This window comes from Hyalella azteca, unplaced genomic scaffold, assembly GCF_000764305.2.
Source record: "Hyalella azteca isolate HAZT.00-mixed unplaced genomic scaffold, Hazt_2.0.2 contig4153, whole genome shotgun sequence".
NCBI classification, from domain to species: domain Eukaryota; kingdom Metazoa; phylum Arthropoda; class Malacostraca; order Amphipoda; family Hyalellidae; genus Hyalella; species Hyalella azteca.
The window spans coordinates 65467-171427 of NW_025934378.1; the positions used below are offsets into that span (position 1 = coordinate 65467).

At 40.0% G+C, this 105961-nt stretch overlaps 4 protein-coding genes across 5 annotated transcripts in view; 2 read left to right on the top strand and 2 right to left on the bottom strand.

The window, feature by feature from the left end:
• The window catches only part of LOC108671391 (oxysterol-binding protein-related protein 9), a 30728-nt gene extending 17345 nt beyond the window's left edge, over positions 1–13383 (top strand). Inside the window, exons 10-20 of one of the 2 annotated variants that reach the window (XM_018158938.2) lie at positions 4147–4280; positions 4716–4781; positions 6382–6482; positions 7182–7294; positions 7762–7893; positions 8618–8738; positions 9982–10175; positions 10404–10500; positions 10710–10835; positions 11381–11502; positions 11672–13383. In XM_018158938.2, coding sequence (XP_018014427.2) covers positions 4147–4280; positions 4716–4781; positions 6382–6482; positions 7182–7294; positions 7762–7893; positions 8618–8738; positions 9982–10175; positions 10404–10500; positions 10710–10835; positions 11381–11502; positions 11672–11861 — 1396 coding nt within the window. In that variant the 3' untranslated portion in view covers positions 11862–13383. The remainder of the gene's footprint in view (positions 1–4146; positions 4281–4715; positions 4782–6381; positions 6483–7181; positions 7295–7761; positions 7894–8617; positions 8739–9981; positions 10176–10403; positions 10501–10709; positions 10836–11380; positions 11503–11671) is intronic. The other variant, XM_047879901.1, reaches the window with a different exon arrangement.
• Positions 13384–15188: 1805 nt separating this feature from the next.
• Positions 15189–22403, bottom strand: LOC108671392 (mitochondrial import inner membrane translocase subunit Tim23). Its single transcript, XM_018158940.1, has 6 exons — positions 22232–22403; positions 18379–18522; positions 18002–18104; positions 17590–17741; positions 16669–16792; positions 15189–15704 (listed from the first exon to the last, which is right to left on the bottom strand). The coding sequence occupies exons 1-6, from the start codon at positions 22314–22316 to the stop codon at positions 15698–15700; spliced, it is 615 nt and encodes a 204-aa protein (XP_018014429.1). The 5' UTR covers positions 22317–22403; the 3' UTR covers positions 15189–15697.
• A 6801-nt stretch (positions 22404–29204) lies between these two features.
• On the top strand, positions 29205–76529 carry LOC108671383. The gene is made up of 31 exons (XM_018158924.2): positions 29205–29388; positions 41658–41744; positions 42823–42963; positions 43547–43714; positions 44084–44122; positions 44326–44437; positions 45092–45222; positions 46087–46210; positions 47048–47079; positions 54062–54201; positions 54729–54783; positions 56201–56424; positions 58133–58259; positions 58462–58580; positions 60096–60240; positions 60368–61404; positions 61914–62269; positions 62529–62614; positions 63174–63329; positions 63795–63982; positions 64839–64973; positions 66247–66403; positions 68506–68637; positions 68796–69105; positions 69796–69851; positions 70300–70422; positions 71148–71708; positions 72096–72172; positions 72991–73071; positions 73741–73936; positions 74274–76529. The coding sequence occupies exons 2-31, from the start codon at positions 41670–41672 to the stop codon at positions 74487–74489; spliced, it is 5499 nt and encodes a 1832-aa protein (XP_018014413.1). The 5' UTR covers positions 29205–29388; positions 41658–41669; the 3' UTR covers positions 74490–76529.
• On the bottom strand, positions 76158–103179 carry LOC108671384. The gene is made up of 18 exons (XM_018158925.2): positions 102338–103179; positions 101240–101319; positions 100395–100543; positions 99536–99675; positions 99079–99211; positions 93714–93899; positions 92510–92740; positions 92148–92219; positions 90719–90874; positions 90041–90202; positions 88977–89076; positions 85371–88206; positions 84934–85194; positions 84377–84578; positions 84006–84255; positions 83077–83180; positions 82751–82874; positions 76158–82137 (listed from the first exon to the last, which is right to left on the bottom strand). The coding sequence occupies exons 1-18, from the start codon at positions 102412–102414 to the stop codon at positions 81932–81934; spliced, it is 5469 nt and encodes a 1822-aa protein (XP_018014414.1). The 5' UTR covers positions 102415–103179; the 3' UTR covers positions 76158–81931.
• Between the last annotated feature and the right edge of the window lie 2782 nt (positions 103180–105961).

Sequence of the window (105961 nt, forward strand, 5' to 3'; positions counted from 1 at the left end):
ACACATACTCTATGGAGGTCACCATATCTCCTGACCTCACCTGGCGACACATACTCTATGGAGGTCACCATATCTCCTGACCTCACCTGGTGACACATACTCTATGGAGGTCACCATATCTCCTAACCTCACCTGGCGACACATATCCATTAGTAATGCTGACATCGTAACTCCACCTGCCTATCAGCATGCAGGATTGGAACAAAGCCTGCCTAAGCCGATGTTTACTTTCAAAGCGCTCATGATTGTTCGTGTCACTACAATCCCCTCTAATTGATTGACCATTCGCATGTGACCGTATTTAGGATGTGATTTTATTGTTTTTCTTCTACGTTTAAACATTGCAGCACACCCAGTACCGTAATATATATATCTACTCTACACGTAGCTGTCGAGTACGTGCATCTTAGTACAAATTAGCAGAGCTGTCTTGCGATTCATTTTGTACAATTTTTGTACATGTATATTGTACACACGCAAACCTATATTAACTTGAGGTGGTTATTGATCGTATCGGAGAGCCTAAAAATCATGGAATGCGCTTATATAGTGCAGACTTATTCAATTGGATGCATTTCAAGGAGAGTAGTTCTTTGACCGCTCCTTACAAGCAGGATTCACCAAAACGTCAACTCGCTTTTAATGCGTTCATTTTTTCTCAACGTTCACTTGCTGAAAGCTACCTCACTACAATCTCATTCTTGATCACTTTCAAACCGTCACAGGATTAGCGAAGGCAAGTTTCGCCATGTTTTTTCTCAAGACGATCCCTGTGTTTATGATCGCTTTTGCTGCCCTCGTCACGACGCTGCATCCGCTATGTTCACGCTCATTGAACGCTCCGTTGAATGCTTTGGTTCTGATTGCATCATTGATACATTGACGGTGTTCTCTTTGTGCCTAGCTGAGCTCATGATATTGCAGAGTTGTTGCGTACTTATTTCTGTTTTATTATTGCTGCGTTACCGTTTTTTCTGCTGTTACTGCTGAGTTGCTGTTGTTGCGCTATTGTTACTGCTGTTGTAATTGCTCAACCGTTGTTGTCTCTCCGTTGTTACTGCTGTTGTTATTGCTCAACCGATTTTGCTTGCTGCTCCGTTGTTACTGCTGTTGTTATTGTTGGTACAGCTCAGTTGTTGCTGTCATTTTTCTTTTTATTGTTGTTTTATTGTTCAATTGTTGCTGTTATTGCCCCGCTGCTTTTTTGTTATAACTCAATTGTTATTGTTGTCTTCGTCTGTGAAGTCTCAATTGTTGCAAGAAGCTCAAAGGACGGCAGCAAGCCTTCCATGCACAGAGCCTTGCCTCTAGTCACAGTCAGGTATTACCGGCGATGAAACAGTAATAGTTTTTAATAGGGGTACGACCATTGGTTGACACAGCTGATTGTTGCAGTCACCACACACCTCACACACCTGCTACAACTCTAACATCCACTTCACATCTCACTTGCTTCCTTTTATATCCCCGCGCTTATTATGTCTTTCTTACCATCTTGTCGCTTCTTCACACTTCATCTCCACTCATCCCTCTCTTCTTTCTTCGTCTTTCCTTCTCTGCTTACATCGTGTTACTTCTTCAATCCTGTTTTTTCTTAATCCCTCTCTTTGCCTGTCCTCTCTCATTATCTCAGCTCTTCGCATTCTAGTGCGGCTCTGTAGGCTCCCATCACATAAAAGTATCGTAATTTACGCGATGCCATCATGTGTCGACTATTAGCTAATGTCTCGAGTATTGCGGCTCCTCGTCACGATATTTTTAAGCTGCGATATCGCAAGATGAATATTCAACGCCGAATAATGCGGGCCTCGTCTATTTACGCGTATATTTCCCTATGTGATGCCAAGCATTCTTGCATGTGACTCCAATTTACTGAAGTGTTGGGCGTCAGACGAGTTTTGCGTGAAGTGATCATGATTTATCTAGCCACATATATAAGGTCAACTTAATTTCTTATTTAAACACCAGCCGTTCAAAGCGGCCCAATTGAAGTTCTCTATAGCTGGACCAATTACCTGTAAGGTCTGAGTCACTCCAGTCGAAATTCCGGTAAGGTGCTGAAGAAGTGTAAATTATATTGCTTGTAAATTTTTGTCGCAGAAAAAATCATATGTCGTTGTTACCTTACAGAAAGACACACATAGTTGTGATATTTTGTTGGTTGCAAGGGCGCTTCAGATAACAGAGATATTGTTGACATTACTCTTGCACAATGACGGCATCTTGATGATGCTATATTGCTCCTCCTGTTGAAGTGACGCAGATCGTTTGCAGGCTGTTTAGTGCTGTGGTTCAGCTATATGCAGATACGTCGTGAGTGAGGGGACATACTTATGGTGGTGAAGTGTCCATTATTTGGCTTGATACTCGCCTATAGTGAACGAGAAGACTCAGAAAGATGCGCTGTGAAGAAGAAAACAAGTTGATGCGGGTAGTTAATGTGAAAACACGTTCCGATACGTAGTGTTTGAAAAGACGCGTTAAATTACAACACGTTCACGTGTCTGGAGCGTAAATAGAAGTTGCACATTGAGACAGTAATAGTGAATGTCCCAGACTGCATGGGGCGAGGTTGGCGCAGCATTCGAGTAAGTCATGTGGTCGTTCATTAGCAGCAAAGCTAAGCAGCAGTGCAGTCCTGTGAACGTTATTTCGGGGGGCGGTGCCCCTGTAGGAGGCTCCACGCTTGTCACGTACATCAGGAGGATATCTGTGTGGTGAGTCAAGTTTGTCTTCGTTCTGGTCCACGCTAGATTTATTTAGTTGCTGGTTAGCCTGGCGTTGCCCGGGATCAATATTCCCTGCAATTTTAGAATCCTTTCATTCTAAATAATATAGCTCATTTTTTCTTTAATAATTCGAAGAAAGGTCCATTCAAACCAATATTTCACATAGAAAATAGAAATCCCATTTGACTATCGTTTCATATTATGAAAAAAAAAAACATTTTGTGTCACTTAAATGAAGTGCATAATAAACAATTTAAAAATTGACTTTAATTTTTGATCTAAATCTTTCCTTCCAAGTTTTTCAATGCATTGCCACGCTCTATAAGATTAAATGTTCAGGGCCAGGAAATATTCCGTCACGATAAGTATCGTGGATACGCGCTTTAAATTTACAGCCGGACTTGCAGCCGGTCTCCAAATTCAGTGAGCAAGGAATATCTCCCAAAGTAATGAAGTTGACCGCCCCCTATATAAGGATTTATATGCGTATCTTGGATACATGTCGTAGCAGTGAATGAAAATGTATAACGATGCAGACATGAGACGTTGGAGAGGGCGAGTGGGGAGGGACTTGGCTTAAATTTGGGCGCCTTTTTCACTGAGGGGGGACGTGACCGGGTTTGTTTTCAATTAACAAATTCTAGTTTAGTTTTTCTATTCAGAATGACAGGTTTCAGCATAACGGTATCCTCAAATTTCATGAAATTATCCATCCTGGGCAAAGCGGGTTGCCCTGCCAGTTTAAATGTGAAGTATGCATGCGTAATTAAATCGCCAATATCTGCTTCTGATATAAATTCCTTCGACGTCAATTCTTTTGACCACCGACATTGTGGAGGTGTCGTCGTTTTTTGTAGTGTCTCCGAAGCATTATCGAAATTTTCGTAATTTTTAATTTTTTTATTTTTTTGTCTCCATGTTCGCACTTTTTACTGCTGCTGATTCGCATTCTGTTCTGTTCGATTTATATTCTTTTAGTCTAGCGTCTCTTTCGCTTTAATTTCTCATTTGGTCGCCTTTTGAATTCTTCAATCTTCATTGTTAATTGTTAAGTTCCACTCCTTTCCATGAATAAACTCGTTTCCATCTTCGACGATTCGTCAAACGAATTTCTCTATTGCAAATAAACGCGTGAATTTTTATCATTTTTACTCTTTCTTATCTGCTTTGCCGTTGAATCATCTTTCTCGTTTTGTCGTGTTTGGTATATTGGCTTAGGATTTACATTGTATTGCAGTGGGCCTAAGTTGTTCGACGCAGTTTGGTATATTGGCTTAGTATTTGAATTGTGTTGCAGTGGGCCTAAGTTGTTCGACGGAGTTTGGTATATTGGCTTAGGATTTACATTGTGTTGCAGTGGGCCTAAGTTGTTCGACGCAGTTTGGTATATTGGCTTAGTATTTGAATTGTGTTGCAGTGGGCCTAAGTTGTTCGACGGAGACTCGTGCAAAGATGACGGTCACACAGACGGCTCGGCTGAGGGACTCCTGGCAGACTCTGCTCGCCGCGTCGACTCCTATAACTCCACGGAGTCTTCCTCCTCTGCACGCGGTCTGTTCAACTATTTTATAAATTTTAAAGAAGTATTCAAGTAATTATATAAGTAGTTTGCTTGTATTACAAATTAACCACGAATTTAAGAGACCGAAAAACGCCATGTTCTAGATGTAAATCTGGTAAATTAACTTAGCGTTACCTTTATTTATTAATTCTTGAAGCATTTTGATTCTATCATTTAGTCAAGTAGCTAGAAACTTCATTTGAGGTTTTGTTTTTGGAATTAAGGACCCTAAACTTTTTAGATTGAAAATTTAAAAATCTTGAGTGGTTCAATATAGCCTCATGTATTCAGCTTTTGAGATATTTATAATTGAATTTAAGTATTTTTAACTTATTGAGTATTTCTAAAATATGTTAACGCTTGCGTTTGAGAAGCTGCTGCTCGAGCACTACACAACGTGACCTGCAACGTTGCTTGTGTTGCAGACATGAAGAACTCCAGCGTCGTCTCCACACCCCCGCTGGCTGCTGCACCTCCTGCCTCCAACGCTGGTATGTTGCTGCTGCTGCTGCTGCTGCTGCTGCTGCTGCTGCTGCTGCTGCTGCTGCTGCTTTATTCACAAGTCAAGTTAATGTTCTGGTTATACTAAATACAGGCTTTAATGCCACTATACTAAATCCAGGCCTTAAATGCCATCTGTATCATGTTAACTAATAAACTGAACGGAGTCATCCTTGTCATGGCATCTTACGCAGCGCACATCATTCCAGCTCATGCTTGTCGTCCATGTTCGTGTGCCGGAACAGCTTCCTGGTGACTTAAATTAGGTCTATAAACTGTTTATTATTACATTTTTGTCTTCTCCATGTCACATAATTTTAGTATCATACCGTATCCGTTTCAATATCAATTGAGATATGAGAAGTCGTATCGTGATGCTGCCGCGCTCCCGAGCCCTCGTACCATCTTGCAAGGCTGTTATCATTGCAATCTTAACATAGTCCTCGTGTCCCGTTAAGCTGAGAAGAACCTACAATTCGATTTTGTCGAGTGTACCGATTCACAAAAGTAGCTCGGTAGTTCCATGCTGGTTTGTACCACAACTAACTATAAATTTTTAATATAGCTAACTGCCGTACATACATATAAACTTGAGGTACTGTCTCAAAAGTAATGGCTGCTTTTGAATGAGAAGGAAAAACGTCACAGCAAAGCACAGGTCTGGCCGAAAATCGAAGTTGTCTGAGAGAGACCGTCGGTACATAAATCGAAATGTGAGGGACAATCGAAAGACCACGGCTGTTAAAATTACTGCAGACCTCAATGGACACCTACAGAACCAATTTTCCTTAAAGATTGTCCGCCGAGAGCTGCACAGATACGGATTCTATGGAAGAGCTGCAATTTAAAAATCTGGTTTCATATACAAATGCTTCAAAGCGTTTAGAGTGATGTAAAAACCTCCAGAATTGGCCCCTCGGGCATTGGAAAAATTTGATTTTCTCAGATGAATAATCTTTTATCTTATTTCTAACCTATGGCCGAGTTTACGTTTGGAGACAGACAAAAGAGTCATTTAATCCCGACTGCCTCCTGCCAACCGTAAAACATGGCGGTGGATCTGTGATGATCTGGGGTGCTATTTCTTGAAAATCCGGCGGACCAATGATTTATCTTCATGGAAGAATCAACAGCCGTAAATATTTAGGAATTTTAGTAGTGCAAGTTTATCCAACGGTTCAAGCGCTGTTTCCGGTGGGGAACGCCATCTTTCAAGATGATAATGCCCAGATCCATGCAACTGGTATTGCTAAAAAACGGCACTAGGGACATTCTAATGCAATTGAAAATCTCATCTGGCCACCACAATCACTAGACCTAAATATTATCGAGCATTTATGGTCGATTTTACACTTGCAAATTAGAAGTCGATTCCCACCGCCATCGTCTTTATATGAGCTGGAGGGAGTTTAAGTTTAACTGAAAAATGGGTAAAAATTCCTTTGGAAACAATTCACAATTTGAACTAATTAATACCTGGGAGAATTGAGGCTGTAATTACCGCAAAAGGTGGACCTACACGATACTAGAACATATTTGTGAATTTCTCAGTCGTTTCCCTTACTTTGTCTAACTCGTGTATATGTCCAGCAGGAGGTGTGGACTACGACGCCCTGTACGATGAAGATGATGAGGACGATCAGGTCTCCATGGAGAGCCACGGCTTCATTATCCAACATCTCATCTCGCAGGTCCTTATCGCTGCATCTTATCTAAACGCGGCATCTTATCTTAACGCTGCATCTCAACTTCATCTTCTCGCCTCGCTATATCTTATCGCCCCTAACAAGCCTTACCTTTAGTTGGCTAGTTAGGTTAGGTTAGCCTATGCTCCATAAACGGCCATGTGCGTCCTCCCGAGATGGCTTGGTTATACTCCTCTAGTGACCCGTTCTATCCTTAAATGGCCCAGTCATCTTTATATGGTCCAGTCTATCCTCCTTATATGACTGTCTGTCCTACATTTACAACCTTTTATTTCCTTCACTCGACCGAAGTTTTTTCCTCTAATATAATCAATAAAATATACAGCACTTCAATAAATGAACACAGACATGCGAGGAAGCAACATAAGACGACTCTTATCAAATTAATTTTGACATTTAACTGCTCAATTTCTCTTTATTCTGATACACTGATTTTGCTGTAAATATTGATATTCCACATTCAAGACTTTACAATCTTAAACAAGATTAATATGTTTCTCGACCATCTTTGTTTGACGCCACCTTCTTGCCCCTTGATTCTTTTCCTTGCCGCTTGATTCTTTTCCTTGCCGCTTGATTCTTTTCCTTGCCGCTTGATTCTTTTCCTTGCCGCTTGATTCTTTTCCTTGCCACTTGATTCTTTTTCTTGAAATATTGATTTTAACTTTGAGTTAATTTGTCCAGGTCAAGATCGGCATGGACCTGACCAAGGTTGTGCTGCCAACCTTCATCCTCGAGCGGCGCTCCCTGCTGGAGATGTACGCGGACTTCTTCGCCCACCCTGACCTCTTCTGCAGGTAACGCTGCCACCACCCTGACCTCTTCTGCAGGTAAACGCTGCCACCACCCTGACCTCTTCTGCAGGTAACGCTGCCACCACCCTGACCTCTTCTGCAGGTAACGCTGCCACCACCCTGACCTCTTCTGCAGGTAAACGCTGCCACCACCCTGACCTCTTCTGCAGGTAACGCTGCCACCACCCTGACCTCTTCTGCAGGTAACGCTGCCACCACCCTGACCTCTTCTGCAGGTAACGCTGCCACCACCCTGACCNATAATTAATGTTAGTGTCAGTAAGATAATTAATGTTAGTGTCAGTAAGATAATTAATGTTAGTGTCAGTAACATAATTAATGTTAGTGTCAGTAACATAATCAATGTTAATGTCAGTAACATAATCAATGTTAATGTCAGTAACATAATCAATGTTAATGTCAGTAACATAATCAATGTTAGTGTCACTAATATACGTATTTGTCGCCAGCATCCCACACGGCAAGGACGCCAGGCAGCGCATGGTGACGGTGCTGCGCTGGTATCTCTCCGCCTTCCACGCCGGCCGCCGCAGCGAGGTGGCTAAGAAGCCCTACAACCCCATCATAGGGGAGGTCTTCAGGTACATTACAACCCCATCATAGGGGAGGTCTTCAGGTACATTACAACCCCAATTTATCGGAGGATAAAGTGTTAAAATATGCAGCTCGTAATGAAGAAATAATTCTGAGGATAAAATATGTATCGTTATCCAAAAAGCATGCATGTTGTTATCTATGGACTCATCATGATTCACCGATCATCAGGTACCTAGAAGAAATCTGTGTTGCCCTAATACATAAATAGTCTAGCTACGTAAGCGTTACAGATTGGAATACCGCATGTACATCCTTCTTTAGTTACTTACTTCCACTGTCTGTGAAGCTTGTCGTGTCGTGTGTCAGATTTACATTTATAATTTCATCACTTGAGCGTTGTACTCTTGGCTCGAGATAGATACACATTACAGAATATTACCCTGCACAGCTATCCAAGAGTCTTAACCACGTTTCATCAGGCGTATTATTCCCCTATTTGTTCTGCACGGAAATTCTTGTTGTAAATGTTGAGATACACATTATGTTGTGCATCATCATAATAGCGTAGAGTGAATACATGTAAATTATGATGCATTCTCGTGGAAAGAGGCCGTATATTATCAAGATAAAAATATGGATGCAGTTGGTGGTAACTGATAGAATGTTGTTGGTGGTACATGGTATGTCGTTGGTGGTGGTACATGGTATCGTATGTTGTTAGTGGTACATGGTATGTTATTGGTGGTAAATGGTATGTCGTTGGTGCAGATGTCACTGGGACGTGCCAGGCGAGCAGAGCTGCGGCGGCAGGAGCGGACGCCCTGGGGACGAGCCTGGCAAGCCCCTCCGCTGGGTCAGAGACGACCAGCTCGCCTTCGTCGCCGAGCAGGTCTGTCTTATTTAGTCTGTCTTATTTAGTCTCTTATTTAGTCTGTCTTATTTAGTCTGTCTTATTTAGTCTGTCTTATTTAGTCTGTCTTATTTAGTCTGTCTTATTTAGTCTGTCTTATTTAGTCTGTCTTACTTAGTATGTCTTATTTAGTCTGTCTTATTTAGTCTGTCTTACTTAGTATGTCTTATTTAGTCTGTCTTATTTAGTCTGTATGACAGGTCTGTCTTATTTAGTCTGTATAACAGGTCTGTCTTATTTAGTCTGTATGACAGATCTGCCTTGTCCCCATACAGGCATTTATTTCTAAATTATTTTACGTGGTTTAGGTGTGTTTCACTACAATAAAGATTTTTTCATGACTTTATAATATTGACTTCAGAGTATTATTGTATTAACTACAGCGCTGATATAGTCACCACTTTTCTGTTGCTCTGCAGTTCTGCCCCGTTAATCTGTATTTATTATTTAAATCTATTAAATTACTTGCGACTTGTTATTATTGTTGTTGTATTTGGACGTGATTATTGTAGTTGTATTTACGAGTTTTTCTTGAGAGTTCCTTCATTGGTTTGTCACCGGACGCCTGCCGCAACCTTTAAACGTGTCAGAATGATCAGAGCCCTTACGGCCAAACGCCGGCAACTATCTTGTAAAAGTTCAAGGACTCTGCTACTAGTTAAATTGCACTTTATTGCACTGGGATGTCTTCCATTAAAACTTCGGTTACACAGATATAACGTACTAGTTTTATTTCAACAAAGGGCACTTGAAAGGGATACGTTTAAAAATAACAGAACCAGCTCAATAGACATTACACTACTTGATAAAGCATTTAGAGCACAGCCACAAGAACTAGCGTTGGAGCACAAGATCGCTAACTTAGCAACGGAGAGAGGTGAGTTCAAGTTAGAACCTGACTGTAGGGCTGGCGGGACACAACTGACTAACAGCCTTACAGCCGCTCAGACCTGACCTTGCACTACGTCGCTACCGCCCAAGTAAGGTCCGGCATCAATGTTACTAAGGCGGCTACGCTAGATGTGGTTTTCAGTATGCACACGAGATTAAAATGTTCGCGCGTAATTGTGAACGATGTCCACCGTTCACAGGTGGTTTTAAGAGTAATTTTATAATTATATCTGAAATCTGAATTTTATCAACATTTTCAACAAAGACTCATTCTCTGTGTTCCAAACAGTTTGAGGCAGATCCTCTTCTTAATGACAATGTTATGTGTTAGGTGTCGCACCACCCGCCCATCTCTGCCTTCTATGCGGAGAACATCGCCAAGCGCATCAGTTTCTGCGGACACATTTGGACCAAGTCCAAGTTCCTGGGGCTGAGCGTGTGTGTCTACAACATCGGCCAGGGCTGCGTCAGTGTCTTGGACCACGACGAGGAATACATAATCAACTTCCCCAGCGGCTACGGCAGGTGTGTTGGCAGGCATCATCAACTTCCCCAGCGGCTACGGCAGGTGTGTTGGCAGGCATCATCAACTTCCCCAGCGGCTACGGCAGGTGTGTTGCAGACATCATCAACTTACGAGTCTTGCTCGTGAGCGAAACCTCCACAGCTGGCACGCGCTGGTAGCAAATTTCATGTTACGATGACACTGAAGGTATCATTGGTGCCGTGAGTCATTGCAATGTTCTGTTGAAGGTCCATCCTGACGGTGCCGTGGGTGGAGCTTGGTGGCTCCTGCCAGATCACCTGCAGCAAGACGGGCTACAACGCAAACGTTGAGTTCCTCACCAAGGTAAGTTGACTCAAAAATAATTATACTTATTTAGCAAGTACCATTACATCTGATCCTCGATAGTGATGATCTCATTTTTTACTTAACGAATCAATTGAATTTTCTTTTAAAATAATTGTGCGATATTTTTTGTTGGCTACCGTTTTTTTCTGTTATAAATTCTGCACTGAGGCCTGGTCTGGATTTACAGAGCCTTTTTCTTTTTTTAGCCTTTCTATGGAGGCAAGAAGCATCGGGTGTCTGCGGAGGTTTTTAGTCCTGGTGAAAAGAAACCGTTTCTAACCGTGGACGGCGAGTGGAACGGATCCATGACTGCTAAATGGTCTGAGGACGGCGTGAGTATCGTCACTTGACAGTCCTCTTAATACCACGTTACATGTGAGCGGGGTTACGTTGACCAGGACTACCTGTGAGCGTTGTGCGCCCAAACCTTCCTGTTTGCCGCTCTTGATCAATTAGATTTGGAATATCTTCATACCTGGATATACAGTGAAATCCCCGTCAGTCTGTATGACCGCCCATTAGTTTATTTAGCCCGTGTCTTAGAAATGATGTGTCGAATATTTGCAGGAATATCTTCATACCTGAACACAGTAAAATCCCCGTCAGTCTGTAAGACCGCCGATTAGTTTATTTAAGCAGTGTTTTAGAAATGGTGTGTTGAATATTTGCAGGAATCGTCACACCTGAGTACAATGAAATGCCCGCCAGTCTGTATGGCCGCCGATTAGTTTATTTAGCCCGTGTTTTAGAAATGATGTGTTGAATATTTGCAGGAATATTTTCATACCTGAATACAGTAAAATCCCCGTCAGTCTGTATGGCCGCCGATTAGTTTATTTAAGCAGTGTTTTAGAAATGATGTGTTGAATATTTGCAGCGCACTGAGACCTTCATAGACACGCGCTCGATGGGCATTGTGCGCAAGCAGGTGCGGCCCATCGCCCAGCAGGATCCCAACGAGAGCAGAGCGCTCTGGAAGGAGTGTACCGCGGGACTCAAGTGAGACTCGCTCCGTTTATGTAGGAGCGTGTAGTATATATATATATAACTGTTCTCCTTTAAATGTTTGCTTTATGTCATTATTTTCAACGCCAGTTTTGCTCCACGTATATATATCAAACGAGTCATGTCACAAAAAAGACGAAATAAGTAACCATATGCCATGCAGGTATAACAACATTGAGGCGGCAACAGAGGCCAAGTCTGCGCTGGAGCAGAAGCAGCGTGAAGAAGCTAAGCAAAGAAAAGAAGCCGGCGAAGCCTGGCAAACCAAGCAGTTCTCTTTGCTCGGTGAGAACTGGGTTTACTACGCGCCTCTTGGCACCAGGATGAGCTGCGGAGGTTCTGCGGCCAGCTAGGATATGACCCTACCTCCAGCTAGGATATGACCCTACCTCCAGCTTTGATATGATTATTACCACTTCTTCTCCTTGTCCGCGTATTGCATAGGTTCAGATCTTGAGTTACGGGGTAGCATATGCTCTTCGTTTGCACATCTCATGATCGATATCTTGATCTGTAGGATTTAAAAATCGCTGTCGACATCATATAGTTCGTCAGTTCATACCAAGAACGCTTGTTGTAGAAATAATAAGTTAATAAGAAATAAGCGCTTATACTTCCTGCAATTTTTTGCAAAAGGAAGAAATTCATGGTGTCCCATCTTAAAGACATTGTTCTCGTGAAAGTTTGCTGTGCAACATAATTCCATCAATAAAGTGATTCATTGTTGGCTTTATTGTTGGCTGTTGTTAACAAAATGTTTGACTTCTCTGAATGACGTGATCAAACAGTGAGTGTTTCCAGTTACCTGGTTTCGAGTTACTTGCCATGATGAGATTTTTTAATCAATATTTCTTCTTAAGTTGGTCAGTGAGTAGCGCCGGTTAGAAGTGAAGGCGAGGGAGAGAAAACGGGTATTGAAGCGATATATCTCCAAATGCTGCGGCCATCGTTTCTACAAGTTACAATTTAAACGGAACGCAAAGTGGTTAAGCCAAAATCTAAACCAAGTGGCTACATCAGATGCTGTTTTATGTTCAAAATCCTGCTTCTGAAGTCATCACGTCGCATCTAGTCGCCACTTAAGGTTTCAGTTTTATGATCTCTTTGTAAGCGAAGTGATGCCGTCTTAAAGACTGCAGTGCTCATCTTAGCACGATATTTTCCATGAGCTTTATGTCGTTTAGTTTGTAATCCACTGTTATGATATTGAAATAATATAATGGTTTCAAAACTCGTAATAACTAGATTTACTTCTGCCGCTGACCATTATCAGTTACGGAACAGCGCCCTCGGTTGTATCCTCAGCAATATTAAGTTACCGTCCATTCTGGTAAGAATTTTATTTGTAGCAAAAAGGCCGAGAGAAAAAGTTGTTGTAAGCAACTATCAATTCGTAAACAAGTGATGAATAATATCTTATTTCGATAGTGCCTGAATTATAAAGGGATTTGTCCTCAAACTTTCCTCATTATTTTTCAAATCTCGTAATTCTGAAAAGTCCTACTTTAAATTAGGACGTGGAAAGTGATTGACAGTGTTCGTGGTTTGTGATTGTTTACAAAGTCCTCAGCGCGGATTGGCACGGTCTTACTGTTCTCCTAAAATATCTGATGACACTACCTAAAGATATTCAAATTCATCGTATAGGTAACGGATTTATAGTGGCACAAGAATCAATGCATACTTTTTTTTGCACGACTCCCATGGACGCCGCTACAGTTTATCTAATTTCTGTGAAAATCTCAGGGATTCAGTCTTCACCGGAGAATAATTGTGCTCGGGGCTGTATTTTGCTATAACAAATACATAGGTGAAGGATTTTACTCTACGACATTCCTTTAATTTATCGGATTTATTTATGTCCATAAAGTGAGCGATTCTCTCACTTATGTTCCAAGGATTTATTGTAAATATTATTCGTGATGAACTCGACGTTTGGCTGGTCAGGTTATTGCAACATGAAGTGGTTTTCCTTTGCGTAATTTGTTATACATTTTATTGTGTTTATACGAAGACTGGGCGCGAGGAACTATTCTAGCTGCTCATGACGCATCGTTCTCTCTCGGGGACACAAAGGCTGGAACTTGCGTTTAGAGGATTCAAGTCTGAAGATAGTACTTATTACATGAATTAATGCACAATTGTACGTAGGTGTTATATGCGCTTGTATCGATTCGATGCACACGTTTTATCTTGACTCCTGAACATCCTAATTGTTTTTATATTGTATATCAAGACGCTCGCATAACCAGCGCATGCAATAATAGTCCCGACCTAACTTCAACCACCAGCCGTCTACTTCTAATACTATTCCACTAATCTTCTACCATATCGTAAAATGTCAATAATTTAAATGCGATGTCTCCAATCTCCATGCTTGGAATGTCAGCAATACTGAGAATGTTTTATTCTCATTTAAAATCGGCAATTTACAATGTTTGTAAAAATTCAAACTTGGTAAACGATTTTAAGTTTTGTATTTTCTTGTCAAGCCACGACGTGGAATTGAATGAAAACATTTCCCTCGCTTGGCCGTGAGGAATGTGCCGAATGTTGAGTCTTTCCAGACGATTTCATGTTATAATCTTGAACTTTTGTTTCTTTAAGAAATGTGATAATATATAATTATATAATATGATATGGCCAAGAATTCTGCGATCAAAGTATAAATTTAAATATGAAAATAAATGATACATAATAAACCCATGGCAAGAAATGATCAGATCAAAATAACGCATATCTGGCTACTGACTAGTCTAGACTCTAGACCGTCACTGCTGTAAGGTCAACTAGGCAAGCAAACGCTTTATTCGTAGAATGTGCGTTCAACCTCTTGCTGCGCAGCACGTGTCTTCTGTATATATTAGTGCTTTGTTACGCCTCCATTCATCTCTACGTATCGTTAAGAATTATCTGGTATTTAAGATGTGCTGCTGTTCAAATTACCCATGCCTACTGAGATCGCCGGTTGCTTGCATCTCGCGGCGAACTGGACTAGCGATGTTATAGTTCAGTTCAGGCACCACATGCCTACTGCTACCACCGGTACCCGATGAGTAATACGCTCATCCTAAACTGACGTCAGACATCTGCACTAGTTTCAAAAGCGATTACATGGTACAAGCGATTTCTAACAAACAATTAAACATAAACATTCAAAGGTAACATACAGGCAAAGAGTTGAAGATCGCAATTCTTTCTCATTTAGTTGTGTTGTGATTGCTCTGCTTCGTCAACTCTAAGTAGGATTATCTTCTTGCCACTTCTGATTCCGCGTCAAAGACGAGGATTCATCAGATCGAAGTCTATGCAAAACTTGCTAATATTTTTTCGTTCTCCTGGTCTAGAGCTGTAATGTATGGATGTGCCATGTGCTCTGCTCAATGAACACCCGTTGCTTTTTATTCTTGTTCCCTCTTCGCTGCATTTCGTCGAGGAAACAAATTTTTTCTTGGCGTTTATCTTGTCAATTCATTACCATTCTTCCGAGTCCGTCCCTTTGTGTGGTGAGCTGCGCTCCTACCTTCTGCCCCTCGAAATTTCCCCGTCTGTTGCGTTACGTCTGCCGTATTGTCTCGCGGGATGGAACATTCCACAGGCTTATAATATGTTGACCATTATTCTATCACTATCTACTCGAGTAACTTGAAGTACTATTAGGATGAAGAAATAAACACCTACAGGGTTGACGGCACTTTATTTGAACCTTCCTAATTCGTAACAGTTCGCAAATCGTATGTACAGAATTGGTATTGAAACATGGAGTTCACATTAGTGACGACAAGGTGCTTTCTGAACAATATACGAATAAATATATACATTACAAGGGAAGATAATTGCCCTAATATGTCTGCGTAATGAGGACGAATAACCACAATTTTTTCGAAAATGGCACAAACCTGAGCAACCAAGGCATAATCATTGCGCAAACGAAAACCTTGCAATTGATCATAATTGATTTGTCGGCTTGTCTCCAAATTTTAAATAAACTATTAAGGAAATGAAACTACATTCCAATTTTCTTCTGAAAAGTTCCTAAAGAAGGAAAATCAGTTAGTGCTCACAGACCGTAGATTTTATTTTTGGAGACAGAAGAACATATCCCTTGTGAGAGAGGTGGAGATGTTGTATATCAATTTCCAACCACTCTGCAATCTTCTTTCCTGCACCAGGAACGTACACCAGCACTTCAGTACCTGGAGAGGGCACACATGTTCACCCTGCTTATACCTGGCAGCTTCAAGTACACAAGAGTTATTAGTGCAAATCATGAAAATTTGACAAAAAGAGATTCCAAAAGCAAGTTAGCTCGCAATAGCCCGGGCTTCATAATTCCTGAAATTTTGAAACCTAGTAATCCGAAATTTCGTTATTTCTGAAATTCTAGTCCCGTTAATAATACTGAAGCCTATGTATTCTATCATAATCAAATTAAGATTCCTTCAAACCCACATTTTACATAGAAGAGAGGACTACTATTTTACTCTCGTTTCAAAATATGGAAAAACTATTTTACGTCCTTTAAATAACAAAATCCAATCCATTCCTGCCTCCTACATTTTTCCTATTCTTTCAATAAGAATGAAATTTTTAGATTCTGGTAAGTACACACGATAATTATCCCGGGTACGCGCCCCAAATGCTCCTTTATAATTACGGTGCTATGCTTCAAACACACAAACCCAGAAACAAACTTAGACACATATAAATAAGATAGACACTTTATACTCGGTACCAAATGAGAAAATTGTCGTCACAATCAACTGGAAGCGATAGTTGAACATGTAGGCTGGATGGTATGATGCAATTGGGGGCTTCAAAAATAGAGAAGCTTTCAAGAATGTTATACAATTAATTTCATGGGTAACATTTACCGAATTCTTTTTATAGATTAACATATTTTGTCAGCATACCACGTTTAATTGAGAAAGAAACGTTCAAGATTCTAACAAATTTTAGCGTAAACCGTGCTGGTGAGTTCAAACGTCAAGTTATTATTTCGTTCTTAAGTTTATGTATAGCCTCCAGCATGAATATTGTTGATAAAACCGACACATTGGACTATGCAGTAATGCCTACCAACGAATTTGAAATTGTTTAAGCAAGCCTTGAACATTTAACTTAAAAAAACTATACATTTTTTAGCAGTGCCGCCTTTACCTGGAATTGTAGTCTCTCATCTTGTCACGAGAAGTGCATGCAACAAATAAGCCTGCAAGAGCCAAGCCAACAACGCCACCAATACCAGCCTTGCGTAGTCCCCCAGAGGACTGATATAGCGCACCTGCAGCCAAGACAATTTCATGAGCTCGAGCTATAAACGTCATTTATTATTACTTACTCAGCTTATCAAGTCTTTAATAATTAAGGTTTCATTGAAGACCAGAGAGTATTTCTCATTGACATTTTTCCGAAACGTCGTAAAAAATTATAATAAATTGTTCCTTGGAAACCTGATATTTAACTTTTAAGTTCCTATCAAGAGCCTGATTCGCCGAATAGAGAAAAATTACAAGAAAATTGTCAATAAGAAATACTCTCTGGTCTTCAATGAAACCTGCATTAAAGAACAACTTCTGTCAAACTACACCTATAATTAAGGTTTGCACGTTCCGAATTATTTCCTATTTTCTTGACAGGTGACAACCACATATTGAAGCTCATAAATGAGCTATTGCTGCACAAGGGGATAAAATAACTTGAGGCTTTTCATTACAAAGAAATAAATAAAAACGGTCTAATGAGTAATTAAGCACTGGCTGCATTTTCAGAGATGCCTGAAATTTAAAATGTGATTTCGAAAGACAACTATATTTATGTCTAAGAATGTTTATGGGAACCATAGTAACAGTTAATAAGTACACTGCTCTTGTCATTTTCTTTTCTTAAGATGTTCATGTAAGAACGAGCGAATGTGATTGTTATTTACAGGAATATGCCAGGTAAAATCAGAGCAGAATGCTTGCATTCATGAAGCCTTTGTGGTTACTTTCCTTTTGAACTCTCTAGTTCAACTTCCATGCGGAGTCCTGACCTGCCACTATAGTTTAATGCTAAAATAGTATACTATAGTTCATTTACCAGTAAGAGAACCAGCCAGTAAAGTGTTAGCGCTGTCCTCCTTATTGCCTCGACCCCAATAGAGCATGCAGCCAAGGGCGGAGTAAAGCACAGCAATCGTGCCCAGAGTGTTGGCAGAGCCTGATACGCGCTTCGTCACAAAGTTTATCACTCTGCAGAAAATTAAAGTCATCTTTAGAGAGTTAGAAAAAAATCAACTAGATATCTGCTTGTTCATGGTTTAGTTTAAAGTAAAATAAAGGAATAAAAAATCTGTAATTGCAAAACAATGGCTGGCGAAAAGCATTTTGAACAAATGCTCCTAACTTGTAAGAAACATAGGTGAAAGTTGGAAGCTGATATTTGAATGCAAATGTTTGAACTAAAAGAAGGAGCAAGATAACAGCATGAAACTAAAATAAATGATACTAACTGAGTTCGTCTGATCTTGCCAGTGTGTCCAGCCACTGCTGTCTCTTGCAGGCCTTTATATAGTCCTTGAACACCACCTATGCTGCCTCCCAGCATCACCAGGCCTGCAGGAAACACTCTGTCATATATTGCTGATTTTATACGTAATAGCATACATTTTCTTTATGTTATCTGAAGATGGGTTCAACAAATTTGCTGCAAATGCTTCCTCTGAGAGTATTTGAGACAAAAAAAAATAAATCTCAAGCTATTTGTACACATTTATTTCTATTTTAACAAGTATTTTCAGGAATATCAATTATTGATGGATAAACTAGAACACAAATAAATCAATGAAGAATCTTGTAATAAGATTAAAAAATCATGACGATTGCAAACCTCCAATTTGGGAGAAGGCAAGCTCAAAACGGCCTCTCCTAGGCTGTGCTCCTTCTAGAGGTATAAATTCAGGCTGGTTTTGAAGATAAGATGGGTCCACTGATAAATAAGGTGACAGCTGAGAGGATGCTGGAGTACTTGTCACTGAAAAATTAAATGCATCATTATACTGCACATTACAATCCAAAATATTTTAGAAAATTACACATAAAAAATCCCCAGAAACTCTAATCATCTAATGTAAACAGTGATATTTTTTATCATAAATGGATCTTATTTATTGCAGATGAGTGTGCAATACTACACCAGTTATCAAAAAGACTAACAAGTCTTAGTTAATTTTGTAGATATATACACACACATTCCAAATTAAAAAGTCTAGACTCAAGCTTTATTGGAAAATGTTTTGAGCATATTTTAAAATTAAAACAAAAATGTTCATGTAGGAACTCAGAGAGTATTATCATTTTATATGAACTCTGTTAGGAGATACATATTTTGAATACCTTTGTCACCAAAATCAGGTTTTTATGCTCAAAGTGTCACCAGATTTGTTCTGTATAGAATTTACTCAGTATCTGTAAGCTTACAGGACTGAGCTTGTAATTTCACACCATTTTAATTGGGTTAGGCCGTTAGGTGAATTCACTATAACAAGAAAAGATCGTAAAAAAAACATACATGAAACAGAAAAGAATATTCTAGTGACAACTATTATATTTTTTTGAGAAATGAATCTTAGTTTAGGTTAATTACTTTTCATTCTATGTTGCCCAGCACAAAATTCTACCTATGATATTCTATGCACAATTTTGTGATGGCTGATGATGCATTAATTTTCCATTAAATGAAATTATTTTCACCAAGTCAAGTAAATTTAATCAAAATACTTTGTAATTATTCAATTTTTTTTGTTAACTAGAGCCTTTGCTAACTGAGGTTCTATTGGAAATGCAATTTTAGGGGTGTCTTTTACATTACCCTGTTATGCAAAAATGGCTGCCATTTTGTTTTGGACTGAGGTACAAATACTCCATAAGTGAAGTTTTGAAGCCAACACCTGCCTGCAACTTTTACTCAAGCAAAATTTTTTAATCCTGCAAATATTTTTTTACTACAGACCTTAGCTGAAGTAATTTTCCAAAATATCACTTTTCATTTAATTTTTTCACAGATTTTTTAGAGCTAGTAAATGTATGATTTCTTAACTTTCTTTATGCTACATAGATAGGAAAAAAATGGATGTTTACACCACTAATTTTAGTTTTGCAATATTTTAATTACTTTAGCTGCTATAACATTTTTACTCCAAGCCAGAGGGCTGTCTTGATTTACTCCACCCACCCCCTATTACCCTGTTTGATGGTTTAAATTTATAAGGAACATAGTATTTTGAGATTTTGGATCAATCAACAAACTGTTCCAGAGCACACTAGCATCACCCCTCACAAAACAACAACTGCAAACCAAGTAAACAAAAGACAGTGTCAGCCAACAACAACAACAGTTCATCCAGTCCACTCTACTGTGTGGTGGATGGTAGACTGCATCCAGTCCACTGTGGTGTAGACTGCATCCAGTCCACTGTGGTGTAGACTGCATCCAGTCCACTGTGGTGTAGACAGCATCCAGTCCACTATACTGCAGACTGCATCCAGTCCACTATACTGTAGACTGCATCCAGTCCACTATACTGCAGACTGAACTGTAGACTGAATCCAGTTCACTTTACTGGGGACAGGACTGTAGACTGCATCCAGTCCTATTCCAATTTCCAAAAATTCTAGTCTACCCTAGACTGACAAGAAATTAGATTTTTTTTTAAATAAAAACTTATTTAAATCAGGGTTTTACATCATCAAGTGCATAAAACATATTAAAAAATCATGTTTCCACATTGATTTCAATGCCATTAACAGAGAAACTTCTAAGTATCTCTCTTATCATATACCTATACCGGTAATTGTTAAACAAATTATAATTAGACTATATAAGCCACACAAAATTGCTTTCAGAACTGATTGGTCCACACGGTCTGATCAAATGTATGGTTTACAAAAGTCTCTGAATATTGATTGCTAATGTAAACTGTAAAGAACTAGATGAGTTTTTATGCTGCTAATTTATCATAAAAGTTGTATCCCCATATTTTCATGCTTCATTACACATGAAATTCATCACCTGAAAAGGCTGAAATCAGAATTTTCAAGTAAAATGTAAAACTCAAATCATGTGAATTTCCCCATTACAAGTATGTAACAAAGTATCTGTAAAAAGTTTTCTGTGAGAGTGTGAGTTAGGCCAGCATAGTGGCAAAGGCAAACCAATGATTTTTTAGAATCAGTTCGTTTTTAATTTTCTCATTTACCCAAGATTTAAGCCATTAAAGCCAATATCTTATGTATGATGATGCTGGTATCCATGATACTTTTTTGGTCTACTTATAGGACTTGAAATTGAACTTGAAGGAGAGTCTAAAAAACTCTCTGCTTTGCCACTATGTAGGCCAGTAGCGGCGTAGCCCAAGAGGAAATTAATGTAGAATCAAATTACATAGCCACACACGTTCATTTGTTGAAATTAGAAAATAACAAGTAATAATTACACAATTTAATAAAATTTAATAAGAATTAAAGCATGTTTAAAGTCTTGAACTCTAGATGCAAATATTAACTAGCCTAGTCTAATGTCTATGCCACTATGCGCTATGCATAGTGTCAAATCACATTTTTTATATTCAGTTCATTTCAATGTCCTCATCTATTCTAGGCTACTCAAGATTTAAACCAATATCTTGCATAGCTATGAAAATGCAAATGCTGGTAGGTATCCATGATACTTCACTGGCAGTCTGGCAACCCGGTCTACTTAGGGTAAACGCGGTATATTCCGACATCGTAGGTAATTCCGTCACCTCTCCAGCTTTTCCTTTATATTAAGCTTTGTTTTAGTTCCATGCGTTCATTGATGGTTGAAATGGTGACGTCATACATTTGCGTGTCAAAATACTGCAAAAACACTAGGTCTTGGCCATCTAGTGAGAAAATATTGAGATCCAAAGAGAGACAATGCATGCCACGTGGTGAGATCATCAAATATGGCAACATTTTGTGACGTTTCATTGTTGCTGACGCGTAGTGAAGTGTTTTGAGTCATGTGAAGGCAACAGAACTTACGTAACGCATACGGTTTTTTTATAGTTTTTCATTTCTTGATGCGTCCTTAATGTGTCGGAATATACCGCGTTTACCCTATTAGGATTCAAAAATTAACTAGAGTAAGCCAAAGAGTTTAAAAATATGTGTAAAAATTACTATTTAAAGACAACACTTCAAAAAGGGCTAGGCTAGTGTCTCCCATCTTTGATGTTACGTAGGTACATCAGTAACATCACGGTACATATGTGTGCTGAATTTCTTATTTTTAAATGGTAGCTAGGCTAAAAACAAATTTTTGATTTTTTATTCTTTTTTACATTTTTCAAATTATTTATTCTGTCAATTGATTCAAGCATTTTCTCCAACTTTATGAGTGTGCAAATTTTCAGAACTATTGGAGTTAGAAGTGTGTTAAATATTTATTATAAGATTTGTAGCAGAGTAAGCAGACAAACAAAAAAGAAGTGAAGCTAAAGAGAAGTGCTCTAATAATAAAAAAAGTTTCTGCTTTGACACAATGTGTTTAGGTATGTCGACTATGTCCCACTGACCCACTCCCATACTATATACCGCGTTTGAAAACCTAGGTAGGGCTAATCATTAGGCTAATGTCTTTGCCTTCACAGGCTTCCCTGAATTTCATATTCAAGACTTAAAAATGTACATTACGCCAAAATTACTTTAAAAAAACTTACGAGGGACGTTCATAGATGAATCTCTATTTCCATAACTGCTGCCAAATAAACTAAATAGGCTGGAATTGCTATTGTCCATTGCCATGATTAATTTAAATGGGAGTGTTTAAATTGCACACTCCGCAACCACGACTCGAAGGTTGAAAAGACTTAGAGGGTCGAATGAATAAGGTTCGTTGTATGCAGTCGCAGAACCGATAAATTCACATTGAAATATGATATTGCAGATAGTCTGCTTGATGTATACAATCATATATAACTGTCAAATACTTCTTCTTCTTCTTCATGATACAGTTTATACTCCACAATTGAAGGAAATCTTCACTATCAAAAATGCACATACACATTGCAACATTTTATACATACATACACAGTGACGTATCTAGGATTATTTTAAGGGGCTTCTGCTCGCCTCTCCTTAAAGAGCTAGTGACACCTCTGCAGTCTGATAAAAACGGCTAAAAGGTTTCAAGTATGACGAATGTCTAGTGAAACGCCCTGAGCCAGCCTTGTACGTCTAACTTGGAGGCAGGTAGTGGTCCTAGTGGACTAGTGGTGTAGAATAGAAGTGTCGGCACTGAAGAAATAGGCCCATGATCTGTTGCCGATTCATGTACTTGTCGTGACTAGATTCACAAGAAACCAGCCTTTCGAAACAAATTTTTCCATAACTGAAGAATATTTGAAATAGCTGCTGGACTTACTGCCAGGTCTGTAAGGTGCTAGGCATATCAAGACTCAACATATGCTCCTGCAAAGCCTTGCCTAGTCTGTAATCTTGTAGGCGTTCATACTCGGAGCGTCAACGATGCCATCAGGAAGGCTGTTCCACATCTCGGCGACTCGAAGCGAGAAGAAATGTTGTCGCATTGATGTGTTATCCCTCAGTTTTTTTTAGTTTATAGCCGTGGCCCCTGGTGCGACTTGTGTGACTGGTGACTGCCTTGTGACTACCACAAGGTCGGCACACAGGGTATTCAATATTCTGAAGGCCCGTAAAAGGAAAGAATGTATATGCACGTAAGTTCTGCTGTAGTAGACCTGCAAATTCTGTTAGTGTCGCCTTGCTATGCGTGTGAGTGGTCGGCACACTCCTAACGGAAGTTGGACATCAACCATGCAATGCACCATTCTGTACAGCATGCATGCATTGTCTGCCGTTATGCCCAGATGGAGCTGGTCCAACTCGAACCTAGCCACCATCTTTGAGCCACTGGATATAGGGCTAAAGTCATCCTGCAGGCTATTTTAATTGTATTGTCTCGTGGATGGTCTTGCGTGCATAGTCCAGCACTGGTCGTACCAGGCCTTTGTAGCAGTGGGCGTCCCCTGAGATGTCGTAGGGTTAGTGAGATTGGTTAGCTTTGGCTGCAGTTTCTTCTATGTATTTCCCATATTACAAACTTTGTGATTCAAAGTCGAGGTCCTCGGCATTTTGGACTTCATTCAGCACCTGTCCATGGAGTGAGTAGTTAGTGGGCACTCTGCTCCTCTCCTCGGTGATTGACAGCTGTTGGCATTTGTCAGCGTTTATAATTTTCTAAGATATCGAACACATTTTTATTGTTTTTAACTATATATGTATGGGCCGGAATTTATGTATCTTTGCGCCTTGATACTTTTCGCTATGTTATTCTTTAACAACACTGAACTGCTTCCCTTTTCGCGATATTAATAATCTTTCCATTTAACTTCTAACGAGGTCGGGAGGGAATGACTCTGCTGAATAAATTCAGCAATTATTTTTCTTCGGGAATAACGCTTGACAGAAGAATTTATTTTACAATTTATATTGGCATCGAGTATTGAGTCTGAAACATACTCTATGGACTGTGCACGTCAGGGTTTGAGTTAGATCTCTTCCCTTCACTCAAAACACTTTCCTTTGCTACTGGCATTTTATACTCAGCACTTGCGCTAGCCGGCGAAGCAGCCTATGACCTGTTACCAAAGTTGAATGTGCAAAGTTTGGCCTGTAACCGATCCTTATAATATTTCATGACTTGTTAACAGGAGGTCTATAAGCTGGACTTTGACCAGATACTTTAAATATCCGGGGCTGTTGAGCGCTGACGCCAGCATAACCTAACAAATGGGAGACAAGAGTTTTCATCCGATTATTGTGGTGGCCCATAGTCCACGTTAGTAATCTCTGGTCAACTCGTTACCACGTTTGGAATCTCTGATCAACTCGATACCACGTTAGTAATTTCTGGAAATACTTCAGTTGACTATAATTTAAGAAATACTTTAATCAAATGAGGGTTGCGAATTGTGGCTGTGGCCCATAGTACACTTTAGTAATCTCTGGTCACAAAAAAAAAAGAGAAAAAATTATTCGAGTCTTTCATCCTGGGCAGGGTGGCCCATGTGGTTACAGTTCAGAGTACCAAGATTGGAGCAGATAAGTGTGGGTTAATCGGCAAGGAGGCCGGAATTGGGAATTGGAGCAAAGAGTTGCGCGTTCGAGACCGCAACAAGCTGTGAATATTCTGTGATGTTCAGAATATATGACATGTCTACTGCGTTACCATAATTCAGACAGCGTTACCATTCATTATAGACGAGAGAGTTTTATGAGGTGATCTACCTTTCAAGACAGAGATAACTTTTTACTTGAAAATTTAAGGAATGGCTAGATTTGTCAAACTTTCGGCAATTTCATAACCATATATTTAATTGTGGCCGTGAATCCAACAGTGCTCCACCATAAACCCCTTAACTCCCTTGATCTGCATCGACTTCCGGATCTCAAAGAATGTTGAGCAATATCATCAACTACATGTCGAAGAAAGAAGGTGCAGAGAATACCGCGAGTCATTCAGAATTAAAGCTATCTCTTCCTTCATATATTCACCTTCAGGGGCCTGCTGCATGGCCTTATATGTATATGACAAAAAAATCTGCACCCCGTACAGTGTGCTGGCGTCGAAGCAGCCAGTCAGCGACAAACTATGTTGAAGCCGTACGAAAATCATCAGAAACTGAGTCGTTTACAGAAGGTGAACCATCTGTGTCATCTGATTTTGCGAATCATAAGAGGGCTAGGGCGTAACAATGGAGCTGGAGCACCTTTAGGGAGCGTATTCGGCCTGCGAAAGCTTTCTTGAGCTTTAATGCTAAAGGTGCCTGTACACAGGGATAGTACTAGCCGCTAGTTCATCCGGCGCTTGAACTGTCCACGCTACTAGCCTCGTGTATAGGGGTTCAGACTTCAGCCGCTTCAGAGGCATGCGCCGGCAAGTGCCCGAGACGCGGCCGAGCAAGATAACGATGTGTTGATATCTGGGCTGGAGAAGTGGCTAGTAGCGCTGATGCAGCCATGGTGAGAGGATCTGTGCCGCTCCTGTGAAGTATCTTGGGTCAAGTGAATCATGGCTTGTTTGAACGATAATGTTTCTAAGAGGAATCCAACAAAATGGATTCCAGACGATATTCAATTATTCTTTGAAATATGAATTAAAGTGGAATGTTTGCCATGACGGTTACTACAACAAAATGAAGAGAGGAACGAGTATTTTGAAACTGGAAGAAGACCTTATTAGTTAGGGTTTAGTTGTTCCTGACGTTGCATTTTTAAAGGTTAGAATAAAAAGTATAAAAACGACGTACAGACTAGAGTTGTTGAAGGTGATCCCACTATCCATCTTCGCAGACCTCACTCGACGGCTTCTAACGACGCACTGGCGGGCGCGAACGAGAAGATAGCGGCACCTTCTACTCACCTCGTGTGTACAGGCTTACTAGCCGGATAGTAACCAAGCGACCGACACTAGCCAGATTTACTAGCCGTCTGCACTATCCCTGTGTACAAGCACCTTAAAAGTTGTAGCGCAGCGAACTCCCTGCTCAGATAATCACATCATTCAGAGCCACCTTTAATCACGTACAAATACCTGAATAACCTAAATAATGCAGAGATATAAGAATCGACGTTGCAGGACGCATACCTCGACTGAGGATCCAAACATTGTCTATCTTTTCTTGCGAGAATGCCTAGGTGTTCAGTTAAGAAAATCGGGTAAAAACTTGACTTGATACAAAATGGTGCTGGCTGATGCTAAACTGTTAAATGGAATTCACAATCTTTAACCTGTACTACATTTAAAAATCGACAAGTATAGGAAGCACTATTATCTTTATAATTTTCTATAACGAACAATTTAAAAAAACACACACAGAATGCTAGAATGCGCTTATTCTGCTTACATCAATTGTGTGGAAATGAAAATTAATTTTACTCAATATACTGAGCGCTTACGTATTCATTTTATAACACTTCTCTTTAACTTCACTTCTTGTTTGTCTGTCTGTCTGCTTCAAATCTTATAATAGAAATTTAACACACATCTACTTGTCCTATCGATCTGAAATTTTGCACACTTGCGAATAAGTGATCGGTTGCACGTGGCGAACAAGTGATCGACCGCATGTGGCGAATAAGTGATCGTTTTCTTGTAACGAAAAAATGACCTGTATGATTGACAAATTTGACATAGCCTGCATGTGACTGATAGTTTGCATCTGGTGAATGTCATATGTATGTCGTGTATGTGACGCTCCGCTAATTTTGTTTATAGAGACCCAATCTACATGCGGTGGACGACGTCTGAGAAGACGTCGACGGAATTCAGATTCGAAGTCACCATCAAATTGAGGGCACCATCACAAATATGAGGGCAAAAAGTGCTCTTTTCTTTACATGAATTTAAAACAAATTTTAAAAATCAGTATAGCATATCCAATGAGAGTTATACGTGTACGTTTGTATAAGGCGAATAGTTGATTGATTGACAAATAGTTGACTAATAATTGATCGATTGCGGCGAATAATTGATCGTTTGCATGAGGCGAATAGTCGATCGTATATACATGGCGAATAACTAATAATGTGCACGTGGCGAATAATTGATCACTCGTACGTGGCGAATAATCACTCGCACTTGGGTATGTGTATGGCGAATAATTGATCGTGTGCATGTGGCAAATAGGTGATTGCTCCCACGTGGCGAATAACTGATCGCTTGCCCGTGGCGAATAATTAATCGTATGTGGTGGCGAATAATTAATCGTGAGCATGTGGCGAATGAATGATCGGTTGCATGTGGCGAACAAGTGATCGGTCGCATGTGGCGAATAAGTGATAGTTTTCTTATGACGAAAAAATGACCTGTGTGATTGATATAGCCTGCATGTGACTGATCGTTTGCATCTGGTGAATGTCGTATGTATGTCGTGTATGTGAGGCTCCGCTAATTTGTTTATAGAGACCCAATCTACATGCGGTGGACGACGTCTGAGTTGCCCATCCTTTGGTGCGGAATTAAGATTCGGAGTTACCATCAAAATGAGGGCACCATCACATGAGGGCAAAAAGTGCTCTTTTCCTTACATGAATTTAGAACACATTTTAAAATCAGTAAAGTACATGCAATCATTTTGATCAATGTGGAAATTATTTAGCCCTCTTTTCGATCAATATTTAGGTAATGCATTTATATGAAAATTTATTCTATGTTTTATCTATCCGAAAATCAGTCTACGGCTTTCTACAAAAAATCTGAGCTGAGAATTAGACTTCCTTCAGTCGGACTCACAGAGCATTAATTATTGTTAGAAGAAATGCAGTAATGAAGGTTTGGGCAATGCATTTATACTCGTTCGATGTTTTATGAAAATTTGTGACAAATTTTGCATGTACGAAACACACAACGGTATATTTTTGTGTCAGAAACTGGCGATCATTTTCTAGATTATTAACAACAGGTTTACCTCAAATGTCAATTTTTTTCAATTGAATAGATGTGATTAAGTCGACGTAAAAACATTAGAAAACTTCAATTTTCATCATAAAATACGTCAATTAAGCTTATTTTGATTGATTCACATCTGCAAATGGACACGATCGCGTTCAATGCAGGTTTTTACAACACTTCTCTTTAACTTTACTTCTTGTCTGTTTGTTTGTTTGTCTGTCTGCTACAAATCTTGTAATTGAAATTTAATGCACTTCTACTTATCCTATCGATCTGAAATTTCGCACACTTGTGTAAAGTTGAAGACAATGCATGAATCAAATGTCAAAATAAATTAATAAACATTTTTTTTTGTTCAATATTAAAAAAATTGAAAAAATAATTTTGTCAGCTACAAATCTTATAACTGATATTTGACACACTTCTACTTATCCCATCGATCTGAAATTTTGCACACTTGCGTAAAGTTCGAGACAATGCATGAATCAAATGCTAAAATAAATAATTTTTAAAATAATTTTTTTATATTAAAAAAATTGAAAAAAAAAATTTTGTCAGCTACAAATCTTATAACTGATTTTTTTACACACTTTTACCTGTCCAATTGATATGAAATTTTGCACACATGTGTGAAGTCGGAGGCAATGCATGAATCAATTGACAGAATAAATAATTTTGAAATAAAATTTTATATATTAAAAAAACTTTAAAATTAATTTTTTTAATATTCAAAAATAAAATGAGAAATTCATTGTACATCGTAACATTGGAGACACTGGATTCTTTAGAGGTGTTCTCTTTAAAAAGTAATTTATAAACGTATATTATTTAATTTCGTTTCATTATTTCATCATCGTACGTCGCCAGCCTAAAAAAGGCGAAACTTTTTTGCGTTTAGAAGATGAATTTTCATTAACGTGGGAATGATACGTCATGAAACGTTATTATTGATCTGCTTGACGGCGTTAGTGGCCAATAACCTTGCTAGACATTCCTCAATATGAACGAAATTATTATTAATAATCCCATCTTGTTTTATTGAACACTTTTGAGCTGCGAGCTGAGAAGGCTGCTGTTGTGGCTGCGAGGTCAAGCGGCTACCAAGCAACAGAGAGACTACTATGTCAACATCACGACCGAGTACAACAGACATTCATTAGTATGTTCGTTATATTATCTATCTTGCTCGGTTTTGCAGTGTATTACACGGTAAAAAATTGCATATTTTATCGTGAACCTTTTCATGAAGTTGTGGGAACGATATTGTCCGAACTTTTTCTCCCTTTTGTATCGTTACTCTTCTTGAAAACGATTTCCAACGTTTTACAACTTGGAGAAGAAGTGTACCAGATTGTTTTCTTTTTCTGCTATCTTGCGTTTATTGTGTTCTTCGAGACTGATGTGAGTAAATCAAAGTATTCCTTTGACTTATCACTTCGTGATATGTGCATAACTAATTTTCATCTTGTATTGTGTGTCTCAAGCAACATTTATATGTAACGTGAATGATCATGTACAATTACAGTGTTATCCTCATAAGCGAGGTTATCAAGCATACGCGTATGCCCTGAATTTTTTTCACTCAACACTCAGACGGCAATGCGTAGTCAAAGAATATTGTACAGGAAATTGAAATTTTTCGGGAGAATATGACAATGTGCGGAGGATATTCATCAGCATAGTATATTTATATCTCTATTTGAGAATTGAAGATATAATTTACAATTTAGGAGAGAGTTGTCATATCAATTTTTTATATTTGTTATTAGGTAAAGGATTTATACTCTCTATTCGCACATTTTGTATATTTTTTTTGGAGATAATAGCTTGGCTACAACGCATAACAAATTGCAATGTATATTGAAAGATGTAAGTATTAAGATCACTTGGCTGCTTAAATCGCAAATTTACCAGGAATTTAATAGTAAAGAAAATAGCCAAAAAGTTCACCATTTCTTATAAGAGAAAACGTTTCGGAGTCCAGCTCCATCGTCAGTTCAAAACCTAGAACACAGGTACAAATATATAGTAGCCTAAAATTCACATTCAAACAATTCACCTAAACCTGAGGACATTAGAACTAACATCGAAAATAAAACAAAGAAAAACGATATAACATGGGGAGAAAGTACTATCTATTTACAATTTGTAGACGATAGGAACTGTATGCGACATTTAAACTGGGCTTCTATTTGAAAATATATAATGATTCTAAAATTCGTATGTCAGAAACACCGGTTGTGGAGGCTAAAACTCTAAAATCACTATTGGACACCGGGACGTTGCACTGCTCGGCATGAATACGTACTGCTGAATGTGGGGGATGCGCAATTATGTTCCCTGTTCTATAACTCCTGCCTCTATGCTCTGCAAGCCTAGTATAAAAATTGCGCGATGTATAGACATACGCAGATGCGCACTGCGCACAACTATATTGATAAACTAAGGATGTTCGCATAAGAACAGGAGGAGGATCTTTGTACTTGAAAAACGAGCTAATTTTAAAATTGTTCACTAGCAGTACATAAAGATTTACATTCGGGAGGTATTTAGAGAATAGATCCTTCAATTCCTTTGACATAGCTTCAGATGCGGGGCCAAAGTAAGGAAAATAACAATAAACACTTCCTATCGTCACGCTCGGGAACCACCTCAGCATATTGTTTAGACAAGAATTTCTTAATTTGAGTATACACAAATTTTGAAGGAAACCCATTCAGTGAGAACATACTGCGCAAATATTATAATTCAGTGTGCATACTATGGAAAGTAGAGCAAATTCGGAAACCGCGGTTTAATAATGTTTGAATCCCAGTTAATTTGAAACGAAAAGAACAGAGGCTAAAAAAAGCTGGCGCTTAAGCCGGTAAACGTTGATTTTCTGTATACAGATGTCTGGAAACAGCCACCGGATTTTATGACCTTGCAATCAAGCAAACATAAACTATTGTTGGATTCAAGCTCCATAGTAAATATGATGGGTTTGTGTTGGCGATAATCAAAGAAAAGGCCCACATGAGAGAGATGTTTGAAATTAAGAATTTATCATCTACATATCGGTTGTAGAAAATTGGCCTAAAATCACTATAGGACAATTGGCCAGCCATGTAGCCTCGTGTTAACACATGAAAAAATTAGCAAAGGTAGGGCCGAGACGACCCGTTGCTTAAGCCGTTTACCGGCTTAAAGCACCAGCTTTTGTTCCTTTAGTTACAAATTAAATGGGATTCAAACGTTATTAAACCGCGGTTTCCGAATTTGCTCTACTTTCCGTAATATGCACACTGAATTTGAATATTTGCGCACTATCTTTTTACTGAATGGGTTTCCTTCACAATTGGAGTATACTCAAATTAAGAAATTATTGTCTAAACAATATGCTGAGGTGGTTCCTGAGCGTGACGATAGGAATAGTGTTTATTGTTATTTTCTTTACGTTGGCCCCGCATCTGAGACGATGACAAAGGAATTGAAAGATCTATTCTCTAAATACCTCCCGAATGTAAATCTTCATTTACTGCTAGTGAACAATCTTAAAATTAGGTCGTTTTTCATGTACAAAGATCCTCTCCCTGTTCTTATGCGATCATCCTTAGTTCATCAAATAGTTGGGCGCAGTGAGCATCTGCGTATGGAAACATACATGCGCATCCCCCTCATTCAGCCGTACGTATTCATGCCGAGCAGTGCAACGTCCCGGTGACCAATAGTGATTTTAGAGTTTTAGCCTCCACAACCGGTGTTTCTGACATACGAATTTTAAAATCATTATATATTTTCAAGCAGAAGCCCAGTTTAAATGCCGCATACAGTTCCTATCCTCTACAAATTGTAAATAGATAGTACTTTCTCCCCATGTTATCTCATTTTTATTTGTTTTATTTTCGATTTTAGTTCTAATGTCCTAAAGTTTAGGTGGATTGTTTGAATGGGAATTTTAGGCTTCTAATTGTTTGTACCTGTGTTCTAGGTTTTGAACTGTGATGGAGCTGGACTCCGAAAAACGTTTTCTCATATAAGAAATGGTGAACTTTTTGGCTATTTTCTTTACTTTTAAATTCCTGATATTGAAAGATGATTTGAAGATGCGTAATTAAATATATTGAGATCGGTTTGGGATTATAATATATAATTTAATATGGCGGTTTCAGCGTTTATTAGGCCGTAAGCCTGTCGCGGATTCTCCACAGCATGTTGCGGGCTTGAATTCGCAAGCCACTGCTTCAAATTTTCTTTGCACCGCCGGGCCTCCCCGCCGATTCTGACCAGAGAAACTGGCGCACACAGCTGAGATCGAACCCACCCGCACTTCTCTGCTCCAAACTTGGTATTTTGAACTTTAACCACTGGGCCACCCTGCCCATCGAATTGAATGAGTTTAGCAAAGTTCAGTCCGGTTTACTCAGCTCAGACACAGTCCCGATTTTTGAAAGGACTACCGCTATACGCTACAAAAAATACGGTGCAACTCGTTCATGCGATCACGCTTCTAATCACTTCAAGTCAGCGACCTGTGGAACAAACTCCCTGCTGGCATCGTCGGCCGAATCGACACTTCTCTGAACCTGTGGGGCTGTGAGCGCTAACTCTCACTCACCTATCGAATCGACACTTTTATGTTTTCGGCCGCGGACTCACCTGTTCAATTCCTTGAAATTAAGAATATAACTAAATATTAGCAATGCGGTGCTGAATGAATTATTAAAGATTATAACGCTCTTTTATTTTTGATAAGAACGAAACTCCAAGAAATAACGTATAGTTATGATCGGTAACGTAAGATTAGGTTCGTTTGATCGAAAATTAAATTGCACAAAAATTTTTGATGATTTATCCAGCTCTGCATGAATAATAACTAGATTTGTTCTCAATTTCAAGCTGATCCGTTTAGAACTGAAGAAGTTATGGCTAGGACAGTTCGCAGGCGAGTTCGGAGAAGTGTCGATTCGGTGTTTTGGATGAGATTGATAACATTAGATTTAACATTAGATAACATTAGATTTGATAACATGATTGGCCTTATACAAAATTCCAAATAATCAAATTATGATACAGAAGTTTATAAATATCAGGTATTATCCGTCCCATGCAACGCGTTGTTAACATGCTGCTACATTTAATAATATAGAACAGAATTAAATTTTTTAAGTACCTAACTTAAATCTCTGAGTCCGTTTCATGACTCGTTCCTAACTTCCTAACACAAAGCTTCCGGATGACGAAGAACGTTCTCAACTTCTCAGTCTCACTTCTCTTTGTCGATTTTTGTCGTTGTGTTACTGTTGGGCAGTACGTACTATGCACGGGGAAGTCGATGCCGCATGGCTGGTATACTATTGTCACAGTATTGTGTATTGGAATTTTGGAAATTTAGCTATATTTTCCTTGACGACCGAAATTGTTTTACCACGCCAGTCATACTGTAAAAATCCGATATTGTATATTTCATTCTAACTAACTAAAATTTATCTGTTATTGGCTCCTGGGCGAGGGCGAGTCAATGCCAATATTGCCAATGACGAATGAGTCTCATCAGTCATATCATGTCATGTTATTTCACACTCATTTTGTATTTTTGTTTATGGTAACGTTGGCAAAGGTCCCTTGTCAAAATCTGGTAAATAGAGCCTACTACAGTTAGGTAGTACACTAAGTGACTAAGTACAGTACCTACATGCTAGCCTAGCCTATGATGCTAGAATAGCCTGAATAGGTAGCCCAAATTTAAAATTATTTGATTTTTTAAATTTTAAATAAGTTAGGCTTATACATATAACATTATACATTTATTATAATTTATACCTATGGCAGACTATAGATAATGATATTCTTACATAATATGATGTATATAGTCAGATGAGGTAAGCTGGTAAGACAGGACCAAAATCACTAACAAGCATGTAGCATCTATACCATCAATAAATAAAAAACCCTAAACTTATCACAAGGTGTAGTCTAGTATGGAATATATCTACTTGGCGAGCCGCGACTGAATTTTTCGAGCCGTGGTTTTATGGATTTGCCAGCCGTGATTCCATTTCTACGAGCCGTGATTCTATTTCACCGAGCCGTGAATTCCATATCTCGGCCATGAAAAGCCATTTACGAGGTGCGAATGCGAATTTATTTACAAAGTTTATGCACGTGTTACCCCAAATCTCTAATTTTACCCTTAAACAGTCAAACGGCAACAATAAAATTGGTCTCTACTGTAAGTTCAGCACGTGTTAATATACCTGTCTCTTATACACATCTAGATGTGTATAAGAGACAGTGGTAGGAGGTAGGAATGCCTAGTATATCTCAAAAGTTGCTTATTACTTGAGGTTACCTGCCTACATCCACAAACATGGCCAAAAATTTTTTATTTTAATCAGACAGAGCTTATTTCCCAAATAGGGTTAACTATTTTGTGACCCTTCTTTACATAGGTTTTCTTTAAAAATTAACCAAAAATTCATTATTTGCAGAACAGGGTTGAAACAAACACTGAAATGACTGGCAATGATTGCTCTAACATATTCTGTCATCAAATTAAATTCAGTGCAGTTAGAATGCATGCCATGGGCTGGTCCTTTCTTGCCCCATGAAGGCTGCGATCCTGTCTTACCCCATTTGACTATATAGGAATAGCTACCGTCATAGTGGCAAACCAGAGATTTTTTAGAATCAGTTCATTTTTAATTTCCTCATTTACTCAAGATTTGAACAAATTTCTTATGTATGATAATGCTGGTATCCATGATACTTTACTGGTCTACTTTAGACTACTTATAGGACTCAAAAACAAACTTGAAGGACTGAGGGAGAGTCTAAAAAACTCTGCTTTGCCACTATGGCTACCGTCAATGCCACTAAAATCGCCACCTCACTAAGTCGCCATGCTACAGGGAAAAGGAAATATTTATTAAAATGGACCCAATATGAACATTTAATTACCATAGGAAAATACTAGAACATTTATTAACATTGCTTAAAGATATTATAATACATTTTTGACGTATAATTTGTAATTAGTTTTGAGATTCCAAATCAACATGACAAAAATGCTGCAAGCGACACAAATTTTTTCCTTCTCCTGTCTGCACCGCATTTGGGCAATGGTCTATTGCAGAGAAAATGTTTTCCGTACCATCTCGGGGTCATTCTGAGCTGAAATGCAATAAAAAGAGGTTCATATTGCTTCTACTCCAAATTCTGAAGACACTTTAATATAGTCAAATTTATATGCGACTTAAGTGCATATAAATTTGGGATAAATGGCAAGGTTTGTGTAGGAAATTTGCTTCATGAGGCAGGCCTTGAAGGATAATTTTCGTTGCTAATTTATACTAACAATGTAATGGTAGTGTCAGAGTGTTGCCTAAAATAATTCAAGAATCGTTCCCCATTCATGTTCTTTCCAACAGAATTAGCAATTAGTTTTTAAAAACGTTGTAAAATGACTTCAAAAGTTGCGCACGACACTCTTGCATCGATCAGAGTTCCGCGAAGTGAATATAGCGCTGCATTGAAGTGTCTGAGCTCGTTGGAATAAGCATGACACGAGTCGACTTTCTTACTCATAATCTTAATAAGGTAAACTACCTCGTTCAATATCGTAAAATGAAGAGATTAAAACAAATAAAAACAATTTCACGCACTTAATTGAACTTTGAAGGATAAAACTCACATCGGATGATAAATATTTACGTACGTTATTTTGCGTGATCAAAACGAACGGTACATGCATTTGTTCGAGTATGTTAATTAATATTTTTTACCATTCAAGAAGACTTCATGAAAAGGAACAAAACTAAGATTGTGGAGGCAGAAGGACATGGATAGGGCTCTTGCAGCCGGCCCGCTGAGATTTGAATCTTCTCGCGTTAGCTGCTGCCCGTGCGTTCAATGTGCCACGCAAGACACTCGCAGATCGCCTCTCGATATGAGTCAAGGAATACTGTATCGGCAAACCAACAGCGTTGTCAGCAGAGCATAAGCTGTCGCTCTGTAATTACGTCGAGTATGTGACAAATAGAGGTTTTCCTTTGACCGTGGCACAAATTTCAATGTTTGCCTGGTGCATTGATCGTAGGTCCAAGAGACATTTTCGGAGAGAGAGGCCTCGCTACCAACGCTACATATGGGGGTTGAAGTTTAGTTACAGACACCCTGAGTCATTCAAACATCGGAAAGGCAAATGCTTAGATCACGGCCGAGCAATTTTTTCAACAAATGAAAATTGGATTGATTCTTTACGATTACTGCGAGATGCTCATGAACGTGATAACGTTAGTGAACGTTCCCATGACATGGTGGTGGACCTCAACAAGTCATCGCAGAATGTTGTCTTGCCTCGGCGAGTGAAGAATTCCCATTCTCAGCACGTGACATTACAATAACAGAAAAGAATCGATTGCTGCGTTTCACCGTACCTCGTTGCAATGGCTCCAATGATCATTTTTAAAGCCGCATTTTCAGAAGGCAACTACTGGTAGTTAAGCTACCAAAGTGTCTCTGACGAAGCTTTGGGCGGCAAACAAGCCACCGTCTCCATTGATTGTGAACTTGTCCTACGGTGGCTCACGTTAAGATTCTTTGCATTTGCCCCGCCATCAACAGATGAACCAAGAATTTTGCTGCTCGATAGTCACGCATTGCATTGCTCCTGTAGATATTGCCTATGTCAGTCAGAACAACTTGACATTTCAATAGTGTCAATGCCTATACCTATATATCCACAAAATATTGGTTATATCTATCACAGCTTGTAACTTACAAGGATATGCATGAGAACTGAAAGGGCGCGTTGTGCATGCAGTCATTGACGGACACAAAGTTTTGTTACGCATATAGTCTTATTCTTTAATTGATATTCCTTCTTCTGTCATGGCTGGTGTAAAATCAAATATGAATAAATACATGGAGAAAATATAACAATATTTTACCATGATCTATTTCAGTATCAATGGCTGGAGCTATATAGGTGTCTGTGACGGGTGATATAGTAATACATAGCGATTTCAGCGTTCATTAGGACGTTCTACCATCACCGATTTTTAGCATTGCAGAATTTTCACAGCTTGTTGCGGTTTCGAACACGCACCTCAGTGCTCTAATTTTGCCGTGCTTAACCGCCCAGCCTTCTCGCTGATTTGACCAGGACTGTAGCATGGTAGCTGGGATCAAACCCGCACCTTACTGCTCCAGCCACGCTATTCTGAACTGTAACCAATGGGCCACCTTAACCTTAAATCTTGAACAATGCTCACAGTACAATGCAGCTTTCTCGCTCAAGGCCGTGCGCACGTCCACGGTAAAAGCTGGTCTATGAGCCCCTTTCAAGACACAAAGAATGCATCGATGAGCAGCTAAATCTGCCAAGATTGCTAGAAGCCATTAACGAGTGCCAACCAATCCTAAGAGAGGTTGTTCGCGCGAGACCTATACAAACTACTCTTGAGAGAGACCGTTTGCGACAGACTCACTAAATGCTCTTGAAAGAGGCCATTTGCGTGAGACCCATTAACCACTCTTGAAAGAGGTAATTTGCGTGAGACATTAAACACTCTTACAAGAGACCGTTTCTGCGTGTACTACAAACCAATCCTACATAAGCCATCTATGCATGTCCTAAACTAACCTCACAGGTGGGAAGAAGACCCCAAAAAATTGACACAGTCGTGTATGATGCCACGAGCTCTGTAATTCGGAGCCTAGGTACATTGCTGAGAACATAGGACTTCTGTGTACCTTAGGCTCTCGTCGAAAGGGAACGATCTTGAGTTGGTTAAGTCGACGTAATACATTAAGGTCTTTCTCTTTATTTCTTGCAAGTCTGCGACTTAGTTTTGTGGGTGTAGTTACTAGTTACTGGCTTTTAATATTTCAGTGTCTGGCAGCGGACTCTACAAAAGCATTTCAGCGGTCGAGATCGCCTACTTGCGGGCAGTGCGCTCATTCTGTTGGCCGTAATATTGGCCCCCGTGTTATGGATGGGGTTGGGAATTACATTTTTTGGATTCAAAGAAATTGTTCACGCTGCGTACTAAGATATTCGCACTCAGTGTGCTACACTAGGTACATGGTAACAGACTAATTTTTCATACGCGATGTTCATCCATGAAATTTATTTTTTCGATAGAGTAGAAGCGAATGAATGGTATGAACAATGAACAGCCCTCCCAACCTCAATGCAGTGAAAAGGACAGCTTCTACGAGTTCTACCAGTCATGAAATTGAATCTTAGTGCAAATCGACTGAAATCTGGTAGCTAAAAGAAAGATATATTCCTTGGAGTTTCGTTTATTTTCGACCAAAGGCAATATTTTAATTTTTTTCTTTAATTTCTTACAGTTGGAGGGATGGTTCCGAGTGAATTTGAGGCTTTCTCTACTGTACCTCACGTAGGCAGGACTAGGCGCTAGTCACAAAAAGACTGCAATAACCTCGCCAGGCTATGGCGACTTTAGTGTACCCTTTGTTAATATCGCTGGCGACTTTAAAGTAGGTACTATATACCTCGCCACTCCAGACGAGTCCCGCGAACTTCCATTTTATTATATGATCAAGCAATAAAAAAAATGTAGTGACTTTTTTCTCAAAAGTCTGAACATAAGGCAACCCTGCACATGTGTTACATTTAATTTTTAGCTTATTGGTGTTTCAAAATTTAGTATATTCTAGCGGGTTTTTCGAAAGTGGCGACTTATGTGGCATTGACGGTAGGTATAATGATTGAAACAGTGACAGTCTAACAGTGAAACACTGAAACTAGGTTATAGGTAACATGGGCCCATGGCTAATGGCCTAATGCTAAATTGCTAAGCAAGCCTGATGTCAATCAATACCCTACCAGCCCTACCCAGTATAGCCACTAGCCAGTAATATAATGAGCCTTCAATAATAGTGAAGAGTTGCGATGCCGATGTTCAATTGCCATGATCACATCACAATTGATGCAGTAGTTTTATGCCAGTCTACCACTAGGCAGTCTAGGCTAACTATGCCAGTGAAATGGCAGTGATTGCCAATGCCAGTTGCCACATTTCCACATCAGGCCCAGCTAGCAGTCTGACTAGCACAGCATAGAGCACACTCAACACTGACCACAGGCCCATGCCCACAGCACTGATGACAATGTCACTTGACACTAGGACACTAGCCTTCAAAAGAAGGCTAGTGTCAGGAAGGCTAGCCTTCAAAAGAAGGCTAGTGTCATCTATTTTGTCAGGAAAACTAAGCCTCAACTCTCAAGTCCCTAAACAGCTAAACTTTCTACCACAGTGTCAACAAGCTTCTTAGTTACTATGTTACTATGTGGCAATCTAAGTTATCAAACCCTACGTAACACGGTAACTAGATAACTAAACAGGGTACAGGATACCTAGTACCTAGCTACCTACATAGGCTACATTCTATTTCTACTTTTTCTAGAAATCACAATTCTGACCAAAAGACCAATGTCCAATATTACACAAACACATATTTATTAGGAATTGGCAAGTTGAGTTCAAGTTGTTCAACTTAGTGCAGTAGCTGCTGAGTGGCTGGCTAGTGCCAACTGCCAACTTGCCAAGTGCCTGTGACTGAGTGAGTTGGAGTCTTGAGTGGTGACTTGTGTGAGGTTGTGTGTCATTGAAAATATTGATGACTTTGATTGCTTGAATTGATGGTAATCCACAAATCTCAAATTCATAGTGGCAAACCAGAAAATTTTTAAATCAGTTCATTTTCAACTCCCATTTTTACTCAAAATTTGAACCAATATCTTAAATCTTAATTTTATATATGAACAGCTGGTATCCATGAAACTTTGCTGGTCTACTTAGGACTCAAATTGAAATTGAGAAAGAGTCTAAAAAACTCTGCTCTGCCAGTGCCACTGTGTCCACAATCCACATGTGACATGAGTGACAACACTGACATGACCCCTGCAGTCCTGCACTCACTGCAGGCTGCAGTGCTCTTCAGGGTTAAGCAATAAGCAGTACTGCAGTTAATGCCGTAGAATGATTAGATGGGTCATGGGCATTGGGGCATGGAATGAAATGCATTGAAATGCATGAAACTTTTTATTTATAAAAAATAAATCTAAATTTTTTGAAAATTTGTTAGATTAGAAAGCTGTATAACTGCATGTGTACATTATTTTTTATTAAAGTTTATTGATTTTTAAAGCAAGATTGGAAAATTTTTACTCTCTACTGAAATTTTGTCTGCGCAAATGCCGCAAAGTTACACATTCTGAATAATTTTGGAATCTTGTGGCTTTATTGTGCTCTTGCTGTCAATGCCAATAATATTGTCTCAGCAGTGAAGAAGCTGGATTTTAATAGGGATACTCTATTTTAAACACAAAAGTGAACCACATCTTTCTGGCATGATCAGAACTACTTTATGGTCATTGTCATAATTGTGTACCAGGATGCAGAGTTTGGGGAATGCATCACCAATTTTTGTACTTCTAGACCAAAAATTTTGCTGATGGTATCTAAAATGGTATCTAAACGCTGATAGTATCTAAAAAGACTGCATTGCCGGCAATCTTCAAGATGCATTGCTGCGTCACCGGCAGTCGTCAGATGCATCACTGTGTTGCCGGCAATACTCAAGATGCGTTGTTGCTGGCAGTCTTCTAGATGCGTCACTGCATCACTGGCAATCTTCAAGATGCATCAATGTAGTGCTGGCAGTCTTCAAGATGCATCAATGTAGTGCTGGCAGTCTTCAAGTTCAGTCTTGAAGACTCCATTGCCATCAGTCTTCAAGATGCATCACTGTGTTGCCAACAGTCTTCAAGATGCATTGCAAAAATAATTTTCATCAAAATTCTTACAAAATCAACTTTGATGAGTGTATCTTTAACACCCAAGATATTTTAGTAGGTAGCCAATTGCATCGCAATCAAAATTGCCGAATTGTAGATTGTGCTTTGCAGCCTGATTCAACCAGCCAGAAACTGAAAATTTTAAGAATAATGCAGCCACTGGTGTACCTCCTGTTCTGTGGTTAGCATTGCAAAAGATTTGCAAGTATATAAAATGCACTAAATGTGTCAGCTAGATCTTTTGAAGGCATGTATTTTGCTGCTATCATTACTGAAGATGTTCAGATACACACCCACTTTCTGCACCCTGGATCTTGTGGTTATCAAACCCCAGTTATGGCATTCAGATTTAGCTACCAAAAGCCATACTCATAACTTGTGCATTTTTATTATATCTGAAAATCAACAACTACATTTTTGGAGCCATGAGTTAATCTATTTGCAGCTGTTATAGATAGAAAAAATGTGAACTGCAAGTCCATATTTCTAGTTGTGAATTTGCCATGCTGTGGCATAACAAGAGATGTGCATGTGTTATAGTCTCATCACACATTTGGCAGAGTTTCATGCATTTTCTTCAATCAGGGTGATTATCTGTCACTAACCTTCAAGGAATGCTGTTGATGTTTTGTTTGCTTATGCTACTTTAGTAAAGTAACAAGGGACTTTCCTTAGGATTATGTATTTATGATTTTAATATATATATTGGATGAAAATTTCATACCTGCTTGTTTCAAAAGCTATAGTACCTTTGTCATCCTTGATGTTTGCCTCATCTAGTGGTAATCTTATCATAACTTATTTTGTACTATCATTTGATGAATAACATTGACATCCTTTTACATTAAAATAATTTCAGGAAAGAACAATCATGAAAGATTCTCTGACCATCAACGGAGTGAGGCTGCTCTATGAAGGCAGCAAGAATGACTCCATAAAAGTTCAGGTACTGTCTATTGTCAATCACGTAATCTAATCTAATTTAAAATTCAATTTCTTTTGAATGTGATTTGAATTCTTACAAACTTCATTATAATTATCAGGTTAACTTCTATCTGCTCAATCACATATCAAAGTCACCAATCACCTCAAACTTATTAGTTTTCATGTTGAATTTTTGTAATCACAATAATTTTCTAAACAATTTGAAATATTATAATTGTGAAACAGCTATGTTTGGTAAAAGAATTTCATCTGCACTCTTCATGTTACTGGATTTCCATTCATGCCAAGTTTTGTACGTTTATTTTTTTATACAGGTATAAATATTTTGATCAATTTCAAGATAATCCCTGTAATCTTCTCACATAAATGGACATTTAGGTTGCTAATTGCACTTATAATATGGAGACTAAAAGACTGAATTGCATAAAAACTTTATTTTTTAACTCTTGTTAGATTTCCTAGGTACAATGGTTATTGAACTCAGCACAATTATAATGTTAAATTATGCAGTGTGGAAAAAATCAAGTATCTCGAATAAATTGACAAGGTTAACTTGGTTCATCAAAAAGTATGGAATTTTAGAATGGCATACATTCATTTATTGGTCTTGATGTGTGGCAACTTTTTCTTTTTAGAGTAGTCTCATTATTGCACAAATTTCTTCCAGTGGTGCTCATTTTTTGGAATGTACCAAGAGTGCTTGTTTGTAATGATGTTTAATTGGTCCATTGCATTCTGCTTGATGTTATGTCTTGACTCAGAAAAGTCAATTTCAGCAGCATTTTTAGCTTGAGGAATAACAAGAAAAAAACATTCCATTGGTTCCTTTGGCATCCCACTCAAAAAACATCACTCTGTGTTGATTTTGGATATTTTTTTTTAGCTGAGAATCAACAATGAAATTGTAAATCCATAAATGTGTATGTAAGTCAACTAAAGATTCAATGCTTTTATTATACACCAGTTAACTTCAACTTGAAAATTGAACATATAGAATGTTTTTGACAATTGTGCAACATAAAGTGTGAAATTATTGACACATTTCTGCTAGCCATAAATATATTGCACCATTTTGACAGGTTGTGTTCTCAATGCTGTACGACCACCACTATTATGCCCGTCTATCGGATGGCGAGGCACTGTCACCCATGGTGCGCTTCCCAAAGCATTCCAATCAGGACCCGCCTATTTATGTGGGTCATGTGCTGCAAGTGAGCAAGGTTGGTTCTTATGTGTCATCACACAAAATAAGTGACAAAATAAGTCAATTTATTCATCTGTACCAAATAAATAATAAGCAAGTTAAGTTGATATTGCACATAAGCTATAGAGCACTAGTATTTATTGAACGCAGAATCTCCATGATGGTTTATGTGGTGATATACATGCAATGAAGTGTATGTTTTTATGCATTGACTTACTCAATATCTTCTGTGTCACATTTTTGCATGAAAAATTCAGTTGTTCCAAAATTAGTTCGAGAACAAACCCTTTGTTTAGACTTTAGTGCAATGATAGAGTTAATTCCTTGTAAGAAGGACTAATATATTTGTGATAGGCAACTCGTTTCTTTCCTTTAGTGTTGTGAGTTCTCTTCACAGTCTTATTTTCTATAGTTTTGTTATGATTTACAGTAATTTATTAGTTTAATCAAAATTTTGTCAATTTTGTAATCGTGGTATTCTGTTGAATGGACCCTATCATACAGAAAAATTATTTTTATAGTTACGAAACAATTAAATATTTTCTATGTTTCCTGCCCAAAGGTCCCCTGCAATATTCCTCCATGTTATTTACCCACAGTCCAAACTGGTGAAGAGCGACCCAACTCTGAAGAACGTGCTGGATCTGCAAGTACCTTATCTCATGATCCAAGGCTTCAAGGTGGTCGAGCAGACTGACAGCTTGTACGGAGCTGTGGCCCGTAACACTGCCTACTTTGCCAGCATCAAGCACATTTCTGTTGCCCTGGTGAGACTTCACTAGGATAAATTTGTCTTCTAGGATCTCAATCTTTTTATTTTCATTGTTGTTGTTCATTGTTGTGTTCATCATTGTTGTGACTTTTGTGTTTAGTATAATAGTGTTCTATTAAATATTTTTTGAAATGTGGAATCATGGAATAAAATAACAATTCCCACAAGAATCCCGAATTGTAAGTGAATAATGCTCTGATAATATTGTGTATACATTTATATAATTTGTATTATATTTTCATGATGAAATTTGTCATGCATACCTATTGTTAAAATTCGTCTGGCTTTCTTATATATTTTTTGGTGTCTAGAGAACTTGTGTATTTTTTTTTAAATATTGATAATCTTCATCTTGTCATTTCAGGTGAAGTTTGATCGTTCACTGAAGGCCTTCCTGGAGCGTGTGAGTTATTCTGCCTCTCTCAATGTTATGCAAGTGAAATGCTTTATCTGCATGACCTAATGCATTCTCATACATGAAATATGTCCATTACGGTACTTATTATTAAAAAAATATATTTAGCAGAATATCAAAGATATTATTTAAAATGCGTTTGACGGAAGGAAATTGGCAATGCGTTTAAAGATTTGTTGTTTGCATGGCAGGAGGAAATTCGTGATGCAGAACTGAGGTCGTCCGGAGACCAGATGCGAGTGCGGGGCAACGCTCTCTTCAAGAAGGGGCTCTTCAGGGAGGCGGCAGCCTGCTATGAGAGCGGTCAGTACAGCGCCGTATTTCCTTATTATTGTTCCGTGATAATGTCGTGATGTTTGTTGGTTGTGTTGTCATGTTCATAAATTTTTATTCATTATTTGTTTGTCATCCGGCATTTTTCATCATTGCATTCGATCATTCACACTTCATTATTCACCATTCATTGTTCAAACATCACTGCTGTTTGCTCACAGTTCACACTGAGTTCGTACATGATGCAGTGTGTGAGTGCGATGCTTAACGTAAACAACGCTATCAACACCCGCTCATCCATAACGTCCATTAAACTAGTTCATGAATTGAGAAATTCATAAAAGCTAAATGAATTTGTCTTCATTCCTTACATATACATATTGTCAAATGTAATTAATGAATATACAAAGTAAATTTGTTCAGTGCTAATGCTCTTGTTGCTTTGCATGTTAAAAAGTGCATCCCAACTGTAAATGGTGCAATATCATTGCAGGCACAAATTCATTAAATGAAGCTTCAAATGAAATGTTCTCGCACGTTAGATTGAAGAGTAGAGATTTCCTTCTATGGACTGAACGCTGTACATCTCGTATGCTGCCTTGTAAATGGCTAAGGCATTATAATTGCTTGTATTTTCTTATGAAAAATTTATCCTGCTCATTAAAATATTATATTTTTGTGCAGCAAGTCGTCAGCAGGTGTACGACGACCGCATCTTCTCGAACCAGGCGCTGGTCTGCTTCCAGTTGGAGGAGTTCTCCAAGGCCTTGATGCTCGCCATGCACGCCATCAAACTCAACCCGTTCAACATCAAGGTGCATTACAAGTCTATTTCACTTCAACCCATCTTTCATTCTATGCATATTTCATTTCTACTCGTGTTTCATTCCATGCCTATTTCATTTCAACCCATGTTTCATTCCACGCCTATTTCATTTCAACCCATGTTTCATTACACACCTATTTCATTTCAACCCATGTTTCATTCCACGCCTATTTTATTTCAACCCATGTTTCATTCCAAACCTATTTCATTTCAACCCATGTATCATACCTACTCAACTTGAGCTTCAAAAAGCGTTTGCTTGAACCGAGTTTCCTTAAGTATTGTTTGACGCGTCTAAATTTTAGCTCCATGTTTTCATAAAGAAAAGGAAACACTCTGTCACTGTATAGAACACTCACACTACTCGTGTCAGTGATGCTGTACAAGTTCCATTCAGTGCCCACTAATAACGTCACACTCTACATACTAGAAATACCGTACTATTATTACCAAACAAACTTCACACACTACGAAGCATGATTGAGATTTGATACTTCACACTTGTATGCCACTCTGATAAATGTAAATTACGCCTTGCTAGAGAAATGTAAATTACGCCTCGCTAGAGTGAAAACACGCCTTTAATGAAGCTATAAATTGCATAATTTGGTTATGTTTTGGACTTGTCTGACACACATTGTATTAAAATAAACCGATTGCATTAAATTGTTTGGTGTAATGTTGTTTCAGAGATGTTATGTCGTATTATCTCGTATCGGATGTAACAATAGTGTTAGAATTTTAATTTAATTAAGGCAGACAGTCTTAGGATGAAATTATGATGTAGAAGTTTACATTTCTTGTCGCACCATTATTTGTCGCACATCGTTTGAACGTTACGACGTTGTCCCAGGCATACTACCGCGCCTGTCAGTGTCTGGAGGAGACCAAGGAACACTTCCAGTTGTTCGTCCAGAAGCGAGCGTGCCGGATCGTGTGTGGCCCCACTGCTGAGATGGACAAGTTCCCTGACCACAGTGAGTGTCTTATCTTGTACTCTATTGGCTATTGCATTCCTAACATAAGGCTTCCGTTAGTATACGCGGTTTCAGTTTAGTGTGATATCAGCATTCGAAGGTTAGGCCTACTCTGCCGTGATATCTAACGAGAAGTGCTACAAACTTGAGTTCTGACCTCATCCATACCGAACCCAAAAACAAAAAGGTTCTTGCAATGGCTTTAGGATTTAATGCAAATTCTTGCGATGGCTTCAACAGTTAATTGTTATGACCCGCTAGCTTATGTTTTAGTGGCTCGAAAGATCATCTCGGTTACACTACTGTCAATAGCTCTGTTTACTCTGCTGCTGTTCACCCAACGCCTACTACCGACCGCGACCCGGCGGAGGCAGGAACTTTAAGGGAACGTATCTCTATCAATAGTTATAAGGTCTGCTGATGAACATTAGAGGACGAATGCTGCCTTGGCTTTTATTTAGAACCGCGGTCTACTGACAAAAATAATAATGAGTTCTATTCTTTTAATTTTGTAATTTTGTTATCCACTGTCAGCCTCGTTCTTGATGAAGAATTTAGTAGAAATTTAAAATTAAATTCAAGGCCTTAAAGAAGTATAATTAATTCATTTTGGTGACTCGTTAAATTTCAATGGTATATTGGAGAGATCTTCAGTGACTTTCACTCGGTTATCTAGTATCATGTCTGTCAAATTCTTCTTCTAAAAGGTTCCTATAAATACTGTTTGATGTACAACAAAACAAAGTATTCACTGCAGAAATTAATTTTTGATGTACAACAAAACGAAGCAGATACTAGTATTCACTGCAGAAATTCATTAGTTCCTGTCTGTTTCAGATTTCACGACGCACATTCCATCGGAAAACACGGTAAAATGATAGGTTGCTCTTCCTTTGTTAAGTTTGTCAATTTAAACTTTAGTAATGATAAACCTCAGTTATTTAACTATTTTGTGTTGTCTAACTCCAATAAATTGTTATTGTATTCTAAATCTACTTCAGCTAAATTTTTCTATTATATGTAAAAAAATCCCTACTTAGGACTGACAATCAGCGATTTTGGAGTAGTTGAATGTTACTGTAGATTCGGATTAGATTAGTTGCATGTGTGGGATCCGCCCCAGGTTCTCAATCATCCATCTCCTATGAATAATGACAGGTCACTTGACCCTTAGTGCGTACAGTAGGTACTATATTTCGCAAACATGGGTCACGATTCAGACTCCCGGTTAGAAATGACAAAACTAAAATGAATAAAAGATAAGACGAATCAGATCACTAAGATGTACATATTCAGTTTAATACACACCCATCAATATACGTATACAAAACCTTACTGGAATATATGTACACTGAAAAAATGTCAAACCGGAAGACACGACACAATACTAACTGACACTACACACATACACATCCTGCCGGTATGGGTTCTGGGACTGTATTGGACATTAGTAAAACCTATTCTCCGGATTTAGGCTACTGATTTCTCTCGATTAAAATTATCTATGGAAGTGGACTATACTAGTAAGAAAATTAATAACAGACGAATGCTTACCATAACATTGCCCCCCTCAAGTGCAATAACTATTGTACTTCGCTCAAGAGGACATAAGACGATACACTAAGTGGTATTTTCAAGAAATAACTCTGGTCATAGGGAATTCACATTAAAACCTATTCTCTACGGATTCGTCACAAACAAAGTCAAATAAAATACACATTTATTAAACCCTAGCTAATAATACATAACAAAAATTACGGAACATTCCGATAAAATGTGCAAAAAATATCCATTTATTTACACAATAAAGTCTATTTACACAATATTGCACGCATTTTATTTCACATTCTTTCTCAATGTCGCACCATTAAATATCTGCTTTAGTCAGATATTTTCAACAAAAAAAAAATTAGATCAAAATAAAAATGACCATTTATGTATGTTTTCCAACTTAACTAAAGCACAATCCATTGTAGGAAACCTGACCCAAAAACTTTCGTTTGCAACTGCACCCAAGAGTATAATTGGCAGAAGAGATTCGAATGATTAGTTTTCCTAATGGCCGGCCTTAAACTGGCTCTGTTGGTTGTTGTTGCATTCCTCCAAGTAATTTCGCAACAACTGTTCCAAGTAACAACTCTTAAACTGTTGTGTTTGCAGCTTTTCTCAACAGGTCTTGAAAAAATGCCGGACTAAATTTTTCGATGGTTTCCAGATTAGCACTACCCATGAAAACTTTAGCCCAACAGTGTACGCCTGATATGCCTCGTGTACAACATTAGGTTGTACACGAGGGTATTCTTCGACAGGGCCACATGACCGAGTAATATGTTTATTTGCTTCAAAAGTACCAATTTCTTTCGATTAACATTAGATCTATCATTAGCAGGTACAGTATGAGCAACTGGATTACACTTCCGGTTCTGAACAGGTAACATGGTTAAAGGCTTATCACGTATGATCTTAGTCGAGGCGCGTCGTTCTAAGGTTATACATGAGAACGCCGCGACGCTCGTAGTCCACGCTGCACAGCGGGTTCATCCGAGTCAGAAATATCAACAATATTAACAAAATCGCTATCAGAAGAACTACAATAAGTTTCCACCGCTGTTATCAAGTCTCCAGTTAGAAAACGCGAGCATTTACACCAGGATTCCGGAATATCACGCCTCAGTTTACCCGTGTCGAGCAAACAACAAAAGTTGAGCGATGCTGCTTCCACAACACAGCTCGACGCTGAAAACAGGTTATTATTACATTTCCGGCGTGAAACATGGTAATTAATGCGTTTACTTGCAGCTATATTATTTGGCACAGGTAAACTAGGTTCCCGAGCAACTGGAAGCACACTGTTGATATTCTTCTGTTTTACACGGGAAACCAAATGCTCGCTGAGACTAAGCATTGAAAAGAATTCCTGACAAACAATGCAAATTTATAACCGGTAAGGAATTTTTAGCGTCTGGAGGATAAATAACAGGCCACTCCATTCCATGATGAACCCAAACGTTAATACCGAACACGTCAAACACAACAGATAATATCTGCTCGCAAGGAATCTGATTAGGGCAACGCATCAGTTTCATTTGCATGGAAAACTTCTTGCTTGCGATTACACCGAATTTAACAGGGTTATTCAGCAAATAGTGGACAAGCCGTCTCTCGACTCCCTGTGATCTGATGGTAACTCTACTGCTACCTTTCCCTCTTGGTCTCTCAGACACAGTAAAACAGATTTGAAAAATGAATCTTCACCGCCTTCAACAAATTCAAGCATGTTTGATCACTTCGGTAGCGAACCATCTTCACATTGCGCAGTCACACCGGCTGAACTCGCAATGCGTGACATGGCGTCGACGCACAAATTGTCATTGCCAGGTCGATACCGGATCGCAAAATCGTATTCTGTGAGCTCGCTCAGTGATCGCATCATGCGGGAATTTTCTTCAGACATATAATGGAGATATAACAAGGGCTTGTGGGCAGTAAACAAGATGAATGGCACTCCGAAAAGCAAAGACCTGAACGCTTTTACTCCCCAACGAATAGCCACAAGTTCACGCTCCCTCGTTTAGTATCGCTTCTGGGCATCGCTAAATGTCATGGACGAGAATCCTGTCGGTTTATTGGTGCCATTTTGCCTCTGCATTAGGCAGCCTCCAGCTCTTGTACCGGACGCATCTACGTACAATTCCAATTTATCAGCATTCTCACTATAATCAGGTTACGCTAAAATTACTTCCTCAACAAATGACTTCTTCAGCGTCTCATAAGATTCAATCAATTTCAGGTCTCCACGTCAATAGCCTTTTTAAGGGCCTCCAGTTAGATCAGTCAACGGTTGGGCAATTAATGAGCATTAATCAATGAACTTCCGAGCAAAATTTATCATTCCCAAAAATTGGCACAATTCTGTGACGGTCGTAGGTTTAGGATAGTCTTATTTTTGGTACAGGCTGGTGACTTGCGAATCCTACTTTGACCAATTTTATGCCCCAAGAATTGAATTTTAGCCTCGAAAAATGAACATTTTTCTACTCTAATTTTAACACCTTTTGCCAGCGTTTTTAAGACTTTCTCTCCCAATAACAGATGCTCATCGCATGTGTTGTTCATAATCAATGTGTTGTCAATATACATTAAAACAGTTTTGAAAGAAAAATTTGCAGGTATTTGTTGTAGGCACTGCTGAAAAGCGAATCCTGAATTCTTGAGACCAAATGACAATCTGGTAAAATGGAACTGGTGATGCGCGGCGTGCAGAATGCGGTCTATTAACGGCTCTCTTCGTTTAAGGACACCTGTTAATATTACATGAAGAGATCAAGTTTAGTGAAAAAATTAAGAGGCTGAGGTACCGCCGCCAGGCCGCGTCCAGGTTTATTCACTATTGCACACTAAGAGGTTTATTCACTATTTCTTTGAACTATAATTTCCGTCCCAAATAAGATATAAGCCTCAAATTTGGAATGCTATTCCAGCTATTTTTCTTCATTCCACGTACGTTAAGATAAATTTTGCAAATTATGTCTTCGACTGTTATTAGGAAGGGGGAAGTTTTGCACCCTGTTGTTCGTGAAGCGATTGGCATTTCTACCATTTTCTCGATTTACTTAGGTTTAACTATTTATTCGTCCTTAAGCGGTACGCCATTCACTAGTGAATCAGATTTCTGAAAGTAGATATGTCATTATGCCAAAAAATTGTGAAATTTCGTACATAACACACAATTTCTACTTCGAGTATCCTACATTGGAGGAGTCAAAGCATCCCCAATGGTTCATGAGGTAACCACAAACCTCATAAATTCCTCGCCCGTGGCTGTCAAGAGCCCCATCAGCCTCTCTCCCTCCTACCCGGGCTGTGAGTGGCCACCGGTCGGCCAGAGCATGCAGACGCCGGACGCCCGCTGGCTATTCACCGGCCGCCTGAAAGCCGCCCCTTACCTCAAGAACAATATCCGTGGGGCATGGGGGGTGTCAGCCGCAAATATGTCGTTGGAGTGATTACGGGATCAAGGTTTGATGATGACCGAACCAACACGCGAGCTCAGATTTTACAGCGATCTGCTGTTCTCAGGGAATTCTGACTTTGCACGGCGATAACCCAAACTCTTAACGTTGTGCGCGCGGTATATACATTCGGACATGTTAGGCATGGGAAAAATCTGGGTCTTTGTCACAGCATTCAATTTCCGATAATCGATACGCGTGCGCAACTTCCCATCATTCTTTCGGACGGGCACAATAGGTTACGACCACTTAGAATTACTGTATTTAATAATGTCCTCAGCTAGCAACTCATTACACTGGCTATCGATCTCACGTGCTACAGGGTTATGAAATTGGCGCGGGGTTTGCCATATAGGCACGGCAGTAGTTAGTTCAATAACGTGAGGCGAAATATTTGCCACACCAATGTCTGCTTCATCCTTGCTTAAAGCGCTCCGTGTTCTCATTAACATACCGTACACAGCATCTCTCTGCCCCTCTGATAATTGGTCACTTCGCATTAGCGTGCTCTTAGTCCACGAATCGTCAGGCTCCTCAGAATCCAGCTCAATCAAGGTTGACACACATCCCAAACAGTCGCCACGCTTCACTTCAGTTTTATGAGTCATTGACTTCATCATTATCACAGTGTCACTACAGACAGGAATAGTACCATCCAACGCTATCTTATCATTCCGTTTTCTGCCTTCAAAGAACATCTGCTGATTCTCAGAATTGAGGCGTACAAGGTTACTGCTGAATATTGCAGGCACAGGCTCAGCGTCTAGCGACATGGGTACTCCATTTACCGCAGCGTAAACGTTGACATTCTGAACTATCATGGAAAAGTTATTGGCTTCGTTTCGGTTAGGGAAAACAAACTTTAGAGCCATCTTCACTACACATAGTGAATTTTAGTTTGCTCATATCTACTATTATCTTTTTTTTTCAATGTTCACATAAATTACATCATACTCAATGGCCAATATCCGCATTTACACAAACTGATCTACCAAGAAACTCGAAGTTGACCTGCAAGCCTTCGGTATGGACTACTGTCTGTCCGAGACCCTGAATAGCTATCGAAGCACGTTTCTCTGCAGGAATACCGTTCAACACACTTTTCCTTGCTAGGTTGTTTGATGCGCCACTATCAATCAGTGCAACAACATCCCTACCACCAATCTGCAGGTGAATGGTCATCAACTGTGCGGGCTGTAAACAATAAATTTTCTCAGTGGAGCACAATTTCAATGGATGATTATCCTCGACATTAGGCACCATTGAATGAGGTAAGTCTATGCTAACAACTGATCGGGAAATGCCGTTGCTACTAACTCTCGTCGGTACCGTATCAGGTTTCTGTTGACAGGAGAAGTTGTCGGGGGCGTTACACTGGATGCCAGGGACCTCACACTTGGCAGAACCGGCTGGCTCATGCATACACGTTCATTCCATCGATGAGGCACGGGTAGGGATTTCCTGAGAAAACGTCCCGATGCTTTCGGTGGACCATCTCCGACGCTACCTTACTGGAATCGGAGCTTACTTTTCAGTTTAACGCCTGCAGGCGACTGCTGTTTGACGATTGTCGAAGATCTGGCGTGGCGTGATCCTGAGTCTCACGTACACGAGGAGCTGCGATGAGGAGCGCGTCCGAACTTCAGTTCCATTTTCCCGACCACGACGTGGCCAATTTTGGGTCTGCCAAAATGATTGGCAGACACACAAATACAACAAAGCATTCTCTTTCGGCAGTTATTGATGATGTGTCCCATCCTATCGCAGTAGGAGCAACAGGCAACAAAGTTTGCCATTTTATCTACGTATGGTGCTCGTGGTTGAGGTTGTGTGGTGCGAGGATCCCGATGAAGCCGTGACGATTCATTCATGGAAAGCGAGCGGTTGTTGGTCCGACTAGACCAGCCAGAAAGACAGGGTTCATGTTGAGTCGCCGCGTCCACGAGCTCCTTGCGACGACTGATTGGCGCAAGGATTTTAGGCTGTGCTTCGGATGAGGCATCGTTCTCCAAGTCGTATAAACGTGCACATTTCTGGAGTATTTTCCGAGTTGTTTTCTCCTTAATTTTGTTATTTTGTACGACAAAATTTGCGATGTGAGGATCCTCCTGAACGGCTTCGGGACAGCGGCGACGTGTTTTTCACGCGGTGTGCGACTGTCTTCGACTCTGCGAAATGAGAATGCCAACTTTAGCAACTTTTCCAGCCTGTTGCTAAAAATGAACATGTGTTCGCTGTTGTCATGGCGCGCATTCGTGAAGTATAGCTTACTCCTCGAAAACTCTGGCCGGAGTTTTCGTCGCGTACAGTATAGGTATTTAGCACACTGGGTCACGATTCAGACTCCTGATAAGAAATAACAAAACTAGCATAAATAAAAGCTAAGACGAATCGGATCACTAAAATATATACAGATTAATACTTGCTGATCAATATAACAAATCTTGCTAGAATATATGTACACTGAAAAAATGTCAAACCGGATTAAATGACACAATACTAACTGACACTAAACACGTACATATCCTGCGGGAATGGGTTCTGGGACTGTATTGGACATGGGTAAAACCTATTCTCCGGATTTAGGCTACGGATATCTTTAGATTAATATCATATATAAAATGAATACGTGAATAAATGAAGAAAATCAGTAAGCAAATTAATAACAGACGAATGCTTACCACTACAGCACAAGATACTATTGTATAAAATTAGGAGTAGAGCACGGCTGCGCGTGGTAAATGATGACTGAGAGTAGATATGGTGGCATTGTGGAACAAGATTATCAGGAGTAATTAATTAGTTTTGTGGTGACGTGTTGTTTTGGACTTTTGGTCAGGGTGGCGGTGGCCGAGCTCGTTCTCTGAGCGTCGTCAAAGGCAAAGAAAGTGCAGAGACGAAGATGGCTGCTGCCGGCACCAGCTCCGCGGATAAGAAAAAGAAAACCGAACTCTCAAAGGATGTGTCAAAAGCATCTGTGTGAGAAATTAGTATAACTTTACTTCTTATTTAGGAACTTTTGATCTCGAGAAATTCACCCTGCCTTTTGAGAATCTTAAAGACTGAGTTTCTTGATTTCAAATCCTCTGTACGAGGGACATCGAATTTTTTTGTACGCGCTTCTATGAAAAATTATTTAACTGGAGACATGCTTTAATTAGTGTAATCTCCCTTTTGATATCCATTCACTTTCTATATGCCAGTCAATTACAATGGCATGAGAGGTACGAAGTTTTTTCTTCAAACTGGAACATCCGAACTAAGCTTGTAGTGTTCTCTGCAATATAGTAGAACTTGAAGGAAGCGATATTACGTCTCTAAATTTAATTTTAGAATTTTTTATGAGAGCTATTGTGCCGTTATGGGCTTTTAATTTTTTATTACTGAGTCAATTATTTTTATGCTAACTAAGGAATAAAGTAATTTGACACCACAAAATTAAGGCATTCTGGTCGCTAATCCTTCATGTTTCTTTAAATGTTCACAAATTCTTCAATTGCTAACAGGAAGAACAACGCATCCAATAAGGAGGCTACAGGCGTCGAAAAGAAGCAAGCAGAGGTGAACAAAAAGTATTTTATGAATAACTTGTATGCCAGTTTTTGTTATTAGTCTATGAAGTTTGGCAGACTAATCATTTAATTATCTAATTAGTCCGCCAATATTATCTAATTATCTTAGTTTTGTGATTATCTTTCCGCTGTTACAAGATTTGGTCGAGTTTGGTCACGTGGCCAGGAGCTCAAGAGCTCTTTGGCGCCTGCTGTATTTGTAAATGTTGAAGCTGCATTTGTAAATGTTGAAATTGCATTTGTAAATGTTGAAGCCGCTTTCGTAAATGTTGAAGCTGCATTTGTAAATGTTGAAGCTGTATTTGTAAATGTTGAAATTGCATTTGTAAATGTTGAAGCCGCTTTCGTAAATGTTGAAGCTGCATTTGTAAATGTTGAAGCTGTANATGATCCAAATGTTATTAAGAGAACTTTTATAGGAAATATTTGAATGTGTAACTAAGTTCGATAGGAAAATCAATTATTTTAAATTTGAATATGTATCTTATTTGTTAAAATTGTTACAATAATTAACATGTTTTTTACGAGCGCTGAAAATTAAAGCGAAATTACGTACAAAAAAGTGGTCTCAGAATCTACCGTAAACAATAAGTACACAGATATGATCCCAAATGAAGTTCCTGAGCCTGCAACATTAACACAAATGTGTTCAATAACGACGAGAAATTGTCCATAAGCAATCAAGAAACGCAGATCAGAATTCCAGGCACGAGATACGGTCACGATTGCAGGCACGTAAAGTGTTCACGATTGCAGGCACGCAAAGTAGTCACGATTGCAGGCAGGTAAAGTATTCGCGATTGCAGGCACGTAAAGTGGTCACGATTGCATGCAAGTAAAGTGGTCACGATTGCAGGCACGTAAAGTGGTCACGATTGCAGGCACTTAAAGTGGTCACGATTGCAAGCATGTGAAGTGGTCACGATTGCCGGCACGTAAAGTGGTCACGATTGCAGGCATGTAAACTGGTCACGATTGCAAGCATGTGAATTGGTCACGATCTGTCTCTTATACACATCTAGATGTGTATAAGAGACAGGTTCATACTTGACTCAGTTCCTGCAACACACGAGATGTTCATACTTAAATTACGTCCATTGCTACACACTCGTTTCAAAACAAATGTTTCGTTACATCTGACTGGCAAAGAGATGTTTCTGTGTAAAGTGTTGCTCAAATTGTATTGTAGGTACAGTGTTTCTCATGAATATAAATTTGAACGCTTATGTGCCTATATGTTGAAATAATTCGATAGATAATTTTATGCAATTTTAGAACTTATAAACCCAAAATAGCCACCTTAAGAAGGATGTAGTCATGTGCAAACTATAAAGTCATGTGCAAACTCAAAAGTGCAAACTATAGTAACTTGTCTACTGTACATGACATGAGCTGACGTGTTGCAGGGGCTGGTGAACCATCGTGGCAAGCACGAGCAGAAGCGCGTGTCGTTCATGGCGTGCTTGTGTCTCGTCGAGTCCGGCGACATCAAGAACTGCATCGCTGCCATAACTTTCCTCAAGTCCCTGCTGCCATCATCACCTGCTGCCACTTACCTCGCTGACGATACTGACCTGCCACGTGCCCCTGTCTACTACCTCTTGACTGTCGCCTGCCACCGCACCTGGCAGTGAGTATACTGCCTGCCACCGCACCTGGCAGTGAGTATACTACCTGCCACCGCACCTGGCAGTGAGTATACTGCCTGCCACCGCACCTGGCAGTGAGTATACTGCCTGCCACTGCACCTGGCAGTGAGTATACTGCCTGCCACCGCACCTGGCAGTGAGTATACTGCCTGCCACCGCGCCTGGCAGTGAGTTACCGTCTCTACCTAAATCGAATTGTGAGGGGCAATCGAAAAACCATGGCTGTTGGAATTACTGCAGACCTCAATGCACACCTACAGAACCCAGTTTCAATAAAGACTGTCTGTCGAGAGCTGCACGCATATGGATTCTATAGAAGAGCTGCAATTAGAAAACTTTTGATTTCAAATACAAATGCTTCAAATCTTTCAGAGTGGTGTATAAACCTACAGAATTGGTCCCTTGGGCAGTAAAAGATTTTTTTTTTTTCAGACGAATAATCGTTTACCTTACTTCCAACCTCTGGCCGAGTTTACGTTTGGAGACATCCAAAGAGTCATTTAATCCCGACTGCCTCTTCCCAGCCGTTAAACATGGCGAGGGATAGAAATCTATTTCTTGAAAATCCGGCGGACTAATGATTTCTTTTCATGGAACCATCAACAGCCGTGACTATTTAGGAATTTTAGAGGTGCAAGTTTATTCAATGGTTCAAGCACTGTTTCCGGTGCGGAACGCCATCTTTCAAGATGATAATGCCCCGATCCATGCAGCTGGAATTATTAGAAAAATGGCACGAGGAACATTCTAAAGCAATTGAGAATCTCATTTGGCCACCACAGTCATCGGAAATGAATATTATCAAACATTTATGGTCTATTTTAGAGATGCAAGTCAGATGTCAATTCCCGCCGCTATCGCTTTTAATAGAGCTGGAAAGAGCTTTAACTGAAAAATGGGTTAAAATTCCTTTGGAAACAATTCGCAATTGTATGAATCTATACCTCAGAGAATTGATGCTGTAATTGCGGCAAAAGGTGGACCTACCCCATACTAAAATATACTTTGTGCATTTCTCAGGTGTTTCCCTATTTTGTGTAACCCCTGTAGTGAATACTTTATATAGATAACAAGGCAGTATTATCATAGAGAATTGTTGGAAATATATAGTCTCGTTTATTAGATATTTGATGCACAATTAGGCTGGAACGCGATAACGTTCCTCTGGACGTGGTCATTGTTGCTAAACCTAAGTTTATAACATCGCGGGACCCATTTCATCAGCCGCTGTGTTGAATCGTTCACAAGTGTACAATAATTTATGTAGTACTAAACTCGTATGAAAATGCTTCAAGTGTATTGCAGTGGACTCTCATAGGAAGTCTGTGTAAGCAATATGAGGCTACACTTCTTTAAAAATTATTACAAATGACCGCGTCGTTCATTATATAAACAAACTATTGTAAAAGGCCTTGGGTCATTCAAAGGTGGTCATCGCCTTAAAAATACAATTCAGTACGGGAGTGAACTTATTTTATTCAACTAATATAATAATTTAATATTGCTCTCATTACTGCAGCCTAATCAGTATTTTATATAACTCATGAACCTTAGATTAAACGTTCCTAGAAATGTCCTTTTTAAATGAAACATTTCAAACTGTTCTCCATTTTCCGATTATGTATTTATTTCATTCTTCATTTTTCCACACTGGTTGTATAAAATTAATGCAAAATATCCACTCTACAGATACGACAAAGTTACGTCTTTCGCTGCCCTGTTCAACCGCTGGCTGCAGAAAGATAAGAGTAAACTGCCTCTGCTGCTGCCCCCTTACCTGGAGCCCATCAGGCACACAGAAGTGTCTTTCCTCGAGGTCAGTTCCTAACAGCTTAAATAATTCTCGTACTTATTTCTGTGTTTCCATTCGAAACAATCTTACTGAGAATTTATGCTGCCTTTTTGAGGCTATATGCTGACTGATTGTTCAACATGTTCAATTCCAATGTTATGTTTATGAATTACGTCATTTAACTGTGACAGACTTGAGGTATATTTAACTGTGTTTGTGATGACAGACTTGGTACGCTGGCAAGCCCTGGCTGACGCAGGACGACTTCATCGTGATCTCGACGTGCCGCTACAGCGCGTGCGAGCAGCTCGCGGGCACCGGCCATCACAAGCACATCATCCACAGGTCTGCTGCCACTCTTGTCTCTGTCTCTGCCACTCTTGTCTCTGGCACTGCCACTCTTGTCTCTGTCCCTGCCACTCTTGTCATTGTCCCTGCCACTCTTGTCTCTGTCATTGCCACTCTTGTCTCTGTCACTGCCACTCTTGTCTCTGTCATCTTGTCTCTGCCACTGCCACTCTTGTCTCTGGCACTGCCACTCTTGTCTCTGTCTCTGCCACTCTTGTCTCTGCCTCTACCACTCTTGTCTCTGCCTCTACCACTCTTGTTTCCGTCACGGTCATTCATGTCTCTGTTTCTGCCACTCTTGTCTCTGGCTCTATCCGCAGGTCAACTGCCACTCTTGGGGGGGGGGGGTCACTCTTGTCTGTCCCTGCTACTTTTGTCTCGGTCCCTGTCACTCTTGCCTATGCCACTCTTGTTCCTCTCTGTCCACAGGTCTACTGCCACTCTTGTCATATGCCTAGCCCTGTTCATCACAAAGGTTCTCAATGAAGATTCGTGCTATGATCACTTTATTCTGTATATCATTTTATCCAGTTCTTGTATATTCTGTATATAGGTATCTATTTCTTGTATATTCTGTATATAATTCCATCCAGATCTTGTATATTCTGTATATCATTCTATCTACTTCTTGTCTCCTTCTTGATAATCAAGTATAAATCAGGCAAAAGTCAAATATGGCACAAGTCAAAGAAGAGGTTCTTCTCATAAGCTATCACAACTCATCTCGCCCCTTAGACCTAAGCTGGATGTCGCGTGTCTCTATGGGTGCCTGTACATTGTTTTATCGCACACCAACATTGTATTGAAATGTTATCCTTATCCTGTATTGTTATCCTGTATTTCATCTTTATTTAATTCACCGCCTAGCGCCTATCAATAAATATATATTTTCAGATAGTAATGATAATCTTATTCGATTATGCCAGTAAAACCTAATACGGCTGATTTTCCACGCATTTACGAGGATAACAGGTCACGATGTTGCGAATTATTTGGTATGTGAACCTTACAACACCAGTGATAGAATGTTAATGCCAAGGTGTTTAACAATACGAGTTGTTAGAACAAAAGTTATGAAGAACAATACAATAGTTCATGACAATATTCAGCAATCACACAAACCCTGACCCCCGTAGCTAGGATATTAATTATGAACATGGGCATCAATCCTTGAGTGAAACTTATAGCTAATGATACAAATGGCTTGAAACATCACGCATTGTTGAGAAACATACAGTGATAATAAAATAATAATACAAACAAACAATATGTCCGTCTTCACACAAGAAGGTGATGCCCGAGCCTTTGGTATTTGATGCAGCAATTACGACAGTCTTGAGTTTTTCCGGCATTAGTTATAACTGTGGAGAGGTGTGAGCCAGGAGCGGAACAAACCTCTACTGAGGGAGGGCGGCCAATGATTAATTATGAACAGTGTCAGTGCAGTCAGTGTAGGTGCTGCGCTATGAACAGTGTCAATGGAGTGTAATTGTAATTTGTTGTGTGTTGCAGTGACGGCCTATACTCTGGTCACGTGGAGCTTGTTTGCGAAGAAAGCTGTCATATTTTTTACCACTTCTCGTGCTGGCGGGAAGTCAAAGACCAAAAGGCATCTGAAGATACTTTTGCTGTCAATAAAAACAAAATAAGTGATAAGGTTAGTGTTACCGTAATTTTTCAATATTGAACTATATAATCGTAATTTCTGCAAACTTATAAAGCTTCCGTTATATATTCCAGCCCTGTGTTGAGTGTAACCTAATAAGTGTTTGTTTATCTCTCAGGATTTTATCAATTTGGCTTGCTTGACGCCTGACTGCTCTGGATGCATTGAGTGCATTACAATATACGACGAAAATAGATGCGTTTCTCAAGAGTTTAAAAAGGAGCGGCCTGATTCTAACACTAAAGCAAAAAAGAAGAAAAATAAGAAAAAGAATCCACAGCAAAATTCTCAATACAATAACAAGAATAAGAATGACTCATCACAAAAGGACAAAACTGAGGCGCCCAACACTGAGAATACGAGCAATGATGACGTGGCGCCAGCCCGTGACGCCTTTATAAAGAAGAGTAAAGGAGTGAGCAAACCTGGCTCTTCTTTGCCTTTAGATGAACTTGATTTCGAAAACTGCAACATCAAAGTGATCAAACGCGGTCCTCTTGAAACCGAAGAAAGTTCGATTAAACCTAAAAAGGATAAGAAAAAGAAGCAGCAACGAGCTCTGGGCGTGGAGCGGATAGTAGATGATGTAGCGGACGCGGAGACCTCCAGCGAGCAGAACGTTTATGCCGCAAAAATCCGGCAACTGCACGCGCAGAAGGAGGCGCTCGAGAGGAGCGCTGAGCACCCGAGCGATGACAGTCAAGATGAAGAAGATGACGACGACTTTAAGATTGATCCTGATAAGCCATGTTATATGCCTTCTTTTCTTCAATATGACCGTGATGTCGTCAAGGAACTCTTCCGTGACAAGAAGGATCCGTGGCAGAGGTATTCCTATTCGCGTGAGCACAATATCCCAACGATACAAATGATTGACGCTCTCATATCGTTCTTGAAAGACTTCATCGAGGCCGAAGGACCTTTTGGCTTTGAAGATCACGGCGAATTAGACAATTACATCAAGGAGAACTTGCCCCAGGAAAGCCTGGACCTGATCAGGCGGTACGGTGGAGTGAAAGATTTTATCAATTGTGACGTTGATTTCGTCATCATAGACGACTACGTGTACACTTACCAGCACGCTCTGCATCTGCAGGAGAAGGTGTGCACAGGCGTCGTTGAGGCTTTCAAGGAAAACCCTCAATACTGTATCAGGTGAGACATTTTAGGGCTAAATATTCCACTTCTACATAAGTTATCAAGTGAAAATACGAGGATTAATGAGGATTTTAATTTAATTTAATTTTTGGTCATATAAGCCCTCTGAGTGACGGCTTGTATAACTAATGTGTAACTCACGAGGTCTTGCACGAATTACCTTGTTGAATTACTCAATGTCTCAAATTAATCCATATTATAAATTCTCTAGTTTTATAATAAAAATATCATGAGACACCTGAAATGAGTGATTGAGCATGAAATCGTTCTTTGAATATTTGTAATCATGACTAACGAGGCCATGAGATATATTAATACTACTTTATTGCTCCTGATAGCTTTCATTTGTAATGTTCCTAAAAAACGGCACGCATCAAATTGTGTCATGGGTCAAAATTTGTTCGTAATTACTGTTCTAAATTTTAACTGTTCTAATTGACGATCTTATTTATAGAATGTTCAGAGTCATCTTCGTTTTTCATTTTATTTATGTTTGTTCTCCGCAGCGATCAATACCGCGCCAAATCCTACTTAGAAGACTCTCCCGACTTGTGCTCCTCAAGTGACATCTCCCCTGAACCTTTCACAAAGCCAACTATTATCATTCCTCCCCGAGCTCCAGCCTCGCATGTTCCTGCTGCTAGTCGAGACTCGAACAAGATTTCCTCTGAAGCGAACTCGTCGAACACGGCGAGCAGTTCTCGCTCTACGTCGGTCTGCAGCAACAGGTCGAGCAAGACGAAGTCGTCAAGCTTGTGGCGTGACGGACCGTCGGCTCGACAGCAATCTGAATGTAGCTCGCTGGCTTTCGGAGACTTGCCTAACAATGTCCATGAAAAGATGACAAACTCGGGCGAGCAGGGTGAGATGGTGGCACTAGGTTGCGTTGGCTCAGTCACTATATTGCGCGGCATTATTGTTTATTTACATTGGCTTGGCATTAACATAATGATTAATCAAGTGATAATTTTGTACTATTATGTATCATGTGCAAGACCACAATTAATGTGCAAGACCAGAACTTCTAATATTTTCTCCTAGGTTTAAATATGTTTATGTTGTCTCACGCACTGTACTAGAGCTATAAGCCCATCTCCCAAGTTTTGCTTCTCTCCTTCCAGGTAATACGTGTGGACTGGACAGTGGCTTCCGCACCCTGTTTAACGGCGACGATCGTTCAACCAAAGAGCGGCAGCTCGAAAAGCAGGTGTGTTATCATAAATTCCGCTTGCATTTTCCACTAAATGGGCAGTTTAAATTGTAATCGTTGCGGACCATCAATTTCTGCTATGAGGTTTTGATTTATCAGCGACTGCGATACATGTACCAAAAAACGCGCGCGTTTTAAAAATGTTATTGGCGACGTTGACGACTTCAGCGTTCTATCGAAAACTCTTGAGATCTCTAACTTTTGATTTTCTATGAGGAAGCTAGTAAACATTCGTTCAATTTCTTAGGTCCATTTCTAAATAGTACAACTGCAATTACATTCTACGAGCTTTGTTGTATTGTATACCACGTAGCGCATTGTTCAATTAGTTAATGTGTAAAAATGGTTTAAAGAGTTGGACGTGACTTATAAGATGATCATTAGTGTAAAGCGTTAATTGAGATTAAGCACCGTCATATATTTTAAGCATCGTCATGTACCTAGAAACTTAAGTTTTGGCGATATAATCACGGTAAGGCACTTTTGTGTTGAATCTTTAATTGTTGAAATTAACGATGCTAGTGCAGTAGCTAACTCATGGTGTTGCTGTGCGCAGGTGGCGAAGCTGCAGCGAAAACTGGACGAGCTGCGCAATAGCAAAAATTTGGAGATAACGCATCTGCAGGAGAAGGTCTTGGACCTCAACACTAAGATGAGTGTTGAAGTCTCTACTCTCAAGAAGCAGCTCGCTGAGGCAGAGGAAATCGTTCAGGTGGGAGGCACTGCAAAAGAAATTGAAATGAATTGGCTTAATATTTCCTAAATAATTCATTTTTAAAGTTTGTTTGTCAGTAATTTCTGTTCAGAATGAATTGGCTTGATATTTCCTAAATAATTCATTTCTAAAGTTTTTTTTGTCAGTAATTTCTGTTCAGAAGGGTAACGAAAAGATGTTGCATGACTGCATCCATGCATGGCTTAAATCAAAGTTCGTTTATAATATTCAACTCATTCCCTCCGCGAAAACAAAGTTTTCCGAAAAAAACAATGAGGCCTTTACGTGGCAGAAGGCTTGAATGCGTGGCAAACGAGTTTTCACGCAGCCCTTTGCAACGGAAAAAAACTTAACTTACCATCATGTGATACCGTATGATACCGCTATGAGGGAAAAGGTTAAGAGCTTGCATGCTGAAGTTTGTTAAGAACGCTAATAATTTGCTTGTAAATGTTCGCTCAGTCGCGAAACAAGATGACCGACAAGGCTAAAGCAGAATCTTCTGCTGAACAACGTCGCCTTAACGCCGAGAAAAAGAAACTAGTTGAGGAACACAAGGTCCTTCTGACCAAGAGTAACGCCTTGGAGCTCAATCTGGATCGTCTCAAGGATGATAACCGCATACTGGAGGAGGAACTCCAGGTCGCCAAGTGAGTAAAGCTGTAAGATTAAAGCATCATTGAGGTGGTGAGGGTAGACGGGCTTGCTTTTTCAGCTTATGAAGTTATGGTTCATTCCTTGGATTTTTGTCTCGTGTAGTACATACGCATCTTGATAAGAAATATTCTGGACGTTGAGCTCATATTTAATCTTGTTTCTTAGAAGTTGTTGTATTTCTTCTTACAACCGTTCCATGATAAGTTGCAGCCGTCCATAAATAAAAGTTAGCGATTAGCCACTGGAAAATAGCTGAAGCGCTAGTAAACATTTGGCCACTAAACTAACTAACTAACTAGCTACTAGAAGTAACTAGCAGTTGGGGTTCAGCTAATAGAAGTAACTAGCAGTTGGGGTTAAGCTACTAGAAGTAATTAGCAGTTAGGGTTCAGCTACTAGAAGGAACTAGCAGTTGTGGTTCAGCTACTATAAGGAAGTTAGGAAGTAGATGCTGGTATTCGACTGCTAGATGTAAGTAGCAGTTATTCATCAGAATGCACTTTATTAAAATTATTTCTCGAATAAATTAATTGATAAAAGCAACGATAAATGAGTTATTGCATGCGGTCAAAATCTATTTACTTATGATATTCCACATTAGTTGACTTTCCAGCTTCACCAGGTAATCAAATTTTTGTAATAATGTAATGTTAAATTCATTGTCAACATTATATTATATTAAGGACAGCATCCAAGAAATCCCTTATTCCTTACTAAATCAAGCTAAAGATAATGTGAAGCCTTTCTAAGATAATTTGTGTCAACATTATATCAAGAACTGCCTTCCTCCTTACTAAATCGAGCTAAAGATAATGTGAAATCTTTCTAAGATAATTTGTTATTGTGCAGGGCCACGGCGGCACGGCAGGCCGAGCAGTTGGCTATGGTAGAGCAGTCGCTGACTAACGCGTCTGGCCGCTCTAAGACAGCAGAGTCTAGATACGTGGCGCTCCGTTCTACCATGATACAGGATATCTTCGACAGGTGATAATCCTAGCTTATTGTTATTTAATTAGAGGGACGGAACAAATATTTATTATACGTCAGGAAATACTCAACTGTAGCCAGGATATCTTCGACAGGTGATATTTCTAGCTTATTATTAATTAGAGGGACGGAAACAAATATTAATTATATGTCAGGAAATACTTAACTGTAGCCAGGATATCTTCGATAGGTGATAATCCTAGGTTATTATTATTTAAATACGAAGACGAAAATAAATATTAATTATACGTCAGGAAATACTTAACTGGAGCCAGGATATCATCGACAGGTGATATTCCCAGCTTATTATCATTATTTAATTACGGGGACGAAAATAAATATTAATTATACGTCAGGAAATACCTAACTGTAGCCAGGATATCTTCGACAGGTGATACTTTTAGCTTATCATTATTATTTAATTACGGAGATGAAAACAGATATTAATTATACGTCAAGCAATGCTTAACTGTAGCGCAGGAGTAACCATAACCAAGAGCGCACGAACACGCTAGGTTTGTATCCACGAGTTCAAAAACTTCGAAATATAAAAGAGCATTTTGTGTAAATAACAAGATATGGTGCACGCTTTAAAGGGTCGGTTTGCCTTGTGTATCTTATTTGTAAATACAATTTCAACACATGCACTGAAATTCTCACTGACCATTGCTTTGATCTTTCCTAAGTAAATCATTTCCTTGTGATTTTATAAAATCACCATTTCTGATTTTGATGCTTGAATTATCCTTTTGTTCTCTCATTATTTAAAAAGAAAAGATGTAGTCTCCTCGATATTTTTTCTTTACTGTATAATTTAAAGCAAACCATACAACTTTCGTGTATTGGTATCACGGACTCACGGTTTTGATATATGTTGCGATATCATTTGACGACACAGAATTATTTAAAAATTTAAAATTTTCCTCAAATTAAAGTTGAGAGATGGAATGATATTTCATAGATACCAAGAGTTCAAATTTATCATCCCTGAGTTATTTGGACCATCAGTAACGTGGTTGTAAGCTCTGATGATAAAAGAGTGAGAATGCGTCTAATGACAAGTACCAAGTGCAGTGGTTCATCTTGTGATCGATGAGTTATAGCCACTAACATAAAACTTGCTGACTGTTTACGTGTGATTTTAAATCCTTCACAAATATGAATTGCCGACCTGCAGGGGAAAAAATTGTCAATTTGTGAATTTACCATATTTTTACAGACTAAAGTTCCAAGCAATTATTGTAGCGTTGTGATGGCACTTTTTATGCAGGGTTATCGCGTTCTACATGTCGGCCAATAACCGGCTGCTGGAGCTGCAGCGCCGGGCGTCTGCGGTGTCGGTACCGTCTGCTACTCAGCTTCAGCAGCAGTTCATTGTTGTGCAGAACCACATCCTCTACCTCGATACCAAGAAGAAAATTCTGCTGGTACGTTAAGTGTTACTTATTTTTCAATCTAAATTTTGCGTGCAATGTTTCAGCTACTTAGAGTTTCTATCTCTCTTGTTACTCTTGCTGTATTCTCGTAACAGGGTTGGCGATTTTTTTGATTTTTTTAAAAAAATCAAAAAAATAGAAAATCAATGATTTTTTTGATTTTTTTCATGATTTTTTTTTATTTTTTCAACTTTTTTGTCTTTTTGAAGTGTTATTTTTTATGTTGCAATTAGCCTATTAACAATAACAGTATATGGATCATAATGGATGGCTAAAAAGGGCACTTATTGCCTTCAATAATGGCCAACATGCCAAGGTGGTGTTTACCACTTAGGGATTTTTGGGTAAACAATTATTGGTACTATGTCTATTCATTAGCTTGTAAAGTTTGTATGGAGCAAGGTAATGAGCTAAATATTGACCATTTAACAGGATTCAATATACAAAAACACTTCAGGAATGCAGATCTTCTAAACATTGAAGAGTCACATAACAGATAGGTAGCTGATAGCACAGTGCACAGCACTATCAATAGATCCACTAGTTTTATGTCCTATAAATCTACCAGACTCTACCCTCTATACACTCCAACTAGTAGTGACTGTAGCTGATAGCACAGTGCACAGCACTATCAAAATTAGAATACTCGTATTAGGGTGGAAAATCTTTCTAATTGCCTAGAAAATCAATACTACCTCTCAATATACAGGGTGGGGGAGAACCGATGGAGCAGTTTTGAGGTAAAATAAAAGAGTAATTGAGGTACATAAAGAAGAAAGTTTATATTCCTAGAAGTTAGCATAACATACCATTTAGAATACTTATGTTTTGACAACAATATCTGGAAGATGGGGGGCTATTAGCTGCAACACACTGTTGGAGTCGTTTTCGGAGGAGGGAGTAACCGTGATAGTGAATTCCGATTGCTATGCTGCAGTGTTGCAAAATTTCTTGCAGCCCATGATGGAAAACATTGTTGAAAATGAAGCATTGCGAGACGTGTGGTTCCAGCAGGATGGGGCTACAGCTCACACAGCCTGAATGTCACCCAATGTTTTGAAACACATGTTTCCCAGAGGTCTGGTGTCTCTGAGGGGTGATTTACACTGGCCTGTGAGGTCACCTGATTTGGGCATTTGCAATTTCTTTCTTTGGGGACATCTAAAAGAGAAGTTCAGAAGTTGCCCTCACACCCTACCACAGCTAAGGGAACGGATTATTGCAGCAGAGGTTATGGCCATACCTAGCTCGCCATATGTGTGAACGTGCTGTAGGAAACTTCCGAGAACGACTCCAACAGTGTGATGCAGCTAAAAAACCCCATTTTCCTGATATTGTTTGCAAAACATAAGTATTTTAAATGGTATGTTATGCTAATCTTGAGGAAAATAAACTTTCTTCTTTATGTACCTCCATTACTCTTTTATTTCGCCCCAAAACTGTTCAATCAGTTTTGCCCCACCCTGTATAAGCTAGCTAACACATTTAAATTGTATATTGTAATCAATATGTATATCAAATAGTTAAAGACTACTTATAGCCTTATAAGAATTAGCTAAGCTGTTAGCTACGTACAATGTATTGCACACTTGATGCCTCTGTACCAAAAACATTCAATTTATTGGAACCTAATACACACTAAAGGCAACAAGTTTATATACCAATTTGTCATTTATAGTAAATTTATACTAAACCATGAATAACAATACCTCAATATAAATTAAAGACTGCCACTCAATATATTTAAATATATGAAAAAATAAAAAAAAAAAAATAAAAAAAATCGAAAAAATCATGATTTTTTATAGAAAAATCAAGTGATTTAATCACATGATTTAATCATTTTGATTTAATCATTGCCAACCCTGTCTCGTAAATAATAAAGATTGAAGCATTCAGTTGCTGTTTCAAACTTTATGTAATGTAAACTTTATGCATGTAAATTTTATGTATGAATTCAGTAATGCTGGTCCTACTTTGAAGGATGAAGTATATGATCCGAAATGAATGCAATTTCGGTTAAGTAGACGTTTAAGTTCAGATTGCATAATCATGCGTGTTTTCGTTGATTGAATTATGCAATTATTTCCCAGGGCCAATCGCAAAACTTGCAGAAGATGATCAGCCTGGGGCGCCCTCTGAACGACAAGATGCTCAGTGGCCTGGACCCCCTGCCTACCGACCTGCTCTGCTGTGACCTCACTCATCTGCTCGCCCTCACGCAGGCAGGCAACATAAATCATTTCATTACCATTTATTATTACATCATTATCGTCCATTGCATCAACATTGCTAATTGCATCCAAAGTTCTCGTACCTGAAGCTGGACTGCCAGCATGAGCAAATCAATAGTAGGAGTCCCTGACCCTGTTCATTTTTTTAGGACGGGGTGGTGCTGATGGCTCCAAGGACGTCTCCTTCCCTGCTTGACAGCCAACCTCAAGGCGTGCGACAGAGCAATATTCAAAATGTTCTTCAGCAAGTGTCCCTCGCTCGCCAATCGCCTAACAGTGATACTAACGCTGCTTTTGCAGCTTCTGGTGCTGGCTTCAGCCTTGCTGCTCCCGTAAACATTACAGTGCCCAGCCCCATCTCTCGCACTGTTTTTTCTGAGACTACCGCGTCAAGGGCGGCTCCGGTCTCGGAATCCCAGCACGCGGCGTATGTCCGCACAGCAGGAGCCAGTGTTGCTGGTCAGTTCCTGCCTCAGCTTGTTTGCTTAGAGAGGAAGGAGGCGAGTGATAGATCTACAAAATCATTAGTTATAAATTTCTTCAGTATCTTGTATTGTGGCCAACTCGTATCGTTGCAGTAACTTTCTTCGGTAACACTGGCCGTTATCTCATAATGTCTTTCTAATTGGTGGCATTTTCACTAGCAATAAAGTAATTATTTCGCGAATGATAATGCACAGTCAATTTGATCTTACGATGAGTTCTGGCCATCACATGTATAGTAATTCAATACACCTAGATCTTGAAAACCTTCAAGGAACAAAGGATCACTTATGACTTCTCCAGCTTTGGGTAGTTTCGAGTCTTGAGCGCCAGTGGCGTATCATTTTTCTCAGTCAAACTTACTCGTTCAAGCGCTTCAGCTTAGATACGTCAGCGGTCTGCTGCTATCGACTTCTCGTATACTGGGTGTTCGTAGTAATAGTGTACATTTCCCTGATGGCTCTTCGGTCATACAGTCAAACGCCAGTAACTATCCCAATGTTAGAAAAATATCGATATAAGGTATGCGTTTTGATATTTTTGACGTAATGCGGTAGAATGCTTCTCTTTTCCTTTCAGTTGTATCCTTCAAGTACTTTCCTACTCATGTCCATATTTACTGATAGAAATTCTTCGTATTTACTGAGATTTTTCATATTTTATTAGATCGTCAAATCACTGTGGGCACGCTGCCTCCGACCATCACAGGCGAAGAGGTCAAGGTAAGCCACCCGCTACTCTGCATCGTCGTCTTTATTAAAAAATTTTCATTTGAAGCTCACTGACGATGGCGTCTCTGTGTGATGTGTGTTGTGCTACCGTATGCATCTTATAAGAAATATTATAATATTTTTAGAATATTAGTATATTTGGGTTAGACGTAACTCCTTTGTGAAAAGTTAACAAATGTCTTTCTTTATTTCAATACTTAGGCGTATCTCGACCCACTAAATTTCTACTCTACTACAGTGTGACAATTTCTCACCCGATCTTCGTTGTAAATTTTTTTCTGGCACGCATGAATCTACTCGCATGTTGCGCCCCAGGAGTGTAACCTATGGCTTACTTTGGAATTATTACACCCTTATTGTGTAGTGAGTTGTTCACGCGTTTCCTGTATGCGTTAAGATTTAGTGCGACTGCCAGTTTGTATGTTCCCACATTGCGCAGAATCTCTTCTCCAAATTTGGTGAAGTAGAATCTGCTGTGATGCTGCCTGCGCCTGGAGTTGCTTTGGTCACATATAAATCAAAGCAAGTGTGCCTTAAGGTTCTGCAAACGCACAGCTCTGCGGTTAGTTCACCCAATTGTATAAAAAGAAGTAAAAATAAATTATATGTATAAATATAAATAACACTCGCTTCAATAAATGCTACTAAATTGTTTACGATGCAAAAGCCTATCTTCACGGGTGCAAAATAATCCCAGATGTTAGTGCAATTTCGTAGTAATCTGTATTTACATACCCTGGAAAGTTTCTGCAATTAAATTTTGTCAGCCAATACTTAAAGATGCAAAACATACTGCTAGCTTACCATTACCATGTGACATTCTTAACACGTTGACTACGATTGTCTTCTTGTACTATTATTTCATTTTTTGTACCGTTTTTAAACAGTTTTGCCAGACGGTCATTTTTTCCGGACAAATTCAGTGATTTAGTTTTTATCAATTGCGTTGGCCGGCTTAAATTTATGATAGGGGTACTTCCTAATTAAATTTTAAATACTGCAAAAAGAAAATAAATGGAATTTTTATAGCAGAAGCTACAAATAAACTAGTATATATTGAGTTATCGGCCTTTTTTTGGCCTTTTTTGTTCTCGGATTTGGCCGATTTTAGGCAACCTTAATTATGTACCACTACGAACTGGAGAAATAGATTTCGTGGTACGCATATGTACCACTCCGTAGTCAACGTGTTAAATTCGCTGTGTCGTTGTTTTTATCGTTACCTTATGAAAATTTTTGTTCATTTCGCTATGATCCATAAATAATTTCTACTATTTTCTTCAACAGCCTGTGATGTTCGGCTCGTCTATTTTGGACATCAGATCTGCAGCCTCGAGTGCATCAAGCCTCGCTCCACCAGCGCCCGCAAAGATCTCTGTCGCTGATGGAACTAGCGTAGCATCAGGGTCGCTTTCTAACAGCTCAGCAAAAGATAAAATATTTTCTCTTGATGGCGATGTAGACCCCACCGAGTTCACAAAATCAATGGTTACTGTAACTAATTCGTTTGTGAACTTGAGAATGTTTTATCCGGAGAGTTCGGAATATTCTGCTCCAGATAATAAGGTGGATTATAGCACACCGAAGGTTGTTCTTGAACAGCGTCCAACGTCAACGATGTCTTCAATACCGGCCATGCCGCAGAAGGATGCGGATGCTTCCAATGATCTTGTCAAGCTTGTAAACGACGTGAAGGCCAAGAACGGTAATCTTGTGGCGCCCCCTGCCAGTGCACAGACGCCCTTGACGAGCGTTGCTTCGTCGCGAGGGAAGCCCACCACGGCTGCCCAGTCTTCGCACAATCATTCCCAGCTCTCTCAGTTTGGGGCGATACCTAACGCTCTTCAGGTTAGACCTTCATTATAAAGGAGCGAACTGAAGCAGGTGTAGCAGTGAAAGATGCTTCAATATGTTTCCGCGTCAGTTATTATTTATACTCTTGACTTCACGTTTTGTCAAGCGTTTGTTTAGTTATTCTTTTAGTCGTTCATGTGAGGAACTCATTTATTTGCAAATATTTCACTGTTTCTGATATCATTGTTGGACAGGAACATCAGGCGCAATGAAGTGAAATCATGCTCTTCGGAAACAACTTTTATTATACGCTCAATGTCTAGTTTTATTATACGCTCAATTAGCCCAGGTTTTTCAGTTTTCAGTTATTCTATTAAATAATAATGCGTCAAGGATTTGGATATTATTTATTGATAAAGTGGAGTATTGTTTTTTTTCCAGAACACTGCGGCTGCTGCTTCTGCTGCTCCACCCGTCCAAAAGTTTACTGCGCCTCCCCGCGCTGCTTCTGCATCAAAGTGAGAGGACGTCTCCAATTTCTAGCACTTTTATAATGACAATAAAATCCCTTTGGTCACAGTTACGTGAGGTTTATTTTGAGCACTGCCAACGACCACACTAAGGCGCCGCCCTATACACCTGTTCTTTGCCTCCCTAATGACAACAAAGGAAGTTTGCAACCGAGCCGGAGTCCCGAAACCTCGAATCAGCAGCCTTTATATCTTGACCATTTGTACCACTGAACTACAGCCAACCAGCTCATTATTATTCTAAGTTTTCCGTTGTGAAACAAGATTACTGTCAAATAGGTACTTGGGCTTCGTTCATGACAACAGATCCACGTTAAACACGTTCGTGCCACGAGGAAATCATCTCAATTATGTAAAATAAGAAAAATAAATGTTTTCAACCACACACCAATCGCCCATCTCTAATAATGCTTCCTGTGACGTCAGTTCTCATACCTTCTTTGAATTCATTCACATTGTCGCTACCTTTTCCTAATAATTCAGTGGTTCTTCTCGAGCTGAGCTTACCGCGTATCCTCAGCAGCTGAGCTTACCGTGTATCTTTTCTAGATGAGCTTACCGTGTATCATCTGCAGCTGAGTTTACAGTGTATCTTTTTTAGCTGCGTTTACCGTGTATCATCTGCAGCTGAGTTTACCGTGTATATTTTTTAGCTGAGTTTACCGTGTATCATCTGCAGCTGAGTTTACCGTGTATCTTTTCTAGATGAGCTTACCGTGTATCTTTCTAGCGGAGCTTACCGCGTATCCCCGTATCAACATTACCGTCTATCCTCCAACAAACCTCACCGTGTACCGCCATTGCAGGGTCCCCGATGTGTCTGTCAAGCGCAGCCACGAGCGTCTCGCCGACATCTGTCAAGCGCAGTTCGGGCCTGACTATTCAAGGTACTGCCAATTCGTTTCGTTGTTCTAATCATTCACTTGGCTTGTGGGGTGTCAATTTTGTTATAAACGAACAAGGAGCCATGTTTTCGCTGATGTTGTCCGTGCTGTTTTTTAGAATATTAAACCTAAATGTATAAAATATTAAATCAGATCTATCCATGTGAAGCCATTTTACTTCACTCACGTTCATTGTTACTCCTGATCGTTTTCCTATCTACCGTATTTGTTTCAATATTTTTTTTCGATTCTTGATTCACGATAATTTATGTGAGTTTTTTTATGAAATTCTTTTGACGGGCTCTGACGAGGCTATTGAAAAAATGCTTGTTTGAAGCCGTTTCAAATATTATCTAAATTATATACTTCCACTTTTTTATAAACCTGATGTTTGTTTTTATTAGTGTCAGTGTTTATGTTTCGCGTGTATCATGTTCACGAATTTCTTGAAAAATTCTGGATTTTTCTTGTCTATTAGTTCGTTTCCTTTACTTGATTGCCTCTTATTTATTTCAAAAATAGTCTTAATAAAGAACTGTGAATTATACTCAAATGAATTGAATTAATTATAATGAAATGATGAGCAACTTCATTAAAAAATTTCTTTGATTGGCGTACTCAGTACGCCAATCGCTTCAAAAGCGGAATCTTATACGAGTTTTCTGGTGGCAGGGAATCGATATTGAGCGCCATCTCGGAGGTGCGCCAGAGCAACAACAACCGCCTGTCCGGCCTGGCGGAGGACGTCATCATTAAGCGTGTCCGGCAGCTCGTGAAGCCTGGCCGCCCTAAGGGCAACCTTACGCCCATCGCGCCCTGGGCCAACGCCACCACGCCCCAGCAGAAGCCACTCGCAGCCCACGTCAAGGTTTGCTCTCGTACATATGACCAGGTTCATGTGTTTGCTCGCCGTCATGCTGTCCTTTATGTATGCCTTCATGCTCGTTTTCATGCATGCCTCCATGCTCATTTTCATGCTTGTCGATTTAAAGCTAACATTACTCTCTCATTATTGAAATGACTTCCGTTACTTGAATCATTTGATAAACCGCTTGAAATTAAGAAATATATTGTTAAAAATTTCTCAATATGTAATTGGCAAAAATGGCTGTACAGAATCCTACCTTAAAATGTCTAATTTCGAATCCTAAATGCGCTATTGAATACATTGTAACGGTGCCATTATTTTCTTTGTTGCATTACAGAAGAGCGTCAAAGACATGAAAGATGAGGACTGTTGCATCTGCTTCAGTGTCATGAACCAGCCCGACCAGGTGACCAAGCTCGAGTGTAATCACTTCTTCCACTCCAAGTGCATCAACGACTGGTTCCGTACGAAGCGCGAGTGTCCGCTCTGCCGCACCCACAGCGTCGACAATCAGGAGTATCCACCGCTCAGCGGGGCGCGTCTCAAACATTAACTAACGTTCAGAAGTATCCACAGCTCAGCGGGGCGCGTCTCAAACATTAACTAACGTTCAGGAGTATCCACCGCTCAGCGGGGCGCGTCTCAAACATTAACCAACGTTCAGGAGTATCCACAGCTCAGCGGGGCGCGTCTCAAACATTAACCAACGTTCAGGAGTATCCACCGCTCAGTGGGGCGCGTCTCAAACATTAACCAGCATCTCGCCTCAACGATTATTTAACGTTCCGCCTCTAACATAAATCAATTCTGTATCTCTAATTTTGTTTCGATGTCACCATCATTTATTTTTCAACGTCGTGGTTCCCTTTAAATTTAATACGGAATGTTGGTGTCGAACATGGCGCATCAGTCGGTATTGGTGATGACAATGTTGAAATCTGGACGCACTCTTGACTGTCGGAAGTTTGATTAGATTAGTGCTTGTCGTGTGATTTTGAATCGATGCTTGTGAAGAAGAATGATGCTCAAGTATCATGCCGATGACATTTACGAATCGAGAAAGGATTTGCCGCACGGTAAATACATTCAGAACCGGTTTTTCAAATTTCAGGAACAGTGGCCTCGTAAAATGTATTTTTTCTAACTTAATTCCCATTATCATTTGTTACTACGTTCGCTAACCTGTTTAAGAAAACACTCCATTTGTGGTTTCTAAAAAAGTCACTCTTGCATTTGACCGCCAGTTTTGTATTGACATCCTCGCAGCTGAACGAGCGCGTTCAGTTTTTGCTTTGCTCATCGCTGTCATTTTTCTCTTCTCCAACTAGCATCACTTTTGCTTATTGACACTTCAATGTGTTGCTTCTCCTTCTTCTGATTGCTTACTCGCTTGCCGTAGACATCCATCTCCATGACTTTATTTTTACGTTATATTTTCTTATTATCGATAGCCATTTCGATTGCCTTTTTATATCTATAATAATATAGGAAGAGAATCTTTGCAAGTAGATGTTTTCTCGAGAGCGTTCATTGAAAGTTGTATTGCGAACTGCCTCAGATAAGCCATTCCACGTCTATCGGACAGGTATTGTCCTAATAGCTCAGTTTTTGCATGTACCATAGATGGAATTCATGCAAATCCGACGCAACAAATTTGTGGTAAAATCTTTTATTTTCTTTTTAAATTAATTTTTATTAACTCTGAAGAAGAGAGCAATAAGTTTTGTCATGCTACGGGACCGTATTTTTTCCTCACGGAGAGTTCTTATTATCCTGACCACATTCATCCTAATTAATTGTTGTTGCGGTAGTGGCAGTTTCCTATTGTTTTGATGCACCGTTTCAAGGACTTGGCTAAAGTACATGCTCCTGTGTTACTATTTGCATTGACTGTGGCTACTGGCTTGCTTCGTTAAATTTAATATCGGATACACTTGTTCTTACTTATCCGGAAATACCATTAAAAATTGAAATTAAAAATTGATTTCAAATGTTCCATCGGATAGAATTTTGCAAGTGCATGTTCGCCTTTCTCAGTAGTACGGAGATGATTTCAAAGACTGAAGGGTAAACTTGAACGTTCTGTTTACCGCTCATAGTTGAACTGCCTGAATCGTGTTGAATCAAGACTGTGCAGTGGCTAAGGCTATTCCTGCTCCCCAAACAATTAGTTAATGATACTTCTGTTCTGCAGGCAGATGTAGGATAGTAAATATGTCCATCAGGTTTCTAATATACTGTGAATATCACAATGTTTGATGCGTCTTCTTTAGCGCGGTGGGCTTCTCTTGCCTAAAGCTTGCTGAGCGAGACTCGATCAGAGCCTCACAGGTCGGGCGCGTCGCTCTCTTCATAAATTGTCATTTTCTGGTGACTTTTCGTACTGCAACAGGATGAATATTTACAAATTACAATACACTAGGATTCATGGGAAACACGAGGTCGTGAATCAGTCCTGAATTCTTTGGTCTTCAAAATAAGCGATATACACCATGTCCTACTCTCTAAAGGTTCATTTCTATTTACATTAGTAGTTGCTAACGCGTGCTGTGTTCCTGCTATTTAATTTTATTTCATAAAATTCCTCCGACTTTTTGTGGTTTCTTCTAACATAAAAATTCAGAAATCCTGTGTGGCATAAAAATATGCTCGCCACCATTATCGTGGTGATGTGAACGTGCCTGTTAAAAGTTGCACTGGAGTAACGGTGAAAGAAGACGCAACGAAAAATGGAAGTACATGAACAAGATTACGGTTACCATGACTGCTTGCACGATACAGTGACGTAAACATGAACATTAAATCGCAGCAGTATAGGTCACAATTAAATGTAAGCTCACCTGAGAAGAATCTAGACTGAAATGTGACTAACCTATCGCACGAAAATGTAGTCGCATAATTCAAAATAAAAACTATCAATCAAGGCGAGATAGAAATGCTTCCTCACATGACACGACGCGTCAAGCCCCGGTTCCTCATGCATAATATAATAAAATCTCCATGAAGAACACCATACATCATATCATAATCTCGGGGAGTGTCTGCTAATCGTTGCAGATATTGAGCATTTCTTGAATGTGGTGCACAGGAGAATATGTCTAGTTTATAGAATACGAAGTAACAATACAGTTTTTCGTTGAAGGAAACCATGACTTACTACTAAGGCTAAAATAATAATAATATAACCAAACTCGTTACCTCATCATTAGCTTCACGTGATTAAATTAAGGAATAAATATCGCGCTTCGTAACCTGCACATCCGCAACTATTGAACCACGTTACATCAGCGTTATATACCAGTGTGATGTAATGAGCTACACCAGTCACACCAGTGAGCTGTAATGAGCTACACGTACCAGTGACATCTAATGAGTTACACCAGTGAGATGTAATAAGCTACACAAGAGAGCGGTAATGAGCTACACCAGGGAGCTGTAATGTGTCACACAATTGATCTTTAATAGGAGAACGAATAAATTCTTTATCTTTCTGGTGGGAATCAATGAGGTTGCCGAGAAACTTTTTGCCCAGCACTTTTCTCTACATCAACGCAGCAGCTTCAATAATTGTTGCAAGGATGATAAGTTGAAATCTCCTGGCTACCATAGAGCTAAATTGGCACAAAGTATTCCAGGAAATCACAAGTCTCTGTGAGTAATTATCAAGGGACGATGCTTAGTGCCAGTTAAATTTGAAATATCTAAGCAAGCTTTCGAGCTGTGAGGTTGACTCAACACTACGCAAAGAAGCATTTCTTCATTTAGCAGCTTTTGTCTAATTCATCCAATTTTATAAGCCAACATGTACAGAAAGAATCACAAAGATGTAATGGTCCCATTAGATAGCATACCATCATACATTGTGTACTCAAAACCCGAAAAAAGTTCAAAATAACAACTGCATGAGAAATTGCAGTGTGCAGACATAATTCAGTCTTTTCCTAGTGCACTGAACTTAGTTAATTACGATCAATTATGTAAAATGAATAATAATTAATAACAATAATGACGACTAAGTCTGGAATCTTCGTGGACACTTTATGAATGTGATCAGCGTAACACCGTTCATAAGTTCATAACATCTAAATGGGAATGTCGCAATCGCCGCTCAGGTTACAACTTGAGAACACAAGATAATATCAAGTCACAATGCATTGACAACATAATATTTCACGCTGATGTACACAAACATTAAGTTTTACTGCTCAAAATAATACTCCTCGGCTAGAATATTGTCATGAATGATTGACTCATTGTAGACTGAAATCTATAGCGTTCTCATCGAATCGGGAATGTGCAGAGCTTAGGAATGAGAATATTAGTCCCGTCGCTACCTGAAGAAAATTTACAGACGCGTCAGCTTCTGATTTGGAGTACCAGAAGCTGGGACGACTCTAAATTTTGTTAGGGTAGGAACTGAAAAGAAGGAGCAGCAAGAGTGAGAGCCGCCATGACATCCTATAAAAGTAAACTTTTATTATCCTGCCAATATTTCGGCGCATAAAACTGAGGAAGACACGAAATGCGGAGGCGCGAGAGGAGCAAGAGCTGCTCAACCAACAATAAGCTTCTGAGATCCTTATACCTAATAGCTTCATACACTAAATACTCTAAAACATAAGCATGTCACTATTATGCGTCATTATAAATAGATAGTACGTGACTAGAACTGTGTCATGATGCTACTAGTACCCTGTAAAATAACAGTCACTTCATATCAAGCGAAGCTCTCAGCACCAACAAAATCTACTTTGGCGTCGAGGAGTTCGTACTTTGCACGCGAATTTCGTTGCTACGATCAACGTCACTTCAATTAAAAGAATCTGCAACACATTATACATTTTTGTAAGATTCATTTCAAATTCAGTTTTGAATTCCATGATGATTAATTCGAACTTTTGGGAGTATTGCAAAGGACAATAAATTCGCAGACAGCACTTGCGACAGTTATCGTAGTTTGAATTGTAAAAGAGTTTCTACTTTAATGAAGCACTCATTGACATGTTTAATTCGGTGATACCACTCCATTCCGTTCATAATAAATTAATATGGAAACGCTGAGTCTAATATCTCGGCCGTGCAGACAGTGGGCATAAAAATGTTAATAAAAAAATCAAACATGGACATAACATAAAAAATGAGAGAGCAATTCAAGTTTTGAATCAAAGTTGTGTCTGAATGTTAAGTGTGCGTCGCAAGGAACGCCACGCCACTGAGGTGCTTCAGGGGGCGTGGAGGATCGATCATCCAATGCAATATTCATTCAAATAACGAACATGCAGTACATTTTTATAATGTAACATAGCAAACATAACGAGCCATCCTAATAATAATCAAAATGTAAATTTCAGCGTCTTTGGTGCAATAATTTTGTCTGTTCCAAGATAAAACGTTTTGGAACAAGAACTAAATAATTTAAGTGATCTTTTGCTTGAGTAGGAAGCTCATCACAGCTTGTACGTGACTGTACAGCACCAAGAGTAGCTAAAAAACCTTTGTTCCAAATTTACTGGCATAAGTTTTATCAATAAAATAGGAAAAATCTCGATAAAAATTGAAGAAAAATTTCTTTTGCGCTTGTAACTCTTCTTAAATTTTTTAGCACTGACTTTTAGAACAAAACGTTGATCCACAAAAACATTTGCAAATCTAGAGAATATGTTTAAAATTGTATATCAAGATAGACTATTTCTCGCCGTTTAAATATCTAAGCCATAGGCCAAATTTCAGCGCATATCCTACTAGATATTGAAGAATGGCATGCATACGATTTAGGAAATGTTGTCCTGTGTATGCTATACCTGCTATTGTTTTAGCCTTTTAGGCCTTGTTAGACACGAGTTCAGAAAAATTTAGATAAAAGAACATCATTAGAGCAATAGCAACAAAGAATAAATAACCAACCACGGCGCACATCATCCCCAAGAAATAACCAACCACGGCAATAACCTCTTCACTATACATATCATCCATAAATAGCGGCCGTTTATGACCTTCATCTTTGAAATAACACCCATCATGTCATCGTATAAATAATTGAGATGATTATGTATATAAATTCGTAGTAAAGGAAAGCCGGCATAGTTTACAAAAGAAAGAACAGCTACTCGAGTCTGTACGCGCAACACACACACCTGTATTAATAGAATCTAGAGAATTTCTAAAACTATAATGATTGTTAGTCGGCACCTTATTGGATTGCGTAATTTCTAAGCAAGATTCTGCCCCTGGACACATTTGCTGCACTTGCTTCCAAGTTTAGTTCTGAGCAGATCTAACAGGAAATTATCAAGATTATATACATTCACGTGAAAAGTCCCACTGAATGCATCACTTGTATAAAAAATTAATTTTGTGCCTCTACATTCCAAACATGTAGGACATAACTTGTCTATCAAGCCCTAAGGCGCCGCAAATGTATTTCTGTATTTCAAACGTACTTCTGCGCTACAAATACATCTGGACTTGTGTACTTATAAGCACGAGCTGCACGTGCTGCGATGTGTAGTCTGTGTGTGCTAGACCAGCCAGCATGTGTTGAAGTGACCATGTGTAGAAGTATTCATGCATGTGTTGAAGTCATTTAGCGAGTTCAAAATGATTAATTATCATTGCAATTAGTCTACATGAGACAAGTTACTTTGTTGCCATCATTACCGTACACGTGATACTGCATGCAATCTGAAGCATCTCATGAAACCATGATTGGAACTCACTATTATTTAGAATAAAAATGAAATGAAAAAATTAAATTTAAAAAACCACCAAGACATTTTCCCACGTATTAAGAGAGAATTTAAATAAAACTATTCAGGAAGATATGAGAAAAAATCCTCTGGACGAGTACAAGATATTTCTGTTGCGAGCCGCGACAGGATAGACAGCCTCACGCGGGTTGAGAACGAATTTGTGGCTTAGATTGACCTAGAGAACTTGGGGGTCGCCATGGGAACAATGTTACTTTCATATCTGGTTGATTACGTTGAAGTGTTTTGTAATTATATTCATTATGGCATGGCAAATCCAATTGTTACTTCTTTCATGCAAATTATTCACATTTATCAGTTCACTCTGTAATAATTGAATACGCACTCAAACTTAAAATTATTTCCAGGCCATGGCGAAGTAGAAGATGTGCAGAACTTTGTCTGCACTTTGCACTCTATCAATGAGAGGTCGGACATGCCTTACTAGTGATTCACAAATAAAGAAGTTTATATTCTTCGGAATATTACAACAGCACACAAACATAAATTCCTGAGACATCAGAAAGAAATATCTTCATCGAGGTCTTTTTGGTACATATTGTGAACGCAACATGCATAATCGCTCGCCAGAATGCTTTTTTTTCGTGCACGGCGAATGGCTATCGTGCGGGTAGGTTATGTCATTATGGGATGACAGTTTGTGCACCTTATACGTGTGGTCATCACTCAAACAGAGACAAGGTCTCAGAACTTTTCATTCCAACGCCAAACAAAATATGATCTTGCATTGAACAACTTGGTATATCTCGGCACAATGAAAGGCATGTTGCACAATTATTTCCGAAGCTAATAAGAAATCCGAATAAACACAATATAATGGCATCAATGTCTACCGAGTTCGTTCGGCCTCGAAACTTTAACGGCGACTAAAAACTAATCACAGAACAAATATCAATGGACAATTAACAGGATAGAAGACGAAACGAACAAATATTTTAGATAGTCATAAAAAGGAGTCTTGTGTGCATTTTTTAAAGTAGCATCTTGTGAACCTGGAAGAGATCTATACACCGGGTCGGAGCATCGTGCTTGCCGGGTATCATGTTTCCTTGGAGATCACGCAACTCCAGGTGATATGTGGTGTTTCCTTGGAGACCACGAAACTCCAGGTGGTATGTGGTGTTTCCTTGGAGACCACGAAACTCCAGGTGGTATGTGGCATTTCCTTGGGTATCTTGTTTCTTTGGAGACCACGAAACTCCAGGTGGAAATCTGGAGTTCATAGTGTTTACTTGAAATACTTGAGGCCAGTAACGAGGAAGAACTTCTCAATGAAGAGCTCGGAGTCGAGCACCGCGATGTGCGCGGCTCTGCCAATAAGAGAGTTGGCGGTCGAGGGCAGCGCGTGATGGATGTCGAACCTGACGAGGGTGACGCTCGAGGAACTGATGATGGGCTGCAGGAGGTTAGAGACCATCTCCCGGTACGCCGCGCCTGCAAGCCAAGCACATTCTTCGTCATGCAAATCATCTTTATTAGGGGGAGTTGAAAAACAAAGAAAAGGCCAAGTAAATTCACCATATCTTCAATGAAAACGTTCCGGAGACCAACTCCATCTTCAGTTCAAATAATCTTATTATCATATGTACGGTTGCATTCAAAATTTTAGTTAACAGGAACTTGGTTCTGCCTTTGCTCAACATTCATTGTTTCATGCAGAAATTAGGGGTATATTTTAAAAGAAAATATGACCAATTAGAGCCTGACCAAATTTATAATTCTGTCATAAATGAATAGAACTGATGACTAATTGAGACTAGTGTGCAATGAATTTAAGGCTTCGTAGACCCCAAAAGGTCATTTTTGCTGCCTTCAAGACTTAAAAAGTTAAACAGACCCAGTAACAATTGAAGAAATTTATCATGAGAGTTATGGAGATGAAAAAATCTAAATAATATTTAATATATCTAGTAAAATTCATCCCGATTTTGATCCTCTATTCATTAATTAAGAGAGTTCTAAAAAATATAAATAATCGTTGGTAAAACGAGTCATAAATACGATAGCAATTAGCGGATATAGCCAATGTTATGCATGCATAAATGACCCATGACTGATGTGTCTTTGACGGCTGCTCGGCACAGCTCGATCCTGGCGGAGTGAAGTGGAACGTATCGATCTTGGGACGATCCGCACAGCAGGATGTTGCGGAAATGATGCAACTGCGACCGCTGTGTGTGAAAGTAAAACTTAACCTTCAACAAATAATATTAAATGGCTATGCACTAGTCTCAAAAGATGATGTGTGACACGGAGTTCAAGCCCTTCATGACTCGAGACAAGTTAAAAAATATGTAGTGGCTCATAAGTAGACGAAAATGTGTCCAACAAGTTATTTGTCAATAGTTCGTATCAAACACGATCAGTCCTAACCTGCGCCAGTCGGTAGAGAAACGTCTGCCGAATGTCCACTCTATCTTTTAGTGCAAGCTCCAGGAGAGAGCCTGACTTCTTCCACTTCTGCATGAACCACATTCCTGAAAACAGAATTTAATTTTTTGAAAACATTAGCTAAACTAGTAATAGTAATCCTCGAAGAACTGCGAATTATCGTAAGGATTTTAACTGACAATTTCCTTCTGGTTATTCAATCACTTGCGTCTTCTCGGCAATGCCATCTGAGACCGAATTTAAAATTTTCATCAAAATAGCAGGAAGACCAAATAATTATTTGATGCTGAAGAACACTGAAAGAAATCGCATGCAGAAGCTAGTGCCGCTCAGCTTTTGCCGCGAGATGTGTTATTAACGGATCAAAAGAAACGCAGGAGGTACATATATGACCGGAGTAATCACCCTGACGTCCTAGAAGCTAAGTTGACCGTATACTCGTCGTCAGAACAAGAGTGAGCGATTTTACCGTGTCTTTAATGGTATCTATAACCCGGGGGTATTTTAATATATAAGGAAGAAGCAGCTGGCCGTATGTATAACAGAGATGTAGTACTCGATGAGAAAGAAGTTAGCCGAGCATATACCGTTCCACTGAGAAGATCTTACATAAATAGGTAACCCAGCCGTTTATTAAAGATATTTCTAGGGAATAAAGCGTCATACAGTTTTCCCTTTCAATAGTCAACATAACCTGTCCAAAAGGAAATAAACAATAATAATTAGGATGGGAGGTGTCTTCGCCCCCTGACAGATGTCCTCGACCTTCCATAGTTCCTAACGTGAGTGAGAATAGAAATACAGTTTGAAATAAACGACAAAAAAAAAATTTCAAATCGAATCATTTAAAGAATGCATAAGAAATTGCTGATACGTTAATAATCATAGACTAAATGCACACGTAATCTCACCCATGTTGACGAGGCCGCTGTTGTTGAAGAGGGTTCCGAGGTGAGGGCCGGAGAGGGACAAGAATGTATGGAGTTTAGGGAGGAGGGGCTTCATGTGGGGATGTGACACAGCTCCTCTGATGATGAGGTTGCCGAGCGAGTGCCCCACGAAGGATATACGCTTGGGGTTCAGGTTGTAGGCGTCGATGTGACACAGAAGTTCCGACACCAGCCGGTCAGTGAGGGTCTCGATGTTCGAGAACGTATCGCCCTTTCACCACAGAAAAACGTACACATTATTTTAGGCAATACATAATAGAATGTTCATTATATTGTTCCGCAAATAGGTTGAAACGTCACCGCGATATCAACCTCACAAAAAGAGTGTTCACCTGATTGCGTTCGGACATGAGGAAGTCGAGGTTGGCGCCCGGCAGGCCCATCTCGAGGTAGGTCTTAATGAGGCGCAGGTCAGCAGAGTTGCCGTCCAGGCCGTGCACGCAGACGATGAGGTGCAGCCCTGCCGGCGACAGCACGCGGCACTCGTCGCTCACGTGGAAGTAGGGAACCGTCGACGCCAGGCCGCTGAAGTCGCTGTCGAGGAGAGGGTTTTAATTGTATTCCTGACATTTAATTCACTTACTACTGTTTGGTTTATCAATATCTTCATGGAGCACGAAAGTTGGGAGATGACAGAAATTTTTTTCGTCAAGTTAGTCCCTAAAAGATGGTGGTAGCAGTTTACTTGCACTTTTGTTGGTAAAATTTATGATTTGTATGAATTATAACAACCTGAATAAACTAAGAGCAAGCATGCTCAAAGGCTGATGATATACAAAATATACACAATACCATGCTACAATGAAGAATATAATTTGCAGGAATAAATGTAATTTGCAAGCGATATAAAGGGAGATTACCTACGCGGTAATACAAGAGGTTGACCAACCTGTACAAAAGGCCCTGGAAATTCATAGTTTGTTTGAACTCTTCCTTGGCTTTGATGAAGGCCAGAGTGTCTGGTACAGGAGGTGTGAGTTTCTGCGGCAGGAGATCAGGTGGAGGGTCCTCCATACGCAGCCGCTCCTCCGGCAATACCCGACAAGCCGCTCCGGGTAGCCGGCTAGACTCGCTAAGCTTGTCAGGCCGACGCTCGCTGGAGCGACTTCGCGTGCGATCCTCTGGCCGACCGTCACGATCACGTCTCACGCTGCATTGAAGTAATGTCAAAGAAAAACGATAAAATAATAGATAAGATCCCTTCATAAGAAAGATCCGAAGTTAAGACAAAAATATTCCAGTAAGCGGACATTAAACATCAGATAGAAATTCCATGCCAAAGTCTAGGCAACATTAGGACCTTAGGTGCCTTGACTTGAAACTCACTTGGGCGAAGGCGGTTTAGGAGGTGGCGGGATATCGACAGAAGCTTCCATGTCCTCTAAGATGTCAACGGATTTCATTTTGGCAGTCAGCTGATCCGACGCTTTTCTGGGCTCATCCATACGAACACTTTTGGACTTGCCTGTATCTGCGAGCTTCATGCCTTTCCTAGAGTAGCGCGGATCTAAAGTCGCTTGCTCGCTCTGAAGAGCTCGTTGTGCTTCCTTCAACAACTCGCGCTGGGCTTCTCTGTGGGCCCACACGCTTGCTCCTTGCTGCTCCAAAAACAGCTCCAGCAACGTACACTTGGAGTCTGCCAAGAGAGTGGTCACGGGTTCAGGTTTGATAGGGATAGGCTCTAATCTACGACCGCCACTTCGGCTGCCTCGTCTTTTCGCAGAGTCAATTGAATTGTCTGTCTTGTCGACGACGGGAGGAGGTGCAGACTGGGTACGATTTCTTTCGTTACATTGGAAATGAGCTTTAACCTTAGTAGGAGTTGGTTCTGATAATCGATCAAGCTGCGGTCGATGCTTCCTTTCTTTATTCCTTCGTTCATGTCGACTTTGCGTCATGGTAGAAAGAGGCAAGGTTTTACGCCTCATAGAAGGAAGTGAATGAAACTTATCATATCTCTTGTCCATCGACTTGACACTACCAGTCTGGTCGTCAATGGCTTCACTAACACTTTCACACACTAACACGTCATCGTTTTCTAGATCGATACTCGGCCCTGGCGTTATGGTGCACGACGTTGCCAAGCTTCCTGTTCTCGATTCAGACTGAACTCGACTTGCTTCAGTTTTAGGGCTTTCGCTTCTTGGTCGATCTTTCATGATGGGAATTGGCTTTCTGGAATGACGGTCTTCTCGAGGCAATCTACCTGTAGTAGCAAATCCACCTCCTCTAATTGCACCTCGTAAACCCGGCATCGGATCTTGAAATTCTTTGGGAGGTGGAGGGATGGGAACTTCTTCATAAATACTGTGGTTTTGTCGATTACAGTTAACCTTGTGCATCGACTGTGACTTTTTAACTTCTTTTTTACCAGGACTTGGCTTGGAATTTGCTTGAAGTTGGTCGTTAGAAGCTGAACGATGCGTGCAATCCTTGGGTGAAGACTTATACGAAACTTCTTTGGGAGAAGCTTTGCGGCTATGAACTTTGGAATCAGATTTACTTACTCTATGATTACTAGCGGGACTTTGAGCAATAGGTCTACTTTTGTGCTTGCCTAGCGTAGAGGATTTTGTAGGAGGGGGATCACTGAGGGTCGTAAACACCGTCACTGGAGTACCGCTGTCACTTTTGTGATGAGATGCCGTCGAAGGGAATCTGTCGGGTATGTGAAAGGTTTTTATGCCCATACCTGGACTGCCTTGGCCAGGACTGGTAGATATTGACGTGTGTCTGCTGGAGTTGGAGACCCAGCCACTCTGTTCTGAGGTGATGTCGCTATTAGACGACGAACCCTGCAAAGAGACCTGCGATTTTGAACTGTCCACGTTGCGTTTGACGGGCGACGCGAGCTTCTTGGCAGCTTTATTCATGGCATCGATTTGCTTCTTGAGCTTTCCAACCTCAATCAGAGTCGGATCAGAGGCAGAAACGAGACCTACTTCGACGTTGGACAGAATTGGCCGCTTACGGTCACCTGGGCGTAGTCTTGAACTCGGCACAGGAGGCGGAGGTTGTTTAGAGTCTGACGAAGACTCTGAGTCTGACGCTAACAGGTCAGGCATGGACTCTGCAATACCAGGAGGCGTGGTTGTAGCAGCGTCCCATAAGAACGATGGCATCGACAAGGTGCTTTGAGAGTGTCGCATGACTTGATCTACGCCTCCTGTGCTGTTGCTTCCCGGGGTGTTGGCACCAAGGTTGTAGGGCATGCTTAGTGATGGTTCTAGCTTACGATACTTGAGCAAGATTACGTTATCTGAATTGCTATTATGCTTACTTTTCTTATATTTGATAGCACTCTTTTCATTGGAAGAAGATCTTAACTGCTGAGCTCGCTGTATCAATTTTACTTTAAACTTAGCACGTTTATAAGAAGACCCTTGAGATTCTGGTAACCGTAACTCTAAACGTAAGTTGTTCTTCAATCTTTCCTTAAGGCTATTTCGTGCAGCTGGTAGCTTGTGTAACTTTGGGGGTACGGGTGGCTTAAAATCTTTTGGCATCTTGTCGGTTCTGGGCGGTAGAGGAGGCTTGACTTCGTCATCTAAATCAACGACTTTTTTGGATAACCTATTACTTCTACTCATGTCGTACGGCGACATTTTCGGTACTAGCAACTTGTCATTGCTGTCCGACGGGCTTAAAGGAGGCTTGTCGTCACCGCTTCCGAGGCTGTGACCTGACGACACTCTTGAGTCGCTGCTGCGTGAACGGACCTTAGTTCGGGCTCTGGTACGATCATCTTGCAGATCCCACACCAGCTTGTTATAGCTCTTTGAACTGATACCAGTTCCCTGAAGCGTATTGGTGGTGAGCAAGTGAGATTTATTAGCACTTAAGTCAAACCTTGTTACCCTCGGTTCCAGAGTGGCGCTGTGTTTGTTCTCAAAATCAAGAACTGTAGTCGTGGTATCAATCAAAGCGCTCACTAACGACGGATTGCCATTCGAAGGCAGAGACAAAGTGTCGTGATTAACTGAGCGCTGCTTTAGCAGCAGAGTCGAAGATCTGCTCGACTCGATAGGCTTCAAGCTATTGCGGTTCTGGAGCGAAGGCTCTGGCTTTGTCACGTCTGGAGGATTCAACAGTTCAGCTTTATCACAGTTGGAATCCAGCTGATCCATCGCCAGCTGCACGTCTGATGAGCTCAGGTAGTTCTCTGCAACAGCGAAAAAATGGTCAATCAAACTTCATAACGCTCGAAATTATACGAAAAAATTACGTCAAGTTTTTATTCGGGGGAAGAATTTGACGCAAGGTGCACAATAGAAACTAAGAGTCTTGCTGATTAAACAATCTGTTGAAGTTCACTAGAAATTATTTCATTAGAGCGGCAGCACCTACGGTTTCCAGAATATGAATTAAAAATGAACAAAATAACCATGATTAATTTATTGTGAAAATGAGAAAATTGAGGACAACAAATTCTTCACTAGCCGCATTAAATTGCTTGAATATCTGCCCATCGAATAGGAATAATAAATGAAAGTTGTGTTATGGCAAAATAATAAAAAAAAAGCAGTAACATTTGGGGTATAGCATTTATACATGCACAGCTACAGATACATATAATTAATTATAAATATGGTTGAATGATACATATAATTAAATGATATATATGGCTGAATCGATAAATGCTAAAGCAATTTAGCAGTGATGCAAGAAAACATTTAATGTAACTCATAGAATGAAAGCTTATGAAGAATATGTTAGCTCATGTCGTCTTTAATTGAAGAAAATTACGTGAACAGTAAAGAAAAAAGTTAATGTTACTACTCGAGCATTACGGCTCACTACCTGACTTGCGGCTCACTATTACCTGACTTGCGGCTCACTATTACCTGACTTGCGGCTCACTATTACCTGACTTGCGGCTCACTATTACCTGACTTGCGGCTCACTATTACCTGACTTGCGGCTCACTATTACCTGACTTGCGGCTCACTATGGAGCGTCTCCTGGCAAACTCAGCGACGTGCTGGTACTGGTCCTCGAACACCACAGGCAGGGATGTCACGTCGCCGTCCATCTGCCACCGAAACATCAATACAAACATAACAAATAAAATAATTTGTCAATCATTGATGGAGAAAATTGCTTACTTGATGATGTTAATAATTTTTAGTTACAATTATTTTACAGCAGATGTTATGGAAACATCAAGCCAATGATAGAAGAGGCTTGTCTTAAGTTCAAATCATTTGATCATTCCTTGTGAAATGAAAGCGCGTAGATCAACTATTGTAGAGGATGAATGGTTGTGTCCAATAAAAGTTGGAAGTTGCGCAATGATTGTCTTGTGTAATTTTTGTTTATTATAATAATTGAGTAATTATGTGTTTGCTCGCAGGAATTGTAAGTTATTTCGCCGATGCGCTGCCCTCCGCAGTTCCTCAACTCTACTTCAATAAACTTACGAGCTTGGATCAGTTCTAATAAACGCGAACCGAACCCAACTGAAGTTACCGTCAATAAATTAGGAAGAGACGAGAACCCAATATAGAACTCATTACAATGGAGGCCGGCATTTGTGTGGATTAATTATTCAGTAATGAACCCAGTGTTGTGACGGTTACAGTCGTCATGTAAACTTGCAAACCTTTTGCTGCTTTTTAGATTCAGCAAAGTTCAAATTACTGTACGCAATGGATGAGTCCATGTTCGTTCGTGATGGGAAAGAATAAGGTCTCAGTGACAGCGCCTTGTTGAAGTACGTGACTGAGAGAAGGAAGAATAAGGAGGGCTTGAAAACGGACGTAGAGCGGCTAGAAAAGGAAGAGCGGCGAAGGAAGGAAGAGGCTGGTTGAGAAGAGAGACTGCTTGCACGAGAGGACAAGAAAAGAGAACAGGAACTGCGTATGGCGGAACTTGAAATGGAGAGGGTGCGAATTAAAGCGTGCGTGCCAACCAGACCACGGGACATTCGAGAACCAACATTAAATTGAATCTCATCAATGTCAGAGAAGCGGCTTACTGTACACAGCGTCTCTGACCTCGGGGCACTCTATGGGCAGAGACGGCAGGAGATGGAAGTATCGGGAGCGGCGCACAGCGTCGGTGACGGCAGCATAGTTCTGGTAGTTGCTGTCGTAGCAGCCCGTCGCGGACGGTCGCGGGTTGTCCACAACAAAGAACGCTTCCGCGAAACGCTTCACCTGCAGCGATATGCGTGCAATATTTGGCCTGAGAAACAAAGTCGCTCTCGAAGCAATGCATTTTGTTGTACAAACAATCAATGAACAAAATCGTAATGAACAAAGCAATTAACAAAGTCGCTCTCAAAGCTATGCATTAGATTGTACAGGAAATACTGGCAGGAATGGGTGGATTTGCAGTAAAATAGTCTAGAAGAAAGTACGAATATTTGACTATGAAATAAATACAAATAAAGACGAAAAATGCACGACTGTAGAGTAAATTGAGTATAGAATGAATGGAAACGAAAGTGCCTTTGTGAATATAACAAAAAGAATTATCAAAGAAAACCAACTTTCGGTCCATTTTTAAGTAATTCTAAACACATATGTATTTTTATTGTGCGAAAAGATTCCCAGTATAAAGTTAATTCACAATCACTACCAGTGACGAGTATTTAGTGCCTAGGAAATTAATATTTAAACGATGAAGCTTACTAGTAATCGTTATGATATTCACTAATTATAATAGTCTACCCGTTGGACGTGATGCTGGCGCGAGAGATGTTGTCGTACGGCCTCACTGCCGGCGACGACAGTGAGGAAATACTGCCACAGGAGGATGTTCTCAGCGCACAGCGTCGCGATGTCGCTGTTAGCTGCTACTAGGAAGTCGTCCTCGCACTCTACTGTCTGCAGTGAAGGATATGACATATTCATCGCAGGGCCTTGTATGGCTTATAAAGAGTGGAACTTTGACATTATTGTTGGAACCTTGCTTCTTGCGATGATATATTCATCGCAAGGCCTTGTATGGCTTATAAAGAGTGGAACTTTGACAATATTGTTGGAAGCTCGCTTCTTGCGATGATATATACATTGCAAGGCCTTGTATGGTTCACAAAAAGAGTGGAACTTTGACAATATTGTTGGAACCTCGCTTCTTGCGATGATATATTCATCTCAAGGCTCTGTATGGTTCATAAAAAGTGAGGGACTTTGACAATATTGTTGGAACCTTGCTTCTTGCGATGATATATTCATCGCAAGGCTCTGTATGGTTCATAAAAAGAGTGGAACTTTGACAATATTGTTGGAACCTTGCTTCTTGCGATGATATATACATTGCAAGGCCTTGTATGGTTCACAAAAAGAGTGGAACCTTGACAATATTGTTGGAAACTCGCTTCTTGCGATGATATATACATCGCAAGGCCTTGTATGGTTTAGAAAAAGAGTGAAACATTGACAATATTGTGTGTGCTTCGTCGTCCTCCGGAGACGGAGGACGACGATGGCGGCGCATCAGCGTAACCGGGGACTATGAATTCCCAAACTCCTCATAAGGTCAAAGTGATCATCATTTGAACAATAGGCTAGTATCTCGTGATCCGTTAGTAGTAGCGGTAATGTTTAGTATCATCACTTCGTTTATGAGAGATAATCAAGCACGCAACCCGGCGAGTGGCAGGGCAGAGAATGGGGCGAGTGGTGGGGCAAAGAGTGGGGCGAGTGGCCGGGAAGAGAACAGGTGAGTGGTGAGGCAGAGAAGGCAGTAAGTGATGAGTGGCACCTATGAGTGATCGAGTATCACTCTTAAGTATAGGACGAGTGAATGAGCTGAATGTCCGACCCGAGCTGAAATGAATCCTCGTATTAAATGAATGGATCCTTGAAAATTAATTAATCCTCAGTAATCGCAAGTTTAGCTCTGGTGATATTTAAGAACCGTCGTGATTGCATAGTTTATAGAAATGTGATGATCGTGTCATCGTATGCATACTTCGTCGAAAAAAAAGTGCAAAATCAAATAACTAATTCAAATAATATCTTAACAAACTAAGAATAACCATTAAAGATTTGTTACAATTTAGATAAATTCTGTAGAAGTGATGAGTTGTACATGGGTGTGAGCTAAATTACACGTTCTATAGGAGGCCAGGAAAGCTCTACACTCAAAACTGACCCTGGTCCTCTGCGAGCCTCGCTTCTCCATGCGCGGCGCCTGGCTGCTGCCCATCAGCGCGAAGTAGCATTCCTGGAGCAGGAGTGTCGTCATATCGTTAGCATTTTATTCTCAAATCATTCCTGCATTTAGTAGAAATATAAAAACTTTTTCATCCAAGAATTGGTAAAATTCTCGTTACAAAAACGTTGGAAAATAACTTTGTTCACCCCTTAGCAAAATTTAGAATCGCCCCAGCCTCTGGTAATCCAAATCAGAAGTTGAATTTAGAGTTGCCCCAGCTTCTGGTAATCCAAATCAGAAGCTGACGTGTCTGTAAATGTTCACTGGGTCATTAGCAAGGTTCACCATAATTAACACACCTTAGCAACATCGGAGAGGTTGTCGACGCGGAGTCTCGTGGGCTGGGGAGTGGACGGGGCGGAGGGCGTCGACGAGGGGACTTCGGACGACGTTGGGACTGTAGACGTAACTCCTTCACCACCTCCACCACCACCACCACCACTACCATTAACACCAGCTGCACCACCTACACCACTAGCAGCAGCAGGAGTGTCTCTCAGCGGCCAGGTGCTCGTACTGGTCGATGAGCTCTAACATGGACACAATATTAATATATTAATAACCAGCAGCCTCGTGATGATCCTTAATATATGAAGAATTACGGAGTGCATTGGCAGCGACTGCTTCAAGAATTATGGAGTGTGCAAAGCTTGCCGCTGAGGGTTTCGTAATCCATCTCTTGCCAAATTTCGCGGGATTGCAAAGGCAATTCGATTAAAGAAGTTCGCATGGACACATATGTCAACTCAAACAATTACAATAATTTCAATTTCAGTGGATGGACGATAATCAAGTTAAATTTACAAGTTAAATAATCAAACCTTAATTGCTTTCATTCGAAGATCTGCTGGAATGAAATAGTTTTATATAACAGTTATATCCAGGGCAACCTAGGGGAACCTACTTTATTGCACGTATTTCTACTGGGAACCTTTTTTTTCTAGCAACCAATGCAACCAACTCTCAATAAAGTAGGTTCCCCTAGCTTGCCCTGGATATAACTGTTATAAATAAGTTTCCCAGTATTTATACAATAGTTTTATACCACCACGCACGCCACTACAATGAACCTCTCAACCGTTTCTCTACTAACAGTAACTTTCGTTACCAGGCCCTCAGATACCAACAGCATTGGGAAGGCCTAATCTTGATTATATCTGTAAAATATATTATTACTTCTAATTATAATCAAACAAGAGATGCCCTGGTAAAGACTTGGTACGGCCTACAGACATGTGCTGTTCACACGTAACAATTCGCCGAGACTACTCGTCTAAATGACGGATGCTGGGTGATGTAAAACCAACATCATACGAAGATTGATGTTCAAATAACGCGCTCAATTGTGAGAGACACTTAGGCATGAAAGCAAAGAGCCTCAAATGAAGTGTTATGAGCTATTTATTACATAGTAAGTATTACATTCATTGTACACATATTACATCGTTGTATTACATTCATTGGAGTCATGATTCAGACTTGAGATGCATATACAAGACGTACCTGGTGAGCAGCGGAGTCCCTTGATGCCCAGGGCGGCAGTATAGCGATGAGGGTCTCGAGGTGGGCAGTGAGGGCGGTGTTAGCCGCCATCAGAAGCGTGCAGATGGTGCGGTGCATCGAGCGAGCCTGCGACATGCGCCATGAGCTGCTGCCGCTGCCGCCCCCGCCACACCGCACCGTGTTGTTCTGACGTACGATAGCAGGTCATGGAGTTGTTATAACGTACGATAGCAGGTCATGGAAATGTTCTGACGTACGATAGCATGTCAGGGAATTGTTCTGACTTACGATAGCAGGTCATGGAGTTGTTCTGACGTACGATAGCAGGTCATGGAAATGTTCTGACGTACGATAGCATGCCAGGGAATTGTTCTGACGTACGATAGCAGGTCATAGAGTTGTTCTGACGTACGATAGCAGGTCATGCAAATGTTCTGACGTACGATAGCATGTCAGGGAAATGTTCTGACGTACGATAGCAGGTCATGGAGTTGTTCTGACGTACGATAACATGTCATGGGATTGTTCTGACGTACGATAGCAGGTCATGGAGTTGTTCTGACGTACAAAAACATGTCATGGGATTGTTCTGACGTACGATAACATGTCATGGAATTGTTAAGACTTACAATAACATGTCATCGGATTGTTCTGACGTACGATAAGACGTAATCGGATCGTTCTGATGTACGATAACAGGTCATGGAACTGTTCTGACGTACGATAACATGTCAGGGAATTGTTCTGGCGTACGATAGCATGTCATGGAGTTGTTCTGACGTACGATAACATGTCATGGAATTGTTCTGACGTACAATAAAATCTCAAACATTTGTTCTGACGTACGATAACATGTCATGGAGTTGTTCTGACGTACGATAAAATCTCTTACATTTGTTCTGACGTACGATAACATGTCATGGAATTGTTCTGACGTACAATAAAATCTCGTACATTTGTTCTGACGTACGGTGACATGTCATGGAATTGTTCTGACGTACCTTAACATGCCATGTTATTGCTCTGACGTATGAGTACAGCTTATGGTATTGTTTTAAAGTACGACAACAGCTTGTGGAATTGTTGTTCATTGTGTACGACAACAATTTGTGGAATTGTTGTTTTGACGTACAACAACAGCTTGTGGAATTATAATTGTGCTTCTGACGCACGACAACAGCTGGTGGAATTGTTGTTCATTGTGTACGACAACAGTTTGTGGAATTTTGTTCTTGTGCCCCCTGTTGCAACAGCTTGTGGAATTGTTCTGACGTACGACAACAGCTTGTGGAATTGTAATTGAGCTTCTGACATACGACAACAGCTTGTGGAATTGTTGTTCATTGTGTGCGACAACAGTTTAGTGGAATTGTTATTGGGCCCCCTGTTGCAACAGCTTCTGGAATTGTTCTGACGTACGACAAGTTGACAACAGCTTGTAGAATTGTAATTGTGTTTCTGACGTACGACAACAACTTGTGGAATTGTTCGTACGTACGATAACATCTTTGGGAATTTACGAGCAGGCCACTCTCCCCTGAAGGAACGCAACTCACCACTGAGGGCGCGCCACTCACCACTGAGGGCACGCCACTCACCACTGAGGGTGCGCCACTCACCACTGAGGGTGCGCCACTCACCACTGAGGGCACACCACTCACCACTGGAGGCACGCCACTCACCACTGAGGGCACACCACTCACCACTGAAGGCACGCCACTCACCACTGAAGGCACGCCATTCACCACTTAACGCACGCCACTCACCACATAAGGCACGCCACTCACCACATAAGGCACGCCACTCACCACATAACGCCACTCACCACAAAACGCCACTCACCACATAACGCCACTCACCACATAACCACTCACCACATAACGCCACTCACCACATAACCACTCACCACATAACCACTCACCACCTAACCACTCACCACATAACCACTCACCACATAACCACTCACCACATAACCACTCACCACATAACCACTCACCACCTAACCNACACATTTGTGTGAGCGTGACACAGCTGCAACACAGCACATTTGTGTGAGCGTGACACAGCTGCAACACAGCACATTGTGTGAGCGTGACACAGCTGCAACACAGCACATTGTGTGAGCGTGACACAGCTGCAACACAGCACATTTGTGTGAGCGTAACACAGCTGCAACATAACACATTTGTGTGAGCGTGACACAGCTGCAACACAGCACATTTGTGTGAGCGTAACACAGCTGCAACATAACACATTTGTGTGAGCGTGACACAGCTGCAACACAGCACATTTGTGTGAGCGTAACACAGCTGCAACATAACACATTTGTGTGAGCGTGACACAGCTGCAACACAGCACATTTGTGTGAGCGTAACACAGCTGCAACATAACACATTTGTGTGAGCGTGACACAGCTGCAACATAACACATTTGTGTGAGCGTGACACAGCTGCAACACAGCACATTGTGTGAGCGTGACACAGCTGCAACACAGCACATTGTGTGAGCGTGACACAGCTGCAACACAGCACATTTGTGTGAGCGTAACACAGCTGCAACATAACACATTTGTGTGAGCGTGACACAGCTGCAACACAGCACATTTGTAAGGGAACAAGACACAGCAAATTTGTGTGGGCTTGCAACAAAACACACAGATTGCAACACAAAGCTCTTCTTCATTTTCACCAACAACGTACAGTAAGTTAGCCACAATTATGCAAAAATACAATGAAAACAAGATTAAAATATATTAACTCACTACGGTTAAAGAAACCATCGAAAGGCAACTATCAGGGATCGATGTGTCTAAATTCAAAGGTAATGTCAAAAGGTTTGTGAAGTCTAAGACTATAATTGTTGAAAGCTATTTACTAATAACCAAGCGAAAAGGTAGGATGAGACAAGCAGTCATGTTAAGCTAATTCTAATGTTGTTAAACAGGAAGGGAAAGCAACTGAAATATCAAACTAGACTTGAATGAAACTTTGTGATCAAAAAGACGGCATGATTATGAAGATAAGGCAATAAAAAAAGTTCTGTGGTCCATCCGCTACATTACTTCCCATGATTCATACACAGATATGGAGTTAAAACAGCAAATGTAAACAAATTAGTACGATACAAGCGAACAATCGCGCGAGATGCCAGGACAGCAAGCAAAATGCCATGCAAAGTAAGAGTTCAAGAAAGGCGAGATAAAGCTTGTACCTTTAGGGCGTGCGTTCATAACACTCATAGAACGAATACAAAAATAAAAAATCTAATTTATTAAGCTCACTAATTTGAGAAAAAAACATGCTGAATTTAAATACATAGAACCGTTAAGAAAAGAGTTTCGGTTTTTAAAATATGCATATATTTTTAGCTCTGTTGTGTTATGAGCTGCGGAACACCTGGAAATATCCTGCTTTTGCTATAGAACGGTAAATTTGGCAGCAGAAATGTTGAGATCTTTAAATATGCATCTAAAAATGACAAAAATGACAAAGCTACATGCATGCATTCTGTAACATAAATCGACGATGATCTGAAAAAAGTCATAACGTATTTCGCTAAGAATAAAAAGGGTTTCAAGATCCATTAAACACCGAGAGAAGAAACACAGCTTATGAAGAATGTAATGCGAATGTCGGGATTCCAGCGCGCAGTTTTTGATCCCGAAACTCGGGTTCACGAGAACATTAATTTGATATCACCAAGACTTTGATGATAATAACTGATAAAGTCTTCTGAAAATGCAGCCAATAATGATGATCCATGAGGTTGTCAGCGATGAACGCAGTTCACTAATGAGTCACGAGTATACATAGAAACTTGAAAGATACGCACACTGACCAGGGAAAAGAAGCACTCACCAGTCATTGACTAGGTTCAGGATACTCTTCCTATGAGAGCAAGCGGGCGTTAGGGAGAGCTTGTGTTACACGTGGGTTATGTTTTACAAGTGAGTCATGTTATACGTGGGTTATGTTATACAAGTGAGTCATGTTATACAGGTGGGTTATGTTATACAAGTGAGTCATGTTATACAGGTGGGTTATGTTATACAAGTGAGTCATGTTATACAGGTGGGTTATGTTATACAAGTGAGTCATGTTATACAGGTGGGTTATGTTATCCAAGTGAGTTATGTTATACAGGTGAGTTATGTTATACAGGTGAGTTATGTTATACAGGTGAGTCATGTTATACAGGTGAGTTATGTTATACAGGTGAGTCATGTTATACAGGTGAGTTATGTTATACAGGTGAGTTATGTTATACAAGTGTGACCACTGCTATACAGCTGGAGTCCACTGCTAACTATAACGTTATAGAGTTACGTTATATAGAGTTACGCCATATAGAGTTACGTTATAGAGTTACGTTAAACAGTGCGAGAGATGTGCATGAGGTTGCATGGCATGTAACCTATGAAGAACCTAACTCTCAATTGAACCCCTAGCAGAACTTCAACATTACTACAGCTCTTTGGGCGATATCAACCCTCGATGAACCCTAATACTTTCTGGCCAAATTCAGCCCGAATTGAACCTTTTGGGTAAATTCAACCCAAATTGATACTTACGGGCAATTCAACCCTAAACCCCATGAGTTACAGGTCGTTTTATGAGGGATTTGGTGTGTTGCAGGCATGTAAACTAAAATAACAAAAACACAAAATTATAACAATATCAAATCCTTTATTTCCCTAAAAGTGTGGCTGGTAGATATGAGAAGTGGTGCGACGGGTGCAGCTTATAATGCAGTGGATAAAATTATGGTCAAGTATAGGGACAAAATTCAGCCAAGCTGGAGATGATGCATTTAATTCTGTCCAGGACTGGCAGAGGGATGGAAAGAAGTTCAATGCGTTCCTCCAACATTTGGGTTTTATATTGGGGTTTAAGTTTTGCGTGAAGTAAATATTAATTAATAAATTATAACAGCGATCGAGGAGAATACGTGCTTGAACTTTACAGGCGCGCGAAGACAGGTATATGTTATATGCTTATATCGCATATCGAAGACAGGTATGTGTTATATCGTATATCTATGAATCCATGATGTATTAGGCACGAGATACGTGAGCTTACGAACAACGTATCAGTTGTACGTATAATCACGTGCAACCTTAGCGATGAGGGAAGGAGCAACGACGGAGATTCACATGATAATGGTGAGTTGTATGATGATGTGATGATATCAAGTTCTTCTGAGAAGACAAGTTACGACGAAGGTGCGCTCGTAATGTCTCCAATATCGCAAACGTCATCACCTTGATAACGTAAGCGACATCAACATATTTCCGCTTATCATTTCTAAACGTAGTTTAAGTAGCTTAATAAACGAGTTAAAATGAGGTACTTAACAAGTTGTTTACGATGTGTAAATTAGCGTACGACACTAACTTGATATATGGCTGGTGCAGTGAGACGAGCGCGCAGTGCACAGTCAGGGTGACAGCCGACAGGTGGAAGTAGTCGAACAGCACCGGCAGGTGGTGGTGTAGCCCCCTGCAACACCACACATCAGGGTTACATCACTAACAGCACCGGCAGGTGGTGGTGTAGCCCCCTGCAACACCACACATCAGGGTTACATCACTAACAGCACCGGCAGGTGGTGGTGTAGCCCCCTGCAACACCACACATCAGGGTTACATCACTAACAGCACCGGCAGGTGGTGGTGTAGCCCCCTGCAACACCACACATCAGGGTTACATCACTAACAGCACCGGCAGGTGGTGGTGTAGCCCCCTGCAACACCACACATCAGGGTTACATCACTAACAGCACCGGCAGGTGGTGGTGTAGCCCCCTGCAACACCACNACACACCTGCTGGGGGAGAACTGCAGGTTCAGGGTGCGGGAAGACACGCACTGGACGCCGCTCAGAGGGTCGGCACCAAACGAGCTCTCCGTGAACCAGAGCTCGACGAGCAGCTGCAGCTCTGCGCGCTCCAGACTCTCCGTCACCTGAGGTGTAACATGGCGATGTTATTTCACTGGTATAATCGTATATATGTGTTATAATCATTGTTATAGTCAATCACTATAATAATCATACGTATATATATATGTTCTTCGTCACCTGGGGTGACAAATGGCGATGTTATCTTTACTGTTATAATCGTATTTATGTGTTATAATCTTTGTTATAATCATCACTGTTATAGTCAATCACTGTTATAATCATATTCATATGTTCTCCGTCACCTGAGGTGTCACATGGCGATATTATCCTCACTGTTATAATCGTAATTAATCAATGATGAAAATACATACTTTTATTTCATACCCAAATAATGGAGATGGAAAAAGCCTATTCCATTTTATACCAAATGATAGACTGGTAGGAATGGTGAGTTCGAACATTTAACATAGAAGTGAAACACCAAGATAGGTTGAAGCATTATAAAGATAGGTACTGAGGCGGGATATAATTATAGGATTTCGTTATTATATAGAATATTCCCCCTTCACATATAATTAGCATCGACTTTGCTTTCAGAAGACACTCGTCAATTGAGTTTCGAATGAATTCTAGAAAGTTTGCGTGGAATGGAAGTTGTAGTTGTATTCCAAACGCACGCATGGAAAGTTGCGTGCGTTTGGAATACAACATAAATTAATATAGTTGGAAAGTGGGTAACAAATAATTTTATTTTTCAGTAAAATTGTTTGAGAGCCGAGACCTTTAGGGAGTCGACGATGAGGTGGAGCTTGAAGTGGATGTGGTCGTCGAGATGGACTTCTTCGTTGCGGTAGAGGATCTGGAACGTCTTGCTCACGGCCGCGCCGCTTAGCGCGTACGCCGGCGCTATCAGACTTGTGTTGCTGGGGGCTGCACATATCATTTGTGTATTAATATTGATACATATTATTATTACTCTTACTGATGGTCACGCATCACTTCAACCGCGAGTGAAATCACAAACTATATTAGGAGCTAGGTCAGCCTTAGAAAGGAAGAATAGCAATTGAAGATACTAAACAATTCTGAAAATGTCCTTTTGGCTATATACTTTTTACGTCAAAAGAGAAGTGCTACTAACTAAATATAAAGTAACCGATATGTTGCAAATCAACAAGACACGACATGCTCGACTCCAAATTTTCAGTACCAACAGAGAGTATTGAGGCCATGCATTGTTTTAAGGTCATATAGGCAGCGCGTAGATTGTACAGTAAGCTAAAAGTTCGTCTAGTGGGCACCACCAAAAAGACCATGCTGAAGCACCGCCCTCGACGGCTACCCACAAGTGACACCAGAAATGAACCGAGCTTCCAGAGGCTCAAACCCGCGACTACCTCTCATAATCTCGGTGCCGCTACCACTGAGCTACAGTCACCGAAGGTATAGTCTTGGTTGTAAAGTTTTATGCTAAGTGAATTTTTCTGCTTGGAAAAGGTTTCGACCAACTACAGTTACTCGCGGTAGGAGGTTACAGTTATAGCGGGCTAGGGGTTACAGTTGTGCTACGGGTTATAGGTAATGCAGGTTATAGATTACTAAAGTTACTGTGGTACCACTAGTTACCGTTACTACGTGGTAGGATGGTCTCCGTCTTGGATGGTAACTTGCTTGTTGACTTGAGATGCACTCGAATCTGGTAGTACCTGCATGAGGAATGGGTGGTTTTACTTATGTATACATACCATCCAACTATTATTCAGCTAATCAATACCTAATCATATTTCCGATGTTATTTAAGAGTCGTTTAAATTACATTTAACTATCGTTTCGATAGCATATTATTCATAATAAAATAACAAAATAACTATTGCCTCACAATAAAGTTCTCACGAAATAGTAATTTTAAAATCGTTTAATTAACATACAACATTAATTAATCACCATATTAATTCGACACCTAATCACCATGCAATTATCTTGTGCCGATAGATTCGACCACTATATGACTATCCCCACTCTCCATGTTAACCATGAAGTTAAAAGTAAAGGTGACGAGAAAATAACCGTTCTGAAGACGTACTCTATCATCGAAAGTCTAGCAAGCATTAATAATCAATCCGTGCCACTAAATATACTGGGTAGATATTATAAAAGAATTTACGGTTAAGAAGCTTAGGTGAAACAGGAACAACCAGTTAACCATTTCAAGATAATACGAGAAAAATTAGGCGCTGTTCAGACACACTAGGCAGTTAATAACTGTACGGAGATTCCAACCGTATTGTCGAAAACTTGGTGAATTTTTCGTCATTATCTTCGCTCATTTAATTCTCGGGTGAATGATATAATTTACTGTTTAATCAAACGATATCGATGCCTTTAATCGTCATCTAATTACCGTCCAGTAATAGGTGAAGTTATGAAAAACTTCATTAGATAGGAAGGTGCGTGAATATAATTTTCAATGTAATGAAAGAAAGTCTATACAATGTATTTACAGTATAAAGACCAGTCGAGGATCGACTCGTTACTCGAGAGGACAAGCTGTATAAAAGCGTAATGAGCGCAGCTTTTTCCGGAGGAATTAAAGTCTATATACTTAACAATTGACGGACAGTTTCTTGACACAGAAATTAGCTGATCATAAGATTTGACAATGATTCCAATTCAAGATAGCAAACCACAAAAACTTTGTGAAACAGCATTTGATAAAACACTCACCCTCTCTGAAATAGGTCGACGTTGTAGAACTTATGAAGGTGCAGGTAGAGTTCGATAGTGGCCTGCAGCTCTCCCATGTTGCAAACAAAGCTAGTGCGGCAACTGATTTACTTTTACTCAAGTCTACGTAAATGGTCAAGTGAGTTGATGAAGCGTTCACTGATATTCATAAGATTCCATGTGCTTGCTAACTGTCAGTTGCCGCGATCTCTCATGCGTGGTGAAGGATGCCTGTCACGTCAATCCTACACAAGTGCGTCCTGTTCCCACTCCGATGCGTCTTAGTCCTACTCATGTGTGTCTCAATCCTACTCTTGTGTGTGTTAATCCTTTTCATTTGTTTATTAATCCTACTTAGGCAAGTATGTATTCCTCTCAAAAGCGTCCTTGTCATCAAGAGTTGCGCTTGTGCGGCGGTGATGCGTGACTGTGCCTCTTGTAACAGCGTTACCATGCAGTTTGAGTGCGTCACATTCCGGTCATACTGCCTTACCCGTCCGTCCAGAGGCAATCGTGACACACTATGGTGCGTCTTTGTCCAGTTATGACACGTGTTTGAGCTGCTATGGCACATCTGTTTCCTGTAAAGCACCGTCTCTATCCTGTGCGTCTTAGTCCAAGTGCTGCACGTGTCAATGCCGCGTATGTTAGGCCGGCACGGTGGCATGACACAGACGAACAACACTATCACGCCCCCTGTACGGGCAGGATGGTTGACCCAGGCGGGGCACTGAGGGGCATTTCGTGTCACATGCCCCAGGGTGAGTCATGTCTCAGGCACGACGAGCTCATGTGGCGGGGGCCCTTACATTCAACGGGAAATAAAGCACGTGTATCTCACATGACTCCTCTGAAACGTGAGGCAGGACATTTGAAACGAAAGCAATTTTTAATTCATCATGTATGGTTAATAGTAAATAAGGGCATAAAGAAAGTTTGCAATGATTAACCCGACTAAAAGACCAGTTGATGAAATTAAATTTACGAAGACGAAAATTTAGAGAAATAAGCTAAATCCTTGTATGCCTGGCAAACAGAAAATGGGACAGGTATTTGAATTGCTGCTTTATTTGGGAAGAATCCTTCAAAAATTATCGATTTTAGGGTATTCGAATTAATGCTTTATTTGGGATAAGTCCTAAACAAGTCATCGAATAATTTTAGTGACTGGCAACAAGGATAGGATATCTAGCTACTGCAGCACAGGCATTGGCTGTGCTGGAACTTGAAGCCAAGTTAGACGGATTACGACATCCACACCTCTACTGTCTCATCGTTATTATTTTTATTATTGGTGAACTGAGTGATATAGCGTGCTGTATATGACGCTAATGCTGCGGCGTGCAGCAGACGGTGCTAGTTGGCTAGTGCTGCGGTGTGGCATTGCTAGTGCTGCAAGTGTGGCAGTGCTAGTGCTGCAAGTGTGGCAGTGCTAGTGCTGCAAGTGTGGCAGTGCTAGTGCTGCAAGTTTGGCAGTGCTAGTGCTGCAAGTGTGGCAGTGCTAGTGCTGCAAGTGTGGCAGTGCTAGTGCTAAGTAACGCATGTGCTGTTGCGCACCTGAAGGGCTGCCGCTGCAGCTGCTACTTTCAGGGCAGTGAACAAGCGATCGTTAATTGGAGTCGCTCTCAATGGACATTCGGAAAGCTTAATTTAGAACAATTTTTTCGGAAAAAGTTCAATGCAAATTGGTTAGTAAACGCTGGCTAAAATATTACCAGCAAGTAATCATGTATACACAGAGGATGATTTACCTTGATTAAGTACAAAACGCTTACGATTGTATTGAATTCCACGTAAAATTAGGAATAAGCTTGTAAAGGAAAGGAAACTTCACTGTTGACGGAACTGTTGGGCACGCAAGTTTTTTTGCTTCTGCTAGTTTAGCACATGAATCTGGATATGTCACATAATAACGCACAAAAACTTTTCGGCACGTAATTTCACAACGTTAATCCAACTTTAAGTACAAGAAAATAGCTTTAGCACTTTAAATCACACACTGGATTCTTAAAACTTTGCATAAAAATATAATTCATTAGCAAATGGGGAAAAAGTCTTTGATAGCTAAAGTTTCCGTGAGGTTTTCCTCGAATATGCGGAGAGGGCAAGAGAGGGAAATGCCAACCATCAGCTGGCAGCAGACGACGAGGGTAGGAGGTATCAATTGATTTAAAGCGAATTAAAAAGACATATAATGGAGAATATTTTTAGAATAGATAAGATGTAAGCCCTCACATAACTCAAGCCTGTTCTAACGGCCGAAACCTATATTACACAGCTTAAAAACACGGAGGAAATGCCTACTACACCACAACGATGACGACATGACACGAACTGTCTGAGGCTCGACGCTGGCGCCATCTCTTGAGCGCGGCGGTAGCGCGGCAGAGTGACGCGTGCGCATTGTTTACCTAAAGACTACTTACTACATCTTCATGCTGTCCCAGAACACTGCCCAAGTCGCTAATTTGTCAAATGAGTGGAGAATTTTGGGCAAGTTGGTAATCATTACCCTTAAAATAGTTATATCCGAACAATGATAAACTTGAGAAGACTTTCATCGCATGTTATGTCCAATAATAATTATAATGTGTGAACCGCTCGTAACTTGTTGCTTTGGTGATCGGTTGATAACATTTCATACTTTACAGTTAAAACGGTTTATCTTATGAGTTAATGTGATAGTTGAAATAAAAAAAGATAAATCGACCAGAAATTTATAATTTATTAAATGATTACGATTAAAAATCGATTAAATTGATTCCATTGCGACAAAAATACCTTATTCATATATTTAACTCAGTTAAACATGCATAATTTTCGTCGCGATAATATTTTGCATATGCGGATTAATTAAATCAATTAAAATAATTCTAGCTGAGCGGCATAGACACACTATGAGTTGAAAAAAATCTCACGTCATTTTTCTTTTGCCATTACGTCTGTGAATAACAATTTATTTCAGAGAAAATGTTTCCCGTTGCGCCGCAGCCGGCTCTGTATAGACTATAGTCGAATCCATGCTCTCATTGTCATCGATGTTTAGTGATGTTGTCATATGTTGAGAGTGTGTGATGTTGCGTGAAGTTTAGTGTGTTTCAGCCCACATAAAAATAAAACGAAATAAGTGTCAAGTCGTGACATTTATTTCAATAAAAAAAAAGTTAAATAAGCTCACAGGAATCGCCAGAAATGCTTCGATACGAAGGTTAGTTGATAAATATTTTTGTATAAGTTACTTATTTGCTGCAAAGTTACGATGATGTACGGTGTGTTCTCAACTTTGCTCTAATCAAATTAATACTTCTTCATAATATATACTGTATACCATTTCAAATTGATGACTAGGAAACGTATGCCGAAGAAGTAAATGATTTTAATGGGGGTGATCGTGGGTGTTGTGGTGATCGTGGGTGTTGTGGTGATCGTGGGTGTTGTGGTGATGGTGGGTGTTTTGGTGATGGTGGGTGTTGTGGTGATCGTGGGTGTTGTGGTGATCGTGGGTGTTATGATGATCGTGGGTGTTGTGGTGATCGTGGGTGTTGTGATGATCGTGGGTGTTGTGGTGATCGTGGGTGTTGTGGTGATCGTGGGTGTTGTGGTGATCGTGGGTGTTGTGGTGAT

Bases quoted from the DNA above. Each gene is read 5' to 3' on its own strand.
- LOC108671392 (XM_018158940.1), bottom strand. From the start codon at position 22,316: ATGGCAATGGACAATAGCAATTCCAGCCTATTTAGTTTATTTGGCAGC. The intron at 18,105-18,378 runs GTTTGCAATCGT...TGTTTCCTGCAG, and splicing joins TGCCTTCTCCCAAATTGGAG to GCCTGGTGATGCTGGGAGGC. The intron at 16,793-17,589 runs GTAAATGAACTA...TCTTGGCTGCAG, and splicing joins ACTGGCTGGTTCTCTTACTG to GTGCGCTATATCAGTCCTCT.
- LOC108671384 (XM_018158925.2), bottom strand. From the start codon at position 102,414: ATGGGAGAGCTGCAGGCCACTATCGAACTCTACCTGCACCTTCATAAG. The intron at 90,203-90,718 runs GTAGACTATTAT...ATATCGCTGCAG, and splicing joins GCCAGCATCACGTCCAACGG to GTGAAGCGTTTCGCGGAAGC. The intron at 84,579-84,933 runs GTTGGTCAACCT...TCTCCTCGACAG, and splicing joins TTCCAGGGCCTTTTGTACAG to CGACTTCAGCGGCCTGGCGT.
- LOC108671383 (XM_018158924.2), top strand. From the start codon at position 41,670: ATGAAAGATTCTCTGACCATCAACGGAGTGAGGCTGCTCTATGAAGGC. The intron at 63,330-63,794 runs GTGGGAGGCACT...ATGTTCGCTCAG, and splicing joins AGGCAGAGGAAATCGTTCAG to TCGCGAAACAAGATGACCGA. The intron at 63,983-64,838 runs GTGAGTAAAGCT...GTTATTGTGCAG, and splicing joins GAGGAACTCCAGGTCGCCAA to GGCCACGGCGGCACGGCAGG.